Consider the following 144,179-nt stretch of genomic DNA (forward strand, 5'->3'; position numbering starts at 1 on the left):
CCTGGAGATTTGGCTGACAAAGCCCATTTGACGGTACTGCTTAACAACCCAGTTCTCAGCGCTTATGCTGACAAACACTTGGCGGAGATACGCCAAAGATTCTTACCAATGGTGTATCCATTAGATGTGGAGATGAAGGAGCACACTAAGAACTACGCCGGATGGCTGGCGAATCGTTTGGCAAAAGGATCCATGGATGACATTGCTACGTTGTTGGCACAAAAGCCATCACCTACAGTGTTGATGTACCAAGCATATGACATAAATGGCTACACGTTTGATACGTCTCCAACGTATCTGTTCCACGTTGTTATATTATCAATCTTGGATGTTTTATAATCATTTTATATCATTTTTGGCACTAACCTATTGACATAGTGCCAAGTGCCAGTTGCTGTTTTCTGCATGTTTTTTACATCGCAGGAAATCAATACCAAACGGAGTCCAAATGCAACGAAACTTCACGAAGAATTTTTTTGGACCAGAAGACACCAAGGGGCCAAGGCTGCGCCTGGGGGGGGTGCTCCGAGGGGAGCACAACCCACCAAGGCGCGCCCCGGTGGGTTGTGCCCACCTCTGGTGCCCCCGGACCGCCTCTTTGCTCTATTAATACCCCAATATTCCAGAAACCCTAGGGGAGTCGACGAAAATCAATTCCAGCCGCCGCAGAGTCCAGAATCACCAGATCCAATCTAGACACCATCACGGAGGGGTTCACCACTTCCATTGGTGCCTCTCCGATGATGCGTGAGTAGTTCCTTGTAGACCTTCGGGTCCATAGTTAGTAGCTAGATGGCTTCCTCTCTCTCGCTGGATTCTCAATACAATGGTCTCTTGGAGATCCATATGATGTAACTCTTTTTGCGGTGTGTTTCTTGGGATCTGATGAACTTTGAGTTTATGATCAGATCTATCTTTTTATATCCATGAAAGTTATTTGAGTTTGTTTGATCTCTTATACGCATGGTTGCTTATAGCCTCGTATTTCTCCTCCGATATTTGGGTTTTGTTTGGCCAACTTGATCTATTTATCTTGCAATGGGAAGAGGTGCTTTGTAGTGGGTTCGATCTTACAGTGCTTGATCCCAGTGACAGAAGGGGAACCGACACGTATGTATCGTTGCTACTAAGGATAAAATGACGGGGTCTATCTCTACATAGATAGATCTTGTCTACATCATGTCATCTTTCTTATTGCATTACTCCATTTTTTCATGAACTTAATACACTAGATGCATGCTGGATATCGGTCGATGTGTGGAGTAATAGTAGTAGATGCAGGCAGGAGTCGGTCTAGTAATCTTGGACGTGATGCCTATATAATGATCATTGCCTGGATATCGTCATGATTATTCGAAGTTCTATCAATTGCCCAACAGTAATTTGTTCACCCATCGTTTGCTATTTTTCTCGAGAGAAGCCACTAGTGAAACCTACGCCCCCCGGGTCTCTTTCTCATATTATTTGCCTGTGCAATCTACTTTTCTTTTGCCTTTATCTTCAGATTTACTAAACTAAAAATACAAAAATACCTTGCTGCAATTTATTCTTATTTATTTTATTTGGTGTTCGATCTATCAATCTACTACAATTTATTTCACGTCTATTTGCCTATCTTGAGGCGCCGCTACCCGAAAGGGATTGACAACCCCTTCTACCCGTCGGGTTGCGAGGATTTGTTATCTGTGTGCAGGTGCTGTTTACGTTGTGTTGCTTGGTTCCCCTACTGGTTCGATAACCTTGGTTTCATCACTGAGGGAAATACCTACCGTCGCTGTGCTGCATCATCCCTTCTTCTTTGGGGAAATACCGACGTAGTTCTAGCAGACATAAAAAGGGACTTTCTGGCGCCATTGCCAGGGAGACATCAACGTTCTACACTGAGGAACATGATGAGAAGACCTCATACCAGAACAGCTCTGTTCGAATATAATGCATGACTGTAGGTCAAGCTGATAAAAGGGTATACAATGGAACCATCAAAGAGATTTGGGAGCTTAACTATGTGAAAGTTAAGGTGGCATTATTCAGGTGCACATGGATCCCTCTTAATCAGGTAAAAGTTGATGATTACAGGAAGACCTGTGTTAACAGGACAACGATGTCATATCACGCGGACCCGTTCATTCTTGCCAGCGATGCTACCCAGATTTTCTATGTGGAAGACCCCTTGCATAAGAACTGCCATGTAGTGATGCATGGGAAGAGGAGGGTACTGGGCGTCAAGGATACTGCCGATGAGGACGAGTACGATGAATTTGCTGAGTTGCTAGCCAAGAGATAATGCACCTTACAAACAGAGAAGCATAAAATCATCAAAAAACCTAAGTTCATTCGGGGTCAACGTAATGATCCCAGTTCCCCCATGTACATGGGAATTAAGCCATAAGACTAGTTTTTATGCCTACCGTGCAACTTAATTCGTTCAATTTAGAACTGTCGCGTGTACTGAATTTGTGAGTTATGCCCGGTCTTCTGTTGATGTAAGAACCGTTAATATGTTGACCTTGATATGCTGTCAGCTTAGGCAATGAATTTGAACTGTTTATTATTATTATTATATTATTATACCATAGAGGTAGCACACTCAGTTGATCTCACTCCAGTATGTATGAACATAAGATATGCAATCTGGTTTGCGAATAGCACATGGTTCATTCATGAAAGCCGTGTGCCGACCAAACCGCGCATGCGACCTGAGTCGTGCATTCTGATTGGCCAGAACCCAAACCCCACGGATCGTACGTCTACACCGTTGGATGCTCCCAGATCAAACGACAATCCTCATCCCTTTCAACAACACATACAGTTGGGTTGTGATTTTATTTATATGCACAAAATGCACGGTATATACAAAAAATGTCTTAAATATAGTAAACGATACCTGAAACGCGCTAGAAAATGAAACCTGTGGTATAATGGTGATTGCGTACCGTGGAAATTTTTATGAGGCCAAACGATGAAGTCACCGGCCACTGGATTTTGAATTGACATGTCTCCTTTTTGAAACCATGATCCTTCTTGTGAGATGCTCTGGTTTCTAAGGAGCGATCGTCAAATCTTGTGCCAAACTTTACCAAATTTTTTCCACGGGGTCGTGAGAGCACGCCACAGGCACACCCCGATTTTGATGATGTGCGGACTCCATCTGAATTTCCTGTAATTAAAATACCAACTAGGCCTATACTGGTGGCCGTACCTCACGGCCGAAATGTTTGAAACTTCTCCCTGCTTCTCGGACAATGGATGAAAACTCGCAAAGGGACACACAAATGACTTGTACACCTTCTTTGTCGACTAACACCCACATGTAGTTGTAGTAGGGTTTTGATTTTATATTCACTAAATGCAAGGTAAATGCAAAAAAGTGACTTAAATATAGCAGTCGACACCTGAAATGGGCCAGAAAATCAAACATAGGGTATATCCGTGATTGTTTACCATGAAAAAAAATTCGAGGCGGAACGATGAAGTCATCGACGATTGGAGTCCGAAGTGCCTCGTCTCCTTTTGGAAACTATGATCCTTCTTGTGAGATGCTCAAGTTTGGAAGGTGCGAGCATCAAAACTTGTGCCAAACTTTCCCAAATTTTTTCCATGGGATCGTGAGAGCATGCCACAGCGACACACCGATTTTTGTTATTTCCGGACTCTATATGCATTTCCTGTAATTAAAATACCAACAAGGCCTATGCCTCTGGCCGCACCCTGCGGCCGAACTGTTTGATTTTTTCCCTGTTTCTCGGAAAATGAATGAAAACTTGCAAAGTGACACAGAAATGATCTTGCTAACACCCACATGTAGTTGCGACATGGTTACACACACACACACACACACACATATATATATATGCATGATAAATGAAGAAAATGACTCAAATATAGCAAACGAGATCTCAAATGCACCAGAAATTTGAACCTTAGGGTACAATGGTGATTTCTTAGCGTGGAAAAAAATTCTAGGCAAAACGATGAACTCATGTTTTCATTCAAACGAAAATATGCTGTTAGTTCATGTAAATGTTTTTAAATAGCACACGGTTCACTCATGAAAGCCATGTGCCTACCAAACCGTGGCTGATGCCCCCCTGCTACGCGCGTGATCTGAGTCGTGCGTTCTGATTGGCCAGAACCCAGACCCCGCGGATCATACGTCTGCACCGTTGGATGCTCCCAGATCGAACATCAATCCTCATCCCTTTCGACAGCACTTGCAGTTCCAGTTGTGATTTTATTTATATGCACAAAATGCACGTTAAATTCAAAAAATGTCTTAAATATAGCAAACGATACCTGAAATGCGCCAGAAAATCAAACCCGTGGTATAATGGTGATTGCATACCGTGGAAATTTTTATGAGGCCAAACGATGAAGTCACCGGCCACTGGAGTTTGAATTGACACATTTCCTTTAGGAAACCATGACCCCTCTTGTGAGATGCTCTGGTTTCCAAGGAGCGATCATCAAAACTTGTGCCAAACTTTACCAATTTTTTACCACGGGGTCGTGAGAGCACGCCACAGTCACACACCAATTTTGATGATGTACGGACTCTATTTGAATTTCCTGTAATTAAAATACCAACTAGGCCTACGCCGGTGGCCGCACCTCGCAGCCAAAATGTTTGAAACTTCTCCCCGCTTCATGAACAATGGATGAAAACTCACAAAGCGACGCACAAATGATTTGTAGACCTCCTAACTAACACCCACATGTAGTTGTGGTAGAGTTTTGATTTTATATGCACTAAATGCAAGGTAAATGCAAAAAAGGCTTAAATATAGCAGACGAGACCTGAAACGGGCCAGAAAAATCAAACATAGGGTATATCGTGATTGTTTACCGTGAAAAATAATTCAAGGCAGAACGATGAAGTCATCGACGATTGGAGTCTGAAGTGCCGCATCTCCTTTTGGAAACTATGATCCTTCTTGTGAGATGCCCCGGTTTGGAAGGTGCGAGCATCAAAATTTGTGGCAAACTTTACCAAATTTTTTCCATGGGGTCGTGAGAGCACGCCACGGTGACACACCGATTTTCGTTATTTTCGGACTCTATATGCATTTCCTGTAATTAAAATACCCACAAGGCGTACGCCTCTGGCTGCACCCTGCGGCCGAACTGTTTGATTTTTTCCCTATTTCTCGGACAATGAATGAAAACTCGCAAAGCGACACATAAATGATCTTGCTAACATCACGTGTAGTTGCACACGGTTATATATATATATATATATATATGCAAAAAATGACTCAAATATAGCAAACGGGGTCTCAAATGCACGAGAAAATCGAACCTTAGGGTATAATGGTGATTTCTTACCGTGAAAAAAATTCGAGGCAAAACGATGAACTCATGTTTTCATTCAAACGAAAATATGTTGTTAGTTCATGGGAATGTTTTCAAATAGCACACGGTTCACTCACGAAAGCCATGTGCCTACCAAACCGTGGCCGATGCACCCCCTGCTGCGCGCGCGATCTTAGTCGTGCGTTCTGATTGGCCAGAACCCAAACCCCACAGATCGTACGTGTGCACCGTTGGATGCTCCCAGATCGAATGGCAATCCTCATCCCTTTCATCAGCACATGCAGTTCCGGCTAGGATTTGATTTATATGCCAAAATGCACGGTAAATGCCAAACATGGCTTAAATATAGCACACAAGACCTGAAATGCGCTAGCAATTCAAACCTGTGGTATAATGGCGATTGCTTACGGTGAAAAAAATAGAGGCAAAACGATGAACTCACGTCTTCATTGCAGAATTAGCACGTCTTCATTTCAAATGAAATTATGCTGTTTGTTGATACGTATCCATCATATCTACTTTTCCAAACTCTTTTGCCCTTGTTTTGGACTCTAATTTGCATGATTTGACTGGAACTAACACGGACTGACACTGTTTTCAGCAGAATTGCCTTGGTGCTATTTTTGTGCAGAAATCAAAGTTCTCGGATTGACCTGAAAATTTATGGAGAACTTTTGTGGAATATATAAAAAATACTGGCGGAAAAAGATACCGAGGTGGGCCACCTAGAGGCCACAAGCCCTGGGGTGCGCCTCCCAGGCTTGTGGGGCCCCTGGACCGCCTACAACCCTAACTCCAACTCCATATATTCCTCGCGTTTCACGGGCCACCTCCTGTTCTTCGTCGGGAGGGCTGATCTGGAGTACGTTTGGGGCTCCGGAGAGGGGAAATCGACGTCGTCATCATCATCAACCTTACTCCATCACCAATTTCATGATGCTCACCACCGGGAGTGTGTACTTTCTTCGTAGGCTTGCTGGACGGTGATGGGTTGTATGAGATTTATCATGTAATCGAGTTAGTTTTGTTAGGGCTTGATCCCTAGTATCCACTAAATGTTGTGAGATTGATGTTTCTATGGCTTTGTTGTGCTTAATGCTTATCACTAGGGCCCGAGTGCCATGATTTAAGATCTGAACCTATTATGTTTTCTTGAATATATATGTGTTCTTGATTCGATCTTGCAAGTTGTAGACACCTATTATGTGTTATGATCCGCATACCCCAAGGTGACAATAATTGGGATTCTTTCCGGTTATTACCGTAGTGTGAGGAGTTCATGTATTCACTAAGTGCTAATGCTTTGTTCCGATTCTCTATTAAAAGAAGACCTTAATATCCCTTAGTTTCCTTATGGACATCGCTGCCACGGGAGGGTAGGACAAAAGATGTGATGCAAGTTCTTTTCCATAAGCACGTATGACTATATATGGAATACATGCTTACATTATATTGATGAATTGGAGCTAGTTCTGTGTCGCCCTAGGTTATGACTGCTACATGATGAATATTATCCAACACAATTATCCATTGCTGATCCAATGCCTACGAGCTTTTCACATATTGATCTTTGCTAAGTTACTTTCGCCGTGGTGCTGTTACAATCACTACAAAACTGTTTCTGCTACTGTTACCGTTACTTCCATACTACTTTGCTACTAAATACTTTGCTGCAGATGTTAAGTCTTTCAGGTGTGGTTGAATTGACAACTCAACTACTAATACTTGCGAATATTCTTTGACTCCGCTTGTGTCGAATCAATAAATTTGGGTTGAAACTCTACCCTCAAAAACTGTTGAGACCCCCTATACTTGTGGGTTATCATTTGTGCACACGAGCGCTTAGAGGCAACCGTTTGCATAGGACTTTCTGCGCGGTGACTGGGGATCTTTTTTCACCCTGTTCACCTAGGCCGCCAACACCCCCGGCCGCCCGCCCGCGTTTCACTCAAGTCCACCCAATCTCCATCGCCAGCTCCCCCCTCCCCCAGATACACATTAGAACCCTCTCAGGCGCCGGCGTGCTCAACCCGGACGTGTGCCCACTCTTCGGCGTCAACCCTACCTCCACTGCTGTTCCCAACACACGTCTGCCTGCGCCTCGCCATCTTCGTTTGCTCGCCAGCCACCCTCGAGCATATCGATCCTGTAACCCTCGCCTCTGCTGTAGTCCTGCCAGGTTTGCACAAGAAACCTGTTAGTTACTGCTCTCCATCGCGGTGAGCCATATTTCCTCGCAATCCCTCTTCCTATTTCATTCGGTATGTTCCCAAATTGGCTATAAAATAATGGAGAGCATATATATGTTCATTATTTACCTTCCTAACTAGTGCATATAAGTTGTATTTGTTCCAATAAGTTACTGTTGATTTACAGATCGTGGACGCCCGAGTCACACAAACTTAACAAATTAGCCGTACATTTTCTAGATTATTGCACGACATGTTTAGACAGCTTGATACCAAGTTGTTAGCTTTATGCTTATCCTCCTTTCCTGAGTTTCGCATGTGTTATTTGTAGATGCCGAGTAGTAGCGACAAAACACATGCTTCAGGCGATGTATCTTCATCCGAGTCCGACAACCCTAGGTCTCCAGCGGATGGTGAGGGATCAAGTAATCTGGAATGGGATAGAGCTGCAGCAATTACCCTTCTAGTCGGGACACGAAGGAACGCTAAAAGGAAGCCCACAAACCAGCCTAAAGGTGTATATGAAGTAACCGACATCGATTTAAAGTCTTGGGCACCAACTAAACCAGATAAAGCATGCACAAGGTTTAGGAGTGTGTGTGGATTTGTTGGCAGGGCAAAGCTCAACATTAATCTGCCAGTATTTCGGAAGGCTGACACAGAAACACGACAAAGGATAGTCCGGGAGATCATGGATCACTTCAGCGTTCCAGAGCAGTGGAGAATGCAGGTGAACACGCTGCACGGAAGAAGGCTTGGGATGCTTGGAGAAACTGGAAGCACGTGCTGTACAAGAAGTACTTGAGTGAAGGCAAGGACCCAATCCCCGCATACCCCCAAATTACAAAGACGGACTGGGCAGAATTCAAAAGGGTCAGGGCAACTATAGAGTTTGCTGAGAAGAGTGCCAAGCAATCGGAACTTCAGAAGAGGAACACACACCCCCACCATATGGGTGTGGCAGGATACTACGGCGTGAAACCGTATGGGAGCAGGAGGACAAAGAAGCAGTAGCTGCAGATGGGAAACCGACCTTTAGTGAAATCAGGGGCGAACGCGCTGGAGACTACTTAGGGGCACGTGTAAGGAGGTGTGATGATGGAACTTATTACTTTTAAAACTCACACGACGAAAAACTATATCGCGCGATGTTAAAGGCTTCCGAGATACCTGGAAGGTTCTACAGGAACTCAGGGCCATGTGATATTCTGTCCGATGCTCTGGAAACAAGAGAGCCCCCTGTCCGTGCAAGGGGTATAGATGTTAATCTCCCGCACAAGAGGGCTTTCACATTTAGCAAAGAAGAGAGGCTCAGCATGAAAAAAGCGAGGAGTTAAATGAAGTAGAATTAATTGTATGAAAGGTTGAGGAAGGACATGTATCCGACTGTTCGAAAGGAAATTGAGGAGTCAATGATGATGCAAAAGACTCTTAACACTGACAGATAGCTAGCAGATGGGAGGGGAGGCGGGCATGGAGGATGCTGGTTATTGCGCGACAACACCGCATAAGAGTAGTTGTGCATCAGCTGACCCAAGCGACACTGAGAATGCATCTGCTCATGATGATGCTATATCTAATCTATCTGGAATGAAAGACAGACTGAAGGGCGTGCTTACACATTATGAAGGAACATTAAAATGTGCAACAACCTGGGTTTGCCCACGCTTCTTGGAAGAGGGCCTCTTGTTAGACAATGTGCCATTGAAGCCGGGCTGTGTGAAGTGCTACGCGGTTGAAGTAAAGCCTGGATTTAGTGAATTTGCCCTGAAGAATGTCCTAGGGGACTTTGATGAGCATAGGACCTTGGGAGAAACACTGTTACATCACATCCAGTGGCCAAGAAAGGAAATAAACTTCATGGATGAGATCCCTGAAGCCCCGCCAAGAGCAACCAATGTTGCCCCTCAACCGGTGACGCTCTCCTTGCCATAGCAGCTCCCGCGTGCTTCCCCCAAGGAACCTAATACTCGTAATTCGACGGCTGATGCATCAACCTGTGATCAGCTCGCCCGACTTTGTGCCGTACAGGCCATGTCATCGTCCACCCCAGAGAAGCCAGTGTCAAGGCCTACAACTGTCGAAGACACACCACCGGTTCAGATGCCGGCCGCTGAAGCAGCGGGGGTGGGGGGGGGAGACCCAGCTGCACCACATGCTCAGCAAACCAACCTGGTGGAACAGACTGCTAAGCAGTCTGATGCTTCAGAACCGCGTGCTAAGCAGTCTGTAGGTCCAGAACCGACTGCTCATCAGTCCGTCGGTCCACAGCCGCGTGATCAGCATACCAATGCGTCAGCACTGTCTGCTCAGCAAACCAACGCGTTGGCACGGCCTCCTCAGCACACCGACAAGTTAGCACCACGTGCGCAGAAACTCAACATAGCTTCAACGCATGGTCAGCAGTCCGATGCCTCTGCTCCTACAGCCTAGCAGCCTGTCACAGCAGCACCGCCAGATCAGTAGTCCGGCATAGCTAAACCGTCTGCTAAGCAGTCCGTTGAAGCTTTACCGTCTGCCCGGCAGTCTGCCTTTCAGCCATCCAGACCTTGTACTAGAAGTGCTTCAAGTACCAAGAAGGAAGCGGGCAAAAAGGCTGCACCCGTGAGGAAGCGTGCCCAGAGAGCGAACATGAATGAGAACGATTGCCTCTTATTTAAAGCACTCATCGCCCAAAACCAAATTAACAACAAGTTGTTCGAATCAGAGAGTAATATTATTTCTGATGGCATTAATGATGCAGAAATAGACTTGGTGCTTGCTAAAAATAAAGCGGACGTACTTGAAGCACACAATTACGTCCATGGCCAGCCATTTCTTGTTGGCGAATACTTTGATGGGTGCAACTCCAGTTGCCATGAGTTACATAAATATTGCATGGATCAAATGTTAGCAGGTCATCATGTTCTACTAGTCTGCTATAGATCATTTCCGACACGATCCTGGTTCCATCAGTGTGAATTTTGAGGACTTACATCTCTTCTTCAACTTCAATGAGCTCGTTGCCATTCTTGTTAGATGCCTGATTTTGTAAGTACTTAACAAACTCTGATCAACTTCTCCATACAAGGCTGTAAATGATAAATAGGTAACTGCATTTTATTCCTCCTAGGGATTGAACGCGCAGAGAAGAAAAAGGGAGAGTGTGTATTTCGTAGATCCTGCATTAGCAAATGGCACAACATTACATGGTAAGGATGAACGGGAGTGGGCCATTAACACGGTCACCTGTATCTTCCAAAACACGTCCCATGCAAAATCAATTCTCTGGCCATATCATGAACGGTAAGTCAAATAAACAACCACACATACACTGATTGTCTTTCAGATTTTGACATAATTCATAAGTTCATGGCTTTCTTAATATGTAGCAATCACTGGATCTTGGCATTCATTGTTCCAAACAAGAACATAGTTTACTACATGGATTCTCAGAGAGTCAATAAACGCTTAGGATCTGACGCATCTTCAGCAATTCATGGATAGGTATTGAATTCTGTGCCGTTGAAATTAATTTTCATTCATATCTGGTTAAATAATTGATGTTGTGAAAATTCATCCTCATTTACAGTGTGTTCGCATTGTTGAAAACTAAACCAGGGAACTTGTTCAAGAGGGAACTACCTCTGCAGCACGAGATCGTTTCTTCGGTAACACACTGAAATCCGTTATTTTTGGAAAATGTATCCAATAGTCTGCAAATAAGTTTTCTTACGCTAGTCAAATGTTCAAGCTTCTAAATAAACCTCTTTCTATTTTTGTCCAAAGAAAAAAAACATCTAACACCGGTTAGGTTGTTCGTAACAGGACAAATACATGACTAATTCTGTACAAAAAATTTCAGTGTCCTCAGCAACAAGCAGGGACCAACCTTTGTGGATACTATGTTTGCAGACACATGATCTCCATCTGCAAATCTGCTGATAGTTGTGAAGATGCTCGTGAATTTTTACCAGTAAGTCTATCTTAATTAATATCTTCTACTCCACTCATATGGCACATTCTGATCTTAAAAATACTGCAGCTCATCTTAGAACCGAGGACCCTTGAACCGCTCCCCGCTGGTGAATTGTTGATGGTTTGGAGATTTATCAGCGACTTCTTCCTGAATCACTACATCAATCCCACTGGTGATAATGAAGATTTCAGCATGCCTTCTCCTGAAATATTGAGTAAGAGTTTGCCGCTAAACATACACACATGGATCCATTGTTTTCCATCTGATGATGTCTTCGTATTTCGTACACTATGATTAATTATGTGATGCATATATATGTCGACAAATCATTGGAATTTAGCTACCATTTGTTCAATTGCAATTGTTGTGAAATCTGATGAATATTCTTCCCGTGGACACTATTTGTTCAATTGCATATTGTGGCAAATTTTCTTTTTGTATGCCAATTCAAAGGGGATATTTTTGCTTTAACCTAGCAATTGCTTCGCACACGGTTCAACTAAATGAGTGTGTGTGATCCACATCGGAAAGCATGTGTCAATCATAGCGGAACCGTCGGTGATACACAGCAGATCACAAACGATTTGCAGCACTACTACGTGTGCGTAGGGGCTCCAGAACCATTTGTGGTACCACATTATTGCACACGAGAGCTCAGAGTAAACCGTGCCCAATGTAAAATATAACCCTAGTCGTAATTTTTTCAGGAAATATGTGGGATCCCAAACGAAAAGCACATGTCACTCTTACTGCAATCGTCGGTGATACACAACAAATCACAAACGGTCTGCAACACTTGTATGTGTGCGAAAGGGCTCTTGAACTGTTTGTGATAGAACATTATCGCACACGGTAATTGTTCGGAAAGGTGTGCGATGGAGTCATGCATGGCAAACGAGTTCCGTAGAAAACTTGTGTGGGATGGGGCACATATCGCACACAGTTCATATGTTGGCCCGTGTGCCTTAGATACAGTTTCCCAAATGGTTCATTACGACACATCGTTTGGTTTCACTGTATCATTAGAATCATTTAATCACCGATCCCACACGTGTGACATAATTTGGTGTGTGCTGCATCACGTACAATTCCATTTGGCAAGGCGTCTGCATCATGGCTCCCTATCCCCGACAATTTTTGGTTCATGTGGGAAGGACCCCCTATCTCACACACTCATTGGCGACGGTTTAAAATGCCGTCGCGGAAAGGGGTTAAAAACCATTTGTATAGCAGCTCGCTGTACGAATGCAAGCACCTATCGTTAAACATAATTTGCCTGTTGAAACTCTTAGAGGTCATCCTCCACCTAAGGATGACCCAGTGTTTGAGTTAAAGCAATTACCTGATACGTTGAAATATGCTTATCTTGTTGAAAACAAATATATCCCGATATTGTTAGTGCTAACATTTCAGAGCATGAAGAAAAGAGATTACTTAAACTCTGAGGAAGCACCGTGCCGCTATTGGATATACTCTTGATGATCTCAAGGGCATAAGTCCCACTCTATGTAAGCACAAAATTAATATGGAGCCTGACGCTAAGCCAGTTGTTGATCACTAATGAGGGTTAAATCCTAAGATGAAGTATGTGGTAAGAACTGAAGTATTAAAGCTTCTGGAAGCAGGTATAATCTATCCCATAGCTGATAGTAGATGGGTAAGTCCTGTTCATTGTGTTCCTAAGAAAGGAGGTATAGTTGTCGTTCCTAATGATAAAAATGAACTCATTCCACAAAGAATTGTAACTGGTCATAGGATGGTAATTGATTTTAGGGAATTAAACAAAGCTACTAGAAAAGATCATTACCCCTTGACTTTTATGGATCAAATGTTAGAAAGACTATCTAAGCACACACACTTTTCCTTTCTTGATGGATATTCTGGTTTCTCTCAAATACTTGTGTCACAAGAAGATCAATAGAAAACTCCTTTTACTTGCCCCTTTGGAACTTATGCTTATAGAAGTATGCCTCTTCATTTATGCAATGCACCTACCACCTTTCAAAGATGTATGACTGCCATACTCTCTGATTTTTGTGAAAAGATTGTTGAGGTTTTCATGGATGATTTCTCCGTTTATGGGACTTCTTTTGATGACTGCTTAAGCAACCTTGATCGAGTTTTGCAGAGATGCGAACAAACTAATCTTGTCTTGAATTGGGAGAAGTGCCACTTTATGGTAAATGAAGGCATTGTCCTCAGGCATAAAATTTTTGAACGAGATATTGAAGTAGATAAAGCTAAGGTTGATGCAATTGAGAAAATGCCATGTCCTAAAGATATAAAAGGTATAAGAAGTTTCCTTGGTCATGCTGGTTTCTATAGGAGATTCATTAAATACTTCTCTAAAATTTCTCGGCCTCTTACTAATCTCTTGCAAAAAGATGTTCCATTTGTTTTTGATGATGATTGTGTAGAAGCCTTTGAAACACTTAAGAAAGCCTTAACCTCTGCACCTATTGTTCAACCACCTGATTGGAACTTACCATTTGAAATTATGTGTGATGCTAGTGATTATGCTATTGGTGCTGTTCTAGGACAAAGAGTTGATAAGAAATTGAATGTTATCCATTATGCTAGTAAAACTCTAGACAGTGCTCAAAGATATTATGCTACTACTGAGAAAGAATTTTTAGTAGTTGTGTTTGCATGTGATAAATTCAGATCTTACATTGTTGATCCTAAAGTAATTGTTCACACTGATCATGCTACTATTAAATATCTTATGGGAAAGAAAGATGCTAAACCTAGGTTGATTAGGTGGGTTCTATTGCTACAAGAATTTGACTTGCATATTATTGATAAAAAGGGAGCTGAGAATCCCGCAGCTGATAATTTGTCTAGGTTGAAAAATGTTCTTATTGACCCACTACCTATTGATGATAGTTTTCCTGAGGAACAACTAGCTGTTATAAATGCTTCTCGTAATACTCCTTAGTATGTAGACTATGCTAATTATATTGTTGCAAAATATATACCACCTAGTTTCACATACCAACAAAAGAAAATTTTCTTCTTTGATTTAAGCCATTACTTCTGGGATGATCCACATCTTTATAAACAAGGAGTAGATGGTATTATTAGACATTGTGTACCTGAGCATGAACAGGAACAAATTCTACGAAAGGGTCATTCCGAGGCTTATGGAGGACACCATGTTGGAGACAGAACTGCACATAATGTATTACAATCTGGTTTTTATTGGCCTACTCTCTTCAAGGATGCACGTAAGTTTGTCTTGTCTTGTATGAATGTGAAAGAATTGGTAATATTGGTAGACGTCAGGAAATGCCTATGAATTATGCACTTGTTATTGAGCCATTTGATGTTTCGGGATTTGATTACATGGGACCTTTTCCTTCCTCTAATCGGTATACTCATATTCTAGTTGCTGTTGATTACGTTACTAAGTGGGTAGAAGCTATTCCAACTAGTAGTGCTGATCATAACACTTCTATTAAAATGCTTAAAGAAATTATTTTCCTGAGATTTGGAGTCCCTAGATATTTAATGACTGGTCGTGGTTCACATTTTATTTATGGCGCTTTCCGAAAACTTCTTGCTAAATGTGATGTTAACCATAGAATTGCATCACCTCATCATCCTAAGTCTAGTGGACAAGTTGAACTGAGCAATAGAGAAATCAAGTTAATCTTGCAAAAGACCGTTAATAGAGCTTATACTCAAGCATATGAAAATGCCAAATTGTTTAAAGAAAAAGTTAAAATATGGCATGATAAAAGAATCCAAAAACGGGAATTCAAAGTGGGTGAGTATGTTCTATTGTAAAACTCTTGTTTCAGATTCTTTGCAGGAAAGCTTCTCTCTAAATGGGAAGGACCGTATATCATCGAAGAAGTTTTTCGTTCTGGAGCTAAAATCAAGAACTCCGAAGGCACTAATTCGGGAGTGGTCAATGGACAAAGAATTAAGCATTATATCTTAGGTACACCAATTAATGTTGAAACTAACATTGTCCAAACTATGACACCGGAGGAATACATAAGAGAGACCTTCCAGAACACTCCAGAACCCTGAAAAGGTATAGATCTAGATCGCCATGGCTCCACCAAGCTCCTCCAAGGACAATGTAACATCCCAAATTTTCAATTTGGAATGTTATACATTAGATCATCATGCATAACATATTTTATTGCATTTTGTTTTGCGATCCTAGAAATTCTACGCAACTCAAGGACCCACGGAGAGAGTTGGGGATTTCGTTATTTTCATATTTGGGTTTTCTCAAATTTTGAAAATAGGATCATTTATTTTAATTATTTTCTCTCCGAAAATATTTCATATCAAATATATGAGAGGGGATAATATGACTTCTCCAAAAATAATGAAATATTGGAGGAAAAATATTAAAAACAAATATTTGATTTTATTTGAATTAGGAAAAATACGCGTTTTTAAAATTTGCATTTTAGGCCCAAATAAATGTTCATCTTGTCCGGCTTATTTTTAGAGGACAGGGAAAATTTATTTCGTGATTTTTGGAGTCCGTTTAGTATTTCTTTTCTTTCTTTTTCTGCATGTCTGATTTAAAAAAAAAACAAACCGACCTACCGGGCCGTGTCCGGCTAGGACTCTGGCCCGGCCGACCTTTATAAGCCGGGAGGCCGAGCCCCGCAGCCTAGCCCGAGCCGCCGTTGCCCGCCCCGCGAAACCCTAGCCGCCGCCGCCGCCATCGCCGCTGCCCCGCGAAACTTTTCGCTCGTTTATCGGAATCAGGCGATTGAAGCGCCTAGAGTTTCGTCTCGAAACCCTCTTTCTGATTAACCAACTCAAACAAGTTTTGCTACTGTAAAATTTGACTTAGGTCTAGATTAGTAAACGAAGCTTGTTTCTTTCGCCGTTTGAGTTTCGTTGCTTCGTTCGATTTGATTCTTTTTGCAAACCGGAGTTCTTAAGTTGAAATTTCTGGTTAGATCTTTTATTATGAGTTTTACCCGTGCACCCTTGCTCGATTACTTATGTATGTATTGTTTGTTTGTGATAGAGTACCCGGAGTGCGAAGCGTGCTACTACGAGTCTCTAGGTTTCACGGATCATCAGCAAGGCAAGTAACACTTTGATCATACCTCTTTACCACCCAGTTTTATTGCATTAGATCAATCCTCAAACTATTGCATGATTAGGATCTGATTAAAATGTGAGTTTTGGGAAGTAGATGAGGTAGTACCTATTGCCCTGTTTATATCAAACCATTGGGAGTTACTTCTACGTTTGCTTATATTGCTATGCTATGCTCGTAGACGTGGATTGGGTTTGAGAGTTTTCCATGACAGATGTGAGATTGTTAATTAATGGTTCAACTTAAGGTGGTTACTTTAATTTACATCTGGGTGGATTGAGGCACCTGGAGAACCCAGTGTTGCCTGTATTTTTGGATATCCCGAAGTACCCGTGTGATCATCCTATGGACCGCCACCCAGACTCAAAGGGATCATGAGATTTTCCATGCTAGAAACTTCCGTGTGTGGCCACAAGCTATTATGGGCTCTAGCATAGTTGAGCAGGTTACATGACCTCTTGAAGAGGTGGGCTAGCAGATGTAGGGGAAAGTAGGTGTAACTGTCCACCCGGAGTAAAGAGTATTGTTTCTAAAAGACTGTGTCTCGGTCATCCGTTTCTCAAACACCATGTAGTGCGAGAAATCAAGCGGAGGCGATCGAGTCTTGTGGGGAAAAGTGCGCAAACCTCTGCAGAGTGTACAATCTAATCATGGTTAGCCGTGTCCCCGGTTATGGACATCTTGAGTATCTAGTTCTTGGATTATCATGTGAATCTCATCATCATGTTACTTAATTTAATTTGATTGGGTTAATCACGTTCTTAATTGGGATTGAGTTGGAGGTACCTTCTCAATGTTTAACAACCACCATGATAGTTAAATAAAATTTATTCCTTTGTGGTAGGGAAAAATTGGCTTTTCGCAAAACTGTAACCATAGAGCTTTCCAGCAGCCAAACATGCATGTAGTGATAGCATTATTCTGTTCATTACTCTCTGTGTGTTATATTGCCAGCATATTCCATGTGCTGACCCATTTTCGGGCTGCAACGTATCATGTTGCAGACTTTTCAGACGATGAGTAAGGTGCCATAGGTCGTGGTCTTATACTCAGTGATGCCGTTGGAGTTGATGGACTCACTTTATCTTCCAAGCCTTCCGCTGTTATCGTTTTTAGATGGCCTTAAGCCGTATTTATTGTAATAAGTTCTCTTTTTGAGACATTCGATGTAATAAGTGTGTGATTGCTACTCTGTTATAAATCCTTCAAGTACTATGCGTGTCAGCATTACCGATCCAGGGATGACACTGATGCACAGAGACTAGACTGTTTGAGGTCTGGTCACTACAAACAACTTCTACGAGAAGGTCATCAACCCTACCTATCGGAGGTGTTGAAACACCCTCAAGCCATTGAGATGCATGAGAAGGTGCTTCATATCCGGGACGTTCAAGGGCCCAAGAAGACCGGAAGTGTGGAGGCCAGGCTCGAAGTGGTGGAGCAAGAGATCTTCAAGTGCTAAGGGATGGTGGAACATGGACTCGACGTGAAGAACTCCATGATCAGGGAATTCACCCATGATCATAGGGTGAATGGAAAGGAGATTGGAGACACTATTTTCAAGATCAATTATTGAATTGACTATCTTCAGGGCCAAATCTGCGATCTTCAAAATCAAAATGTTGAGTATGAGGCAAGATTTAAAGGTACGAGTTTAGTTGCCAATTTCAGGACACCAGAGACTTGCTCATCCTTTTATGGTGGGGAACCTATGCCATGGAAGCCGGAGGACAAGCCCACTATCTCATCACCACCATCATCACCGAAGAAAGAAACTTGAGTACACGGGTATGGACACTCTACTTGGCTTGTGCCAAGCTTGGGGGAGGTGCCCCGGTATCGTATCACCATAACTTTTATTATCTTTACCTATTTTAGTTTGATCCTCAGCTATTTCGTGATTTAGTAGAATAATAGTTTAGTATGATATTTTTAGTGCTAGTTTCGCGATCTATCTATCTATGTAATCGAGCTGAGAGTCATACAATAAAGAGTACTTTGAGTTTTTCTTCTTTACTTTTATGTTCCAATCATACAAATGAAAATAATGGAAAATATGATATGCTAATCTTATGGAAAGTAATGACATCACATAAAAAAAGTGCAGGTGGTAAAATTTATTGGAAGTTAGCAAACATAGCATTGGTCAATGATGCAATTCTTGAAAGAGTTAATACGGGAAGAGAAGATTCACATATAAATATACTATCTTGGACATCTTTTATGATTGTGAGTTGATACGTCTCCAACGTATCTATAATTTTGGATTGTTCCATGCTATTATAGTATCAATTTTGGATGTTCTACACGTCATTAGATGTAATTATATATCATTTTTGGGACTAACCTATTAACTTAGTGCCCAATGCCAGTTGCTGTTTTCTGCTTGTTTTTGGCTTTTCAGAAAATCAATATCAAACGATGTCCAAATGGAGAAAAAATTTGGATTAATTTTTTCTGGACCAGAAGAGACCCTAGAAGGTTCGGGAGAAGGCCAGAAGAGCCATGAGGGAGCGACAAGCCCTAGGGGTGATACGTCTCCATCGTATCTACTTTTCCAAACTCTTTTGCCCTTGTTTTGGACTCTAATTTGCATGATTTGAATGGAACTAACCCGGACTGACGATGTTTTCAGCAGAATTACCATGGTGTTATTTTTGTGCAGAAATAAAAGTTCTCGGAATGACCTGAAACTTCATGGATATAAGTTTTGGAATAAATAAAAAAATATTGGCGAAAGAATCAACTGAAGGGGGCCCACACCCTGGCCACAAGGGTGGGGGGCGCGTCCACCCCCTAGGACGCACCCTCTATCCTTGTGGGCCCCCTGGACCTCCACCGACCTCAACTCCAACTCCATATATTCACGTCCGGGGAGAAAAAAATAAGAGAGAAGGATTCATCGTGTTTTACGGTATGGAGCCGCCGCCAAGTCCTATTCTTCCTTGGGAGGGCAGATCTGGAGTCCGTTCGGGGCTCCGGAGAGGGGAATCGTCGCCATCGTCATCATCAACCATCCTCCATCACCAATTCCATGATGCTCACCACCGTGCGTGAGTAATTCCATCGTAGGCTTGCTGGACGGTGATGGGTTGGATGAGATTTACCATGTAATCGAGTTAGTTTTGTTAGGGTTTGATCCCTAGTATCCACTATGTTCTAAGATTGATGTTGCTATGACTTTGCTATGCTTAATGCTTGTCACTAGGGCCCGAGTGCCATGATTTCAGATCTGGACCTATTATGTTTTTGTGAATATATTTGTGTTCTTGATCCTATCTTGAAACTTATAGTCACCTACTACGTTTTATGATCCAGCAACCCCGGAGTGACAATAGTCGGGACACTTCCCGGTGATGACCGTAGTTTGAGGAGTTCATGTATTCACTAAGTGCTAATGCTTTGGTCTGGTACTCTATTAAAAGGAGGCCTTAATATCCCTTAGTTTCCAATAGGACCTCGCTGCCACGGGAGGGTAGGACAAAAGATGTCATGCAAGTTCTTTTCCATAAGCACGTATGACTATATTCGGAATACATGCCTACATTATATTGATGAATTGGAGCTAGTTCTGTGTCACCCTATGTTATAACCGTTGCATGATGAATGCCATCCGACATAATTATCCATCATTGATCCATTTCCTACGAGTTCGTTTCATATTGATCTTTGTTCTGTTACTTTTCCGCTGCCACTGTTACAATTGTTGCAAAACTGCTACTGTTACTTTTGCCACTGTTACCGTTACTTCCATACAACTTTGCTACTAAATATTTTGCTGCAGATATTAAGTCTTTAAGGTGTGGTTGAATTGACAACTCAGCTGCTAATACTTGAGAATATTCTTTGGCTCCCCTTGTGTCGAATCAACAAATTTGGGTTGAATACTCTACCCTCAAAAACTGTTGCGATCCCCTATACTCGTGGGTTATCAAGGGGCGCGTCCCGGGGGGGGGGGGGGCTCCCTCCCCAGGCTTGTGGGCCCCTCATGGCTCCAACCCTAATGCCACCTCTATAACTACTCAAATATTCCCCTGACATCAGAGAGACACCCGGAATACTTTTTCTGCCACCGCAAGTTCCAGAACCACGAGATCCCATCTGGAGGGGCTCTACATCGGCCTTGCTGCCCTTCCGATGATGCATGATTAGTTTACCACAGACCTACGGGTCCATAGTTAGTAGCTAGATGGCTTCCTCTCTCTATTTGATCTTCAGTACAATGTTCTCCTTGATGTTCTTGGAGTTCTATCCAATGTAATGAATTTTTGTGGTGTGTTTGTTGGGACCCAATGAATTCTGAGTTGATGATCAGATCTATCCATGAATATTATTTGAGTTTTCTCTGAACTCTTTTATGCATGATTGCTATTGCCGTGTATTTCTTAACCGATCTATTGATTTGGTTTGGCCAACAAGATTGATTTATCTTGCAATGGGAAGAGATGCTTTGTAATGGGTTTGATCTTGCGGTGCTCAATCTCATTGATTGGTGGGGACATGACATGTATGTATCATTGCTATTAAGGGTAAAAAGATGTGGTTTATTCATGAGTGAGTTTATCTTGTCTACATCCTGTCATCTTGCTTAAGGCGTTACTCCATTTTTTATGAACTTAATACACTAGATGCATACTGGATAGCGGTCGATGTGTGGAGTAATAGTAGTAGATGCAGAATCGTTTCGGTCTACTTGTCTCGGACATGATGCCTATATATGATCATTTCCTTGGATATTGTCATAATTATTTGCTTTTCTATCAATTGCCCAAGAGTAATTTGTTTACCCACCGTATGCTATTTTCAAGAGAGAAGCCTCTAGTGAAAACTATGGCCCCCGGGTATATCTTGTATCATATATTAGAATCAAAAATACCTTGCTGCGTTTTTCTTTTATTTATTTTATTCTATATTTTTGTTTGATCTATATATCTATCACCATACAATTTAATCTTGCGTGTAACCGTCGAGGGATTGGCAACCCCTTTCAAAGTGCAACTAATCCCCGGGTGGTTTTTGTAATTCATAACAACATATAGCTCATTGAACAAATATCCATTAAAGATAAATATTACATGATGTTCAATGATTGCCATGGCATGGACAAGAGATGTGGACCGCTCAAAATGATAAGGATAAAGATTGGCAAAAGCTCAAGATTCTCCATTTCTATCTTAGTGATCCAAGATCACATTGAGCCCATAGGAAAGCCAATACTAAAGGGGATGAGGTGTTGCTTAATGGTCTACTTGCTCAAATGCTTAGTGATATTGCTCCAAAATCCTCAGCCACTTTCTCCATCCAAATATGTCCAAACCCTAATTCTAAACTCGGCCCCACCGATATATCCTACCCAAAGCCACCGAGTTCATGTTGACATAGCCACTGCCAAAAACCCTAATAGTTCGGTCACACCGATACAGATCTCGGTCTCAATGAGATGGCCTTGCAAACTCCCTGTGACTTGTTGTAATTATTTCAGTGTCACTGAGATGTTGTAATCGGTCTCACCGAGTTGGCTTGATAGATTCACTGTTGCTTATTGCTTCACTTTGGTCTCACCGAGTTGACGCAATAGGTGCCACCGATATGAAGTTTTCCCTAAGCCCTAGCACATCGGTCCGCCGAGTAGTTCCAGTTGGTCCCGCCGAGATTCCTAACGTTCATATTTTTGTACTGATCGGTGCCACCGAGGTTCACAATCGGTGCCACTGAGATGGACCAAAAGTGTATAACGGTTGGATTGTGTGTGGAGGCTATATATACCCCTCCACCCCTCTTCATAACAGAAGTGAGCCATCAGAACATGCATACACTTCCACCATTCATTTTTTGAGAGAGAACCACCTACTCATGTGTTGAGATCAAGAGATTCCATTCCTACCATTTGAACCTTGATTTCTAGCCTTCCCCAAGTTGCTTTCCACTCAAATCCTTCTTCCACCATAGCGAAATCTGTGTGAGAGAGTTGAGTGTTGAGGAGACTATCGTTTGAAGCACAAGAGCAAGGAGTTCATCATCAACACACCGTCTATTAACTTTTGGAGAGTGGTGTCTCCTAGATTGGTTAGGTGTCTCTTGGGAGCCTCCGACAAGATGTGGAGTTTTTTTTGATGGGAAGGACAGTAGCAGAGGCTCCTACTGTGTTTTCATATATAATGAAGTTGCTTTACACAGTTACATCATATTTACAAGCAGCTCGACCACACACACCCAAGGGTTGTGGTATGGTCAGAGGTGAAAGTAAAGACACAAGCCAAGTATGTATATCAAGAAAACTACTTATGTGTCAAAGATCAGCTAAGAAGGAAGTTATGAGGACAGAGTGAGCCTTCTTGGTTCTGTGCTATAGTAGTCCAAAATCTTCCTTGAACTTCCGAAGCCAGGAGTTGATGGAAGGGTCCACCCTTCTAAAATGCTTGTTGTTTCTTTCCTTCCATAAGCTCCAAGATGCCACGAGGAAAATGTCAAGGAATAGAGGGCCGCTCCAGGAGTCCTTGGTGGTTTGCAATACGTGTAGACGGCAGTCGAATCTCGGCCAGATGATCCCAAGTTGACTCCAACAGGCTTGACTGAAAGGGCACGTAAAAATCATATGGTCCACCGTCTCTTCATCTGGGCCCCCACAAAGGAGGCAACTGTGATCCTCACCGATGTCATAGTGGCGTCGTTTCAGTATGTTACGTGTGTTGAGCCTGTCATGAAATAGGAGCCAGCCGAAGATCTTAATCCTCATGATGCAATGCGAACGCCAAAGACATTTGAAGATGGGGTGGGCATGGGCGTCTCTGAAGAAATACTGATAGTAGTCTGTTGATCTGTACTCTGTCTTGCCCCAAATATAGTGCCAAACATCATTAATGGAAGTGGTCGGGCTCATGTGCAAGGAGAGCATTTGGATATCTCGCACCTCAGACAAAGCCTGTGGCGAGAGTGGGAGGTGAAAAGCCGCAACCAGCGACGTGGTCTCCAAAAACCCCTTGATGGAAGTATCTTCATGCATGGCAAAGGAGAAGGCATGGGGGTGTGTGTTTTGGAGTACATCGTGTCCCCATAGATCTTTCCAAAACAACGCAGACGTGCCAGACACCACTTGTACCTGTGAGATGCCGCGGAAGATTGGAGTGAGCTTCAAGATGTCTTGCCACCAGAAAGAGCCGACCGGTGGCACAGCATGTGGTATCTTGTCGGTGTAGTAGGCGTCCCTGTACCGCCCACGATGCGGCTATATCTCCCACGTGTCGAGGCACGACTTAGAGGCATAACCGCATAGTGGTTTTGTCGCAAGAAGGGTCATCTTCACACAATCCCATATAATGAACAAGAATGGGATAAAGAGTTGGCTTACAATCGCCACTTCACACAATACATAAATATTATTCATACATCATCCAAAATACAATCATATAGACCGACTACGGTCAAAATCCAGATGAAAATAAGACAACCCCAAATGCTAGATCCCCGATCGTCCCAACTGGGCTCCACTACTGATCATCAGGAAAAGACACATAGTAACGACCACGTTCCTCGTCGAACTCCCACTTGAGATCGACGCCATCATCTGCACTGGCATCGTCGGCACCTGCAACTGTTTTGGTAGAATCTGTGAGTCACGAGGACTCAGCAATCTCACACCCGCGAGATCAAGATTATTCAAGCTTATAGGAAAGGATGGTGCAAAAAAGTGGAGCTGCAGCGGCAAAAGCATATATGGTGGCTAACTTGCGCAAATGAGAGCGAGAAGAGAAGCAACGGAACGGACGTCATCTAGCAATGACCAAGAAGTGATCCTGAACACCTACTTACGTCATTCATAACACAGACCGTGTTCACTTCCCGGACTCCGCCGAGAAGAGACCATCACGGCTACACACGCAGTTGATGTATTTTACTTGGGTCAAGTGACAAGTTATCTACAACCGGACATTAATAAATTCCCATCTGCCTCATAACCGCGAGCACAGCTTTCGAAAGATAATACCCTGCAGGGGTGTCCCAACTTAGCCCATCATAAGCTCTCACGGTCAACGAAGGATAAACCTTCTCCCGGAAAGACCCGATCAGTCTCGGAATCCCGGTTTACAAGACATCTCGACAATGGTAAAACAAGACCAGCAAAGCCGCCCGAATGTGCCGACAAATCCCGATAGGAGCTGCACATATCTCGTTCTCAGGGCACACCGGATAAGCGAAGCGTACAGGTACCAACATAACCCAAGTTGCCAAGGGACGGTCCCGCACGGTGCTCTAGTTTGGACCAGCACTCAGAGGAACACTGGCCCGGGGGTTAAAATAAGATGACCCTCGGGCTCGCGAAAACCCGGGGGAAAAGGCTTAGGTAGCAAATGGTAAAACCAAGGTTGGGCCTTGCTGGAGGAGTTTTATTCAAGGCGAACTGTCAAGGGGGTCCCATAAATCACCCGACCGCGTAAGGAACGCAAACTCAAGGAACATAATCCCGGTATAACAGTAACTAGGGCGGCAAGAGTGGAACAAAACACCAGGCATAAGGCCGAGCCTTCCACCCTTTAGCAAAATATATAGATGCATTAATTAAATAAGAGATATTGTGATATCCCAACATAACCATGTTCCGACATGGAACAAACTTCAACTTCACCTGCAACTAGCAACGCTATAAGAGGGGCTGAGCAAAAGCGGTAACATAGCCAAACAACGGTTTGCTAGGAAAGGATGGTTAGGGCTGACATGGCTAAAATGGGAGACATGATATAGCAAGTTATAGGTAGCGAGCATGGCAATAGAGCGAACAACTAGCATAGCAAAGATAGAAGTGATTTCGAGGGGTGGTCATCTTGCCTGCAAGGTTCTCAGAGTTGTCGAAAGCTTGATCCTCGTAAGCGTACTCGACAGGTTCCTCGTTCACGAACTCGTCTCCTGGCTCTACCCAAGGCAAGAACACAAACAAACGGAACCACAATCAACAACGAGAAATGCACAAGCAACATGATGCAAAACATGTATGATATGCAAGATATGATATGCGATGCATATGCGTGCTCCGGAAGGAAAATGATGAACATGGAAGTAACTTGGCAAACCAAGCATGCCACTGGAAATATGAGATGATTTCGGTCGAAATCGATATAAAGATCACCGGAATCGGATGCACGGTTTGCAAATGGCAAGCAAAACAAGAATGACACGAATCTGCGATAAACAGCAAGATAGCACTTAAAATGCAACAAGCAACAATGCTACAGCACCCAACATAGCAACAAAGCACATGGTAGTAAACTACAGGAGATGGTTGACAAACAATGAACACTGAGCTACGGCTAGTTCACAACATATCAAGCTCAAACAAGCATGGCAAAAGTGCAAAAGATTACAGGTTCACAGACTTGGTGAAAAACTGGACATGGCAGAAATCAGCATCAGGTAGCAATGTTCAGAGCATGAAATCGACATGCTACAGGAACTTAACATAGCAAAACAAGGCATGGCAGTGTTCTACTAAATGCACATGACAAAAGTACCTTACTGGCGATAAGCCAAAAAGGACCATAAGATATGATGGCAAGCATGTAAACATAGCAAGTTTCGTTATCAGGTTTCAGACTTAGCAGAAAACAGAGCATGGCAGAAATAATAATATGTAGGCCTCTTTGTGAGCTAGATGCACTCACTACAGAGTAATGGACTACAAACAAAGCATACCTACAGCAAGATGGCATGTTTATGAAGCTATCCATGGCAAGAACAAAAGCATAGCGTGTATGGATCAACTACAATAAGCTTGGCAAAATTGCATATCATGTTATGAATCTGCCAGAAATATTTTGTATCAAAAGTAGATCAAGATTGAGTCATGCTATGTCACTCCATAATTGCAAACAATTGCAGGAATGGATCAATTACAACAATATCTACAAAACATCCTTACTGAACATCACCAAAATATGCATGGATCTCTCTGTAGCATCAAGTTTACATGACAACAAAATTACAGCAGACAAGGACTTAGAGAAATCACCAAGTCCCTGAAATCAGAAATATTACGGGGCCTACTTTGCATGCTTGTGCTAGTCACCACAGAGATCACAAAAATACATGGACTACACCAATGGAAAGATGGCATGGCATACTTCAAAACACATGTAGAGCTCATGCTCAAAAGATGCACAGATTTAATGATACAAAAATGACAAATCTCCAAGTTCTGTCAAGAACCAGAGAATAACAGCAACTAGCCCTCTTCCAGCAGAGATTTGGGCATCAAGATGACCTCTAATGAACATGGTGCAATTGAACAAAATGAAGAGCATCACGAGGCGAACAATTTGACATATTACACGCGCAAATCGGAGCTACATGCACGGAGTTATAGCTATACGAACAGAGGCACTTGCTGATAAAATCTGAGGACTTGGAAGAAATTCGGGGTCGCGAGAAAAGTCAACGGGAACAGTTACCGATCGGATCTGAGGGAGAGCTCGAGCTCGGGGCAGCGGGACTCGCCGGCGTCCTTCGCCGGAGGGAGGAGGGAGAGAAGGAGGCGAGGCCGGAGGAGGGGCGCCGGCCGGAGGCGGTGGAGGGCGGCGCCGGCGGGCCCGCGGTCGGCGGCGGTCAGCGGCGGCGGCCGCGGCGGCGCGCTGCGGCGGCGGAGGCGCGGGTGCACGGGAGGCGAGGCGGCGGGCGGCTCGGGCCCGGGAGGGCCGCGGCGGCGGGAGGCCGGAGGCGGGCCACGTGTCGCCACGGGATTGGACGGGGCGCGGCGGCGGACGTGTCCGGCGGGGGATGATTTCGTCCGGCGGCGCGCGGTGGAGAAGCTAGGGTTTCGTCTGCGATTTTGTATCTCGGGATGCCCACATATAAATAGGTAGAGGGAGCTAGGAGGCTCCAAATGAGGTGCGGTTTTCGCCCACACGATCGTGATCGAACGACCTAGAGCATGGAAGAGAGTTTGGTGGGTTTTGGGCTGGTTTTGGAGGGGGTTTTTGCTGGACACTTAAATGGACTTTGCGGATGCCCGGTTAACCGTTGGAGTACCAAACGACCTCCGAATGGAACGAAACTTGACCGGTAGTCTCCAGGTGGTATATTAAGGCCACTTGACAAGCCTCGGTCCATTCCGAGAAAGTTTGACACACGCACACGAAAGAAAACGAAAGGGGTGCACCGGAGGAGATAGGAGCGCCGGATTGGAAAACGGACAACGGGGAAAATGCTCGGATGCATGAGACGAACACGTATGCGAATGCAATGCACATGATGACATGATATGAAAATACATGACATGACAAAATACAAAACGAAAGACAAAACCCGACAACGGAGGGAAAATCATAACACATAGCCGGAAATGTCAAGAGTCGGAGTTACAAATATGGCAAGTTACATGCGGGGTGTTACAGTCCCACACGAGTTGCACCCACGGTATATCCATCTTGTTGTAGAACTTATGGAGGAATTTCATTAGCAAGGCTTCGTTTTGCAGCTTGATGTTGATGACCCCGAGACCTCCATGTTTCTTTGGCTTACAGACCATCTCCCATGCAGCAAGGGAGTTGCATTTCTCACCCTGCTCAGATTTCTTGGTCCAAAGACATCTCCTCCTGATCTTGTCTAGCATCTCAATCAGTTTTGGCGGGAACTTAAGCGTGCACATGGCGTAGATGAGGAGCGAGGTGACAGTAGCATTAAGCCAAGAGAGCTTCCCGCCATACGGCATCATTGCAATAGTGGAGGTGAGACGGTGTTCAGCACTGCAAACCAGCAGCATGAGATCTAGGATCGTGGGCTTGGAGGTACGAAGGGGTAATCCAAGGTATGTAAATGGCATTGTCCCAACGGAGCAGCCAAATAGATTTGCAAGGTAGTGGCTGCTTCAGCAGAGAGATTGATTGGTATAAGTGTGGACTTATGAAAATTGATTCGCAAGCCAATCGATGAAGCATAGTCAGTCAGCATCCCTTTCATGGTGGCAGCTTGTTGCAGTCAGGCTGGCATTATTAGAATCGTATCATCCGCGTATTGTATCACCGGATATTCCGTTTGACCTGCACATGGGAAGGGCAGTTGGATTCGTCCTTGTCGGAAGGCATCATTAATGGCAGCCTGGAGGAGGTCAGCGGCAATGACAAAGATCAGGGGGGGACAGTGGGTCACCCTGGCGTACTCCCGTACGGCAATGAAACTGTTGGCCAGGAACCCCGTTAAGCAACACAGAAGATCTGCAAGTGGAAAAAATACAATCAATCCAAGACAGCCACTTGTCGTTGAAGCCCATGTGTTCCATGATGTTAAGCATGGGGGCGTGCTCGATCGTGTCGAAAGCTTTGGCGAAATCCAACTTCAGAAGAATAATCTCTTGCTTCGAGGCTTGGCATTGATGAATGTACTGGAAGGCCCAGGCGAGACAGTCTTGGATCGTGCGTCCTTTGATGAAACCGTACTGGTTTTTGTGAACTATTTGCAGGATGACACGCTGTAAACGATTGGCAAGGAGTTTGGTAATGAGCTTTAGACAGCAGTTTAGGAGTGTGATCGGCCTATAGTCATTAACCGTCTCAGGGGAGTTTGTTTTTGGGATCAGAGTAATCAAACCATCATTTATGCTTGTGAGGTCCAGCCTGCCTTCGTAAAATTGGTCACACAGAGAATAGAAGTCATGTTTGATCAAAGGCCAACATGCTTTAAGAAATGCACCACTAAACCCGTCCGGACCAGGTGCTCGGTCAGAAGGCATATCTTTAATCACTTCGTCAATATCCGCATGTGTGAATGGATCAGTTAGTTGGTCCAGGTTTGCATGACGCTGTATGATGTCAGGTAGATTAAACCTCATTTCAGTTGGTCGAGAAGTGCCCAGGCGGTCAGTATAAGTTTGAAAAAGCAGAGCCTCTTTCTTAGCGTGATCATCTACAGTTTCTCCCGCGTCATTTCTGAAGGTAGCAATGTTGTTGCGTCTAAATCGTTCAGTGGCAACAACTTGGAAAAACTTTGTATTTTTGTCTCCAAATTTGATCCAACGGATGGTACAACGTTTCTTCCAGTATATGTTTTGATAATTAAGGAGACGCAAGAGATGTTTCTTAAGTATGTTGCGGAAATTCATCTCCGGGACTGTCAAGACTCTATTGTTTTCAAGCTCATCTAATTGTGCCAAGGTCTCATTACAGTTGGCGATGGCAACTGAGAGGCGAGAGATGTTTTTGCTCCAATTTTTTAGGGCATATCGTAGTTCCTTGAACTTACGGCAAAGAACAGTGGCAGCATTATGGGATCGAACAGGTCTATTCCAAACCTCTTGAACTATGTCAGTGAAGCCAGGGTGCAGAATCCAGTGTGGTTCGAATCTAAAAACTTTGCTGCGAGGGATAGTGGTTTGGATGGAGACTAGACAAGGCACGTGGTCAGAGACAGGCTTACCGAGGGGTTTAACCATGGTGTTAGGGTAAGCGTTAGTCCAATGGAGCGAAGTAAAGAACCAGTCTAACTGCTCGAGGAGGGGGTCCTGCTGCATATTACTCCAAGTAAACGATCGGCCTTTAATGGGCAGTTCAATTAAGCTCAGCTTGCGGATTATATCATTAAACGTGCACATGTCATTCGGGCAGCCCCCAGGTTTGTTACGGTTTTCAGGTGCTCTGATATAATTGAAATCACCGAGTAAAAGCCAGTCTTGCGTAGGGGGGGGGATGACAAGATCATAAAGCCAATTTGTAAACGTCAGACGAGCATCACCAGAGCATGGCCCGTAAATGTTGGCCAGAGACCACGAGTGAGCTGATAAGGTGCTCGTGAAAGTAATAACCAGAGCAAACTCAGATGAAAATATGACATCACCAGAGAAGACATAAATTTTCCAAATAGTAACTAAACCCCCTGATGCCCCTTGAGAGGGAACAAAAGCAAATTTATCGAATTGTCTGGGACAACACGACTTAATAAACACTAAATCAAAAGAAGTCTTTTTGGTCTCTTGCAGACAGATAACCGAACAACCACTAGATCGGATCACATTATTCAGAGCAAGTTGCTTATCATCCGAGTTTAGACCGTGGATATTCCAGCAGAGAACATTCCATCTGATCAACGGAGGCATGAAGAAAGCAAGGAATTAAGCCCTGGGAGCAGCAGACTCACCCTGAGGCTCCGTTGAATCGGTGGCCATCTCCTGAGACGCACCCTGAACTGACAGAGGTGGAGCATTGAGAATATCTTCAGAAAGTTCCGCCGGAGGGATTGCGCACCTGTTGATGCCAATCTCTTGAAGCACTGTAATTGGGGTGGGTGGTAAGATCTCATCCTGGGAAACCACAGCAGAAGACGATCCAATCGATGGTACCAGCCTGGGTTTGACCCAAGAGATCACAGGGCGAGCGTCAGTTACCTACTGCGTTTTGAAGCCGTTGTACTTGTTGGAGCGGTTCCTACGGCGCAACTCAGTAGTGGAGATGGGAGCAGCGGGACGGGTGCGACGACCACGAGTGAGCACAGGGCCGGACGGCAGAGAGATATCATTAACAACAGCCAGTCCAGGTGGATCAGAAGCAATTTTGTCAGCAAGCGGACTAGAAACAGGCCCTGGGCTAGCAGGTGATGTAGCAGGAGCGACAGGCACAACTTCCATCTGGTTCTGCTGGTCGGGCAAAGTGTTTTGTAAGGGCTCGTCATGGATTTCTTCAATAGTCACAGAAGAAGTAACATTAGGTGCAGTATGGGAGTGAGAGAAAGTGAGCCCAGAAGCATCAGATGACACAATGTCCTCAAGATCCATGTTGTTAGGCCTTAAGCCGTAACCAGCACTCCACGGACCGATGGCAACAATCATGGGGCGAAGAGCATGAAATATGTAGGTGTTGAGCTGTTGGCGGGGGATGGGATCATTCAACAGTAGGTTGATCAGATCAGAGCCTTCAGCTGACAGCCAAAACTAAATACCGCTGTGGTGCAGAGCGACAGAGATAGTAACAGATTCCGGAGCAGTATGCTGCTGATAAACAGGTGCAGACAGCGGGACCAGAATCAGTGCAAAGTCTTCGGAGCTAGCATCAGAAGCAGAGAAGGTGTCATGCTAGGCATCCATAGCATTATCAGTCAAGTTGTCGTCAGGCACAATACCATGTTGGACAGTCAATCCTTGTGCAGCTAGCCAGGCCTGATAATTCACCAAGTGAGGAGGAAGCGGCGGCAATGGTGGTGCAGGTGGAGCAGGCCAGGCACCCCAGGCAGCATTGTTCTGACCATGCCCATTGCCCTGGTTAGCATCTCTAGCAGCAGGGGCGCTGTTCTGAACCAACCAGTTGTGTACCTGCTGCTGGTAGAGTTGCTCGGCCGTGAGCTCGGGTCCAAAAAGAGGATGGGGTTGCCGTCAGGTGGTGGTGGTTCTTCACCTGGAGCAAGAACTTCAGGGAGCAGTCCGTTCTAGTCATTGCTGCGGAGAATTGTAACTTGCACAGTCCAACAGTCGCGTGCGCCACCCAATTGCCAGACAACAAAACTCTTGGGAATCAGGCGAAGTCGAAGAACACAAGCTTTGAGCAGGATATACCTTCTGTCTTGGCGGGGATTGTACCAACTGACCAGGGAACCATAACCACCCAAAGCTTTGGTGATGTAGTAATCTGTCTGGTAGTCATAAGGGAATCCAAAGAACATCAGCCAGACCTCGGGGCCAAAAGAAGTTGTGCGATGATTTAGGGCTTCATTGTGCGGCACGAACGTGATGAGGAGATCCTCTTCCTCCAGCTCAATGGGGGTGGCGACTGCAGTATCACGCATAAATGAATCCGCAAACCCAAAGATGCCAATGCCAAATGGATGATCAGAGGACTCAGTTGTGAAGAGCTGGGATTCATGTAACAGACCTTCAACCATGGTGCGGATGGCCGTGCGACGATGCAGACGAACGTAGTGACTCGCTTCGGCGATGGCGAGGAAGTCATGATTGAGCGGCGCAATGGGGCCGACAACCATCCCGCTGCGAACCAGGCGATCCAGGCTCGACGGCGAAGCCAGGAGGAAGGAACGGTACCGGATTCAGTGGGTAGTTCGCCATGGGCAGGGAGGTGGTGGTGGGCGATGGCGACTGTAACTGTGACGAGACTGGTCGCTGCAGCGGTGTGATGGAAACCGAGGCGGAAGATGGACCGTGAGGGGTAGGAAAGGAAGACTGCGGATTCTTGGGCTTCCATTGCCATTTTTTGTTATACCGCAACTTTAGACAAGATCATTCCACGTGTCCATAGTAGCCACAAGCAGAGCATCGAACGGTTGCCCTCTTACTGCGTATGTTAGGCATGTCGATGGAAATAGGTAAGCAGCCAACCTGATTAGTATTTTGACCGGATCGATCGTTATCAAATTGATCGTGCAACACAGGGCTGGTCCGAGATTTAGGCACTAACGGACAATCGTCCGCCTTGTGACCTGGAGATGAACAATTAATGCAAATCAATTGAGCATGGCAAGAATTCTTGTGGTGGCCCCATTGAAGACAGCGCGGGCAAAGAACTGCCCAGTTATTTGATAAGTCCAAAATTTCTGCAGCCGTGTAACGAGCTTGGGCCAAATCCGCCTTGTGCCGGGCCGAAAGAAAAGCGGGCCAAGAGGTATGCGTGGGGGCATATTTGAAAGCCGAGCGCAAGAAGCATTGAGGAAGCTGCGGATACGGGCTGGACAGAGGGCAATTAAAAGCCCCCAATTTAATGAAATTAACCGGCTGGTGCTCCTCTAATTTTGCCAAGCACAGAAAATGCTCAATTAATGCAGCTTGATTAGTGCTGTCAGAGATCGGATGAACAGATTGTCCAAGAGGATGAACCGAAAAACCATGGCTCGAAGATTCTGTGCCCAAATGAGAAGAGTCTTTCATAGATAACCCTTGATGATCCAAAGAACCTTGATCCGAAGATGTAGATGCCTCAGTGGCATTAGCATTAGAAAACCGCATGTGATCAATTGAGGTTAAGCCAAATTTGCCCAGAATCATACTAGAGCCCAAGTCTCTTTGAGAACTAGAGTGTAAAAATTTGAGAGAAGGCTTAATGGCCACTGGACGACGAGCAGAGATATCCAAAAGTTCTTGATCAGCATGCCAACATGAAGACACAACCGGCACGGGAGCAAAACGACCATTGAAGAGATGGAAGTGGCAAACAAAATCCGGCCAAATTCTGTCCCGCAAGCGATGAATGAAATGCCCGACCTTTTTATTGGCCACGGAGAATTTAAAAGAGCAGGCATTGATCTTGGACACATGAAAACCAGAACTAATACCCCAATGCAGCATTGCAACACAATTCCAACCGATTCCTCCGAGAGAACGAAAGAGGCCGAAGAGAAAGAGTCCACCAAAAAGAATTCCTTGGAGTCCCGAGAGGGGGGAAGATGGATTGTGGATCCAAACCTTCTTCTCACCTGATCTGCTAGGGCAAGGCCCGGCGCAAAATCCCAAGGCAGGAGTCCTTCCATGGGCATCTAGCCTAGAAATCGCCATGGAGCTCAGAGGAGGTGGGAGAGAGAGGTGGGAGCGAGGGGGTGGGAGAACATTGTGAGGCCTTCTCTATGTAATATGACAAGATGTGGAGTTGAACCAAGAAGTTTGTAAGGGCAAGGAGATCACCTACTTTATGAAGATCTACCTGAGTGAGGCAAGCCCTTCGTGGGCAATGGACATGGTGCGATAGACAAGGTTGCTTCTTCGTGGACCCTTCGTGGGTGAATCCCTTCATGGACTCGCGCAGCCGTTACCCTTCGTGGGTTGAAGTCTCCATCAACGAGGACGTACAATAGCACCACCTATCGGAACCGCGCCAAAAATCTATGTGTCTCCATTGCGTTTGCCTTCTCCAAACCCTTCCCTTTACCTTCATATGCAATGTTTTACTTTCCGCTGCTATACTCTTAGAATTGCTTGTGTAGGTTGATTGCTTGACTTGTCATAATTGCTAAAATCTGCCCAGAAATAAAATTGGGAAATGATATATTTTTAATTGGTCAAGTAGTCTAATCACCCCCCTCTAGACATAGTTTCGATCCTACAAGTGTTATCAGAGCTTTGATCTCCATTAGCCTTGATTTCCATAGCTTTGGTGATCATAGCCTTGGTTTCACAACATAGGAGAGTATGACGTCTAGCGAGGGAAACTATCACCGTAGAGGTCCTTATTTTGATGGTACAAACTTTGCTAGTTGGAAGCATAAGATGAAAATGCATATTCTTGGTCATAACCCTGCCGTTTGGGTCGTTGTTCATATTGGCTTGCAAGGTGAATACTTTGAAGATGGTCAAGATCCGGATCGAGAAGCGTCTGTGGATGAATTGAACTTGTTGCAATACAATGCTCAAGCTTGTGATATTCTCTTCCATGGATTGTGCCCTAAAGAATTCAACAAAATCAGTCGCCTTGAGAATGCAAAGGAAATTTGGGATATTTTGGTTGATATGCACGAAGGTACCGATGTTGTATCACGGGTTCCAGCAAAACCCTCAAGGTTCAAACACTGGGGTGCGCACGAAGATCTCTCTCTCCCTCGATGGCTAACTCGCTCAAAGATCTCACGGCCTAGCTCGACGAACTCAAAGAATAGAGGGACACGAGATTTATACTGGTTTGGGCCACCGTTGTGGTGTAATACCCTACTCCAGTGTGGTGTGGTGGATTACCTCTTGGGCTGAGGATGAACAGTACAAGGGGAAGAACAACCTCCTAAGGTGAGGTGTTCTTGGGCTTGGTCAGTGGTAGGATGGAATGGATCCGATCCAAGATGAGATGCCTCCTTCGGTGGTGGCTAGTCCTATTTATAGAGGCCCGGGTCCTCTTCCCAAATATTGAGTGGGAAGGGATCCCACAACGACCAATTTTGAAGGGGAACAACTAGTACAAGTTATCCTGACAAAAGTAGTCTTCGCCTGCCAAAGGCTCTTGTGGTGACGCCGTCTTGGGCTCCTCCGTCCTGCCATCCTACTGGCCTTGGTCTCGTTGCACCGATATGGAAACCTTTGCCTGATGCCTCGGGGCTCCGCGCCTGTGCTTGCCCCCTTTAGCACCAAAGAGGAAATGAGGACACTGCGCGCGCGGGCGCCCGCTTGGCGCCCACCTGGTTGCGATCGTCATGGCTTGCGTCACAGGAACCTCGCGAGGTTCATCTTGCCTTGATCTCTCCGGCCCTCGCGAGCCAACCTGGTGAGGCCGCTCCCGAGGAGGTATTGTGTCGTACTCCTCACGAGGCTTGGCCCCTCGCGAGGGTCTTGAGTGTTTGCTGGTAAAGACGGGCCATACTGGGTTGTGAGTGGAGGCACACCGTGGGCCGCAGGCGGGCATGTCTGGGACCCCCATTCCCAGAACGTCGACAGTAGCCCCCGGGCCCAAGGCGCGCTCGGGCTTGGCTTCGAGGCAAAGCCAAAGGGCAAGTACGGAGCGCCGCGGGCCCCAACAGCCTGCGGCCTTGGCCAATGTGTGGCGATTGATTGGACGTGGGCATCTCCACTTCCCCACGCTCCCTCGGCAACTGCCCAACTTGACGAGTCCCTGCTGCATGCAAAAAGGGTCATCATTACCTGAGATCATGGGGGTCGCCGGTTGGCCTTCTCTTGCTATAAATGAGGAGGGGGGCAGAGCCCCCGTCGCTCATCCCTGCCGGCTCCGCTCGCTTCTTCTTCCTCGCTCCATTTCCAGCAGCGACATCCATGGCACCTGTGAAGAGGTTCTCGGCCGCGAAGAAGGGGAAGGCTCACCAAGAGGGGCCCAGCACCCCGCCGCCCAAGCGTGGGCGCGGCCATCCCCGTAAGCATACCGCGACCCCCGCCGTGGCCGCCCGCGGACGCGGCGGCGCCTCTTCGCGCGGCGGGACTCGCCCGCATCGTGGCAGCCCCGTTGATGGAGGGAGGCGCGTAGCGGTTGCGTGGCCTCCCCGACCGCGCTTCCATTCGGCGGAAGCGCTGCCGGAGTTCATCGTGTGGTCGGAGAACCCGGCCGACACCTGGTTTCAGCTTCCGCGCTTCTTTGTTGACGAGCTGCCAGCCGAGGGTCCAGGCGGGCTCTGGCCGCAGGCGGACGGCTGCAGCAGCAGGGCTTCGTGGGTCGCGGTGGAGATCTCCGCCGCGGGGAACGTGGCCCTGGCCCGCTGTTGGCAGACATTCGCTCGCGCTCGCGGCCTGGGCAGGCGGTGCACCCTGCATCTCAAGTACGACGGCGACACGACCCTCTTCGTGAGGGTGTTTGGGGAAGATGGTCGCCGCGTCGGGTGCTGCCCCGAGGACAACAACGGCGATGAGGTGCTTGGCCTTGGCGACGGCCGAGACGAGGATGAGGGCGAGCTCGCCCTTGGTGCCCGTCGCAACTCGTCCAGCTACGGCGGCTCTTCCTCCGGCGACGGCTCTAGCAGCGGCGGCTATGACCATCCTTCATGCTGCCGCACCCGCCTCGAGGGCGGTAGCGGGTCGTCTCGTCGCCGCGCCCCAGTGAAGCGCGAGGAGGAGTCTGGCTGAGTCTGGCAGAGCGCCCTGGGCCCATCCTCGCGAGCTGCCGTGGGCGCACGCGCCGCTTTTGTTTCGTCCTTCCTTTCATTCCTGCATCGAGAGAGAGACAAGTATGGGGCCCCACGGGGGCGGGCAACAACTATGATTTCCCAGTTGTTATGCTGTGCTTATTGTTCCCGAGTCGCGTCGCAATATCATTGTTTTATGTAAGTACGTAGGAATAACTTAGCTTAACGTGCTCGAAGTAGTAGCTGTGTGCCTCACAAGGCTTCCGCGGCTTGAGAGGCATTTGGGGACTGCAAAAATTCGTTAGAAAATTCTTATTCTCCGAGCTCTGGTCATAGGCACAGCCGGCCACAACCCAGCGCTTCGCATCGCGGTACCCGAGGGGTACAGATTGAGAGAGGTGCGCCAGACTGCGAGCTGGAGAGAGGGTGCCTCACGAAGAATAGGAAAAAATGCTCACGAGGGCACCCGTCCAGCCCCCTCGCGAGGCATGCGAGGGAGAGTACGGGCCAAAACGAGGAACCAAGGGCGGAAAAGGAAGGCGCAAGGCAACGGAACAAGTGATACGTCTCCAACGTATCTATAATTTTTGATTGCTCCATGCTATATTATCTACTGTTTTGGACAATATTGGGCTTTATTATCCACTTTTATATTATTTTTGGGACTAACCTATTAACCGGAGGCCCAACCCATAATTGCTGTTTTTTGCCTATTTCAGAGTTTCGCAGAAAAAGAATATCAAACGGAGTCCAAACGGAATGAAACCTTCGGGAACGTGATTTTTGGAACGAACATGATCCAGGAGACTTGGACCCTACGTCAAGAAGCTACAGGAGGCCACGAGGTAGGGGGCGCGCCCACCCCCCAGGGCGCGCCCTCCACCCTCGTGGGCCCCACTGTTGCTCCACCGACGTACTTCTTCCTCCTATATATATACCTACGTACCCCCAAACGATCAGATACGGAGCCAAAAACCTAATTCCACCGTCGTAACCTTCTGTACCCACGAGATCCCATCTTGGGGCCTGTTCCGGAGCTCCACCGAGGGGGCATCCATCACGGAGGGCTTCTACATCAACACCATAGCCTCTCCGATGAAGTGTGAGTAGTTTACCTCAGACCTTCGGGTCCATAGTTATTAGCTAGATGGCTTCTTCTCTCTTTTGGATCTCAATACAATGTTCTCCCCTCTCTCGTGGAGATCTATTCGATGTAATCTTCTTTTGCGGTGTGTTTGTTGAGACCGATGAATTGTGGGTTTATGATCAAGTTTATCTATGAACAATATTTGAATCTTCTCTGAATTCTTTTATGTATGATTGGTTATCTTTGCAAGTCTCTTCGAATTATCAGTTTGGTTTGGCCTACTAGATTGATCTTTCTTGCAATGGGAGAAGTGCTTAGCTTTGGGTTCAATCTTGCGGTGTCCTTTCCCAGTGACAGTAGGGGCAGCAAGGCACGTATTGTATTGTTGCCATCGAGGATAACAAGATGGGTTTTTATCATATTGCATGAATTTATCCCTCTACATCATGTCATCTTGCTTAAGGCGTTACTCTGTTTTCATGAACTTAATACTCTAGATGCATGCTGGATAGCGGTCGATGAGTGGAGTAATAGTAGTAGATGCAGGCAGGAGTCGGTCTACTTGTCTCGGACGTGATGCCTATATACATGATCATACCTAGATATTCTCATAACTATGCTCAATTCTGTCAATTGCTCAACAGTAATTCGTTCACCCACCGTAAAATACTTATGCTCTTGAGAGAAGCCACTAGTGAAACCTATGGCCCCCGGGTCTATCTTCATCATATTAATCTTCCAACACTTAGTTATTTGCTTATTGCTTTTATTTTACTTTGCATCTTTATCATAAAAATACCAAAAATATTATCCTATCATATCTATCAGATCTCACTCTCGTAAGTGACCGTGAAGGGATTGACAACCCCTTATCGCGTTGGTTGCGAGGATTTATTTGTTTGTGTAGGTGCGAGGGACTCGCGCGTAGCCTCCTACTGGATTGATACCTTGGTTCTCAAAAACTGAGGGAAATACTTACGCTACTTTGCTGCATCACCCTTTCCTCTTCAAGGGAAAACCAACGCAGTGCTCAAGAGGTAGCAAGAAGGATTTCTGGCGCCGTTGCCGGGGAGGTCTACGCAAAAGTCAACATACCAAGTACCCATCACAATCCCTTATCTCCCGCATTACATTATTTGCCATTTGCCTCTCGTTTTCCTCTCCCCCACTTCACCCTTGCCGTTTTATTCGCCCTCTCTTTTCCGTTCGCCTCTTTTTCGCTTGCTTTTTGTTTGCTCGTGTGTTGGATTGCTTGCTTGTCATGATGGCTCAAGATAATACCAAATTGTGTGACTTTACCAATACCAACAATAATGATTTCCTTAGCACTCCGATTGCTCCTCTTACCAATACTGAATCTTGTGAAATCAATGCTGCTTTGTTGAATCTTGTCATGAAAGATCAATTCGCCGGCCTTCCTAGTGAAGATGCCGCTACTCATCTAAATAGCTTCGTTGATTTGTGTGATATGCAAAAGAAGAAAGATGTTGATAATGATATTGTTAAATTGAAGCTATTTCCTTTTTGCTTAGAGATCGTGCTAAAGCTTGGTTTTCGTCTTTGCCTAAAAATAGTATTGATTCTTGGAACAAGTGCAAAGATGCTTTTATCTCTAAGTATTTTCCTCCCGCTAAGATCATCTCTCTTAGAAACAATATTATGAATTTTAAGCAACTTGATCATGAACATGTTGCACAAGCTTGGGAGAGGATGAAATTAATGATACGTAATTGCCCTACTCATGGTTTGAATTTGTGGATGATTATACAAAATTTTATGCCGGATTGAATTTTGCTTCTAGAAATCTTTTAGATTCGGCCGCGGGAGGCACTTTTATGGAAATCACTTTAGGAGAAGCTACTAAACTCCTAGATAATATTATGGTTAATTATTCTCAATGGCACACTAAAAGATCTACTAATAAAAAAGTGCATGCGATAGAAGAAATTAATGTTTTGAGTGGAAAGATGGATGAACTTATGAAATTATTTGCTAGTAAGAGTGTTTCTTCTGATCCTAATGATATGCCCTTGTCTACTTTGATTGAGAATAATAATGAATCTATGGATGTGAATTTTGTTGGTAGGAATAATTTTGGTAACAACGCGTATAGAGGAAACTTTAATCCTAGGCCTTATCCTAGTAATTCCTCTAATAATTATGGTAATTCCTACAACAACTCTTATGGAAATTTTAATAAGATGCCCTCTGAATTTGAGACTAGTGTTAAAGAGTTTATGAATTCGCAAAAGAATTTCAATGCTTTGCTTGAAGAGAAATTGCTTAAAGTTGATGAATTGGCTAGGAACGTTGATAGAATTTCTCTTGATGTTGATTCTTTAAACTTAGATCTATTCCTCCTAAGCATGATATCAATGAGTCTCTCAAAGCCATGAGAATTTCCATTGATGAGTGCAAAGAAAGAACCGCTAGGATGCGTGCTAAGAAAGATTGCTTTATGAAAGCGTGTTCTTCAAATTTCTATGAAAATAAAGATGAAGATCTAAAAGTTATTGATGTGTCCCCTATTAAATCTTTGTTTTGCAATATGAATCTTGATAATGATGGGACTGAATATGATCCACCTTTACCTAGAAGGCGTTCCAAAAATTCGGAGTTTTTAGATCTTGATGCTAAAATTGATAAAAGTGGGATTGAAGAAATCAAAACCCTAGATGTTGCTAAACCCACTATTTTGGATTTCAAGGAATTTAATTATGATAATTGCTCTTTGATAGATTGTATTTCCTTGTTGCAATCCGTGCTAAATTCTCCTCATGCTTATAGTCAAAATAAAGCTTTTACCAAACATATCGTTGATGCTTGATGCAATCTTATGAAGAAAAGCTTGAGTTGGAAGTTTCTATCCCTAGAAAACTTTATGATGAGTGGGAACCTACTATTAAAATTAAGATTAAGGATCATGAATGCTATGCTTTATGTGATTTGGGTGCTAGTGTTTCCACTATTCCCAAAACTTTGTGCGATTTGCTAGATTTCCGTGATTTTGATGATTGCTCTCTAAACTTGCACCTTGCGGATTCCACTATTAAGAAACCTATGGGAAGAATTAATGATGTTCTTATTGTTGCAAATAGGAATTATGTGCCCGTAGATTTTATCGTTCTTGATATAGATTGCAATCCTTCATGTCCTATTATTCTTGGTAGACCTTTCCTTAGAACGATTGGTGCAATTATTGATATGAAGGAAGGGAATATTAGATTCCAATTTCCATTAAAGAAAGGCATGGAACACTTCCCTAGGAAGAAAATAAAATTACCATATGAATCTATCATGAGAGCCACTTATGGATTGCCTACCAAAGATGGCAATACCTAGATCTATCCTTGCTTTTATGCCTAGCTAGGGGCGTTAAACGATAGCGCTTGTTGGGAGGCAACCCAATTTTATTTTTTATTTTTTTGCTTTTTGCTTCTGTTTAGGAATAAATATTTGATCTAGCCTCTGGTTAGATGTGTTTTTATGTTTTAATTAGTGTTTGTGCCAAGTTAAACCTATAGGATCTTCTTGGATGATAGTTATTTGATCTTGCAAAAATTTCCAGAAACTTTATGTTCACGAAAACAATTGTTAAAAATCACTAGAACGTGATAAAATACTGATTCCAATTGCTGATGATCAATAAACAAATTGTCTAGGTTCTCCTATTTTGGCTGATGTTTTGGAGTTCCAGAAGTTTGCGTTAGTTACAGATTACTACAGACTGTTCTGTTTTTGACAGATTCTGTTTTTCGTGTGTTGTTTGCTTATTTTGATGAATCTATGGCTAGTAAAATAGTTTATAAACCATAGAGAAGTTGGAATACAGTAGGTTTAACACCAATATAAATAAAGAATAAGTTCATTACAGTACCTCGAAGTGGTCTTTTGTTTTCTTTCACTAACGGAGCTCAGGAGATTTCTGTTGAGTTTTGTGTTGTGAAGTTTTCAAGTTTTGGGTGAAAGATTTGATGGATTATGGAACAAGGAGTGGCAAGAGCCTAAGCTTGGGGATGCCCATGGCACCCCAAGATAATCTAAGGACACCAAAAAGCCAAAGCTTGGGGATGCCCCGGAAGGCATCCCCTCTTTCGTCTACTTCCATCGGTAACTTTACTTGGAGCTATATTTTTACTCACCACATGATATGTGTTTTGCTTGGAGCGTCTTGTATGATTTGAGTCTTTGTTTTTAGTTTACCACAATCATCCTTTGCTGTACACACCTTTTGAGAGAGACACACATGATTCGGAAATTATTAGAATACTCTATGTGCTTCACTTATATCTTTTGAGTTATATAGTTTTGCTCTAGTACTTCACTTATATCTTTTAGAGCACGGTGGTGGATTTGTTTTATAGAAACTATTGATCTCTCATGCTTCACTTAGATTATTTTGAGAGTCTTAAATAGCATGGTAATTTGCTTAAATAATCCTAATATGCTAGGTATTCAAGATAGTAAAAACTTTCTTATGAGTGTGTTGAATACTAAGAGAAGTTTGATGCTTGATGATTGTTTTGAGATATGGAGGTAGTGATATTAAAGTTGTGCTAGTTGAGTAGTTGTGAATTTGAGAAATACTTGTTTTGAAGTTTGCAAGTCCCGTAGCATGCACGTATGGTAAACGTTATGTAACAAATTTGAAACATGAGGTGTTCTTTGATTGTCCTCCTTATGAGTGGCGGTCGGGGACGAGCGATGGTCTTTTCCTACCAATCTATCCCCCTAGGAGCATGCACGTAGTGCTTGGTTTTTGATGACTTGTAGATTTTTGCAATAAGTATGTGAGTTCTTTATGACTAATGTTGAGTCCATGGATTATACGCACTCTCACCTTCCATCATTGCTAGCCTCTTCGGTACCGTGCATTGCCCTTTCTCACATTGAGAGTTGGTGCAAACTTCGCCGGTGCATCCAAACCCCGTGATATGATACGCTCTTTCACACATAAACCTCCTTATATCTTCCTCAAAACAGCCACCATACCTACCTATTATGGCATTTCCATAGCCATTCCGAGATATATTGCCATGCAACTTTCCACCATTCCGTTTATCATGACACGTTCATCATTGTCATATTGCTTAGCATGATCATGTAGTTGACATAGTATTTGTGGCAAAGCCACCGTTCATAATTCTTTCATACATGTCACTCTTGATTCATTGCATATCCCGGTACACCGCCGGAGGCATTCATATAGAGTCATACTTTGTTCTAGTATCGAGTTGTAATCATGAGTTAAAAATAGAAGTGTGATGATCATCATTTAATAGAGCATTGTCCCAAAAAAAAAGAGAAAGGCCAAAAAAGGAAGGCCCAAAAAAAGAGAAAAAGAAGAAGGGACAATGCTACTATCCTTTTTCCACACTTGTGCTTCAAAGTAGCACCATAATCTTCATGATAGAGAGTCTCTTGTTTTGTCACTTTCATATACTAGTGGGAATTTTTCATTATAGAACTTGGCTTGTATATTCCAACAATGGGCCTCCTCAAGTGCCCTAGGTCTTCGTGAGCAAGCAAGTTGGATGCACACCCACTTAGTTTCTTTTGTTGAGCTTTCATACATTTATAGCTCTAGTGCATCCGTTGCATGGCAATCCCTACTCCTTGCATTAACATCAATCGATGGGCATCTCCATAGCTCATTGATTAGCCTCGTTGATGTGAGACTTTCTCCTTTTTTGTCTTCTCCACATAACCCCCATCATCATATTCTATTCCACCCATAGTGCTATATCCATGGCTCACGCTCATGTATTGCGTGAAGGTTGAAAAGTTTGAGATTACTAAAGTATGAAACAATTGCTTGGCTTGTCATCGGGGTTGTGCATGATGAGAGCATTCTTGTGTGACGAAAATGGAGCATGACTAAACTATATGATTTTGTAGGGATGAACTTTCTTTGGCCATGTTATTTTGAGAAGACATAATTGCTTAGTTAGTATGCTTGAAGTATTATTATTTTTATGTCAATATTGAACTTTTATCTTGAATCTTTCGGATCTGAATATTCATACCACAATTAAGAAGAATTACATTGAAATTATGCCAAGTAGCATTCCACATCAAAAATTCTGTTTTATCATTTACCTACTCGAGGACGAGCAGGAATTAAGCTTGGGGATGCTTGATACGTCTCCAACGTATCTATAATTTTTGATTGCTCCATGCTATATTATCTACTGTTTTGGACATTATTGGGCTTTATTATTCACTTTTATATTATTTTTGGGACTATCCTATTAACCGGAGGCCCAGCCCAGAATTGCTTTTTTTTGCCTATTTCAGAGTTTCGCAGAAAAAGAATATCAAACGGAGTCCAAACGGAATGAAACCTTCGGGAACGTGATTTTCGGAACGAACATGATCCAGGAGACTTGGACCCTACGTCAAGAAAGCTACCAGGAAGGCCACGAGGTAGGGGGCGCGCCTACCCCCCAGGGCGCGCCCTCCACCCTCGTGGGCCCCACGTTGCTCCACCGACGTACTTCTTCCTCCTATATATACCTACGTACCCCCAAACGATCAGATACGGAGCCAAAAACCTAATTCCACCGCCGCAACCTTCTGTACCCACGAGATCCCATCTTGGGGCCTGTTCCGGAGCTCCGCCGGAGGGGGCATCGATCACGGAGGGCTTCTACATCAACACCATAGCCTCTCCGATGAAGTGTGAGTAGTTTACCTCAGACCTTCGGGTCCATAGTTATTAGCTAGATGGCTTCTTCTCTCTTTTTGGATCTCAATACAATGTTCTCCCCCTCTCTTGTGGAGATCTATTCGATGTAATCTTCTTTTGCGGTGTGTTTGTTGAGACCGATGAATTGTGGGTTTATGATCAAGTTTATCTATGAACAATATTTGAATCTTCTCTGAATTCTTTTATGTATGATTGGTTATCTTTGCAAGTCTCTTCGAATTATGAGTTTGGTTTGGCCTACTAGATTGATCTTTCTTGCAATGGGAGAAGTGCTTAGCTTTGGGTTCAATCTTGCGGTGTCCTTTCCCAGTGACAGTAGGAGCAGCAAGGCACATATTGTATTATTGCCATCGAAGATAACAAGATGGGTTTTTTTATCATATTACATGAATTTATCCCTCTACATCATGTCATCCTTCTTAAGGCGTTATTCTGTTTTCATGAACTTAATACTCTAGATGCATGCTGGATAGCGGTCGATGCAGGCAGGAGTCGGTCTACTTGTCTCGGACGTGATGCCTATATACATGATCATACCTAGATATTCTCATAACTATGCTCAATTCTGTCAATTGCTCAACAGTAATTCGTTCACCCACCGTAAAATACTTATGCTTTTGAGAGAAGCCACTAGTGAAACCTATGGCCCCCGGGTCTATCTTCATCATATTAATCTTCCAACACTTTGTTATTGCCTTTGCTTTTTTACTTTGCTTTTATTTTACTTTGCATGTTTATCATAAAAATACCAAAAAATATTATCCTATCATATATATCAGATCTCACTCTCGTAAGTGACCGTGAAGGGATGGACAACCCCTTATCGCGTTGGTTGCGAGGATTTATTTGTATTGTGCAGGTGCGAGGGACTCGCGCGTAGCCTCCTACTGGATTGATACCTTGGTTCTCAAAAACTGAGGGAAATACTTACGCTACTTTGCTGCATCACCCTTTCCTCTTCAAGGGAAAACCAACGCAGTGCTCAAGAGGTAGGAGCAAGCAACACCAGAAGGCAAATTTCGATTAAAGAAGGGCAAGCCAACTACGGAAAGCAAATGAAAAGCCGCGTCCGGCACCTAGTCTGGTCTTCTTGTCTTCTCACCAGCGCGGAGCTAAGTGCTGCCACTAGGACGTGGGAGGGAGCCCCAGAGGCCCGAGGGCGGCACTCCTGAGACTCTGGGGCGTGTACAACCCCACTCATTATTACGTGAGAGTGTCACGAGCGCAGACCTTCACAGGCACTGGGCCTTCTTCACAGGCGCTGGGCCTTTCTTCATGGGTAGAACTTCCGGAGGTGCTGGATGTTCCAGGCGTTCTGGATGGGGATCCCGTCCTGCATCTCCAGGCATGCGTCGCCAGGCCTGGAGACATGGGCGACCCGAAACGGGCCCTCCCACATGGGCGAGAGCTTGTGCAGCCCTTCCCTGGAGAGCACCCGCCTCAGGACAAGATCACCCACCTCGAGCGTCCTGGAGCGAACGCTGCGGCAGTGGTACCGCCACAGCGCCTGCTGGTACCTCGTAGCTCGGAGCGAGGCTTCACGGCGGCGTTCCTCCCCCAGCACGAGATCCATCCCCCGCATGGCGTCCTGCTGTGTTTCATCGAACACCAGGACCCGCGCGGAGCGATGCCTGACCTCGTGTGGGAGAACCGCTTCTGCTCCATAGACAAGGAAGAACGGTGTCTCGCCTGTAGGCTTGGTGGCGGTGGTGCGGATGGACCACAACATGGACTGGAGCTCGTCGTGCCAGCCCCTGCCGCAGGCCTCGAGCTTCTTCTTGAAGGTCCTGGTCTCGAGGCCCCTCAAGACTTCCGCGTTGGCGCGTTCGGCTTGGCCATTGCTTCTGGGGTGTGCCACGGAAGCGTAGCAGATCTGTGTTCCAAGGTTAGCACAATATGTTTTGAAGAGGTTGCTAGTGAACTGTGAGCCGTTGTCGGTGATGACGCAGTTGGGAACTCCAAAGCGGCTTACGAGGCCCTTGATGAACTTAACTGCCGACCCGGCTGGGATGGTGCGGACGGCTTCCACTTCCGCCCATTTGGTGAACTTGTCGATGGCGACGTAGAGGTAGCGGTAGCCCCTGGTGCTCGAGGGAACGGGCCTAAGATATCAAGCCCCTAGACCGCAAATGACCACGAGAGCGGGATGGTCTGGAGGCTCCACTACAAAAAAATACACTTTCGTGATGATACATGTTTGTCACAGTAGGTCGCGTTTTTTGTCATGCATGTACATCCATGACAAATTTATGACAGAATCAAGATAGTCATACCTGTGCTGTCGTAGAAGTGTTCCATGACATTACCAAAATTATCATCACGGAAGTGTCCACTTCCATGACGATAAATCGCGCGTCACAGAAGTGCTTTCGTCAAGGGTGACCGACACGTGGCATCCACCGTAACGGAACGCCGTTAAGCTATCGGGTCGGGTTTTGGATCCGATAACCCGTTAACAGCCCCGACCAATGGGGATTTTCCACGTGTAAAATCATCATTGGCTAGAGGAAACACGTGTCGGCTCATCGTTGGGATAGATGTCATCCACTCATTGGACGGAAGGCGCCTATGATACGTCGACACGTGGCACGGCCCAACAGAGGCCCATTCCTGTGAAAAGGCCGGCCCGTTTGACTTGGTCAAAAGGTGGCGGGCCGGCCCATGGAAAGCCTGTTAACGGCCTGTTCGCATATAGCCCATTTACAGCCCGCTAACCCAAGGCCCGTTACGCCCTATCCGAATTAGGCCCAGTAGCGTCATCTGGGCCATCCAATATGATTCCAGCCCGTTTTCACTTCTGGCCCATGTATGGCCCATGACGTCTTTCGGCCCATATGAGGCCCTATGTAACTCTTGGCCTATTAACGGCCCGTGGTGAAACTGGCCCGTAATGAACAGTGTATCACTTTACACCCATTAACGACCCGTGGTGAAACTGGCCCGTAATGAACAGTGTATCACTTTATACCCATTAATGGCCCATTATTCCGTTGGGCCGTTTCTAGCCCATGTTATCTTTCGGCCTTCTCAGAGCCCATTTATTCTTGGGCTCATTTTCAGCATTCGTTTACTTACGGCCCGTTACTGTCATTTTCTGCTTGTGGGCCAAATTCAGCCCGTGGTTACAGTCGGCCCGTTTGTGGTTCGTTAATACGTTGGGCCGTTTTCATAGCGTCATCAAATATAGCCTATTAACGATGGCCGTTATGGTCGGCCCATGAACGGACGATTCCAACTCTAGCCCGTTTACGACCATAATGCGGTCTGTTTGGCCAATCGATCATACGGCCCGTATAAGGCCCATTGATGATACGGCCCGCAGAAGGCCCATTGTTTCTACGGCCCGTAGAGGGCCCACTGTTTCTACGGCCAGTAGGAGGCCCAGTGTCACTACAGTAAATATTAGCCCATGGTTATTGTGGCCTAGTTAAAAAATAGGTTATTGCAGCCACTAGCTAACCGCGGAAAAAGAGCTGCAATGACTACAAGAAAACAAATAAACAAGACAACAAGGAAATAAATAAGCAAGCAACTAATGCTAGGCTATCACGGCTATTACACATATTACATCCACTGGGCATCAAAGTTCGCCACCAGTGCAAATATAGGGAACAAAGCAGCATATCATATACACTGGTTGTCAAAGTTGGCGACCAGCGCAAATAAACGCCGCAGCAAAACAAATCCAGAACTGAAACCACTTCAGAAGATCTCAAGAAACAATATCCTGGGTACCCATAATGCTGGCAAGATGCTTAGCAAGCTTATTAACTTTCTCTTGTTTGGCGCTTAAATCCTCCAGCGCTTGCTGTTGCACCAGAAAATATGCATCTGAATTCTGCAGGGACTTCCTCAGTCCTTCAGCTTCCTGTCGCAGCACATCTGATCGATGTCTTTCAACTTGAAGTTGAGACTCAAGAAGACGAACTGATTCAGGCAGCGAGTTCGAAGAGCTTGTGCCAGCAGTAGTGGCCAGTAACTCGAACACTACATCAAGACAGGACTTTTGGGTTCCCTCACTGTCGTCAAGATAGTTTTTATCAGCTTTCTTGGAGACCAACAGGGATGTCTCACTATCTTGAACCTTATCTGCATTACTTCCTTTACCATTGGATAACGCGGTACTGTTCTCCAATATTTTGTCCGCATTCTAAAAGAGAAACAAGCAGACACATCACATGTTTACCATGTTGTATATGAAACTCATTTTGGTAAATGAGTTCAGTAGTAAAGTGGACAGGATAACAGCATGAAACAAACATATATCTATGTACCATGGTCACTTTATGGTCTATATCATTCTAGTTTTTGTTGCCAAATCAAGATAGAGACACAGTTCAAATAATATTTGTTCAAGACAAAGCAGAATAGACAGAATATAAGTGTGGGTAACTATAGAGCAATAACAACACTTGTAATGTGCATGACATGAGAACATAACTGTTTATTCAATTGAAACTGAAATCAACATAGAGCAGGTTACAACAGCAAACCAGTTAAAGAAACAGGTTTAAAACATACCTGTTGCGCCATTGGAGTTTCAATTCCATCCTTCAAATTTGAAAATAGTTGGTATGAGTAAATACAGTAATGCAAGAGCAAAGGAGTATGAACCATAGCTACAGAACCTGACCTGAGAACAAATCTTCTTCTCCTTTAAGCGTTGAGTTGGGATTCGGAGTGGTGGTCCTCGTGCTTTGGGCACTGCAGTTCCCTTACTAACTGCTCGTGTTTGGGTGCTCTGTGGTGGAGACGGTGCTGTGTCAACTGGAACTGGGTTACTATCTGCCGGGGTTGGGGTTAGAAGGGGTGTAGCTGGTTCTCTGTCCAACTGGGTAGGGGTACAATCTGCGAGAGTCTGGGTTATGTGTGGTGGATCTGGTCCTTGGGCAAGTACAACCGTGGTTCTATCTGCATCAACTGGTAGCACTATCTTTTCTGAAGACCGTGTTGTTACTCCCTTAGATACTGCCATCACGCTCTCCAATTCAAATGGCTGATAAACAAGAAAAGTAATTGAAAGTATAGACATTGTATGATAGACAGGTGCAATGGATAGTGGGGAATAAAAGAGGGCATGAAATAATTCATATTTATGTTGTCTAACCAAACAGGATAGCATGACACAATTTCACATATATGATGGCTAACTAAACAGGATAGCATGACACAATTTCACATTATGATGGCTAACTAAAAAAGATGGAAAGACATAGTTCAAAATATGAGACTATGTAAACAGGATGACATGACATAACTATATAATGTGTTTATTAAATAGGTTGGCATGCCATAATTCACATACATTCACGGATAGAATGCCATAATTCAAAATATGATGACTGTAAACACTAAACAGGATGAGATGATATAACTATATGATGTCTTTATTAAATGGGTTGCCATGCCATAATTCAGATAGATGATGTGTATGTACTATGTAAACATGATGGCATGATATAATTCAAATATATGATTTATATAGTAAGCAAGTAAGCAGATGGCAATCCATATATGATGTAAAAACTAAGCAATGCAAGACAACATGCATGACATGGGTAATATAACCCTGCCAAGTTTGAGCATAGACCTCAGGGGGGAAATAGGACTGGTCATCAGTCTCTGAATCCTCCTCTGAGGAGCTCTCTGTAACCAGCAAGATGTCTGCTTCAGCAGGTAGCATTGTCTGCTCTGAATACCTTGTTTTCACTCCAGATACTTCCATCACCGCTTCAAATGGCTGATGCACAGGAAGAGTAGTTGAATATACAAACGTTGTCGACAAATGGAACACGTAATACAAAAAAATGATAGCATGATATAATTCACATACATGATGATTGGCTAAACAGCATGGCATTGCATAATTCACATATATAATGCCTTTGCAACAAGATAGCATTGTATAATTCACATATATAATGTCTTGCAACAAGATGGCAATGCATAATTCACATATATGGTAATTAGACACTGAACAGGTGGCATTCACACAAAGCATGTCTAAACTAATCAAATGACATAGCAATGCGAGACACCATACGCACGATATGAGCAACATAACCCTGCCAAGTTAGAGCATACACCTCGGGGGGGGGGGAATAGGACTGGTCATCTGTCTCTGAATCCTCCTCTGAGGAGCTATCCGTAACCAGCGAGATATGCGCTTCGTCAGATAGCATAGTCTGCTCTGAAGACCTTGTTTTCACTCCAGAATTTGCCATCACCGTGTCAAATGGCTGATGCACACGAAGAGCAGTTGAATGTACTAACATTGTTGACAAATGTAATATGTAACGAAAAAAAGGATGGCCTGATATAATTTACATATAAGATGACTGGCTAAGCAGGATGGCATTGCAAAATTCACATATATGATGCCTGGCTAAACAAGATGGCGTTGCATAATTCACATAAACGATGAATAAACTAAACAGATGGCATTCGCACAAAGGATGTCTAAACTAAGCAGATGACATATTTGATGTATAAAGTAAGCAATGCAAGACACCATATGCATGATATAACCAACATCAGCATGCCAAGTTAGAGCGAAGACCTCAGGGGGTAAATAGGAGTTGTCTTCTCCTTCTGAATCCCCCTCAGAACAGATATCTTCCTCTCGATTACAATCCGAAATGCGTGGAGGGGGGCTGCCTTTGCGCCTACCATGGAGCGACGTCTGCATGAAATTTTATTGCCACGCAAGGCTCGTCTCTTTTGCTCTACATGTTCAGTTCCATTGTTTACAATAACTGTCATGCATAGGAATAAAACATAGTGAGATTATGTAAGGAGTGCATGCAGAAATCCAGAGTGATGGTAGCAACCTGTGGATAGACCCAAAACCAATAATAGCAGGCAGATAATGGCTTCAGTTAAAAAATACAGATAATGGCTTCTTTACTGTTTGTTTCCCACCCAACATGAAACTCATAGTAGACACCGGAGATTAACCAGATAGTAGATAGATACTATTGATAGCGGCCCCGATATGTACCCCACAACCATTTAAAAACTCAAGTTTGACCATTAGTTTGGAGCTGACTCAGAGTCTAATCGGTGAACAGGACGATAAAGTAGCATGTAATATTAAGCGATGCATAACGTAAGCAGACACGAAAGAGTGCGACCTCTCTTGCGGACCCGTGTAGTCCTCGAGGTCATCTGCTCGGTTGATGATGGTAATGCAGTTTTCATGGCTGCCAGCGGCGGGGAAGAAGATCTGAGGCGGCGAAAGACAGTCTGGAGGCCGGATCCCTGCTGTGCTGGACCCTTCTGTCGTTGGAGCAGCTGAGCTGGGGTGGACGACGGCGCAGCAGGAGCGGGACAAACCACGCAAGGTTTTCTTTGACAACTATCTGTAAGAGAAGTAATTCTGTAAGGGCTCGTTTGAATTGGAGGATTCCAACAATGCAGGGATAGGAAATAGACAGGAATAGGATAGGAATGCACGTGCAAAACAGAGAATTTAAAAACACAGGATTTCTGCCAATCTGGGTGTTTGATTCACAACAATTGGAAGATCACAGGATGCAAAGAAGCATGGTGAGATTAAGTCAAACCACAAGAAAATGTACGGTTATAATGCTATTATGCTACTATCTCTTAGTCTTGTGCTTCATGAATAGGAATTTGAAAAGGAGGACAAGTGAAAATTAAAATTCCTATGTTTTTTCTTTCAAGGAGACACTAAAGGAACAAATCCGTGTGCTCAGTGGACAATATATATAACATGTAGAGTAAAAAAGAGATGCAACAAGTGTACAACCTCTTTGGCGAAGCCATGTCGATCTCAGCGTGATTGGGTTGGCCGGTGAGGATGCTCCGGCTGACTTTGCTGTCGGAGGAGGGGAAGAAGATCTTAGGCGTCTGGAGATGGAGCCCGAGGTACTGCTCCGCTGTGATGGAGGGTTTCGTCGTTGGAGCAGCTTCGGTGAGTTGTACGACACCGAGGCTGAAGCAGGACAAGAGAGACAACGAACAACGTTAACCCGAGTGGAATTCTAATAGCATCTCCAATACATGACGTAAAATACATAACCACAAAGTGCTAGATGCAAAATACATCAGCCGCTCATCTTTGAACTTAACTGTCGAAACTGAACTTAACTGTCGAAACTGAACTTAACTGTCGAAACTGAATTTTGCTGTCGAAACTGAATGCACTAGCAAGGTGAGGCTACACGTCGGTCGACTGACTTTTTCATCTCTGGTCAGTCGATTTTGTAGCCGTTGGATACGAAATCAAGGGCCTGCGGTTCATCTTCAACCTCCACCCCCTGAGCCGCCAGCCACCACCGGCCAAACAGCAGCCCCCCGCTGCCCGCGGCCGGCGGTGCGCCGCCCCGCCCGCCCCGAAAACACTCCCCACCGCCGGTCGGCCGCGGCCCCGGCCATCCCTCTAGGCCCCCCGTGCCGAGATTTTTCTCCGGCGATCCCCACGCCAACGCCCCGCCACCGCCGGCGACCACCGCCCCCATCCTGAACCCTAAGATAGATAGTGGGGTACGTACCTCTCCGGCAAGCCCCCCTCCCCGCTGCGGATGGTTCTTCCTTCACCCCGGTGAGCCCCCCCACCCCCTGAAAATCGACTGACCCAAAAGTCGATTCAGTCGACTGAAGTGTAGCTAAATCGGAGCAGCATCGCAAGCAAGAGCAAGAGCGAGAGCAACAGCGCGAGCAAGAGCAATAGCAAGAGCAGACCAGGCAGGGGACCGAGAGCAAGAGCAGAGCAGCAGCGCGAGCGAGAGCTAAAGCAGCAGCAGCTCCTACTGATGTGGACGTCGCCGCCGAGCGAGCGACGCCGTGGAGGAAGTGGCCGGCGACGCCGCTGTGGATGGAGCCGCGCCGTGTCGGCTCGGGACCGAGCGCCGGCAGCACCGTGAGATCGAATCAAGAAGAAAATGCGGCGATTAGTGTACAACCTCTTTGGTGGCGCCGATTAGGCCGCAGCTTCATCCGAGGAAACGGTGATGATGATGCTCTTTCGGTGGTGTAGGTGAAGATGGCGGTGTGGGAATGGAGGTGGCGCGAAAGACGAGGGGAATGTCGGGGCAGCTCCTTGGAGGTGGAGGACAGGGTGGCTGAACCGGCGGGACGATGAGATCGACGACGGATCCTCATCCGGTACGGTGGATGAGGGACGTCGAGGTGTTGCTGTGGACGACGTCGTCGGGGAAGAGGCTCCGGCTGGGTGGCGGACGGAGCAGGGTGTGGGGTTTCGTCGCGGGTTTTCGCGACCTTGGTGTACGAATGGGTGGGCGGATGGGACGACAGTGGGTAACCATGGCTTAGAGACGCGCTTGTCCGAAATGTGGGGTAAGTTACAAAGTACCCCCACCGATTTGAGGCGGTTCTTTCGGTTCAGGGGTACCACGGGCATTTCGCGTGTCGGGATTTCACAGGAGGTGGGAGTTTTCGCGCGCGTTGTAATTTCGGAATAGCAAGGCGCGGGTTGAGATGGAGGGAGTTGTCGGAGCACAACGAGACAAAGATATATCTTAAATATTTCGGGGCTAACAAGGCGCGGGTTGAAATTTCCGGACAAGCCTAACATGTACTGTACCAAATCAATGCGCACTACAAATGTCATTCAAAACTTTGAATTCATGTTATGTTCAATTAAAATATTTCGCTACGTGTATAATGCATGCAACCTACTACTCAAATGAACGTTTTAGTGCATTCCAAACGTATATACTACCGCTTCAATATGAACTAAATTTGAATTCGTTTCTCTATTTGAATAAGATCTACAGTAATGATTGTTGTGAAGTCAAAGCATTTGAATTCGTTTCTCTGTTTTAATAAGATCTACAATCATCATTATTGTCAAGTTAAACCATCGTTTGTGTATTATCTTCACAGCACACCACATGATTAGTCTCGAGTTACATATGAACTATGTGTACTATATGAACTCGAACTAGATTTTTTGAATCCACTTTATTTTGATTTCAAATCACATTACATTTCTAGCTCTAGCTAGATCTTCATAATCTAAACCATGTCTCATATGTATAATGTGTTTATCACATTATGTATGGTGCCCCGCCCCCTACGCCTACAAGTATTTAGATGTGAGTTGCAAACACCACACATTACCACAAATTCAAATAAAATGTGAGAATGTTCGATATATAGTATTGTTTATATTGTTCGATATTTAGTTGTAAGCTGCAAATGCCACACATTATCACAAATTCAAATAAAATGTGAGATTGTTTGATGTATAGTATGGTTTAGATTGTTCGGCATTTAGCTGTGAGTTGCAAACGCCATGCATTATCACATTATGGTATAACATGTGCACAGCACATGTATCACCGCTATATTCATGCATGCAATGTTTAAAACACTATGATCTCCTATTAAAAGATATGAATCCGCTTTCATATCAAATTATGATCTTTGTTAGTCTCTTACACCCACACAATCCTCTAACCTTTGTAGCTACCACTAACTTTCTCTCGTGCATGCACACGCCCTCCTCACCCTCCCCCTCCCTCGACATTCTATCCACCAGGCACATTCATTTTTTTTCTTTAGGTCGTTCTCCCAGAGTCTCCACAACTCCTTTCCGACACACACCGATCGATAAACCTCTCCAGCGATGCCTGCCTACAACATACACACACACCTTCAATCTCCTCCTTTATGTGTCCTTGCCTCGTGTCTCTCATACGGTCAGACACACATGTAAACTCTCGCCCCTCTTTTCATCGATCTCACAACCACACACTCCTCCCCCTATCTAGCTAGTAGTTGGGCCTCTCGCACCACCTCCTAGCTCCATTCTCTCTGTCTATCCGTCTCGCTGGGCCTTATTTGCCTCTAACAAATGGATGTACACCGACCAATCTCTCGCTATACATATAGCTAGCTAGGTCCTTATAACTCGTTTTTACCCACACATCAATCGATCTACCTCATTAGTTGTGTCTCTCCCTTCCTCCGACAAACAACAATTGATCTACCGATCTAGTTAGGTTTGCTTACCAAACACATGGTTCCCCTTCATCATCCATGGATGCGTCCCGACAGATCTATCACGCACAGGCACACACAGAAACACATCCCCACTCTTATTAATAACATTGCAGTTCCACCCTCAGTTTGTCTAGTAGGCCTCTCCCACCATCTTCGAGAAGCAACTCCATCACCCATCCAGCACTCTACCCCTCTCCCTCCCTCTCTCTCTCCTCTCTCTCTGTCCCATCATATTTCCTGTCCTTCAGTTATGTATGGATGTCGACCGATCTCCCTCAAGACATAGCTGGGTCTCTCCTTCTCAACACATATACGAGTCGTTCTACCTCTATAGTTAGGCCTCTGCCTACCCCTCCCCCACCCCCTCCCCTCCACACACACCGATACATCGAGTGCTCTAGTCATGTCTCCCTGCCACACACAAACTTGACATGTGCCCTCTAACGTTCCGGTAGGCCAGTCGCCCTATATCTTTGACTTGCACACACACACAATTTCGATGGCTCTCTTCATCGATCTCGCACCCACCCACTTGATCCTCTCTTTGACTCTATCGATAGCTATGACCGCTCCCTCTCTTCTCGTGGATTGCCCGACCCTCTATGTATGATATGGATAGGCCTCCATTTCACACACATTGCATGCAAAATTTTGTTTGAGATGTCATCGACACATATTCCCACAAATAATTCACGAAATCAACCCCCCCACCCCACCTCCACCCCAAAACAAAAAACACTCACGAACGCGGTTTGTATCTCTCACACACACCCACGTAGGTGGGGGACATGCACGAAGAGAAGAGGTGCATGCACGGCGCACGTACTCCCATCTCTTTCCCAACCACACTCGCGCGGGTACGCGGTGGAGCTCATTTTTGTACGAAAAAGGCAGCCCACGTGGTAATTTGGCACGTGTACTGGTTGTCCACTTGGTGGAGGGAGGATTGTCTACCACGGGTGAACAAACAAATTGCGACTTGACGTGTTATGTTAAAAAAAGAGGCAAACCATGTGGGGCCTACCTTAGAGGCAAGGCTCTATACACTGGAGTACTTTTGATGTGTCCTGTCAACTCGCAGAACGAGGAGAAGGTTGCTTAGTACGCCGTCTCCCCCGCCCACGGGCGCGGTGGCTCGCAGGATGAGGTGAAGCTTGCTCCGCCTTACGCCTGCTCCCTCGCCCATGCGCGCGCTGGCTCGCAGGACGAGGAGAAAAATTTACTACTCCCTCCGTTTACTCTTCGTCCCTACTACCTTGGTTATAGAGATTATATCATATTGTTTGGAATATATATGTCCTTTAGTAGATTTCAATATGAACTACTAGTACATACTCCAAACACTGATGTATATAGATGTATTTTAGAGTGTAGATTCACTCATTTTGCTCCGTATGTAGCACTCTCCCTCGCCCCTCGACCCTCGCCCACATGGTGGACGTCCAGCAATTCATTCGGTATCATATAGCCAGAACGATATATACTTCACTACCATTATTGCTCGACTTCCCGAAGAGGCGAAGAGCCAATCGCAAGGTTAATATTTTGGAGATGCCAAGCGCAAGGTTATAGGAGAACGAGTAGTAGGTGCCGCGTCATTTATAAATAAAGTTTTTTTTCTTCAGTGGCACGTACGCAATATGATAGGTTCATATGGAGAGAAAAGGAAACCGCTCCACTATATACATAGTCAGGATGGGCCAGCCTACACGGTTGCTTGCTGGGGTTGCTCTCTTCACACTCTCCCGCACAAAACGACTGTGGCCACATCTCTAACATCCCGGCGGATCACGTCCGCTTGGGGAAGGGGTGGATGCTTAGTGTAGATGCGGTGGCCGTCGCCGACGGCGAAAACCCACTGTCGGAACGTCCCGATAAGGGGTCCCCGCCATTCTCTCTCACAAAGCCGGTGAGGTTGCCTTCGTCCCTTGCTCACTGCCGCGACGTGGGCAGTTGCCGCCTCCCGCCGCCCTCCTCAAGGTTGAGCTACGTCCCTCAGGTACAACTGCCTTTACAGCCGGCTTGCACCACTGCTCCAGCTGCCCACATCACTCCCTGTGGATATTTCTCTACTTCTTTGCCCCGCACATACCTCTACTGGCTTCTACGTACTGTATTTGTGATGAGTTTATGTCTCATCAACTAGTCCCAGTAATCTTATTCTAATCACGCTTCTTCAATTTCTTTGCCACACGGATGCTCATCTCGATTTTGGTGAAACTGCACAAAATGATCCGATGGTCAAAATGTTGCAAACTTCATTTATTAGGAAGCTCGAACGTTGCCAGCAAATTGAAGCCTGGTCAGGGTTCACGGTTCAAGGGCTAGGGACTGCATGGATCATTTTTTTCTTTAGCTGCCTCTGTTCCAAAATAAGTGTCAACTTTAGTAGTAGTACAACTTTGTACTAAAGTTTGCACAAAGTTGAGACACTTATTTTGGAACGGAGGGAGTACATATTTGCTATGATCTGTCAATCATTGAGATGCAATAGCATGCATGTTAGTCTCCTTTGTATTTGATGAAATGTTGCAACGGGCAACCTTGGACGCAAGATACATGTAACAGAAGCTGGAAGCTTCATAGCATTGTACAAATTTATCTCGCTGGTAAATTACAGTACGTACTATACTAGTACTTCCTCCGTTCCTAAATATAAGTCTTTGTAGAGATTTCACCATGAACCACATGCGGATGTATATAGATGCATTTTAAGTGTAGATTCATTCATTTTGTTCCGTATGTAGTGGAATCTCTACAAAGACTTATCTACTAGTAATAGCTAGCCCCCACTACTAGGAATTCTCTATCCTCTCCTTGAGCCACATCATCAAAATTGATGTAGCTGTTAGATGAAGTAAATCAGTCCATAATAGCCGTCCGATCTAGACGTTGAGAGGCTCCGCACTAAGCCACATGCAAGCATGCAGAAATACCGTGGCACATGCATGTGAGTGGGTTTTAAATCACATCAACATGTCTGCATGCAAGCATGCACCGGTAGCATGCATGTAAGTGAGCTTTTAAGTCCCATTAACATGTCAAAAAGAAAAATATAATCCCATTATGCAGTAGGAGTTGGCTGATCTTTTTTCCTTACGTGGGATGATCTAAATGATGATGGGAGTTTATTTAGTTTGGCTACCACATTTGTCATGCGGTTATAGAGTTTTTTTAGTTCTATGAAATCGATAATTTTGCGCAGAGAGAACCGCTGTTCCGCGGCAACGCGCGGGGACTCATCTAGTAATATTTAGGAACGGAGGGAGTACTATGTAAAGAGTTAGGTGTCGCACGGTGATAGTGTGAGGTGGGCCATGTAATCACTGAGCCTGCGTGTCTTCACTGCTCTTGCACGCCTCTGCTGTAAGAATGGAGAAAATTGTAATCTAGTAGTAGTACCTCCTTTCGCCGAAAGCGTGGGACATCCAGCAGTCCTACCACCTCAGTAATAAAGACCAATGAGCCGTCAAATCACATAGACCCAGCAGTAAGTTGGACGGACGAAGCAACCATCACTCTTGCGCCAGTGAGAGGTCGCGTCCGCTCTGCCCGGGCATGAATGCGGCACCGATTCTTTGGAGCGGCGCTGACCGTTTCGGGCGGGAAGCGCGCGCGGGCAATGGAGGGGCTTTGGGTGGGCTAGGCTGGTCAGGAGCGGGCGTGGCAGCTGTCCGCATGTCCCTACCGGACACGCCCGGAAACGAGAGGATGCACCGACTCTCGCGGCTAAAATCGTACACTACACAACATCTCTCTGTAGGAGTAGGTCGATCTGTCGCTCTCTCTAACACACACATGCTGTTAAACACACACACACACACACACACACACACACACACACACACGCACGCACGCACCTTGGTCCTGTTGCACCTTCTAACGTGACTTATTACACCTAGACGGAGGGAGTAGTAAGGGTGTGTTTGGTTCCAGTCACGGGCCGGAATGTCATGGGTCGGACCCGTTCCTTGGCCTCATTCCTACGTTTGGTAGGCCAACGGAAGCAGAACCAAGTCATCCCCGCTTAGCGAATATTAGCCTCAGATCCGGAATGCGCCGAGACCTCCAAATCAAGGAAACCACGCGGAACGGCTCGTCTCTCCCCCAACCCTATCGCTGCTCTCCTCCTTCCTCCCACGCACAGATGCGCCGCCGCCCCTCTTCCTCCTCCCTCTCCTCTGGGCCGCTGTCCCTCTCCCTCTCTGCGCCGCCGGCCATCTCCCTCTCTGCTCCACCGCCCCTCTACAGCTCTCACGCGCCGCCATCCCTCTCCCTCTCTGCGCCGCCGGCCATCTCCCTCTTTGCTCTGCCGCCCCTCTACAGCTCTCGCACGCCGCCGTCCCTCTCCCTCTCTGCGCCGCCGCCCCTCTCCAGCTGTTCCGCGGTGCCGACTCATCTCCCTCGCATTCGCGCGCCGCTGGCCCATCTCCCTCGCTCTTGCGTTCTACCTAGCTCTCCCTCGATCCATTTTCTCACCCCCTCACTCGATCTGTAGGTTAGAAGGGAAAGAAAGCAGGGTCTATGTGCTGCCAAAATTCAGAAATTTATGTCATTCCATTTTCCACTCCGTGCTTCCAACCAAACACCGGAACCGAACCAATCCGTTACTCTCTTTTGCTCCTACCAAACACAGGAATGGAATGGACCCGTTCCTCTGGAACGGAACCATTCCATTCCATGACAGTTGGTTCCCCAACCGAACACACCCTAAGTATACGAGATACGGTGGCACACTGACTTAAGTCGAATACAAGTGCCCAAAATTTGTGTGCATGTTATAATAAGGATTCACTTAAAATAGTACGTGAGCGAACAGAGGGATCAATTAGACAGTGTTCCCGAACAGTAGCGAGATGTGTGAGGTAAGATACACCGCTGGCGCTTTTAATTTTTCTTATTAATTTGTTTGTTTCACCCTCTGACTGGTGGGACCAAACGTACTACGTGGAGAGAGGTAAGGTGACTAAGGCTGCATTATTTCTGCACCACTGTGGATAGTCTTACCACCAAAGCCACATGACACGATTATGATTGAAATCCCAATGACTCCCACACACACAAAAAACACGGCATGCTTGTCACACGAATGCAGGAATGTATAAAAGGTTATTTCCCTCTCGTTGAACATAACGGGAGGGTTGTGTAGCTGGTTAGCCTGTTCGCTCATCAAACTTGAGGTCTCGGGTTCGATAACTGCACTTGAGCATAATTTGTGCCAGGAGGATTCTTTGACTGGTCAAAATGTTTTCTAGGGTTTGCACGCTTCACACTCTCTCTCCAGTATATATATACACGCTGGAGCCTCAGCACTTGTAGTTGCTCTCTTCACACTCTCTCGCCCTCTCCCGCTGGAGCCTCAGCGCTTGTAGTTGCTCTCTTCACACTCTCTCGCCCTCTCCAGATCTAAACAAGACTTCGTTGGCCTCTCTCTCCCCTCACTGCTGCTCAAAGAGCCGGCATGATTCGTCCGCCGGGAAGGGAAGGAGGCTTAACGCTGTCGCCGTCGGCGAGGGACTACCAGCGCAGCTGTTCACTTTCCACCCAGCGGCGGCGCGGGAGGGCCTCCGACCCCTTCTTCTTCGCCGCTGTCCCGTCGCCCACCGAACCACGCCCCAAGAACCTTAAGGTATAATTTACTTACTCCACATGCATTGCTCTAGCTGCATGTATACCATGAATCTAGGACGTGGTTCAAAGAGGAAAGGAGTGGGGGAAACTTGTGGGAAAAGTTGTATATAGCATGAATCTAGGATGTGGTTCAAAGAGGAAATGAAGGGGGAAAGTTGTATAGCATGAATCTAGGACATGGTTCAAGGAGGAAAGGAATGGGGGAAAGTAGTGGGGAAAGTTGTATCGCATAAATCTAGGACGTGGTTCAAAGAGGAAAGGAAGGGGCGAAAGTACTAGTTCAAAAAGGAAAGGAAGGAACAAGGCTGTAGAGTTTGAGCAGGACTAGATTTGCTGCGCTCACATAGGGAAAGGTGTCTAAAGATAACAAAACTAGGACCAACACAAATATGCTCCTTGGTTGTTTGTTCTTTGTTGCAACAGACTGTGCATGACCACAGTACATCGGTAGATGCACATGGTGCTGGTGCGTCCACTGTCTCGTGCAACTCATTAGCTGTTGTTAATCTAAGGCCCTCTTTGGTTAAAAACTCCCTAGTCCCTACCTGCTTGGTTCCAGGGACTAAACATGGACTAGAGGTTATTAAATGACATGCTAAAAGACCATGTTACCCCTAGTAATGAACTAATAGAGACAACGTGCGATGCGTGGCAGGGGCAACTGTTGGAAAAAGTCCCAAAAAGACTCCCTCGGGGTCTTCTTTCTTTAGTCCCAAATGCCCACTTTTAGTCCCTAAAAGTCCCTCCTGTTTGGTTTAGATGGGACTGACACGAAGTTTTTTTAGTCCCTACACCAAAATGTCCCTGTAAACAAACACCCTCTAATAATGCCGCTGGAAAATTGATGCAATGCCAGAGTTAAAAGCAAATTACATGTTTAACGAATTTTATTGTTAATATAATCTCTATGTTAATATTAATCAATGCCACCGTTTGAGAAATGCTACTGTCTTGCTTTCTTTCCCATTTAGATAAGGTAGATGCTTCTTTTTGTTGGCTTCTGTGTCATCCACCGTTATTGACCACTAATTGTTTCCTTTGCACCTCTGTGTAAACAGGGTTATCTACCTCCACCTCGTTGCCATTGTGACCTTTTGTTGCACTGCACAAAACACTTTTGTTTTTAGAGTGTTTTGTGCAGTTCAACCAAAATGTCACACCGACAACGTTGCTTGATTGCTTGACCTTAGTGGAACTGCACAAGAGGAGATCTTACTTCCTATCCGTTAAGGCGAATTTGGTTCAGATCTTCTTCTTGTGAGTTGTTTGAATTCTGCATCATGAGAGGTCAGTACTAGCCTTCTTTCACATGATTCTGCAGTGTGCTTTCATATGTTGTGCTACTTGTACGATAATGTTGCTTGATTTTAGTGAACTGCACAAATGGAGACAAGACTTCCAATCTGTATGTGCACCGTAATATCCCATTGAGGTAAGATAAGGATATTTCACAACTGCTGGCCTGTATTTTGCCACTTTCATCAGAAAATTAAGTTTAGTACTATACTTGTGCTCCCTAATTGACATGCGAAATCTTACATTGAAGGCGAAGCTTGTCTGTTATTGAACCAAGTGATGAAGGGGAAGAACAAGCGGACGAAAAACAAAAATCAACTCCCGGTGCTGTAATGAAGCACTGGAACTGTGATGACACAAGTAATGATATAGTTTTGCATCTTAATTTATTGCTATGGCTGGAACGAGCAATTGTTTTGCCACTGATTTGATGCCACTCTTAATGTAATATGTAATTATCTCTACTTGTGCAAACAGGGATCTTCTTTGAAGATACCATATATTTTAGTGGAACTGCACAAGAAGATGTTGGAAACATTAAACTAATCGAGGAGTATATAGTAAGAATGGCCATCACCGTAGATATCAACAGATGGTTCCGGAGAAGTGCTTCATCTGTATGCTCTACACAATAAGCCTCCTGACAAAGGTTGGTACTCGCCCACTGATTTCATCCATATGATTGAGCTTTGTCATCTCTATTGGTGTTGTGCTACTGTTTAGATACTGTCATGAAAAAGTGGTATTGTCCTTGAGAAGTGCTTCATCTGTGCTATTTTAAATATTTCCTTTCCTTTTTTTGAGCAAACAGGGATGCTAGCATTTAGTTGTCCTCTTGTCTTTGCACAACAGGATCATCTTCCTCTGAAGAAGAATATGGAGTACGTGAAGTGACTAGTTCCGATTATGCCAGGATGAAGAAGCCCTGTCTATCTTCTCATCAGAAGGACCAGTTGAAGGATGGTTACATTACTCCCCACAAGACCAAACTAACTTCAGCTCAGAAGGATTGACAAATCTCCATTTTTTGCTGTGATGCGCGAGTACAATGTTGTTCTAGGATTCTTTCTGGTGAGTTCCATTTTTCTAAAAGTGTGCTCTACATGGACCATGTATGTGCCTGTTGAAACTGTCAATTCATAGTACAGTTTGCTTTATACTAATCACTTTTTTGTATTTGTGCAAACAGGGGTGCTCAGCTTGATTTCAATGGGAACTGCACAAAATGTTCATGAATACATCGAATCATTCATTTCCACCATAAGAAAGGAGGTGCCGATAAGTTCATGGCGTTGCAACATATAAGGGCGAAATCATACAAGCTACGCGCGAATTTGGTTGATTTTGGTGGAACTGCACAAAAAGAACAGCTGGTTTATTTAGCACGAGGTGCCATGTCAATGTTCGAACTGATGGCAAACCCTGCCCATTCCACAATCGTAGGCATTTGATATTTTGGAATGGGACAACCTTGTCAAATTTTGCTCATTGATTTTAGCAAGACATGCGTTTGATATTTTCAAATGGGATGCCCTTTGCTGTTAGCAGCGTCGATCAATTTTTTCTTTATTCTTTAGTTGTGAAGTAAATATTGCCTCTGACATGTGAGTCGCTGAGATGCATAATCATCGATTGTTTTGAATGTTCTCTATGAATTGCCAGGCCTGTGTGTGTTGATTGCAATGTACAGAAACGCTAAAAAGCTGCTCAAACTCTTTGTACTCCTTCTGTTCCTTTTTACTTCGCACATTGTGAAAGTGCATACTTTTTTGTATAAGATTGGTCAAAGTAGAGATACTTTGACCGCAGACAAAACTTGTATGCACGACTAGAAAGGACCGGAGGGAGTACATGTGAAACTACTGCAAACGAGGTGATCACCCTGGGAATAATGCTAGTACGTATTGTTTTGCATGTTCATCCAATGCCAGTGATACAGGAATTCGAACTAATCGAAATAAATTCATTCATACACGGTCGGATTTCATATAAACATGCCGGATTTCATTACATTTCATACATTCTTCAACTAAAAATGGGTGCGCTGGAAGTATAATTAATTAACCGAAGCTACCCACCTGTGTCCCGCTGAGCCGAACAGAAGCTTCACTGATTTAACTGCAGGTGCAGTTGCGTAACTGACATGTGGCTGTTGGGCCCACGTGTCAGTCAGCCAACTGCACCAGCAGTTAAGTAGAAGCAGCGTTCTTCTCCAGCGCAGCTCTCCGACTCCACGTCGCCGCCAAGAAGCTAACCGCCCGTCAATGGTCAACCCGCCTAGCTTGGCTTCAACCGGAGGGTAGCAGCGGTGGCCTTACTTGGACCCGAGCGGCGGCAACCTACCGTGTTCTACTCTTCCTCGTTTTCTGTGTGGCGCGGCCTCGTTGGCAGCGGGGCGGGGCCTCGGCGGAGCCGTCGATGTCCTCTGTCTCGTTGCCGGCAGGCGGCGCCTCAGCGGAGCGGTGGAAATCCTCCCCCACGTTGCCGGCAGGGTGGGGCCTCGGCTGAGCCGGCGATGTCCTCTGCCTCGTTGTTGGCGGGGCGGGGCCTCGGCGGAGCCGGCGGTGTTCTCTGCCTCGTTGTTGGCGCCGCGGGGCCTCGGCGGAGCAGGGCCTCGTCGACGCCAGCGGAGCGGGGACTCATCGGAGCCGGCATTGTCCTCTGCCTCGTCCTCGGTCTCGCCAAATAGCGCCTCGCCTGCTTCATCGCCCTCTTTGCTAGCCTCTTTGTAGGCGGCCGCAGCCTCCGCCACCCGCATGCGGTACCGCCAGCACTCGAGGCGGCCCTTGCGGGCAGAGCGGTACGAGTCGAGCAGCGCCTCCTGCTCCGCCCGCTCCGCGGCGATCTGCTCCTCCGCCTGCAGGTGCTCCTGGAGGAGATGGTGGTTGTAGGCGGCGTCGGCCTGCGCCTCCCGGAACTGCTCCTCACGCATCAGCCTCACCCTGTTCATATATTGGGCACATGCCTCGCCGATGGTCATGGTGCAATGCACCGGCGAGGATGGCGCGGAGGAGGGGGTTGGCGCCGGATCGTCGACTACCATGTTCTCCATTGGGACGTTGTCGTCCTCTGGCTGCCTGCCGGCCAGCCGGTCGACAGCAATGGCTGCCATCTCCTTGTGGTCCGTCGTCCGCCCGTCCCGAAGAGCGCTGGAGCACGAGGAAGCCATGGTGGGCAGTAGTGGTGTGGACAGGAGAAAGGGAACGGATGCGGATGACTGCGGCTATGGCCGGCGCAGCAGTTTATATAGCAATGGTGGGCGGGCGGAGGGACAGACGTGTGGCGCCGGAGTAGCCGCCTCGGCAACCGCGTATCATTAATGTGGGCGGCAGATGGACGGACGGACGGCATTTGGGTCGCTTGAACGCGGAGCAATCGCCTGCACCGGGAAGCGGGGCGGGCGGCGCTGACTGTTTCAGGTGGAAAGCGCGCGCGGGCGAGGAGATGACTTTACTTGGAGAGGATGACAATGGGGACCCACCAGGTCCATAGCCTCATGTACGCAAGTGCCTCCTTATTATATATATATATAACTATAATTTATTTTGCTTCCTCCTGGTTTCCTGACATCACGGTCCCACACCATTGTCAACCTATGTAGTAGTCAATAAACGAGAGAATTGCACAAGAAGCGGCCGACAGCTGGGACCAAGCAGCTCGAGCAGTATTTATGTTTTTGAGGTGTGAGCACTGCAGAGTTTTTCGATGTTTAGCCCAGATATTAATTTTTCTCCTCTGAACAACAACGAAAACATCGCTGCAGGTATTAACTGGGCGGGCTGTGGCCCGTCTAGCCCAGGCCAGATATCCAGCCCAGATATTAATTTTTTTCAAGCTGAAAATGGCTGGCCCAGCTATACTTTTTTTAGGAATACCCAGGCAAGGTCAAGTTGTTATTCTCCGCCCCGCTGGGCTGCAAATCTTTCCTAGGAGGGATGCATTAGGCTTAACAAGAAAATGGGCTTTAAGAAATAATAAATGGGATGTAATTATAAAAACTGTGCAGTAACTATAAAAAAATGCACCAAACACGTGATTACTTTATGAAATATTATTTTTGGATATTGAAAATTTTAATTTCATTAATTGTTGCGAGCGCAATGTTTCGTTGGATTTTTACGTAATATAAATTTATATTAAAATTGTATTTAATCTGACTACAAATTTTGGGATAAAAATATTTCGGATCCCATCAAAATGTGGGAAATTTTATTGAATTCTGTTTTGAACGGTTGGTTGAAATGGGCTGTACTTTTAACAAACTGTAAATGGGCTGTAGTAAATTCCATTAGAATTCAAAAATGGGCTACACATTCTTACAAATCTCAAATGGGCTATAAGTTCTCTGCCACACACTTCTGGCCTTACTAAGTTGACGCGTCCCCTAAAAAAACAGAGTTGACGCGTATGCAAGGCTTTGTCAACTTATAGTCAACACACGGTTCTAGCAGCAGTGGCCGTTGGATGTCCATCCAACGGATGCCATGCTTCTTCTTCAATCTCGGATATTCTAGCTTCACCCGCCCAAAAAATGATTCCTCCCCCTGACGTCTGGGGCGCACCGTTTCGGAAGCTGACCTGTGGGCCTACTAAGTTGACGTACCAAGGGCTTTGTCAACTTAGTCAATATAAACGATTCTAGCTGTAGTGACCGTACAATGTCCATCCAACGACCATCGTGCTTCTTCAACCTCCGGTCTTCTTGCTCCAGCCGCCCAAAGCAGCGCCGGTCGTGCCGCCTGCTCCTGCCTCCCATGGCCGGCTGTGCTGCCGCGGAGGCCTCACCGCCCCCTACTACTCCCACCGCTGGCCAGGCCATCCCTCCACTCACCCACACCCCTGTTATTCTGCGGCGACGGCAGCGTAGCCGAACCAGTGAACCATCGTACTCCTCTCCGCGTGTGCATCCACTGCCGCGTCTTCCCCGGCTCCGCGTCGTCCTCTTCCTAGGCCTCGCCGTCGTCCACCGCCCTGGTGCTCTCGGCACGGCGTGGTCAACGTGGTCAAGGAATGACTTCCATCGGACGTGGACTATACATGGAGAGGCTGACAGCTGGGTCCACGGCAGCCGCAAGGAAGTGCCTCCTTATTACGCGCAAAATAATTATTCCTCCACCTGACAGCGGGGACCGGCCGGACGGGCCACCGTATTTCGCGAAAAAAATGATTCGCCCCTGACTGCTGGGACCTACGAGCTACATCTTCGCACGCAAGGAAGTGCGTCTGAAAAAAAACGATTCGCCCCCTGACTGCTGGGACCCACCAGCTACATCTTCGCACGCAAGGAAGTGTGTCCGAAAAAACGATTCGCCCCCCGACTGCTGGGACCCACCAGCTACACCTTCGCACGCAAGGAAGTGCGTCCGGGCAAAACAAAAACGGTTCGCCCCCCTGACTGCTGGGACCCAGCAGCTACACCTTCGCACGCAAGGAAGTGCGTCCAGGCAAAAAAAAATGATTCGCCCCCTGACTGCTAGGACCCACCAGCTACATCTTCGCAGGCAAGGAAGTGCCTGACAGTCGGGACCCACCTGGTCGAAGCGTACGTAGCGTTGTCATTCTGGTCGCGAACGTGTACGTACATACTGGTCGATGTAGAGGCATGCACGTGTCGTAGTAGAGGCGCGCACGTGTCGTAGTAGAGGCGCGCACGTAGCATGTACACGTACGTACAGCGGCCAGGCTGCAAGAAAGAAAATACGGCCACATATGTGTACATACGGGCAGGGTCTCGAACGCCTACTCGCGCATACGTACGGCCAGGGCTCGTGTACATGGCTGGGTCAGAACGGAGAAACAGTGTCGTTGTCGTGTTCATGGGGAGGCAACGGAATGCATCATGTTCATGGGGAGGCAACGGAATGCGTCGTCTTCATGGGGAGGCAACGGAATCCGTCGTGTTCATCGGGAGGCAACGAAATGCGTCGTGTTCATCGGGAGGCAACGGAACGTGTGGGAGCCAACCGGCTGGGTCAGAACAGAATGCGTGGTCGTGTTCATCGGGAGGGCTTGGACGGAACAGGCGATGGAAACGAGGCCTGGCGTACTGCAGAACGGAGGAAACAGACCTCCTACGTTCGGAACGGGGTCCTGTTGATCGGGAGGGGCGTGGCGTACCGCAAAACGGAGTAAACGGACCTCCTACGGTCGAAACGGGGGTCCTGTTGATCAGGAGGGGTGTGGCGTACCGCAAAACGGACGAAACGGACCTCCTACGGTCGAAACGGGGGTCCTGTTGATCGGGAGGGGTGTGGCGTACCGCAAAACGGATGAAACGGACCTCCTACGGTCGAAACGGGGGTCCTGTTGAACGGGAGGGGTGTGGCGTACCGCAAAACGGACGAAACAGGGGTCCTGTTCATCGTGAGGGGTGTGGCGTACCGCAAAACAGGACTCCACGGGATACTGTTCATCTCCACCGTCGACCTCCTCCAGCCTCCACGGGCTCCTGTTCATCCAGCCTCCACCGCGCGCTACTCCACTGGCTACTGTTCAACCACCCCTCCACGGGCACCCCTGCACCATCTACTGTTCATCCAGCCCTCCACACCACGGGGTCCTGTTCAACCACCCCTCCACGGGCACCCCTCCACCGTCTACTGTTCATCCAGCCCTCCACCACACCACGGGGTCCTGTTCATCCAGAGGCAATGCCACCGCTCACTGTTCATCCAACCCCCCGCCCCCCGCAACGCTCACTGTTCATCCAATCGATCGGCTTCAGTTAGCAGCAGTAGCGAAGGAATCGCTCGATCGGGTTCAGTTAACAGCCATCGATCGATCGCTCGGGTTCAGTAACGCGTAGCCTGCAGCGCAATCGCTCGGGTTCAGTTAGAGCCCAATGCCTCGCTCGGGTTCAGTTAGAGCCAACGCCTCGCACACACGCGCGTATGTGTACGAGAGAAACGCGCATCGCTCGGCCCCCGAGCTCCCACCGTAACCGGGAACTCCCCGAAATTTTCCTCCCCCTCGCTTCTACCATGGTTTTTTCCGTCATGGACGGCCCAAAGAATGTCATGCAGCTGCGTCTCCGGCCCGCCCAGGACGAAAAGCCCATTTTCTGCCATGATTTTTTGTCATAGAAGTAGGAGCCCACCACATCTATGATGATACCGGGTTTTGTCACAATTATCGTCATAGAAGTGTCATATGTATGACAGATTTTTTTTCGTTCGGCCCAAAATGTCACGGATGTGTCTTTTTTTGTAGTGACCTGAGCTGGCTGATGGATCTGCTTGGCGTGGAATTGGCAGGCCTCACAGGATTTCACCAGCTCGGCCGCGTCGTTGAGTGCCATGGGCCAGTAGAATCCGCTGTGGAAAACCTTGCCGACTAGGGTGCGCAACGACGAGTGATGCCCGCAGTCTCCGCCATGTATGTCGGCTAGCAGCTCCTTCCCCTGCTCCCTGGAGATGCAACGCAGTGAAACGTCATTTGGCCGTTTCCTGTATAACTCACCGTCCTGGATGTAGTATGCCGTGGCCTGTCTGGCCACACGCTCCGCGTCCTCCTCCTTCTCTGGCAGCGTCCCTTGCGTGAGGTATTCCTTGAATTCCCTGATCCAGCACCCCTCCTGAGGCTCGAGCGCCAGGAGTAAGCGCGCTTCTGAGGTTGGACCGCAGGCCGGGGCTCCTGAAGTTGGTGGTGAGGGGAGCTCCTCCTGAGGTGGTGCAGGTTCAGCGGTTCGTGGGGCTGCTGAGGGCTTGAAGAGATGCTCCTCGAAGACTCCTGGTTCCTGGGGCTGACGCTTTGACGCCCTCTTGGCGATCTCATCGGCTTCCTTGTTTGTGCCACGGGGCACATGCTGTAACTCCAGACCCAGGAACTGCTTTTCCATCTTGAGTACCTCCGTGAGGTATGCCTCCATGTGCTCGCCCCTTGGCTCGTACACTTTGTTGGAGAAGTTGACTAGGAGCTGGGAGTCCCCCTTGATGGTGAGGCGCTTCACTCCTAAGGCCACCGCTACCTTGATGCCAGCGATCAACCCCTCGTACTCAGCAATGTTGTTGGAGACCTTCTCGCCCTGCTGAAAGCAGAGCTGCACGGCGTAGTAGAGCTTGTCCTGGGTGGGCCAGATAAGCACTGCTCCAGCCCCCGCGCCCTGGCGCAAGAACGTGCCGTCGAAGTACATGACCCAGCCGTCCGGTGCTTCACTCCCTGGTGAGAGGGACTGGTTCTCACCTGCTTCAATCTCCGGGGCGTCGGTCCATTCTGCCACAAAATCTGCGAGCGCAGCCCCCTTGATGACCCTGGTCGTGCTGAACTCCAAGTCAAACGTTTGCAGCTCGATGTTCCATTCAACAACTCGTCCCGCAGCATTGGGGCTTCTAAGCACTCTTTCCAGCGGGTAAGCCGAGACGACCTTGATAGGGTGACCCTGGAAGTAGTGGCGCAGCTTGCGCGAAGCCACCAGGAGCGCGACCAGGAGCTTCTGAGGCATGGGGTATCATGCCCTCGCATCTCGTAGCACCGTGCTGAAAAAGTACACTGGGTGCTCGATGAGGGCGGGAGAGCTGTCGGAGTTTTCGGCTCCCGGGGGTTGAGGTGTCTCTTTGGGATCTTCGGCTTCAGGGGCCTGGTGGCCTGCCGAAGCGGCCGCTGCTTCGGGAGCTTCGCCCTGGCGCTGTGCTGCCTCATCTGACTGGGTGATTCCAGCTTGCAGGCCCTTGACCTGGCGCTCCTCCCTAAGGGCCACCAACGCTGCGTGGGCGGAGTGGGGTGTGGCGGATAGCTAGGTAGAGCACCAAGGGCTCGAGAGGTCGAGGTGCCACCATCACCGGTGGACTGGTCAGGTATCTCTTGAGGTCTTGAAATGTCAGGCCGGCCTGGGGGGTCCACTTGAATGGACCCTTCTTCTTCATCAGCTTGAAGAACGGCAAGGCGCACTCGCCTAGCTTGGAGATGAAACGCCCCAGCGAGGTCACGCAGCCGGCAAGCTTCTGCATCTCCTTGAGGGTCTGCGGCTCATGTCTTCGATTGCCTTGACCTTCTCCGGGTTGGCCTTGATCCCCCTGTGGGACACGAGGAAACCCAGCAGCTTGCCGGAAGGGACACCAAACACGCACTTCTCCGGGTTAAGCCGCAAGTCCACCTTGCGTAGGCTCGCGAAGGTCTTCTCCAGGTCCTGAATTAAAGTTCTCGCCTCCCGAGACTTCACCACAATGTCGTCGACGTAGGCCTCCGTATTTCTCCTGAGCTGTCGTCCCAAGGCGATGTGCATCAGCCACTGGAAGGTCACCCCCGTGTTGCGCAGTCCGAAGGGCATGCAAGTGTAGCAATACACCCCGCACGGGGTTAGGAAGGCCGTCTTCTCCACGTGTTTCACCGCCATCTTGATCTGGTGATACCCTGAGAATGCATCCAGGAAGCATAGCAGGTCGCACTCGGCGGTGGAGTCGACGATCTGGTCGATGCGCGGCAGCGGGAATGGGTCTTGAGGGCAGGCCTTGTTGAGGTTGGTGAAGTCGACGCACATACGCTCCTTCCCTCCTTTCTTCGGCACGACACCTAGGTTCGCCAACCACTCCGTGTACCGGACTTCACGAATGACACCTGCCGCCTCCAGCTTGCGGGTTTCTTGGACGATGAAAGACTATTTCTCCGCGGACTGTCGCCGCGCCTTCTGCTTCACAGGGCGCACGTTGGGGCACACTTTTAGATGATGTTCAATCACTCCTCTCGGGACCCAACTAGCTGCTTGGGCTCCCAGGCGAACACTTCCTTGTTTGCCCTCAGGAAGTCCACCAGCGCCTTTTCTTGATCCGGGGCGTGGTCGGCGCCTATGGTGAAGGTGGAACCGGAGGCCCCATCCTCGTCGACCGGTATTTGCTTCGTCTTGGCTTGGCCTTGAGTGAATAGCTGCTTCTTCTTGGTTGGCGCAGCCCCCTCGACTCTGGGTTCGGCCTTGCCGGCTCGGCAAGCTGACGCCATGGCCTTGAAAGCGAGTTTGAGGGCCGCCAAGGCTTCCTTGGTGTCCCCAGCCACAGTGAGGACACCTTTGCTCCCCGGCATCTTCATGAGGTTGTAGGCAGGATGAGTAGCTGCCATGAACCGGGCCAGCGCCGGGTATCCGAGGATGGCGTTGTAGGAAGGTCGATGCGGGCGATGTCGAAGTTGATTAGGTCGGTGCGGTAGTTGTCGCGTGTGCCAAAGGTTACGGGAAGATGGATCTGCCCCAGAGGGTTGGAGGAGCCGCCGCCGACCCCGGAGAAGGGCTTGCTGGGGTGGAGCCGCTCAAGCGGTACGTGGAGGAGGCTAAAAGCCTCCACAGAGAGCATGTTAAGGCCGGCGCCGCCGTCGATGAGGGTCTTGGTGACGGCTACGCTGTAGATGGTGGGGGTGCCAAGCATCGGGAGCATGCCCGAACCAATGGTGGTGGCAGGGTGATCCCCCGAGTCGAAGATTAGGTCGGCCTTGGGCGTCGCCCAACCCGGGGGGCCCCCTGCCGCGTGGAGGTGGCGCCGACTTGGCGAAAGAACGGCTTGGCGTGACGATCCAAGGGCGGAGCTTGTGAGCCGCCGAGGAGGGCCACGATGACCGGGGCTACTGGTCCCCCGAAGCACGCGATGAAGAGGTCGCGCAGTTCCCCCCAGGAGGCCACAGAAGATCCCGGCAGATGGAGGAGCCAAGCGCGCGGCACGCCAGTGAGGGCCATGGGGAGCCAGTTGGCCATGACCTTGTCGTCGCCGTTGGCCCCCAGAACGGCCTCCTCGTATGCTAGCAGGAAGGCCACCGGATCTGCCACACCATCGTAGCGGGGTGGCATCTCCGGCCTGAACTTGGTCGGCTACTATACCCGCCTCAAGGCGGGGGTGAGGGCCCGGAGCCCCATGGTGCTGCCTGAGGCGCCCGTCCATCCAGTCGGAGAAGCGGCACCGTCCATGAGAGCTGGTCGGAGATGCGAAGCCATTGAGGGAGCGAAGCTCCGGCGCACCCCTACCTGGCGCGCAAAATGTCGGATCACGGGTTCCGGCAAAACCCTTAAGGTTCGAACACTGGGGTGCGCACGAAGATCTCTCTCTCCCTCGATGTCTAACTCGCTCAAAGATCTCACGGCCTAGCTCGACGAACTCAAAGAACAGAGGGACACGAGATTTATACTGGTTCGGGCCACCGTTGTGGTGTAATACCCTATTGCAGTGTGGTGTGGTGGATTGCCTCATGGGCTGAGGATGAACAGTACAAGGGGAAGAACAAATTCCTGAGGTGAGGTGTTCTTGGGCTTGGTCAGTGGTAGGATGGAATGGATCCGATCCAAGATGAGATGCCTCCTTCGGTGGTGGCTAGTCCTATTTATAGAGGCCCGGGTCCTCTTCCCAAATATTGAGCGGGAAGGGATCCCACAATGGCCAATTTTGAAGGGGAACAACTAGTACAAGTTATCCTCACAAAAGTAGCCTTCGCCCGCCAAAGGCTCTTGTGGTGACGCCGTCTTGGGCTCCACGGTGACCTCCGTCCTGCCGTCCTGCTGGCCTTGGTCTCATTGCACCGATATGGAAATCTTTGCCTGATGCCTCGGGACTCCGCGCGTGCGCTTGCCCCCTTTAGCACCAAAGAGGAAACGAGGACACTGCGCGCGCAGGCGCCCGCCTGGCGCCTGCCTGGTTGCGGTCGTCATGGCTTGCGTCATAGGAACCTCGCGAGGTTTATCTTGCCTTGATATCTCCGCCCCTCGCGAGCCAGCCTGGTGAGGCCGCTCCTGAGGAGGTCTTGCGTCGTCCTCCTCGTGAGGCTTGGCCCCTCGCGAGGGTCTTGAGTGTTTGCTGGTGAAGACGGGTTGTACTGGGCCGCGAGTGGAGCCACGCCGTGGGCTGCAGACAGGCAAGTCTGGGGACCCCCGTTCCTAGAATGCCGACAACCGAGTCCGTCAAGGAATCCAAGTTGGATGTGCTCCAAAGTCAACTTGACAAGTTCAAGATGAAGGATGGTGAAGGAGTCGCCGAAGTGTATTCTAGGCTTTCTCTCATCACAAATGAGATTGCCGGCTTAGGAAGTGAAGAGATGACCGGCGAATTCATCATCAAGAAGATCCTTAGAGACTTGGATGGAAAATATGATGCCATGTGCACATTGATCCAAACGATGCCAACTAAAAGTATCTCAAGCCAACGTAAGTCATTAGTAGAATTGTTGCTCATGAGATGTCACTCAAGGATAATGAAGAGCTCCACAACAAGTCAAGTGGTGCATACAAAGCTTCAAGTGATGCTCCTACAACATCAAGTAACAAGCTAGTCTCCAATGAAGAATTGAGCTTAATGGTGAAGAACTTCAACAAATTCTACAAGAGTAGAAGCTAAGAGAGAAGCTCCAAGTCAAGGTCCTACAATGACAAAAGATCTTCTAGTCGTGATCGTAATTGCTAAACATGTGGAAGACCTAGACACTACTCCAATGAGTGTACGACTCCCTACAAGAAAAGAGAAGACTCACCGAAAAGGAGAAGTAGAACGGATGAATCACCTCCAAGAGAGAGAAGGAGTAGAGATGATCGTTATGAACGAAGACCCTCTCGAAGAAGCAATGATTCGGAAAGGAAGGGCAAGTCATCAAAGAGCTACACAAGACGAAGACATCAAGCTCATGTTGGTGAATGAGTTTCTGGTTCCGACGCCGACAACTACTCCGAGAGAAGCTATCACTCTTGACTCCGATTATACTCAAGATGAAGGTGTTGCCAGACTTGCTCTAGTGTCATCCAACTCCTATGACATATTTGATTCACCAAATGAAGGAATTGGAAGATGCTTCATGGCTAAAGGCCCCAAGGTATCACACCCTGAGTACTTTGATTTCAATAGTGATGAAGATGATCTGCTAGGTGATGATGATTTACTTGTTGACAAAACTAGTGAAAACAATGATGAGCTTGCTAGTAATCATGCTAATCAAGATGAAACGAATGACAATGATAGGAAGGAGATTGAGCATCTAACTAAAGAACTAAACACTCTTAAGTCAACCCTTGAAACAACTCTAGAGGATCATAGAGTGATCCTAAGAACTCATGAGAAGCTACGCTTCGAGAAGCTAAATTTAGAGCAAGAGCATGTGTTTCTAAAAGCTATCAATGATGATCTTCGAAAGAAGAGTTCTTCTTACATTGCCAAACGTCTAATCTTGTCAACTTATATGCCACAAGTAAAATCTAGCAACAAGAGCAAGAAAGATTCTTCTTCTAGTAGTAACAATAATCATGCTAAATCCAATGTTGTTGCTTCTAGTAGTTCTATTCATTCCACTAATGATTCTCTTAGCCAAGTTATACTTGAGCAAGAGAATAGCTTATTGAAGGGAATTATAGAGAAAGGTGTTTACAAGAGCCTTGCCGGAAGTAAGCAATTTGAGGAAATTGTTCACAAGCAAGGAAGGCAATGGGAGAATCAAGGTGTTGGTTTTGAACGAAAGTTCAATGCGAATGGAGTTGAATGGGAAGAATATCAATACCCCAAGATGAAGTTTGTTCCTCAACAAGTTAAGTATGACCCAACTTATTTTGAGGGAACACAAGCTCAAGATGATCTTCCACCACAAGACCACAAGCTAAAAGTCAAGGACAAGCTTCAAGAGGAGATTGACTCATTTGAAGAAGCTCCCAAGGCCATGGTCAAGTGGGTTCCCAAGACTACGTCAAGCTCTACTTCATCAAGTTCAACTACAACTCCAAGGATTCCCATCAAGTTGATGTGGTTCCCAAATAAGAAGAACTAGAATATTCTTGAGGGTGACTCCGCCAACATACTTCACTCATATTCATTTTGGCAAGGACTTGTGCAATCAACTTTCACATATTGCACTAGTTCATGGAGTCACAAACCCTCTTGTTGGTAAGACAAGGGACAAGGTAACCTAATGCTTTCATGGACATCACAATATGTGCAATTCACTCTATGTATATGGATATCCTTGTATGTTCCTTGTGGGACTAACCCATCTAGGTATTGAAAGTGCAACACTCCAAAGGATTGCTCCAAATGATCTACATCAACAATGAGCATCCACATCTTCACTATCTACATGAAGTCATCATCGACAAAACTCAAGGTTAGTGCATCCCTCTTTGGGGGCATATCACATCTAGGGGGAGCTTTTCTCTAAAAAATTGAGCTAAAGCAACTCTAATGGTGTGAACACAACAATGCTTTATGTAAAAGTGGTAACCCCACTTGTGCTTAAACGATGAGTATGACCTATGATCAAATGTTCTCATTTGACTCCTAAGCCAATATACCAATATATAGATGACCTAGTCTTCGCCAATTGCTTGATAGATGCTAGAATTGTTTGTGCATGTTTGACACATATTTCATTTGCTATCTTATTGTGTGAGCATCTTGGTTTGCATATTTTCTCCATTGGAGGACATCCATTTGTTGTTTTGATTGTCTTGATTTTTATTGGCCAAATGGATGTACAAGAATGGCTAAGAACCCCTCTAGCTATCTAGGCTCTTCTTGTCTCAAATTCTTTTCATGCTATATCACAAAAATTGAACAAGTCTTTTTCGGACCCTCTGGGTGAGGAGCACTCGGAGCCACCGATTCGTCAAGGGCTGACTTCCAAAACCTTCTATTGCATTTCGGTCAGACCAATACACTGAGACTTAATCACACCGAAAGCATTTAGATTGATCTAGGATTTCATCTCGGTGCTACCGATTAGACCGACTCGGTCCTACCGAGTTGCTGTAACTGCACACAGTTGCACATCTCGGTGCCACCGATTCGTTCCATCGGTGGCACCGACAACACAGCGGTATTTTTGTCTTGCGACCTGTACGATTGAAAACTTCTTCAAATGTTTTGAGCCCACGCCCATTGCTGCCGCCCCCTTGGTCTCCGGATCATCGCTGTCGTCTCCTGTGCGCCTTCGCCGCATGAATCCGCCGCCGTTAACATAATCTACTCCACCGTTGCCGCCGTAAAGGATCTCCACCAAGTTAGGGTGAGATTCGATCCCCTCGTGCTTTCTTTCTCTGATTCAATGCACAAGGAATTTGCCTAGTATCTTGCACGTTTGAGATTCATCTATCCACCAGACAAATTCGTTAGAATAGATTTGAAGAAAAAGTTTAGGTTTAGGTTTCCGCCGAACTCATCTCGGACCGACCGAATTGAGATTTTTGGTCCCACCAATTGGCCCTAGCCATTGCACATGTACAACTCGGTTCCACCGAAACGTACAAATCTGTGAGACCGAAAGTAAAGTTTCTGAGAAACCCTAGCAACTCGGAGCCACCAAACCCCAGCTCGGTCCAACAGAAATGGTGTGTTTAGGCTCTGTGAGTGCTTCGGTTTCACCGAAATGATCAACTCGGTAGCTCTGAAATGCCTTCTGTGAAAATCTAAAACTAAAGTTTGGACTCACATTTTTTGCAAACCTATCTGCCTTTTGTGATAACTCATCTACATTACCCATACCCATCTATTCACAGGGTCTGTTTGCAAAGATGTCAAGTGCCAGCGATAGTCAGAATGTGTCAAAACAAAATTAAATGTGGATCTCAGTGAGGGTTCAAGTCCCAATGTCAACTATGATGAAGGTAGCAGAAGCACCCCCAACAACCTGCCAAAGGCTGCCACAAGAACAAAGAAGAAGAAAACCTCTCACATTGAGGGTGAAGACTTTGTGGCAGATGAGGCCACTTCCAAGTGGAAAGCAGTTCTGAGGAAAGAATATGGCTCCGCAACTAGTACTAAGCCAAGTGAAAAGGACAGGACAGTTGTGAGGAAAGTTCCTTTGTCCAAGAAGGACAAGATTGCTGAGGTGGAACAACCAAAGAAGAAGGAAAGGAAAGGAGGTAGATGGTGCAAACTTGTTGACCCCATGGCTGAATTTGAGAAGCACACTACATCAGAGGAGGAGGAGGAACCAACTACACCTCCAGCAAAGACTCAGAAGCTAATGTCAGATGCTATGAAGTCAACTGCTGCCCCTCCACAATGTTGAGGATATCGCTTATCCTTAGCGTCTAGGTCAGCTGGGGATTAGAGATTAATCGGAAATCGGCCAATTAATCGATTTTATCCGTCGACTATTAATCGGCCACTTTTTTGCAAATCTCATGTTCCCAACACTCAAATATGCTATATTAAACACCAAAACAATATTGGACATAAGTGTTACCATGATTCCTAACCTTTGAATCCTCGTATAATGACAAATAAAGTAGGACAATTGTACATTTGCATAACAAGGTCCACAAAACACAAATAAACATAGTTTTTGCAAACATAATGTTAGGAATATGCCCGATTTATCGGTATATTCCTGATAAATCACTTGTCAGAGTGATAAATCGGCTCAAACGATAAACGGTGAAGATAAGGCATAATCTTATCGGTCACCCCATGAGTAGCGATAAATCGGACGATAAATTGTAATATTTTTTGAACAGTGGCCCTCCAAGCCCAAGTCAAAGCCCTGGGTGTCTGCACCAAAGAGGTCTACAAGAAACATTTTTGCAGCTAAGAAGAACATGGCCCAAGTGCTTGAAGTTCAGGATGATGATGAGACACTAGTGCTCAGGAAGCTCAAGCCCAAGACCCCAGATCATGACAAGGCACATCATGTTGCAGAAAACATGTTGCTCGGGAAGGATAAGGGACTTAGAGAGTGGAGGAAAGTTGATCCCTACTCTGTCAGGAGGAGGACTGCCTGTGACTACTGCTTCCATACCAAAGAACAACAAGACTTTTATGAGACAGTTTTGCTTGATAAGAAGCCCACTATCAGTGACATGAAGTGGGTGGACTAGAAATATATTGATGCTAATGACGATTATTTCCCCCACGTTCATGAGTGCTTTAAACTTGCAGGAGTGGATGCCTTTGTTGGTCAGAAGCTCACCAAGTGGAACGATGAGATGATCATGCAATTTTACTCCACATCACACTTCTATCAAGATGGGAGGATTGCATGGATGACTGAGGATTCCAAGTACCAATCAACCATCTTAGAGTGGACTGCACTTATTAATGCCCCTAAGGAAGATGAAGATGATGTTGATGTTTATGGGAAGCCCAGAATGGATCACAACTCAATGGCAAATATGTACAAGGAAATTATCAAGAAAGATCTTGGTACTCACAAGCTTGGGTCAGTCAAGCATCTGCTAGCTGGGTTGGCCACAACCAACACGATATTGAGGCATACTCTTTTGCCCAAGTCCGGAGATGACAAGATGATAGGTGGCCACTCCATCAATTTGCTCCATTTGTTTGAATCACCTCCCAGAAGTTCAAGGTTATGAGTTTGATTGTAGAGACGGTCAAGAGGACAACTGCTGACCAGAGAGGCCTTATGGATATGCCCCACACATTCAGATGCTTATCAACTCCAAAGTTGGTACATGCACATATCTACTAGATCGTGAGCACCTCCCTCTCCAACAAGAGTTCGAGGATAATGTGGTGGTGATGGATCCTTCACACCCTGTTAGAAGTATAACTATGTTTAAGATAGCGATAGGATAGGTTTGAACCACATGTAACTTGTCCTCTACTCCAAGTCTCTATCCCTTTGTTGTAGCTCTATATACCCCCCACATGGGTCAGATCAATAAAACAACATAATATTCAGCCATCCTACAATTTCTACATGGTATCAGAGCGGTTAGTCTCACGACGCCGATCTTAGGACCTTCCACCACTTCCGCAGCGCGCCGCCCTCGGGGAGATTAACCGTCTCTCCCCGGGGGCGCGGCACTAGATCAGTTCCATAGACTAGATCGGTTAGATCAGTTTTGAAATTTTCAGCTTCATAGATTAGATCCAATTTAGCCACAAATAAATCCCACGACCAGATCAAATTCCCGTGAATCAAGTTAATGTACACGGTTGCGCGTGCCTGCGGCAACGCATGGGGCACGAGTGGTGGACATCCGCATCATAAAGGCCAGTTTGTCTGCACCGACCAGGGACGACGACGCACTTCGGCTCGCAACGACGACCAGCGCCATGTGCGCATGGGCTCTACATCGATAATCTGCCCAGCCGTGCGCTGGCGCACTGCATGACTGCAGTCCATCGGCAAGAGCCTGCAGGCTCATCGACTCCATGGCCCATGCATGCATCGAGCAGCAAGAACACGACCATGTGCACATGCATACGTGCGTGGCAACACTGGCCACATGCCTAACTCGGCATGATGAACATGCGTATGTTCATGGCATGAGCCGTGGACTCCAACCACATCCCTTCTGCAGGGTCCACCGGCAACGCGGGCGCCTCGCTCCTGTGTGGACACGCGCGTCCGATCACGGGAGGGCGTCGCTCTCATGCAGAGATTTTGATCCGATCTACTCCGCTCCACAAGATCTGTAGCTACCCCGGTACGTACATGGCGGCTACACGTCCGGCTACATCGAGCCGAGCATCGCAGGACTGAGGCGAAGAACAATTCTTCACCGAGCCGAGTCACTACATCGACCGACTTACACTGCATCAGGCCGATCTACACCGACCCCGTGCCGCATCATCAAGCTGTAAGACTATGCCAGGCTACAAGCCAACATACTTCGTCGAACACATCTACGAGAAGTGACCATGACATGCACCGTCCACACGCCAGGTCGGTGTGGAAAGAGTGCAATTCTTCATCGAATTCTTCAGCACGACACGACATCGACACCCATTGCTACGAGGGATGCCTCCAAGCGACGCATCAACACGCCGCTGCATCACTGACACTTCATCGCCAAGGTCTTCATCAACTTTGTCTTCATCACCATCATCGTCAACACACTGCGGCCGCGTTGTCCACAAGATGGAAACATAGCATCCTCTGACAGACTTTTCTGCAAGACGCGACCTCGATGACGGCATCGACCACGTCATCCACGATGGCACGACTGCCTCGACACGGCGTCACTACAGTGACGACCCCACACGGCCACATGGTTCTGGCAAAACCGATGTGCGCTCGATGGGTTTCCTCCGGTCTTGGCAAAACCGTGGACTCATCGCCGACGGCACCCTCTGACATTCGCAAGGTGCATTGTCCACGTGTGCAGCTTCGTCATAGCGTTTTTTGCGCCTCCAGCTTTGTGCAGCTTCATCATCCATGATGACTACACCATCGACCACGACTACATCGACCATGGCTACATCACCATGACGGCTACCTCGACATCGACATTAATGGCTTGGTCTACAACAACACATCGGCAACAACTCTAGTCAACAGCGTCCGTGTCATCACCAGCATCCACGCCGCTCCCGCTGTGACTATGGGAGGGAATAGAGAAGAGTCAAGGGAGGCACCAGAACGGGATGCAGTCACCGCCCTAGGTGCCAACCCATCAGAGACGCAGTTGATGATGGCACATCGGAGAAGGCGACGGAAGCACAAGAGTTCAAATTCAGTCGTAATCGTCCGCTTCACTCCCGCTATGACTGAGGGGGAATGTTAGAAGTATAACTATGTTTAAGATAGAGACAAGAGATAGAGATAGGATAGGTCTGAACCACGTGTAACTTGTCCTCTACCCCAAGTCTCTATCCCTTTGTTGTATCTCTATATATACCGCCACAAGGGTCAGATCAATAAAACAACATAATATTCAGCCATCCTACACTTTCTACACACCCCACATCTATTGAGGCTCAAGAGGAGGCCCAGGCAGCAGCAGCAGCAGCTAAAGCAACTCAGGAAGCCGTAGCTCCCAATGCACCCATCGCAAACCTCAAGTCAAAGAATGATTAGATGACATATCTGCTAGAGGCCACCCTGAGGATTGAGAGGAATCTGGCCAACATCTCCAAGAACCAGGAGAGTCTAGAGCGCATTATTGAGACGAAGATTCATAATCTTGATGTGAAGATCACCGAGGTTCAATCAGTTGTGGAGAAGCTGCAGGAAGATGTTGATATTGCTAGAACCGCAACGGACGATAGTGGAGATGAGAGACCCACTACTGAGAGATTTCAGACGGTACCAGGGCAGCTAGATCTTCAGCAGTGCCAGTTGCAGATACGAGGCCTACTCACTCTGCACCAGCCGCTACAGCCACAGTACCACCTCCAGTTTCCACTCCCCCAATCCAGCGAACATCATCAGAGGCATTTGCAGATGCACTTCTCTCCACGCCATCTACGCACACCGGAGCCACAAGCCAGAAGACCCCTTTAGGAGCTCCGGAGGATCGTGCCTAGAGAGACGCATATCTCTATACCTTTTCGAACTTTTTGGTACTTGTTGCCAAAGGGGAGAAATTGTATAGATCATTAGGCTTCGAGAGAGAGAGTGTCTCGCTTTTGCTCTTGGGTTTTATTGAGTTTTTTCTACTATGTTTGTTTGATCCGTGCTACTTGGTTGTTTTATGCTTGTGAGATACTGTGTTGGGTTGTGTGGTTGATCATACTTTGCTTAATGTGTGCTTAATGCTTATCCCTACAATTATTTGTGTATGATCATTCACTTGTGTCCTTGGTGATGCGTGCATGTTATTTCACTCATATCATTTTGTGCGCTCCACCAAGATGTATGTGACATGGAAGAGTGACCCATGGTCCTAATCGATTGTGCATTTGGATTCAAACACAATTTTTTTATAATGCACAAATTTAGGGGGAGCTCTTGCTTATCACATACTTGTCAAAGCGATGATGTATTTCATTCATTTACTCATTTGTCGAAGCTTTGATATATATGTTGTCATCAATTACCAAAAGGGGGATATTGAAAGTGCAACTAATCCCAGGGTGATTTTGGTAATTCCTAAAAACATATAGCTCATTGAACTAATATCATTCGACATAAATATTTTAGGATGGTTAATGATTGGCATGGCATGGCAAGAGATGTAGACCCCTCAAAATGATAAGGATAAAGATTGGCAAAAGCTCAAGACTCTCCATTTCTGTTTTAGTGATCCGAGATCACAATGAGTGAAGGAAATATGCCCTAGAGGCAATAATAAAGTTATTATTTATTTCCTTATATCATGATAAATGTTTATTATTCATGCTAGAATTGTATTAACCGGAAACATAATACTTGTGTGAATACATAGACAAACAGAGTGTCACTAGTATGCCTCTACTTGACTAGCTCGTTGATCAAAGATGGTTATGTTTCCTAGCCATTGACATGGGTTGTCATTTGATTAACAGGATCACATCATTAGGAGAATGATGTGATTGACTTGACCCAATCCGTTAGCTTAGTACTCATCGTTTAGTATGTTGCTATTGCTTTCTTCATGACTTATACATGTTCCTATGACTATGAGATTATGCAACTCCCGTTTACCGAAGGAACACTATGTGTGCTACCAAATGTCACAACTTAACTAGGTGATTATAAAGGTGCTCTACAGGTGTCTCCGAAGGTACTTGTTGGGTTGGCGTATTTCGAGATTAGGATTTGTCACTCCGATTGTCGGAGAGGTATCTCTGGGCCCACTCGGTAATGCACATCACTTAAGCCTTGCAAGCATTGCAACTAATGAGTTAGTTGCGGAATGATGTATTACGGAACGAGTAAAGAGACTTCCCGGTAACGAGATTGAAATAGGTATTGAGATACCGACGATCGAATCTCGGGCAAGTAACATACCGATGACAAAGGGAACAGCGTATGTTTTTATGCGGTCTGACCGATAAAGATCTTCGTAGAATATGTGGGAGCCAATATGAGCATCCAGGTTCCGCTATTGGTTATTGACCGGAGATGTGTCTCGGTCATGTCTACATAGTTCTCGAGCCCGTAGGGTCCGCACACTTAAAGTTTCGATGACAGTTATATTATGAGTTTATATGTTTTGATGTACCGAAGGTTGTTCGGAGTCCCGGATGTGATCACGGACATGACGAGGAGTCTCAAAATGGTCGAGACATAAAGATTGATACATTGGAAGCCTATATTTGGATATCGGAAGTGTTCCGGGTGAAATCGGGATTTTACCAGAGTACCGGAGGGGTTACCGGAACCCCCCCGGGGTTAATGGGCCATAGTGGGCCTTAGTGGAGAAGAGGAGAGGCGACCAGGGCAGGGCCGCGTGCCCCTCCCCCCTAGTCCGAATAGGACAAGGAGAGGGGGGCGGCGCCCCCTTTCCTTCTTCTCCTCTACCTCTTTCCCCCCTTCTCCTAATCCAACAAGGAAAAGGGAGGGAGTCCTACTCCCGGTGGGAGTAGGACTCCTCCTGGCGCGCCCCCTCCTGGCTGGCCGCACCTCCCCCCTTGCTCCTTTATATACGGGGGTAGGGGGGCACCCTGGAGACACAACAATTGATCGTTTGATCTTTTAGCCGTGTGCGGTGCCCCCCTCCACCATAGTCCACCTCGATAATACTGTAGCGGTGTTTAGGCAAAGCCCTGCGTCGGTAGAACATCATCATCGTCATCACGCCGTCGTGCTGACGAAACTCTCCCTCAACACTCGGCTGGATCGGAGTTCGAGGGACGTCATCGGGCTGAACGTGTGCTGAACTCGGAGGTGCCGTGCGTTCAGTACTTGATCGGTCGGATCGTGAAGAGGTATGACTACATCAACCGCGTTGTGCTAATGCTTCCGCTTTCAGTCTATGAGGGTACGTGGACAAGACTCTCCCCTCTCGTTGCTATACATCACCATGATCTTCCGTGTGCGTAGGATTTTTTTTGAAATTACTACGTTCCCCAACAGTGGCATCCCAGCCTGGTTTTATGCGTAGATGTCATATGCACGAGTAGAACACAAGTGAGTTGTGGGCGATATAAGTCATACTGCTTACCAGCATGTCATACTTTGGTTCGGCGGTATTGTTGGATGAAGCGGCCCGGACCGACATTACGCGTACGCTTACGCGAGACTGTTCTACCGACGTTCTTTGCACATAGGTGGCTGGCGGGTGTCAGTTTCTCCAACTTTAGTTGAACCGAGTGTGGCTACACCCGGTCCTTGCGAAGGTTAAAACAACACCAACTTGACAAACTATCGTTGTGGTTTTGATGCGTAGGTAAGAACGGTTCTTGCTAAGCCCAGTAGCAGCCACGTAAAATTTGCAACAACAAAGTAGAGGACGTCTAACTTGTTTTTGCAGGGCATGTTGTGATGTGATATGGTCAAGACATGATACTAAATTTTATTGTATGAGATGATCATGTTTTGTAACCGAGTTATCGGCAACTGGCAGGAGCCATATGGTTGTCGCTTTATTGTATGCAATGCAATCGCCCTGTAATGCTTTACCTTATCACTAAGCGGTAGCGTTAGTCGTAGAAGCATAAGATTGGCGAGACGACAACGATGCTACGATGGAGATCAAGGTGTCGCGCCGGTGACGATGGTGATCATGACGGTGCTTCGGAGATGGAGATCACAAGCACAAGATGATGATGGCCATATCATATCACTTATATTGATTGCATGTGATGTTTATCTTTTATGCATCTTATCTTGCTTTGATTGACGGTAGCATTATAAGATGATCTCTCACTAAATTTCAAGATAAAAGTGTTCTCCCTGAGTATGCACCATTTCCAAAGTTCGTCGTGCCCAGACACCACGTGATGATCGGGTGTAATAAGCTCTACGTCCATCTACAACGGGTGCAAGCCAGTTTTGCACACGCGGAATACTCAGGTTAAACTTGACGAGCCTAGCATATGCAGATATGGCCTCGGAACACTGAGACCGAAAGGTCGAGCGTGAATCATATAGTAGATATGATCAACATAGTGATGTTCACCATTGAAAGCTACTCCATTTCACATGATGATCGGTTATGGTTTAGTTGATTTGGATCACGTAATCACTTAGAGGATTAGAGAGATGTCTATCTAAGTGGGAGTTCTTAAGTAATATGATTAATTGAACTTAAATTTATCATGAACTTAGTACCGGATAGTATTTTGCTTGTCTATGTTGATTGTAGATAGATGGCCCATGTTGTTGTTCCGTTGAATTTTAATGCGTTCCTTGAGAAAGCAAAGTTGAAAGATGATGGTAGCAATTACACGGACTGGGTCCGTAACTTGAGGATTATCCTCATTGCTGCATAGAAGAATTACGTCCTGGAAGCACTTCTAGGTGCCAAACCTGCTGTAGGAGCAACACCAGATGTTATGAACGTCTGGCAGAGCAAAGCTGATGACTACTCGATAGTTCAGTGTGCCATGCTTTACGGCCTAGAACCGGGACTTCAACGACGTTTTGAACGTCATGGAGCATATGAGATGTTCCAGGAGTTGAAGTTAATATTTCAAGCAAATGCCCGGATTGAGAAATATGAAGTCTCCAATAAGTTCTACAGCTGTAAGATGGAGGAGAATAGTTCTGTCAGTGAGCATATACTCAAAATGTCTGGGTATAACAATCACTTGATTCAACTGGGAGTTAATCTTCCGGATGATAGCGTCATTGACAGAATTCTTCAATCACTGCCACCAAGCTACAAGAGCTTCGTGATGAACTATAACATGCAAAGGATGGATAAGACGATTCCCGAGCTCTTCGCAATGCTAAAGGCTGCGGAGGTAGAAATCAAGAAGGAGCATCAAGTGTTGATGGTCAATAAGACCACCAGTTTCAAGAAAAAGGGCAAAGGGCAGAAGAAGGGGAACTTCAAGAAGAACAGCAAGCAAGTCGCTGCTCAAGAGAAGAAACCCAAGTCTGGACCTAAGCCTGAGACAGAGTGCTTCTACTGCAAGCAGACTAGTCACTGGAAGTGGAACTGCCCCAAGTATTTGTCGGATAAGAAGGATGGCAAGGTGAACAAAGGTACATGTGATATACATGTTATTGATCTGTACCTTACCAGAGCTCGCAGTAGCACCGGGGTATTTGATACTGGCTCTGTTGCTAATATTTGCAACTCAAAACAGGGACTACGGATTAAGAGAACACTGGCCAAGGGCGAGGTGATGATGCACGTGGGAAACGGTTCCAAACTCGATGTGATCACCGTCGGCACGCTACCTCTACATCTACCTTCGGGATTAGTATTAGACCTAAATAATTGTTATTTGGTGCCAGCGTTGAGCATGAACATTATACCTGGATCTTGTTTGATGCGAGACGGTTATTCATTTAAATCAGAGAATAATGGTTGTTCTATTTATATGAGTAATATCTTTTATGGTCATGCACCCTTGAAGAGTGGTCTATTTTTGATGAATCTCGATAGTAGTGATACACATATTCATAATGTTGAAGCCAAAAGATGCAGAGTTGATAATGATAGTGCAACTTATTTGTGGCACTGCCGTTTAGGTCATATCGGTGTAAAGTGCATGAAGAAACTCCATACTGATGGACTTTTGGAACCACTTGATTATGAATCACTTGGTACTTGCGAGCCGTGCCTCATGGGCAAGATGACTAAAACGCCGTTCTCCGGAACTATGCAGAGACCAACAGATTTGTTGGAAATCATACGTACAGATGTATGTGGTCCGATGAATGTTGAGGCTCGTGGCAGATATCGTTATTTTCTCACCATCACAGATGATTTAAGCAGATATGGGTATATCTACTTAATAAAACATAAGACTGAAACATTTGAAAAGTTCAAAGAATTTCAGAGTGATGTTGAAAATCATCGTAACAAGAAAATAAAGTTTCTACGATCTGATCGTGGAGGGGAATATTTGAGTTAAGAGTTTGGTCTACATTTGAAACAATGCGAAATAGTTTCGCAACTCACGCCACCCGGAACACCACAGCGTAATGGTGTGTCCGAACGTCGTAATTGTACTTTACTAGATATGGTGCGATCTATGATGTCTCTTACTGATTTACCGCTATCGTTTTGAGGTTATGCTTTAGAGACGACTACATTCACGTTAAATAGGGCACCATCGAAATCCGTTGAGACGACGCCTTATGAACTATGGTTTGGCAAGAAACCAAAGTTGTCGTTTCTTAAAGTTTGGGGCTGCGGTGCTTATGTGAAAAAGCTTCAACCTGATAAGCTCAAACCCAAATCGGAGAAATGTGTCTTCATAGGATACCGAAAGGAGACTGTTGGGTACACCTTCTATCACAGATCCGAAGGCAAGACATTCGTTGCTAAGAATGGATCCTTTCTACAGAAGGAGTTTCTCTCGAAAGAAGTGAGTGGGAGGAAAGTAGAAATTGATGAGGTAACTGTACCCGCTCCCTTATTGGAAAGTAGTTCATCACAGAAACCGGTTCCTGTGATGCCTACACCAATTACTAAGGAAGTTAATGATGATGATCATGGAACTTCAGATCAAGTTGTTACTGAACCTCGTAGGTCAACCAGAGTAAGATCCGCACCAGAGTGGTACAGTAATCCTGTTCTGGAGGTTATGTTACTAGACCATGATGAACCTACGAACTATGAAGAAGCGATGGTGAGCCCAGATTCCGCAAAATGGCTTGAGGCCATGAAATTTGAGATGGGATCCATGTATGAGAACAAAGTGTGGACTTTGGTTGACTTGCCTGATGATCGGCAAGCCATCGAAAATAAATGGATCTTCAAGAATAAGACTGACGCCGACGGTAATGTTACTGTCTATAAAGCTCGACTTGTTGCGAAAGGTTTTCGACAAGTTCAAAGGATTGACTACGATGAGACCTTCTCACCCGTAGCGATGCTTAAGTCTGTCCGAATCATGTTAGCAATTGCCGCATTTTATGATTATGAAATTTGGCAAATGGATGTCAAAACTGCATTCCTGAATGGATTTCTGGAAGAAGAGTTGTATATGATGCAACCGGAAGGTTTTCTCGATCCAAAGGGAGCTAACAAAGTGTGCAAGCTCCAGCGATCCATTTATGGACTGGTGCAAGCCTATCGGAGTTGGAATAAACGCTTTGATAGTGTGATCAAAGCATTTGGTTTTGGACAGACTTTTGGAGAAGCCTATATTTACAAGAAAGTGAGTGGGAGCTCTGTAGCATTTTTGATATTATATGTGGATGACATATTGCTGATTGGAAATGATATAGAATTTCTGGATAGCATAAAGGGACACTTGCATAAGAGTTTTTCAATGAAAGACCTCGGTGAAGTTGCTTATATATTGGGCATCAAGATCTATAGAGATAGATCAAGACGCTTAATTGGACTTTCACAAAGCACATACCTTGACAAAGTTTTGAAGAAGTTCAAAATGGATCAAGCAAAGAAAGGGTTCTTGCCTGTGTTACAAGGTGTGAAGTTGAGTAAGACTCAATGCCCGACCACTGCAGAAGATAGAGAGAAAATGAAAGATGTTCCCTATGCTTCAGCCATAGGCTCTATCATGTATGCAATGTTGTGTACCAGACCTGATGTGTGCCTTGCTATAAGTCTAGCAGGGAGGTACCAAAGTAATCCAGGAGTGGATCACTAGACAGCGGTCAAGAACATCCTGAAATACCTGAAAAGGACCAAGGATATGTTTCTCGTTTATGGAGGTGACAAAGAGCTCATCGTAAATGGTTACATTGATGCAAGCTTTGACACTGATCCGGACGATTCTAAATCGCAAACCGGATACGTGCTTACATTGATTGGTGGAGCTGTCAGTTGGTGCAGTTCTAAACAAAGCGTCGTGGCGGGATCTACGTGTGAAGCGGAGTACATAGCTGCTTCGGAAGCGGCAAATGAAGGAGTCTGGATGGAGGAGTTCATATCCGATCTAGGTGTCGTACCTAGTACATCGGGTCCAATGAAAATCAGTTGTGACAATACTGGTGCAATTGCCTTGGCGAAGGAATCCAGATTTCACAAGAGAACCAAGCACATCAAGAGACGCTTCAATTCCATCCGGGATTTAGTCCAGGTGGGAGACATAGAAATTTGCAAGATACATACGGATCTGAATGTTGCAGACCCTTTGACTAAGCCTCTTCCACGAGCAAAACATGATCCGCACCAAGGCTCCATGGGTGTTAGAATTATTACTGTGTAATCTAGATTATTGACTCTACTCTAAGTGGGAGACTGAAGGAAATATGCCCTAGAGGCAATAATAAAGTTATTATTTATTTCCTTATATCATGATAAATGTTTATTATTCATGCTAGAATTGTATTAACCGAAAACATAATACTTGTGTGAATACATAGACAAACAGAGTGTCACTAGTATGCCTCTACTTGACTAGCTCGTTGATCCAAGATGGTTATGCTTCCTAGCCATTGACATGGGTTGTCATTTGATTAACGGGATCACATCATTAGGAGAATTATGTGATTGACTTGACCCAATCCGTTAGCTTAGCACTCGATCGTTTAGTATGTTGCTATTGCTTTCTTCATGACTTATACATGTTCCTATGACTATGAGATTATGCAACTCCCGTTTACCGAAGGAACACTTTGTGTGCTACCAAACGTCACAACGTAACTGGGTGATTATAAAGGTGCTCTACAGGTGTCTCTGAAGGTACTTGTTGGGTTGGCGTATTTCGAGATTAGGATTTGTCACTCCGATTGTCGGAGAGGTATCTCTGGGCCCACTCGGTAATGCACATCACTTAAGCCTTGCAAGCATTGCAACTAATGAGTTAGTTGCGGAATGATGTATTATGGAACGAGTAAAGAGACTTGCTGGTAACGAGATTGAACTAGGTATTGAGATACCGACGATCGAATCTCGGGCAAGTAACATACCGATGACAAAGGGAACAACGTATGTTTTTATGCGGTCTGACCGATAAAGATATTCGTAGATTATGTGGGAGCCAATATGAGCATCCAGGTTCCGCTATTGGTTATTGACCGGAGACGTGTCTCGGTCATGTCTACATAGTACTCGAACCCGTAGGGTCCGCTCGTGTAACACCCCGGATGTAACTTTCCATATTTGTAACTCCGACTCTTGCCATTTCCGGCTTTGTGTTATGATATTCCCTCCATGTTCGGGTTTTGTCTTTCATTTTGCATTTTTTTCTTCTCATGCTTTTCATATCATGTCATCATGTGCATTGCATTTGCATACGTGTTCGTCTCATGCATCCGAACATTTTCCGCGTTGTCCGTTTTGCAATCCGGCGCTCCTATCTCCTCCGGTGCACCCCTCTTGTTTTCTTACGTGTGCGCTTGTCAAACGTTCTCGGAATGGACCGAGGCTTGTCAAGTGGCCCGAGTATACCACCCGGAGTCCACCGGTCAAGTTTCGTTCCATTTGGAGGTCGTTTGGTACTCCAACGGTTAACCGGGCATCCGCAAAGTCCATTTGTGTGTCCAGCAAAAACCCCCCTAAAATCAGCCGAAAACCCACCAAACGCTCTTCCATGTCCTAGGTCGTTCGATCACAATCGTGTGGGCGAAAACCGCACCTCATTTGGAGCCTCCTAGCTCCCTCTACCTATTTATATGTGAGGCCTCCCGGATACAAACGCAGACGAACCCTAGCAGCTTCCCTCGCGCCGCGCCGGACGCGTCCGCCGCCGGCCGGACACAGCCGCGCCGCCGCCCCGTCCACTCACGCGCCGCCACCTGTCCCTCTCTCTCCTCCTCGCGCCGCCGGCCCGCCGGGCCCAGGCGGGGCCCGCCCAAGCCCGCATCGCCGCCGCCCGAGCCCGCGCTCTCCTCCGCGCCGGCGCTCGAGCCCGCCGCCGCCGGCCGGTCCCGCACCCTCCGCCTTGTTGGAAATATGCCCTAGAGGCAATAATAAATTGGTTATTATTATATTTCCTTATTCATGATAATCGTTCATTATCCATGCTAGAATTGTATTGATAGGAAACTCAGATACATGTGTGGATACATAGACAACACCATGTCCCTAGTAAGCCTCTAGTTGACTAGCTCGTTAATCAATAGATGGTTACGGTTTCCTGACCATGGACATTGGACGTCATTGATAACGGGATCACATCATTAGGAGAATGATGTGATGGACAAGACCCAACTTAAGCATAGCATAAAAGATCGTGTAGTTTCGTTTGCTAGAGCTTTTCCAATGTCAAGTATCTTTTCCTTAGACCATGAGATCGTGTAACTCCCGGATACCGTAGGAGTGCTTTGGGTGTGCCAAACGTCACAACGTAACTGGGTGACTATAAAGGTGCATTACGGGTATCTCCGAAAGTGTCTGTTGGGTTGGCACGGATCGAGACTGGGATTTGTCACTCCGTGTGACGGAGAGGTATCTCTGGGCCCACTCGGTAATGCATCATCATAATGAGCTCAATGTGACTAAGGCGTTAGTCACGGGATCATGCATTGCGGTACGAGTAAAGAGACTTGCCGGTAACGAGATTGAACAAGGTATTGGGATACCGACGATCGAATCTCGGGCAAGTAACATACCGTTTGACAAAGGGAATTGCATACGGATTGATTGAATCCTCGACACCGTGGTTCATCCGATGATATCATCGTGGAACATGTGGGAGCCAACATGGGTATCCAGATCCCGCTGTTGGTTATTGACCGGAGAGGCGTCTCGGTCATGTCTGCATGTCTCCTGAACCCGTAGGGTCTACACACTTAAGGTCCGGTGACGCTAGGGTTGTAGAGATATATGTATGCGGAAACCCGAAAGTTGTTCGGAGTCCCGGATGAGATCCCGGACGTCACGAGAGGTTCCGGAATGGTCCGGAGGTAAAGATTTATATATGGGAAGTCTTATTTTGGTCGCCGGAAAAGTTTCGCGCTTTATCGGTATTGTACCGGGAGTGCCGAAAGGGGTCCGGGGGTCCACCAAGGGGGTCCACCAGCCCCGGGGGGCCACATGGGCTGTAAGGGGTGCGCCTTGGCCTATGTGGGCCAAGGGCACCAGCCCCAAGAGGCCCATGCGCAAGAGATAAGAAAAAAGGGAGAGTCCTAAAGGGGGAAGGCACCTCCGAGGTGCCTTGGGGGGGAAGGACTCCCCCCTGGCCGCACCCTTCCTTGGAGGAAGGGGCAAGGCTGCGCCCCCCCTCTCCCTTGGCCCTATATATAGTGGGGGGAAGGGAGGGCAGCAAGATCTAAGCCTTGGGCGCCTCCCTCCTCCCCTGCAACACCTCTCTCTCTCGCAGAAGCTTGCGAAGCCCTGCCGGAGAGCCGCTACATCCACCACCACGCCGTCGTGCTGTTGGATCTCCATCAACCTCTCCTTCCCCCTTGCTGGATCAAGAAGGAGGAGACGTCGCTGCACCTTACGTGTGTTGAACGCGGAGGTGCCGTCCGTTCGGCACTCGGTCATCGGTGATTTGGATCACGGCGAGTACGACTCCGTCATCCACGTTCATTGGAACGTTTCCGCTCGCGATCTACAAGGGTATGTAGATCCACTCCTTTCCCTTCGTTGCTAGTAGACTCCATAGATGCATCTTGGTGAGCGTAGGAAAATTTTAAATTATGCTACGATTCCCAACAGTGGCATCATGAGCCAGGTCTATGCGTAGTTACTATGCACGAGTAGAACACAAAGCAGTTGTGGGCGTTGAGTTTGCCAATTCTTCTTGCTGCTACTAGTCGTTTCTTGTTTCGGCGGCATTGTAGGATGAAGCGGCCCGGACCGACCTTACACGTACGCTTACGTGAGACAGGTTCCACCGACTGACATGCACTAGATGCATAAGGTGGCTAGCGGGTGTCTGTCTCTCCTACTTTAGTCGGAACAGATTCGATGAAAAGGGTCCTTATGAAGGGTAAATAGAAATTGGCAAATCACGTTGTGGTCATATGTAGGTAAGAAACGTTCTTGCTAGAAACCTACAAACCACGTAAAAACTTGCAACAACAATTAGAGGACGTCTAACTTGTTTTTGCAGCAAGTGCTATGTGATGTGATATGGCCAGAAGATGTGATGAATGATATATGTGATGTATGAGATTGATCATATTCTTGTAATAGGAATCACGACTTGCATGTCGATGAGTACGACAACCGGCAGGAGCCATAGGAGTTGTCTTTATTATTTTGTATGACCTGCGTGTCATTGAATAACGCCATGTAAATTACTTTACTTTGTTGCTAAACGAGTTAGCCATAGAAGTAGAAGTAATCGTTGGCGTGACGACTTCATGAAGACACAATGATGGAGATCATGATGATGGAGATCATGGTGTCATGCCGGTGACGAAGATGATCATGGTGCCCCGAAGATGGAGATCAAAGGAGCATGATGATATTGGCCATATCATGTCACTATTTGATTGCATGTGATGTTTATCATGTTTTTGCATCTTATTTGCTTAGAACGACGGTAGTAAGTAAGATGATCCCTTATAATAATTTCAAGAAAGTGTTCACCCTAACTGTGCACCGTTGCGAAGGTTCGTTGTTTCGAAGCACCACGTGATGATCGGGTGTGATAGATTCTAACGTTCGAATACAACGGGTGTTGACGAGCCTAGCATGTACAGACATGGCCTCGGAACACACGCAATACACTTAGGTTGACTTGACGAGCCTAGCATGTACAGACATGGCCTCGGAACACGGAGGACCGAAAGGTCGAGCATGAGTCGTATAGAAGATACGATCAACATGGAGATGTTCACCGATCTTGACTAGTCCGTCTCACGTGATGATCGGACACGGCCTAGTTAAACTCGGATCATGTTTCACTTAGATGACTAGAGGGATGTCTATCTGAGTGGGATTTCATAATCAGATGAACTTCATTATCATGAACATAGTCAAAAAGTATTTGCAAATTATGTCATGGCTTGCGCTTTAGTTCTACTGGTTAAGATATGTTACTAGAGAAAATTTAGTTGAAAGTTGGTAGTAGCAATTATGCGGACTGGGTCCGTAAACTGAGGATTGTCCTCATTGCTGCACAGAAGGCTTATGTCCTTAATGCACCGCTCGGTGTGCTGAACCTCAGCGTCGTCTGTAGATGTTACAAAACATCTGACATACATGTTTTGATAACTACGTGATAGTTCGGTGCGGTTTAAAATTGTGGCACCAAAGACGTTTCTGAAACGTCGCAGAACATGTGAGATGTTCCGAAGACTGAAATTGGGATTTCAGACTAGTGCCCACGTCAAGAGGTATGAGACCTCTGACAAGTTTCTTAAGCCTGCAAACTAAGGGAGAAAAGCTCAATCGTTGAGCGTGTGCTCAGATTGTCTGAGTGCCGCAATCGCTTGAATCGAGTGGGAGTTAATCTCCCAGATGAGATAGTGATAGTTCTCCATAGTCATTGCCACCAAGCTAGTAGAGCTTCGTGATGAACTATAACATATCAAGGATAATCATGATGATCCTCGAGCTATTCGCGATGTTTGACACCGCGAGAGTAGAAATCAAGAAGGAGCATCAATTGTTGATGGTTAGTAAAACCACTAGTTTAAGAAGGGCAAGGGCAAAAGGGATACTTCATGAAACAGCAAGTCGTTTGCTGCTCTAGTGAAGAATCCCAAGGTTGAACCCAAACCCGAGACTAAGTGCTTCTGTAATAAGAGGAACAGTCACTGAAGCAGTACTACCCTAGATACTTGGTAGATGAGAAGGCAGGCAAGGTCGACAGAAGTATATTGGATATACGTTATATGAATGTGTACTTTACTAGTACTCCTAGCAGCACCAGGGTATTAGATACTGGTTCGGTTGCTAAGTGTTAGTAACTCGAAATAAAAGCTGCGGAATAAATGGAGACTAGCTAAAGGTGAGATGACGATATGTGTTGGAAGTGTTTCCAAGGTTGATGTGATCAAGCATCGCATGCTTCCTCTACCATCGAGATTTGGTGTTTGCGTTGAACATGATTGGATTATGTTTACCGCAAAACGGTTATTCATTTAAGGAGAATAATGGTTACTCTGTTTATTTGAATAATACCTTCAATGGTCTTGCACCTAAAATGAATCTCGATCGTAGTGATACACATGTTCATGCCAAAAGATATAAGATAGTAATGATAGTACCACATACTTGTGGCACTGCCACTTGAGTCATATTGGTGTAGAACGCATGAAGAAGCTCCATGTAGGTGGATCTTTGGACTCACTCATTTTTGAAAAGATTGAGACATGCGAACCATGTCTATTAGTATATATGCATGAAGAAACTCCATGCAGATGGATCGTTTGGACTCACTTGATTTTGAATCACTTGAGACATGCAAATCATACCACATGGGCAAGATGACTGAAAGGCCTCGTTTTCAGTAAGATGGAACAAGAGAGCAACTTATTGGAAGTAATACATTTTGATGTATGTAGTCCAATGAGTGCTGAGGCATGCAGTGGATATCGTTGTGTTCTTACTTCACAGATGATTTGAGTAGATGCTGAGTGTATTTACTTGATGAAACACAAGTCTGAATTATTGAAATGTTCAAGTAATTTCAGAGTGAAGTTGAAGATCATCGTGACAAGAGGATAAAATGTCTGTGATATGATCATAGAGATGAGTATCTGAGTTACGAGTTTGGCACACAATTGAGACATTGTGGAAAGTGTTTCACAATTAATACTGCCTAGAACACCATAGTGTGATGGTGTGTCCGAACATCATAACTGCACCCTATTGGATATGGTGCATACCATGATGTTTCTTATCAGATTACCAGTATCGTTTATGGGTTAGGCATTAGAGACAACCGCATTCACTTTAAAAGGGGCACCACGCAATTCCGTTGAGACGACACCGTTTATAGAAACCTAAGTTGTCGTTTCTTAAAAGTTTGGGGCTGCGATGCTTATGTGAAAAAGTTTCAGGTGATAAGCTCGAACCCAAAGCGGATAAATGCATCTTCATAGAATACCCAAAAACAGTTGGGTATACCTCCTATTTCAGATCTGGAAGCAAAAGTAATTGCTTCTAGAAACGAGTCCTTTCTTGAGGAAAAGTTTCTCTCGAAAGAATTGAGTGGGAGGATGGTGGAGACTTGATAAGGTTATTGAACCGTCGCTTCAACTAGTGTGTAGCAGGGCACAGGAAGTTGTTCCTGTGGCACCTACACCAATTGAAGTGGAAGCTTATGATAGTGATCATGAAACTTCGGATCAAGTCACTACCAAACCTCGTAGGACGACGAGGATGCGCACTACTTCAGAGTAATGCATGATCCTGTCTTGGAAGTCATGTTGCTAGACAACAATGAACCTACGAGCTATGGAGAAGCAATGGTGGGCCCATATTCCGACGAATGGCTCGAGGCCATGAAATCCGAGATAGAATCCATGTATCAGAACAAAGCATGGACTTTGGTGAGCTTGCCCCGATGATCGGCAAGCCATTGAGATAAATGGATCTTTAAGAAGAAGACGGACATGGACGGTAATGTTACCTTCTATGAAGCTCGACTTGTGGCAAAGAGTATTTTCACAAGTTCAAGGAGTTGACTACGATGAGTTTTTCTCATCCGTAGCGATGCTTAGGTCCGTCGGAATCATGTTAGCATTAGCTGCATTTATGAAATCTGGCAGATGGATGTCAAAACAAGTTTCCTTACCAGTTTTCGTAAGGAAAGGTTGTATGTGATACAATCAGAAAGGTTTTGTCGATCCTAAGGATGCTAAAAGGTATGCTAGCTCCAGCGATCCTTCCATGGATTAGAGCAAGCATCTCGGAGTCAGAATATACGCTTTGATGGAGTGATCAAAGTTTTTGGGTTTTTACAAAATTTGTTAGAAACTTGTATTTACAATAAAGTGAGTGGGAGCGCTACAACATTTCTGATAAGTATATGTGAATGACATATTGTTGATCCGAAATGATGTAAAATTTCTGGAAAGCATAAAGGGTTGTTTGAAAGGAGTTTTTCAAGGAAGACCTGGATAAAGCTGCTTACATATTGGGCATCAAGATCCATAGAGATAGATCAAGACGCCTGATGATACTTTCAAAAGACAGCACACCTTGACATGATTTTCAAAGAGTTCAAAATAGATCAGCAAAGAAGGAGTTCTTGGCTGTGTTACAAGGTGTGAGTATTGAGTGAGACTCAAGACCTGACCACAGCAGAAGATAGAGAAAGGACGAAGGTCGTCCCCTATGCTTTAGACGTAGGCTCTATAGTATGCTATGCTGTGTACCGCACATGTAGTGTGCCTTGCCATGAGTTGGTCAAGAGGGTACAATGGTGATCCGGGAAAGGATCTCGTGACAGCGGTCGACCTTATCCTTAGTACCTAGTGGATTAAGGAATTTTCTCGATTATGGAGGTGGAAAGGAGTTCGTCGTAAAGGGTTACGTCGATGCGAACTTTGACACTAATCCGGATGACTCTGAGTAGTAAACTGGATTCGTATAGTAGAGCAATTATTTGAAATGGCTCCAAATAGCGCGTGGTAGCATCCACAAGATGACATAGATATTCGTAAAGCACACGGTTCTGAAAGGTTCAGACCCGTTGACTAATAACCTCTCTCACAAGCATAACATGATCAAACCAGAACACAGTGAGTGTTAATCACATGGTGATGTGAACTAGATTATTGACTCTAGTGCAAGTGGGAGACTGTTGGAAATATGCCCTAGAGGCAATAATAAATTGGTTATTATTATATTTCCTTATTCATGATAATCGTTCATTATCCATGCTAGAATTGTATTGATAGGAAACTCAGATACATGTGTGGATACATAGACAACACCATGTCCCTAGTAAGCCTCTAGTTGACTAGCTCGTTAATCAATAGATGGTTACGGTTTCCTGACCATGGACATTGGACGTCATTGATAACGGGATCACATCATTAGGAGAATGATGTGATGGACAAGACCCAACTTAAGCATAGCATAAAAGATCGTGTAGTTTCGTTTGCTAGAGCTTTTCCAATGTCAAGTATATTTTCCTTAGACCATGAGATCGTGTAACTCCCGGATACCGTAGGAGTGCTTTGGGTGTGCCAAACGTCACAACGTAACTGGGTGACTATAAAGGTGCATTACGGGTATCTCCGAAAGTGTCTGTTGGGTTGGCACGGATCGAGACTGGGATTTGTCACTCCGTGTGACGGAGAGGTATCTCTGGGCCCACTCGGTAATGCATCATCATAATGAGCTCAATGTGACTAAGGCGTTAGTCACGGGATCATGCATTGCGGTACGAGTAAAGAGACTTGCCGGTAACGAGATTGAACAAGGTATTGGGATACCGACGATCGAATCTCGGGCAAGTAACATACCGTTTGACAAAGGGAATTGCATACGGATTGATTGAATCCTCGACACCGTGGTTCATCCGATGATATCATCGTGGAACATGTGGGAGCCAACATGGGTATCCAGATCCCGCTGTTGGTTATTGACCGGAGAGGCGTCTCGGTCATGTCTGCATGTCTCCCGAACCCGTAGGGTCTACACACTTAAGGTCCGGTGACGCTAGGGTTGTAGAGATATATGTATGCGGAAACCCGAAAGTTGTTCGGAGTCCCGGATGAGATCCCGGACGTCACGAGAGGTTCCGGAATGGTCCGGAGGTAAAGATTTATATATGGGAAGTCTTATTTTGGTCGCCGGAAAAGTTTCGCGCTTTATCGGTATTGTACCGGGAGTGCCGAAAGGGGTCCGGGGGTCCACCAAGGGGGTCCACCAGCCCCTGGGGGCCACATGGGCTGTAAGGGGTGCGCCTTGGCCTATGTGGGCCAAGGGCACCAGCCCCAAGAGGCCCATGCGCAAGAGATAAGAAAAAAGGGAGAGTCCTAAAGGGGGAAGGCACCTCCGAGGTGCCTTGGGGGGAAGGACTCCCCCCTGGCCGCACCCTTCCTTGGAGGAAGGGGCAAGGCTGCGCCCCCCCTCTCCCTTGGCCCTATATATAGTGGGGGGAAGGGAGGGCAGCAAGATCTAAGCCTTGGGCGCCTCCCTCCTCCCCTGCAACACCTCTCTCTCTCGCAGAAGCTTGCGAAGCCCTGCCGGAGAGCCGCTACATCCACCACCACGCCGTCGTGCTGTTGGATCTCCATCAACCTCTCCTTCCCCCTTGCTGGATCAAGAAGGAGGAGACGTCGCTGCACCGTACGTGTGTTGAACGCGGAGGTGCCGTCCGTTCGGCACTCGGTCATCGGTGATTTGGATCACGGCGAGTACGACTCCGTCATCCACGTTCATTGGAACGCTTCCGCTCGCGATCTACAAGGGTATGTAGATCCACTCCTTTCCCTTCGTTGCTAGTAGACTCCATAGATGCATCTTGGTGAGCGTAGGAAAATTTTAAATTATGCTACGATTCCCAACACGCCTCGCCGCCTCGCCGCCGCCGGCCGCCGGCGCCACGCCGCCACCGCCGCGGCCACCGCCTCCTTCCTCCGGCCTCCCTCCGCCGGCGCCTCCCCGCGCCGTCTCCTTCCACTCCCATCGCCGGCCTCCCCTTCCTCCTCCACGCCGGCGAGGCCGAGCCCGTGCCCGAGCACTGTGCCTCGATCCAGATCCAACCGACCGGGTCAACGCAAGGTTGACTTTTCCCGTGCCCGATTTCTTCTGTCATTTTCTGATTTATGATGTACCTATGTTCAACATTGCATAACTCACTGTGCATAGCTCCGATTCGCGCGTGTAATATGTCCAATTGTTCATCTCGTGATGCTCTACATTTTGTTCAATTGCACCATGTCCATTAGAGGTCATCTTGATGCCTAAATCTCTGTTGCAAGAGGGCTAGTTGCTGTTATCTGCTGGTTCTTAACAGAACTTGGAGATTTGTCATTTTTGTATCATTTTATCTGTGCTTCTTATGGACATGAGCTCTACATGTGTTTTGTTGTATGCCATGCCATCTTTCCAGTGGTGTATTCCATGTATTTTTGTGATCTCTGTGGTGACTAGCACAAGCATGCAAAGTAGGCCCCGTAATGTTTCTGATTTCAGGGACAGTGATTTCTCTAAGTCCTTGTCTGTTGTTATTTTGTTGCCATGTAAACTTGATGCTACAGAGAGATCCATGCATATTTTGGAGATGTTCATTAAGGATGTTTGGTATCTATAGTTGTAATTGATCGATTCATGCCCTTGTTTGCAATTATAGAGTACCATAGCATGACTCAATCTTGCTCTACTTTTTCTATAAAATATTTCTGGCAGATTCTTAACATGATATTCATTTTTGCCAAGCTTGTTGTAGTTGATCCATACATTCCATGCTTTTGTTCTTGCCATGGATAGCTTTATAAACATGCTATCTTGCTGCAGGTATGCTTGTTTTGTCATGCATTGCTCTGTAGTGCGTGCATCAAGCTCACCAACATGTCTTCATATTATTATTTCTGCCATGCTCTGTTTTCTGCTAAGTCTGAAACCTGATAACGAAACTTGCTATGTTTACAAGCTTTCCATCATATCTTCCGGTCCTTTTTGGCTTATGGTCAGTAAGGAACTTTTGTCATATGCATTTAGTAGAATACTGCCATGCCTTGCTTTGCTATGTTAAGTTCCTGTAGCATGTTCAATTCGTGCTCTGAACATTGCTACCTGATGCTGTTTCAGGCATGTCCAGTAATTTCACCAAGTCTGTGAACTTGTTATCTTTTGCACTTTTGCCATGCTTGTTTGAGCTTGTTATGTGGTGAACTAGCCGTAGCTCACTGTTCATCTTTTGTCAAGCATCTCCTGTAGATTACTGTCATATGCTTTTTTGCTATGTTGGAGTGCTGTAGCATTGTTGCTTGTTGCTTTTTAAGTGCTATCATGCTGTTAATCGCAGATTCGTGTCATTTTTGTTTTGCTTGCCATTTGCAAACCGTGCATCCGTTTCCGGTGATCTTTATATCGATTTTGACCGAAATCATCTCATCTTTCCACTGGCATGCTTGGTTTTCCAAGTTACTGCAAAAGTTCATCATTTTCCTTCCGGAGCACGCATATGCATCGCATATCATATCTTGCATATCATACATGTCTTGCATCATGTTGCTTGTGCATTTCTTGTGATTGATTGTGGTTCCGTTTGTTTGTGTTCATGTCTTGGGTAGAGCCGGGAGACGAGTTCGTGAACGAGGAACCTGTTGAGTACGCTTACGAGGATCAAGCTTTCGACAACTCTGAGAACCTTGCAGGCAAGATGACCACCCCTCGAAATCACTTCTATCTTTGCTTTGCTAGTTGTTCGCTGTATTGCCATGCCGCGTTACCTATCACTTGCTATATCATGCCTCCCATATTGCCATGTCAGCCTCTAACCATCCTTTCCTAGCAAACCGTTGTTTGGCTAAGTTACCGCTTTTGCTCAGCCCTTCTTATAGCGTTGCCAGTTGCAGGTGAAGTTGAAGTTGTTCCATGTTGGAACATGGATTTGTTGGGATATCACAATACCTCTTATTTAATTAATGCATCTATATATATTTGGTAAAGGGTGGAAGGCTCGGCCTTATGCCTGGTGTTTTGTTCCACTCTTGCCGCCCTAGTTACTGATATACCGGGATTATGTTCCTTGAGTTTGCGTCCCTTACGCGGTTGGGTGATTTATGGGACCCCCTTGACAGTTCGCTTTGAATAAAACTCCTCCAGCAAGGCCCAACCTTGGTTTTACCATTTGCCACCTAAGCCTTTTCCCCCCGGGTTTTCTAGAGCCCGAGGGTCATCTTTATTTAAACCCCCGGGCCAGTGCTCCTCTGAGTATTGGTCCAACCTGTCAGTCGCCGGTGGCCACCAGGGGCAACTCTGGTCTGGCCTATCGGAAGCTTGGACAATCCGGTGTGCCCTGAGAACGAGATATGTGCAGCTCCTATCGGGATTTGTCGGCACATTCGGGCGGCTTTGCTGGTCTTGTTTTACCATTGTCGAAATGTCTTGTAAACCGGGATTCCGAGACTGATCGGGTCTTTCCGGGAGAAGGTTTATCCTTCGTTGACCGTGAGAGCTTATGATGGGCTAAGTTGGGACACCCCTGCAGGGTATTATCTTTCGAAAGCCGTGCCCGCGGTTATGAGGCAGATGGGAATTTGTTAATGTCCGGTTGTAGAGAACTTGTCACTTGACCCAGTTAAAATACATCAACTGTGTGTGTAGCCGTGATGGTCTCTTCTCGGCGGAGTCCGGGAAGTGAACACGGTCTGAGTTATGTATGACGTAAGTAGGAGTTCAGGATCACTTCTTGGTCATTGCTAGATGATGACCGTTCCGTTGCTTCTCTTCTCGCTCTCATTTGCGCAAGTTAGCCACCATATATGCCTATTGCTGCTGCAGTTCCACCTCATTACACCATCCTTTCCTATAAGCTTAAATAGTCTTGATCTCGCGGGTGTGAGATTGCTGAGTCCCCGTGACTCACAGATTCTACCAAAACAGTTGTAGGTGCCGACGATGCAGATGGGGTCGATCTCAAGTGGGAGTTCGACGAGGAACGTGGTCGTTACTTTGTGTCTTTTCCTGATGATCAGTAGTGGAGCCCAGTTGGGGCGATCGGGGATCTAGCATTTGGGGTTATCTTATTTTTCATTTGGATCTTGACCGTAGTCAGTCTATATGTTTGTATTTTTGGATGATGTATGAATTATATTTATGTATTGTGTGAAGTGGCGATTGTAAGCCAACTCTTTATCCCATTCTTGTTCATTACATGGGATTGTGTGAAGATGACCCTTCTTGCGACAAAACCACTATGCGGTTATGCCTCTAAGTCATGCCTCGACACGTGGGAGATATAGCCGCATCGTGGGCGTTACAGCACGCTTAAAGTTTCGATGACAGTTATATTATGATTTTATATGTTTTGATGTACCGAAGGTTGTTCAGAGTCCCGGATGTGATCACGGACATGACGAGGAGTCTCGAAATGGTCGAGACATAAAGATTGATATATTGGAAGCCTATATTTGGATATCAGAAGTGTTCCGGGTGAAATCGGGATTTTACCGGAGTACCGGAGGGGTTACCGGAACCCCCCGGGGGTTAATGGGCCATAGTGGGCCTTAGTGGAGGAGAGGAGAGGCGACCAGGGCAGGGCCGCGCGCCCCTCCCCCCTAGTCCGAATAGGACAAGGAGAGGGGGGCGGCGCCCCCCCTTTCCTTCTTCTCCTCCACCTCTTTCCCCCTCTTCTCCTAATCCAACAAGGAAAAGGGAGGGAGTCCTACTCCCGGTGGGAGTAGGACTCCTCCTGGCGCACCCCCTCCTGGCCGGCCGCACCTCCCCCCTTGCTCCTTTATATATGGGGGCAGGGGGCACCCTAGAGACACAACAATTGATCGTTTGATCTTTTAGCCGTGTGCGGTGCCCCCCTCCACCATAGTCCACCTCGATAATACTGTAGCGGTGCTTAGGCGAAGCCCTGCGTCGGTAGAACATCATCATCGTCATCACGCTATCGTGCTGACGAAACTCTCCCTCAACACTCGGCTAGATCGGAGTTCGAGGGACGTCATCGGGTTGAACGTGTGCTGAACTCGGAGGTGCTGTGCATTCGGTACTTGATCGGTCGGATCGTGAAGACGTACGACTACATCAACCGCGTTGTGCTAACGCTTCTGCTTTCGGTCTACGAGGGTACGTGGACAACACTCTCCCCTCTCGTTGCTATGCATCACCATGATCTTGCGTGTGCGTAGGAATTTTTTTGAAAGTACTACGTTCCCCAACATTGAGTCCACAGGAAAGCCAATACTATTAAAAGGGGATGAGGTGTTGCTTAGTGGTCTACTTGCTCAAATGCTTAGCAATATTGCTCCAAAATACTCAGCCACTTTCTCCATCCAAATATGTCCAAACCCTAAATCCAAACTCGGCCCCACCGATATATCCTTCCCGGAGCCAACGAGTTCATGTTGACATAGCCACTACCAGAAACCCTAATAGTTCGGTCACACCAATACGGATCTTGGTCTCGCCAAGATGGCCTTGCAAACTCCCTGTGACTTGTTGTAATTATTTCGGTCTCACCGAGATGTTGCAATCGGTCTCACCGAGTTGGCTTGACAGATTCTTTGTTGCTTATTGCTTCACTTCGGTCTCACCGAGTTGATGCCATCAGCACCACCGAGATGAAGTTTTCCCTAAGCCCTAGAACATCGGTCCCACCGAGTTGTTCCAGTTGGTCCCACCGATATTCCTAATGTTCATATATTTGTAATGATCGGTGCCACCGAGATGGACCAAAAGTGTGTAACGGTTGGATTTTGTGTGGAGGCCATATATACCCCTCCATCCCCTCTGCATAATAGGAGAGAGCCATCAGAACGTGACTACACTTACACCGTTCATTTTCTGAGAGAGAACCACCTACTCATGTGTTGAGATCAAGCGATTCCATTCCTACCATTTGAACCTTGATTCCTAGCCTTCCCCAAGTTGCTTTCCTCTCAAATCCTTCTTCCACCATAGCCAAATCTGTGAGAGAGAGTTGAGTGTTGGGGAGACTGTATTTGAAGCACAAGAGCAAGGAGTTCATCATCAACACACCATCTTTACCTTTTGGAGAGTGGTGTCTCCTAGATTGGTTAGGTGTCGCTTGGGAGCCTCTGACAAGATGCGGAGTTGAACCAAGAAGTTTGTAAGGGCAAGGAGATCGCCTACTTCGTGAAGATCTACCCGAGTGAGGCAAGTCCTTCATGGGCAATGGCCATGGTGGGATAGACAAGGTTGCTTCTTCATGGACCTTTCATGTGTGGAGGCTTTCATGGACTCGCGCAGCCGTTATCCTTCATGGGTTGAAGTCTCCATCAATGTGGATGTACGATAGTGTTGGGAAATGTTGCAAGGAAAACAAAAAAAAATTTCTACACACACGCAAGATCTATCCATGGAGATGCATAGCTACGAGAGGGGAGAGCATCTTCATACCCTTGAAGATCGCAAAGCAGAAGCGTTTATCAATGCGGTTGATGTAGTCGTACACCTTCACGATCCGTCCCGATCAAGTACCGAACATACGGCACCTCCGCCTTCAGCACACGTTCAACTAAATGACATCCTCGCCTTCTTGATCCAGCAAGACGAGTGAAGTAGTAGATGAGTTCCGGCAGCACGATGATGCCTGCTAGAACTACGTAGGTATTTCCCAAAAGAGGAAGGGATGATGCAGCACAGTGATGGTAGGTATTTCCCTCAGTGATGAGACCAAGGTTATCGAACCAGTAGGAGAACCAAGCAACTCTAGTAAACAGCACCTGCACACAAATAACAAATACTCGCAACCCGACGTGTAAAAGGGGTTGTCAATCCCTTTCGGGTAGCGGCGCCTGAAGATAGGCAAACGGACATGAGAGAGTTGTAAATATTGATAGATCGAACGCCAAATAAAATAAAATGCAGCAAGGTATTTTTGTATTTTTGGTTTAATAGATCTAAAAATAAAAGGCAAAGGAAAATAGATCGCAAAGGCAAATAATATGAGAAAGAGACCCGGGGCCGTAGGTTTCACTAGTGGCTTCTCTCGAGAAAAATAGCAAACGGTAGGTGAACAAATTACTGTTGGGCAATTGATAGAACTTCAGATAATCATGACGATATCCAAGCAATGATCATTATATAGGCATCACGTCCAAGATTAGTAGACCAACTCTTGCCTGCATCTACAACTATTACTCCACACATCGACCGCTATCCAGCATGCATCTAGTGTATTAAGTTGACGAAGAAACAGAGTTATGCAATAAGAATGATGACTTGATGTAGACAAGCTATTTATGTCGAAATAGACCCCATCGTTTTATCCTTAGTAGAGACCATTGTATTGAGAATCAAACGAGAGAGAGGAAGCCATCTAGGTACTAACTACGGACCCGGACGTAGGTCTACAAAGAACTACTCACGCATCATTGGAGAGGCACCAATGGACATGATGCACCCCTCCGTGATGGTGTCTAGATTGGATCTGGTGGTTCTGGACTCTGCGGCGGCTGGAATTAATTTTCGTTGACTCCCCAAGGGTTTCTGGAATATTGGGTTTTTATAGAGAAAAGAGTCGGTTCAGGGGGCACTCGAGGTGGGCACAACCCACCAGTGCGCGCCTGGGCCCCCTCGCGCCCTGGTGGGTTGTGCTCCACTCGAAGCACCAAGGGCTTCTCTGGCCCACTGGATGTCTTCTGGCCCAAAAAAACTCCACAAAAAGTTTCCCTGCGTTTGGACTCCGTTTGGTATTGATTTCCTGTGATGTAAAAAACATGCAAAAAACAGCAACTGGCACTTGGCACTATGTCAATAGGTTAGTACCAAAAAATGATATAAAATGACTATAAAATGATTGTAAAACATTCCGAGAATGATAATATAATAGCATGGAACAATCAAAAATTATAGATACATTTGAGACATATCACATGATGGCGTGGTGACAGTGTTGGTGAAGAACAATCTCCGCAGGGCTTCGCCTAAGCGCTACTGAAACTATGACAGAGGATAAACACGAGGGGACGGGGTTGCCGGCACATGGTTTGGTGAATCTTCATGTTTCCCGGGTGCTAGCCCTGCCCCACTATTTATATGTTGAGCCCTGGGGTCGAAACTTGGAGTAAAAGCCTCCTCAAAGTCTGTTTTGCCCGAAAGGCAAGAGTCCTTCTCGGACTCCAGCGCTAGACGCCAGGGTTCCCGGCGTCTACCCCTAGATGCCAGGGTTCCTCGCGTCTTGCATCTGGTCTCCGCAAAACTCCCTTTTGTACTTTCCAAAAGCCTCGTGGGCTTTCCCCTTTGGCCCAAATAAAGTGGTCTCATACCCCAAACATTTCGGGAAACATCCGGAACCCCTTCCAGTGAATTCTGGAACCCTTTCGGAGACCAAACACTATTATCCCATATATCAATCTTTACCTCTGGACGATTCTAAAGATCTTCGTCATGTCCGTGATCACATCCGGGACTCCGAACAACATTCGGTCCCCAACATATATGACTCATATAATACTATATCGTCAACGAACGTTAAGCGTGCCGACCCTATGGGTTCGAGAACTATGTAGACATGACCGAGACACCTCTCTGGTCAATAACCAATAGCGGAACCTGGATGCCCATATTGGCTCCTACATATTCTACGAAGATCTTAATCGGTCGAACCTTTATGAAAACATACGTAGTTCCCTTTGTCTATCAGTATGTTACTTGCCCAAGATTCGATCGTCGGTATCTCCATACCTAGTTCAATCTCGTTACCGGCAAGTCTCTTTACTCATTCCATAATATACCATCCCATAACTAACTCTCCTTAGTCACTTTGCTTGCAAGCTTCTTGTGATGCTGTATTACCGAGAGGGCCCAGAGATACCTCTCCGTCATACGGAGTGACAAATCCCATTTTTGATCCATGCCAACCAACAGACACCTTCGGAGATACCTGTAGAGCACCTTTGTGATCACCCCGTTATGTTGTGACGTTTGATAGCACACAAGGCATTCCTCCGGAGTCCGGGAGTTGCATGATCTCATGGTCGAAGAAACATGTATTTGACATTGAGAAAGGAGTAGCAATAAACCGAACGATCAATATGCTAAGCTAACGGATGGGTCTTGTCCATCACATCATTCTCCTAATGATGTGATCCCGTTATCAAATGAGAACACATGTCTATGGTTAGGAAACCTTAACCATCTTTGATCAACGAGCTAGTCTAGTACAGTCTTACTAGGGAAACGGTATTTGTTTATGTATTCACACATGTATTTAAGTTTCCGATCAATACAATTCTAGCATGAATAATAAACTTTTATCATGAATAAGGAAATATAAAATAACAACTTTATTATTGCCTCTAGGGCATATTTCCTTCAGTCTCCCACTTGCACTAGAGTCAATAATCTAGTTCACATCGCAATGTGATTAACACCCATAGTTCACATCGCCATGTGATTAACACCCATAGTTCACATCGCCGTGTGTGCAACACCCAAAGGGTTTACTAGAGTCAATAATCTAGTTCACATCGCCATGTGATAACACCCAAAGAGTACTAAGGTGTGATCATGTTTTTCTTATGAGAGAGGTTTAGTCAATGGGTCTGTCACATTCGGATCCGTATGAATTTTGCAAATTTCTATGTCTACAATGCTCTGCATGGAGCTACTCTAGCTAATTGCTCCCACTTTTAATACGTATCCAGATTGAGACTCAGAGTCATCTGAATCGGTGTCAAAGCTTGCATCGATGTAACCCTTTACGACGAACTCTTTATCACCTCCATAACCAAGAAATATTTACTTAGTCCTCTTAGGTAACTAAGGATAATTTTGACCGCTGTTCAGTGATCCACTCCTGGATCACTATTGTACCCCCTTGCGAGACTCATGGCAAGGCACACAACAGGTCAGGTACATAGCATGGCATACTTTATAGAACCTATGGCCGAGGCATAGGGAATGACTTTCATTCTCTCTCTATCATCTGCCATGGTCGGGCTTTGAGTCTTACCCAACTTCACACCTTACAATACAGGAAAGAACACCTTCTTTGACTGATCCATTTTGAACTCCTTCAAAATCTTGTCAAGGTATGTACTCATTGGAAATCTTATCAAGCGCCTTGATCTATCTCTATAGATCTTGATGCCCAATATGTAAGCAGCTTCACCGAGGTCTTTCATTGGAAAGTTCTTATTCAAGTATCCTTTTATGCTATCCAGAAATTCTATATCATTTCCAATCAACAATATGTCATCCACATATAATATCAGAAATGCTACAGAGCTCCCACTCACTTTCTCGTAAATACAGGCTTCACCGAAAGTCTGTAAAAACCATATGCTTTGATCACCTCATCAAAGCGTATATTCCAACTCTGAGTTGCTTGGACCAGTCCATAGATGGATCGCTAGAGCTTGCGCACTTTGTTAGCACCTTTAGGATCGACAAAACCTTCTGGTTTCATCATATACAACTCTTCTTTAAGAAATCCATTAAGGAATGCAGTTTTGACGCCCATTTGCCAGATTTCATAATCATAAAATGCGGCAATTGCTGACATGATTCGGACGGACTTAAGCATCGCTACGGGTGAGAAAGCCTCATTGTAGTTAACCCCTTGAACTTGTCGAAAACCTTTTGAGACAAGTCGAGCTTTGTAGATAGTAACATTACCATCAACGTCAGTCTTCTTCTTGAAGATCCATTTATTTTCGATGGCTTGCCGATCATTGGGCAAGTCCACCAAAGTCGACACTTTGTTCTCATACATGGATCCTATCTCAGATTTCATGGCTTCAAGCCATCTATCGAAATCTGGGCTCATCATAACTTCTTCATAGCTCATAGGTTCGCCTTGGTCTAGTAACATGACTGCTAGGACAGGATTACCGTACCACTCTGGTGCGGGTCGTGCTCTGGTCGACCTACGAAGTTCAGTAGTAACTTGATCTGAAGTTTCATGATCATCATCATTAGCTTCCTCTCTAGTTGGTGTAGGCATCACGGGAACAATTTTCTCTGATGTACTACTTTCCAATTCGAGAGAAGGTACAATTACCTCATCAAGTTCTACTTTCCTCCCACTCACTTCTTTCGAGAGAAACTCCTTCTCTAGAAAGGATCCATTCTTCGCAACAAAGATCTTGCCTTCAGATCTCTGGTAGAAGGTGTACCCAATTGTTTCCTTAGGGTATCCTATGAAGACGCACTTCTCCGATTTGGGTTCGAGCTTTATCAGGCTGAAGCCTTTTGACATAAGTGTCGCAACCCCAAACTTTAAGAAATGACAGCTTAGGTTCTTGCCAAACCATAGTTTATATGGTGTCGTCTCAATGGATGACAGTGCCCTATTTAACGTGAATGCAGCTGTCTCTAATGCATAACCCCAAAACGATAGTGGTAAATCGGTAAGAGACATCATAGATCGCACCATATCTAATAAAGTACGGTTACAACGTCGAACACATCATTACGCTGTGGTGTTCCAGGTGGCATGAGTTGTGAAGCAATTCCACATTGTTTTAAATGAAGGCCAAATTCGTAACTCAAATATTCGCCTCCGCGATCATATCGTAGAAACTTTATTTTCTTGTTACGATGATTCTCCACTTCACTCTGAAATTCTTTGAACTTTTCAAATGTTTAAGACTTGTGTTTCATTAAGTAGATATACCCATACCTACTCAAATCATCTGTGAAGGTCAGAAAATAACGATACCCGCCGCGTGCTTCAAAGCTTATCGGACCGCATACATTGGTATATATTATTTCCAATAAGTCATTAGCTCACTCCATTGTTCCGGTGAACAGAGTTTTAGTCATCTTGCCCATGAGGCATGGTTCGCAAGTATCGAAATGATTCATAATCAAGTGATCCCAAAAGTCCATCTGCATGGAGTTTCTTCATGCGCTTTACACCAATATGACCTAAACGATAGTGCCACAAGTATGTTGCACTATCATTATCAACTTTGCATCTTTTGGCATCAACATTATGAATATGTGTATCACTAAGATCGAGATCAATAAACCAATTACATTGGGTGTATGACCATAGAAGGTTTTATTCATGTAAATAGAACAACAATTATTCTTTGACTTAAATGAATAACCGTATTGCAATAAACACGATCAAATCATATTCATGATCAACGCAAACACCAAATAACATTTATTTAGGTTCAACACTAGTCCCTAAGGTAGAGGGAGTGTGCGATGGTGATCGTATCAACCTTGGAATCATTTCCAACACACATCGTCACCTCGCCCTTAACTAGTCTCTGTTTGTTCCGCAACTCCTATTTCGAGTTACTAATCTTAGCAACTGAACTAGTATGAAATACCCAGGGGCTACTATGAATACTAGTAAGGTACACATCAATAACATGTATATCAAATATACCTTTGTTCACTTTGCCATCCTTCTTATCCGCCAAGTATTTGGAACATTTTCGCTTCTAGTGACCATTCTCTTTGCAGTAGAAGCACTCAGTTTTAGGCTTAGGTCCAGCTTTGGGCTTCTTCACGGGAGTGGCAACTTGTTTGCCATTCTTCTTGAAGTTCCCTTTCTATCCCTTTTCCCTTTTTATTGAAACTAGTGGTCTTGTCAACCATCAACACTTGATGCTCTTTCTTGATTTCTACCATCGCTGATTTCAGCATCGCGAAGAGCTCGGGAATCATTTTTGTCATCCCTTGCATATTATAGTTTATCACGAAGTTCTAGTAGCTTGGTGATAGTTACTAGAGAACTTTGTCAATCACTATCTTATCTGTAAGATTAACTCCCACTTGATTCAAGCGATTGTAGTACCCAGACATTCTGAGCACATGCTCACTGGTTGAGCTATTCTCCTCCATCTTGTAGGTAAAGTACTTGTCAGAGGTCTCATACCTCTCGACACGGGTATGAGTCTGAAATACCAATTTAAGCTCTTGGAACATCTCATATGCTCCGTGGCATTCAAAATGTTTTTATAGTCCCGGTTCTAAGCCATAAAGCATGGCGCACTAAACTATTAAGTAGTCATTATATCGAGCTTGCCAAACGTTCATAACGTCTGCATATGCTCCTGCAATAGGTCTGTCACCTAGCGGTGCATCAAGGACATAATTCTTCTGTGCAGCAATGAGGATAATCCTCATATCACGGACCCATTCCGCATCATTGCTACTACCATCTTTCAACTTATTTTTCTCTAGGAACATATCAAAAATACGGGAGCTATATAGCAGGCTATTGATCTACAACATAGAGTTGCAAATACTATCAGGACTAAGTTCATGATAAATTAAGTTCAATTAATCAAATTACTAATGAACTCCCACTTATATAAACATCCCCCAAGTCATCTAAGTGGTATGTGATCCAAATCAACTAACCCAAGTCCGATCATCACGTGAGATGGGGTTGTCATCAATGGTGAACATCTCTATGTTAATCATATCTACTATATGACTCACGTTCGACCTTTCGGTCTCTAGTGTTCCGAGACCATGTCTGTACATGCTAGGATTGTCAAGTTTAACCCAAGTATTCTGCATGTCAAAACTTTCTTACACCCGTTGTATGTGAACATAGAGTCTATCACACCCGATCATCATGTGGTGTCTCGAAACGACAAACTTTCGCAACGGTGCATACTCGGGGAGAACACTTATGTCTTGAAATTTAGAGAAGGGATCATCTTATAATGCTACCGTCGTTCTAAGCAAAATAAAATGCATAAATGATAAACATCACATGGAATGAGAATATGTGATATGATATGGCCATCATCATCATCTCATGCTTTTGATCTCCATCTCCAAAGTATTGTCATGATCTCCATCGTCACCGGCTCGACACCTTGATCTCCATCGTTGCGTCGTGGTCGTCACGCCAACTATTGCTTCTACAACTATGGTTAACTCATAGCGATAAAGTAAAGCAATTACATGGCGTTTACATTTCATACAATAAAGAGACAACCATAAGGCTCTTGCCGGTTGCCGATAACTTACAAAACATGATCATCTTATACAACAACGTATATCACATCATGTCTTGACCATATCACATCACAAAATGCCCTGCAAAAACAAGTTAGACGTCCTCTACTTTGTTGTTGCAAGTTTGACGTGGCTGCTACGGGCTTCTAGCAAGAACCGTTCTTACCTACGGCAAAAACCACAATGGTGATTTATCAAGTTTACTATTTTAACCTTCTTCAAGGACAGGCCGCAGTCAAATTCGATTCAACTAAAGTAGGAGAAACAGACACCCGCTAGCCACCTTTATGCAAAACTAGTTGCATGTCTGTCGGTGGAACCGGTCTCATGTACATGGACATTTAAGGTTGATCCAGGCCGCTTCATCTTATAATACCGCCGAATCAAAATAACACGTTGGTGGTAAGCAATATGACTATCACCGCCCACAACTCTTTGTGTTCTACTCGTGCATATCATCTACGAATAGACCTGCTCGGATGCCACTGTTGGGAAACGTTGCATGGAAAAGAAAAAAAATTCTACGCACACGCAAGATCTATCCATGGAGATGCATAGCTACGAGAGGGGAGAGACACTACTGGAATTAGCTAATTTGCCGTCAGCCAAGTCTTTGCCGTCCGCTGGCTGACGGCAAAGAAGGTCTTTCCCGTCCGCTGGCTGACGGCAAAGAAGGTCTTTGCCGTCCGCTTACAGAAAACGGACGGTAATGAACTGGCTGATGGCAAAGAACGGTCTTTGCCATCAGCCTACTCTTTGCCGTCAGCTAGCGGACGGCAAAGAATCTATGCCGTCAGCTAGCAGACGACAAAGAGAGTGGTGGTCCCCACTAGCGAGCTGATTAAAAAAAACTTAACGGCCCCCCTCTTTGCCGTCAGCTAGCGGACGACAAAGAGAAAAAAAAGCTGACGGCGAAGGTTTGGCGGACGGCAATGAACTAACCTAACTAACGGCGAGACCCACCCCGCCCTGGATCCATCTCTCTGTTTCTCTCCTCTCTCCTCCCCGAGCCACCACGCCGCCGCCGCCGCCCGCCGCCGCCCCCACCACCTGCCGCCGCCCCCACCCCGTGCCGCCGCCCCCGCCACCCGCCGCCACCCCCACCAGCCGCCCCCACCACCTGCCGCCGCCCTGCCACCAACCAACCGCCCCCGCCACCCGCCGCCACACCCACCACCCACTGCCCCCGCCACCCGCCGCCACCCCCACCCCGTGCCGTCGCCCCACCACCCCGCCGCCCCGGCGTCGCCGCCGCCCCCGCCACCCGCCACCGCGGCCCCATCGGCCCCGCCTCCCTGCCGGCTCGGGGCCGCCGCTCACCGCCCCTCCCCCCTGATGAGCTCCACCGCCCCTCCCCCATGATGAGCTCCACCGCCCCGGCCGGAGCCCTGCGGCCCCCGTCGCCACCGCCACCCTTCCATTGCGAAGCCCCGGCCCCCGTCGGGTCCGGTGAGTTATTTTTCTTTTTTTCTTTTTTTGCTGTTTAATTGTTAGTGTTAGGTTTAGTGCTAGATATATATGTGTTAGTGTTAGATTTAGTGCATGGGTTTTAGATAATTAGTCATATAATTAAAAGAAGTATTAAAAAGATGAAAAAAGAAGAAGAAGAAAAGAAGAATATGTAGAAGGGGAAGAAGAAGAAGAAGAGGAGGGGAGAAGAAGAAGAAGAAAGTGTAGGAGAAGAAGAGGAGGGGAGAAGAAGAAGAAGAAAGTGTAGGAGAAGACGAGGAGGGGAGAAGAAGAAGAAGAAGAAGAAGAAGAAGAAGAAGAAGAAGAAGAAAGTGTAGGAGAAGAAGAGGAGGGGAGAAGAAGAAGAAGAAGAAAGTGTAGTAGAAGGAGAGGAGGGGAGAAGAAGAAGAAGAAGAAGAAGAAGAAGAAAAGAAGAAAAGAAGAATATGTAGAAGGTGCTCTTTGGCCTTCCAGAGGCCGGCGGGGTCATATATTTGTGAATTATGAGTTAGGTCGTATATTTTTTGATTTTGTTATGCAAAACATCATACATATTTGTGTTTATCAGGTGGATTCAAATGTGCAGTTGTTTCGTCGCTGCGAGGGTGTGGTGTTTGACGACCTCCCCGTGCGTTCGATGAGCTCCGCCCCTGCGTTCGTTGGTGAGCACAAATGACATCTATTCCTCCCCCCTTCATTTGCTCTGTTCCGGTCTTCGTGCCGATGAAACTTGCTAGCTATAGGTGTCAATCATCAGTATGTGTAACCACTATGCGTCTCTCGTTCGAAAGGGTTACATCTATAAATATGCATGCATTTGCATATTTATAATCATGATTCTTTCGAATTGTCCAACGCTATCCATGGACAGCCCGAGTATGTGTAGATTGGGTTCGTTTTCCCATATGCTTTGCTCCGGATCCGACGCATAAATTTCGTCAGTGTCTCCCCTGTTGTTCTCCGGGTACACATCCTCTCTGTTTATTGCAGAGACGTGTATCAGGAGAACAGCGGGGAGGTGCTGCCGAAATTTTGCGTCGGATCCGGAGCATAGCATGGGAAAAGGAACCCAATCTACACATACTCTGGTGGGATTAGGACCTATCATTACCTATTAGAGTGTAGGTTGCATGGACGTAATAAAATTGACAAACTAGATCAACTGATGAATATATACATGGTGAATTATATATATATATTGTGTGTCCAGTAGCTCTGAAAGTCAAGATGAGTGATCGTGCATGGATGTACACCAGTCACACTGGTCAGAACAAATGGAGCACTGAATGGTTCACAAAAACCAAGGCGTTTGTGCAAGCCGCATTTGCAAATGGCCAGAGGAAAACCTGGTGCCCCTATTCCCGGTGCGACAATTGGGAAAACAGGACAGAGGCTGAAATGGGCAAACACCTGTAGAAGAGTGGTTTTACGCCCAATTATACGGTGTGGACATTTCATGGTGAGTCTGCCCAACGTGACCAAGCTGAGGTGGTTCGTCGTCACACCGACGAGCATGGTACCGGGATGGAAAACATGGTGCAAGACTTGGATGATGCCCGGGATTCGGACGAGGAGATGGAGGAATCTGCAAAGGCCTTCAATGAAATGTTGGAGTCTTCAAAACGTCTGCTCCACGAGCACACTGAGCTTTGTCAGTTGGATGCCATCTCACAAGTAATGGCTCTGAAGGCTCAGTTCAACTTGGGCAGAGAATGCTACGACGCAATTATGACAGTATTTGGACGCTTTCTACCCAAAGGCCATGTAATGCCTGCAAACCTGTACCAGTCGGACAAAATCCTCCGTGCACTGAAGATGCCCTATGAGAAGATACATGCATGTGAGAAAGGATGTGCCTTATTTAGGCTTGAATATGCGGACTTGAACTATTGTCCCATTTGCAAGTCTTCCAGGTATGTTGTGGTAGACAACGGTATGGGTGAGAAGATGCAGACCAAAATCCCCATTAGTGTTCTTCGGTATATGCCAATCGTACCAAGACTTCAACGTATTTTCTTGGTTGAAGAGACGGCCAGACAGATGACATGGCACAAAACGGGCAAAAGAACCGAACTAGATGCAGATGGGAATCTAATGATGGTACACACATCGGATGGTGTTGCGTGGAAGAAGTTTGATGAATTACATGATGACAAAGCGGCAGATCCGAGGCATCCTCGAGTCAGCGTCAGCACGGATGGGTTCAGTGTGTTTGGTCTGACGGCAACCCAATACAGTTGTTGGCTCGTGTTTGTCTTTGCATTCAATCTCCCCCCGGACAGATTATGCAAAGAAAGAACATTTTCCTGATGTTGATAATTCCAGGGCCCAACTATCCGGGGACAAATATGAATGTGTACATGCAGCCGCTTAAGGACGAATTGCAAGAAGCCTGGGATAATAGGTTCAAGGCATATGACGCCTATAGCAAACGGAACTTCATAATGCGTTTCTGGTACATGTACTCGACGCATGACTTGCTGGCGTATGCGCTATTCGTTGGCTGGTGTGTGCATGGAAGGTTCCCGTGCCCCACATGTAAGGGAGCTCTTGAATTTCCTTGGCTTCAGGCCGGTCGCAAGTTTTCTTGCTTCGACATGCATAGACAGTTCCTGGATCCTCGCCATAAGTTCAGGAAAGACAAGAAGAACTTCATCAGAGGTAGAGTTGTCAAAAACTCTGCACCACCTGCGTTGACAGGCCAACAGACCCTGGATCAGTTAAACGCTCTCGAGCCAGATCCAGAGCGTCTAGGGTACTTCAAGGGGTATAATTCTAAACACGCCTGGACTCACAAGACATACTTATGGGATCCGCCTTACTTCAAAGACCTCCTTTGCCCACACAACATCGACGTGATGCACACTGAGAAGAATATCGCCGAGGCACTTTTTGGTACATTGTTCGGCATAGATGGGAAGTCAAAGGATAATACTAAGGCTAGAGTCGATCTGGAGGCGCTATGTGATAGGCCGTTACAAAACATGAAAGAACCGAAAGGAAAGCAGAACTGGACGAAGCCAAAGGCATGGTTCAATCTTGGAAGGCCAGCTATGAGGGAAATTATCTTGTGGGTGCAACAGCAGTTGATGTTCCCCGATGGGTATGCAGCGAATCTAAAGAGGGGAGCGAATCTTGATAAATTGAAGATATTTGGTCTCAAGAGTCATGATTGGCACATATGGATTGAGCGGGTAATGCCGGTGATGTTGCGTGGCTTCATCCCTGAGGATGAATGGCTAGTACTGGCAGAACTCAGCTATTTCTTCCGTGTTCTTTGTGCGAAAGAACTATCGCCTGGCGTGCTAGAAGAAATGGAAGAGTTGGCGCCGGAGTTGATCTGCAAGTTAGAGAAGATCTTTCCACCGGGCTTCTTTAATCCAATGCGGCATTTGATTTTGCATCTCCCGACCGAGGCAAGATTGGGGGGGGCCGTGCAAAATCGTTGGTGCTACCCAACTGAGAGGATGCAGAAGACGCTTCGACAAAAATGTAAAAATAAACGTAGAATTGAAGCATCGATGGCTGAGGCATTCATCACTGAGGAGGCGGCAAACTTCGTGACAGCACACTACGAAGCCAAAAATCGTCATTTGCATAATCCGAAGCCTCGGTACAATGCTGACGAACCTCAAAAGGGTGGATCCAACCTCAGCCTATTCAAAGGGAATCTCGCACCAGCCAGTGGTTCGAAACCAGTATCTTTGGATAACGAAGAATGGCGGACCATTACGTTGTATATCTTCAACAACCTGACAGAAGTGCGGCCGTACATCGAGTAAGTTCTCGGTACATTGTTTCGCAACTTCTATTTCCTTTGAACTGCTCTTATTCCTGGATATTTCATACAGTCGATACGTCGCCATATTCTCGTATGGAGCGGTAATCCAAAAGGATTCCGTCGAAGAGTATGAGCTTCTCGCAAAGCAAGGAGGCGGCTATCCCGGTTTCATCTCTTGGTTCAAACAAACGGTAATTTCTATTAGACCATTTCATTTCATTCGCTAATTTGTGCCTAATGCAACAATCCTTTCGTATTAAACTTGTAGGCTAATTCAGAGTCTATGGACGCCGAATTGAGACAAGTCGCTAATGGTTTTGACTATAAGGTCCGTTCATTTGACAAATACGACATCAACGGGTATCGCTTTCGTACCTATGGCAAAGAGCTATCTATGGCCGACCGAAAGTCTACAAATTGTTGTGTATCTGCTATCGGCGAAGGAGGTACCGAGTATTATGGGAGAGTTGAAGCAATTTATGAACTTCTATTCTATGGTGAAAACCCACCGAATGTCGTACTCTTCAAATGTTATTGGTTTCAGCCGAAGGAGACTAGAAGGACTCATGAACATATAGGGCTAGTTGAAATCAAACAAAGCACCCATTTAGATGTTCCTGATGTCTATATTACGGCTCAACAGGCGACCCAAGTATTCTATCTACCGTGGGCCTGCCAAACTAATCCAAATCTGAAAGGTTGGGATGTCGTTTATGAAGTGCCGCCACGTGCTAGACTATCTCCCCCAAAGGAAGAGGATTACGAACCTCACATTAACCCTGACACATATGAAGGAGAATTCTTCCAAGAGACACGTCTTTCCAAAAAACGTTTCAAGAACCGCTATACTTCACCCCAAAACATTGAAGTAGACAGCGACAGTGAATCCGGCATCACCCCAGAGGAGGAACAAGAAGAGCCGGAACAAGAAGAGGTTACTGCTGCGGATGACCTGTCAATGCTTGACTGATTACGTCAAGGTGGTCTTCCACATGTTGATGCCGCTGAACCCTATGAGCACGTCATTGATGATAGTGATGATGATGATTATGCATTTATTGATGATAGTGATCGAGATTATTAGTAGCCCGCTCCTACACCTCCATGATCACGGTAAGTTTCTCTAGTGTTTTGCTTAACAAATGCATAAAGACCTAGACTTAGCTTTATTTCCTCCAAAATGACTTAATAAGCTTACTGACCTCCAAAACCATCCATTTACCTAAGTTAGCTCTAAAACGATCTATACTTAGCTTTGTTTCCTCCAAAATAACATGTACTTAGCTTACTTATGTCAAAAATGGCATAATTAGCTTAGTTAGCTCATAAACGATCCATTTTACCCAAGTTAGCTCTAAAATGACCCATTTTACCGAGGTTAGCTCCAAAATGACCCATCTTACCTAGGTTAGCTCTAAAATGATGCATTTTACCTAAGTTAGCTCATAAACGATCCATTTCACCTAGGTTAGCTCATAAACGATCCATTTCACCTAGGTTAGCTCATAAACGACCCATTTCAACTAAGTTAGCTCATAAATGATCCATTTCACCTTAGTTAGCTCATAAACGATCCATTTCACCTTAGTTAGCTCATAAACGATCCATTTCACCTTAGTTAGCTCATAAACGATCCATTTTTCCTAAGTTAGCTCATAAATGATCCATTTCACCTAAGTTAGCTCATAAATGATCCATTTCACCTAAGTTAGCTCATAAACGATCCATTTCACCTAGGTTAGCTCTAAAATGATCCATTTCACCTTAGTTAGCTTATAAACGATCCATTTCACCTTAGTTAGCTCATAAACGATCCATGTCACCTAAGTTAGCTCATAAATGATCCATTTCACCTAAGTTAGCTCATAAATGACATATACTTCTTCTTCTAGTCACCTTTTTCTAACTTTCTTATTTGCCATTTTGCAGATATCATTCACTTCACGGAAGCTAGCTTGCTATGATGGAGTGCTTGTTTTTTCTTCCATTCTCTTCTAGTATTCTTAGCTTGCTATGATGGAACAATGTGTATGTGCAACTTGCTATGTATGAATGGATGGAACTATATATGTATGTACGATGAAACTTACGTGCTGGATATGTCATATGTTTGCTGTGAAATAACCCTGTGAAATATATCTATAGATATCATATATATTTGCTGTGAAAATTGTTGGATTTAAAAAAAACAAAAAAAGAGCCAATGCAGGCTCTTTGCCATCAGCCACCGACGGCAATGGGCTCTTTGTCGTCCGCGACAGACGGCTAAGCAGCCACGTGGCAGCCAACTGTACTTCCTGGGAGCTGACCCATTTGGTCAGTTTGCCTACAGTGGCGGATGGCAAAGCCTTTGGCTACAGCGGCGGACGGCAAAGACTTGCTGGGCGGTGACGTCCAACTGACGTCATTAGGCAGACGGCAAAGGCCTGATGCTTTTTGCTGTCAGCCGCGGACGGCAAATACTGCCGTTAGCCACCTAACGGACTAACGGCGAATTTATTGCCGCCGACTTTCTTTGCCGTCAGCCGCTGATGGCAAAGGCCCCTTTGCCGTCCGCTTCAGAAAGCAGACGGCAAAGAAGCTCTTTACCGATCCTTTCTTTGCCGGTGCATTTTGCCGTCCGCGGTGGACGGCAAAGGTCTTTGCCGTCCGCCGTCCATGCCTTTGCCGCCCGCCTTGGCTGACGGCAAATTAGCTGATTCCTGCAGTGAGAATCTTCATACCCTTCAAGATCGCAAAGCAGAAGCGTTTATCAACGCTGTTGATGTAGTCATACACCTTCACGATCCGTCCCGACCAGGTACCGAACGTACGGCACCTCCGCGTTCAGCACATGTTCAACTCGATGACGTCCTCGCCTTCTTGATCCAGCAAGACTGACGAAGTAGTAGATGAGTTCTGGCAGAACGACGGTGTGGTGACGGTGTTGGTGAAGAATAATCTAAGCAGGGCTTCGCCTAAGCGCTACAAAAATTAGGCGGAGGATAAACTAGAGGGGACGGGGTTGCCGGCACATGGCTTGGTGAATCTTGATGTTTCCCGGGTACTAGCCGTGCCCCTCTGTTTATATGTTGAGCCCTGGTGTCAAAACTTGGAGTAAAAGCCTCCTCAAAGTCGGTTTTGCCCGAAAGGCAAGAGTCCTTCTCGGACTCCCGGGCTAGACGCCAGGGTTCCCGGCGTCTACCCCCTAGACGCCAGGGTTCCTGGCGTCTTGCCTATGGTCTCCGCAATACTCCCTTTCGCGCTTTCCAAAAGCCTCGTGGGCTTTCGCCTTTGGCCCAAATAAAGTGTTCTCGTACCCAAACATTACGGGAAACATCCGGAACCCTTCTGGAGTACAAACACTATTATCCCATATATCAATCTTTACCTCCGGACCATTCCGAAGCTCCTCGTCATGTCCGTGATCACATCCGGGACTCTGAACAACATTCGGTCACCAACATGCATAACTCATATAATACTATATCATCAACGAACGTTAAGCGTGCGGACCCTACGGGTTCAAGAACTATGTAGACATGACCGAGACACCTCTCTGGTCAATAACCAATAGCGGAACCTAGATGCCCATATTGGCTCCTACATATTCTACGAAGATCTTTATTGGTCAAACCTTTATGACAACATACGTAGTTCCCTTTGTCTATCGGTATGTTACTTGCCCGAGATTTGATCGTCGGTATCTCCATACCTAGTTCAATCTCGTTACCGGCAAGTCTCTTTACTCGTTATGTAATACATCATCCCGTAACTAACTCCTTAGTCACTTTAATTTGCTTGCAAGCTTCTTTGATGTTGTATTACCGAGAGGGCCCAGAGATACCTCTCCATCATACGGAGTGAAAAATCCTAGTCTCGATCCATGCCAACCCAATAGACACCTTTGGAGATACTTATAGAGCACCTTTAAGATCACCCAGTTACGTTGTGACGTTTGATAGCACACAAGGTATTCCTCCGGAGTCCTGGAGTTGCATGCTCTCATGGTCGAAGAAACATGTATTTGACATTAAGAAAGCAGTAGCAATAAACTGAATGATCAATATGCTAAGCTAACGGATGGGTCTTGTCCATCACATCATTCTCCTAATGATGTGATCCCGTTATCAAATGACAACACATGTCTATGGTCAGCAAACCTTAACCATCTTTGATCAACGAGCTAGTCTAGTAGAGGCTTACTAAGGACACGGTATTTGTTTATGTATTCACACATGTATTTAAGTTTCCGATCAATACAATTCTAGCATGAATCATAAACTTTTGTCATGAATAAGGAAATACAAAATAACAACTTTATTATTGTCTTTAGAGCATATTTCCTTCAGGTAGCACCACCTATCAGAACCACGCCAAAAATCTCCGTGTCTCCATTACATTTGCCTTCTCCAAACCCTTCCCTTTACCTTCATATGCAATGTTTTACTTTCCGCTGCTATACTCTTAGAATTTCATGTGTAGGTTGATTGCTTGACTTGTCATAATTGTTAAAATCTTCCCACAACTAAAATTGGGAAACGATAGATTTTTAATTGGTCAAGTAGTCTAATCACCCCCCTCTAGATATACTTTCGATCCTACACCCTTGTTCGCGTTGGGTTGCAAGGATTTGTTGTTTGTGTGTAGGTAGTGCTTACATAGTTTTGCTTGGTTCTCCTACTGGATTGATAACCTTGGTTCTTAACTGAGCCAAATACTTATCTCTACTGTACTGCATCATCCTCTCCTCTTCAGGGAAATCCCAACACAGTTCACAAGTAGCAGGAAGAATTTCTGGCATCGTTGCGTGGGAAACATCTTCAACATCTATCAAGTACTACACATGAACTTTCATCTCCTTGCATGTACATTATTTGCCATTTGCCTCTCGTTTTCATCTCCCCACTTCTAAAACGTTTTTCACAAAAAAACACAAAAGTATTTTCGTTTGCCTTTTCTTTTGCTTGTTTGTTTGCTTGCTTGCTTTGCCTGCTTGTTTTGCCTTCATGACTCAAAAACAGAAAAGAAACAAGAAAAACAAAGATAACTACAGATCCACTTAAAGTTTTCTACTTGGATCATCTTCGATCCATTTGTGCTCATGCTGAAACCCCAACTAGTTTAGTTGAGGGAAAACCATTAGATGAGCATGCTCATTTTGTGCGTCACCGTTTGTCTCAAAAGGATAAACTCTTATGGAATCAAATAAATTGTTTGTTATGCTATGCTTGGAATATATGTGAAATTTATGATTTTACTTTTTTGCTCTAAGAACCCTGAAAAACACCTTCCCTATCTATGTGAGTTTAATGACAATGAAATCGTATCTTCTTATGCCAAGGAAGTTTATAGTTACTATGATATCGAACAAATTGAAGAATTTGTTGCTTCTAAGGGTGCTTATGAAGTTGCTTCTTTGATTGAAAAGTATGATATTACCCTTTACAAATCTGAAAATTTTGATATTAAATACTGCTATGAAAACTATGCTTGCAATGCCTATGTCGGTGAATTTATTGGGATAATGTCCGCTGCTTTGGAAGAGAATAATGATATGCAGGAATCCATAAACAATTATGATCCTGTTGATTCGCTTGAAATATCCCCTTGTGATGAATTTGACGCTTGTTATGCTTGTGGCCATGATGCCAATATTAATTGTGCTTATAAAGATGAACTTGCTATAGTTCCTTATGTTAAAAATGAAATTATTGCTATTACTCCCATACTTGATGGCTCCTTAAATAAAAAAGCATGATTGCAATGATGCTATTATAAATTCTACTAATGTCAATTATGTTAATGATATGCAAAGCTACAAGCTTGGGGATGATAATTTTGTTATATCTACTACTTATTGCAATGATCATGATTTGGGTGATAATGATAATGTTTCTTATGATCTTGAAAATTTATTTAAGCCTCATGATGAATATGATATTGATAATAATGTTTGCAATAATACTGAATGTGGGTTTGGAAGAGCGTCAACTTTAGGTAAAAATAATCCCACACATTTGGAGAGCGTTCAATCTTATGAAATTTTTGATAAAAGTGGGTTTGGAGAGGTCATGACTTTAGTTGATGTCAATCCCACTATTTTGGAAGATTATAAAACTTTTACACATGTGGATCATGAAGATAAATTTTATATTATAGGTATATTGTTGAATTTGATTATGATCCTACATGTAATTATTATGAGAGAGGAAAATATGGTTGTAGAAATTTTCATGTTACTAAATTAACTCTTGTTATGTTGAGATTGCTATTGTTTCTTTCTTCTTCCTTGTATATTCTAGTTTTTGCTTGCCTTGATAATTTGTTTGCTTATAAAATGCCTATGCATATGAAGTATGTTAGACTTAAATGTGTTTTTCACATGCTACATGATGCTCTCTTTGTGCTTCAATTCTTGTCTTTTATGTGAGCATCATTAATATCCCAAGCCTATATTAATGGCTATAAAGAAAGACCTTGTTGGGAGACAACCCAATAGTTTATTTTTTTGTTTTTCAATAAGCACATGATTATGATAATGTTATGATTGTGCTTTTTATGTTTTAATTCGTGTTTGTGACAAGTAAAGCCTTTAGGATGGTTGGATGATAGTTGACTTGATTCTGTGAAACAACAGAAACTTTTGTGCCTAGTTCTGGAATTTTATAAATTCACATAAATGGGTTTTTGCTCTGAATTTCTTACACATAATTGATATACAAATTTTCCATGTTGTCCTAATTTTTCATAATTTTTGGAGTTACAGAAGTATGGTCAATGTTTAGATTGCTACAAACTGTTCTATTTTTGGCATATTCTATTTTTGGTGCATTGTTTTGCTTTTTTTGATGAAACTATGGATTGTATCAGGGGGTATAAGCCATGGAGAAGCTAGAATACAGTAGCTATTATACAAAAATTAAACATGAATGGGTTCGCAACAGTACTTACACGAGTGATTTGCTTTATTATAATAATTGATCTCACAAGGTTTTGTTAAGTTTTGTGTGATTGAAGTTTTCAAGTTTTGGCTGAGATCATGACGGATGAACGAATAACGAGTGGCAAGAGCCTAATCTTGGGGATGCTAGAGGCACCCCAAGGTAATATTCAAGGATTCCCAAGCAACTAAGCTTGGGGATGCCCCGGAAGGCATCCCCTCTTTCTTCTAACGACAATCGGTAATTTTACTTGGAGCTATATTTTTATTCGTCACATATCATGAGTTTTGCTTGGAGCGTCGTGCATTATATGAGTCTTTGCTTTGTTTGCTTTTTAGTTTGTCAAAATCATCCGTGCTGGACAGACCTATTTGAGTGAGCCACACGCTTATCATGACTTTTTAGAATACTCTCTGTGCTTCACTTAAATCTTTTGAGCTAGGCAGTTGCTCTAGTACTTCACTTATATCTTTTCGAGCATGGCGGTGGTTATATTTTAAACAAATACACTCTCATGCTTCACTTATATTATTTTGAGAGTTGATGTGATTAAATTTTGAAAAAATATTTGCACTATCATGCTTCACTTATATCTTTTTGAGAGTTCATAAATTTTGAAGAAATATTTGCACTCTCATGCTTCACTTATATTTTTTGAGAGTTGATAATAGTGATGGTAATTTGCACAAGATATGAATTTAGTCCCAATATGATGAATATCCAAGAGGGATATAATAAAAAACTTTCATATAGATCATTGGATGTGATAAGCTTGATTCCTTGCAATAATTTTGCGATATGGATATGATAATATGTGAGTTATGCTAGTGAGTAATTGTGCTTTTGTAAGAATATTGGTGTTAAGGCCCTATGCATGCATGTAAAGTCAATAGTTATGCAACGAAGTTACATCCTACTTATGGTGCATTATTCAATGTTAGTTATGTTCAATGCATGTTTGTGACCGTTTTCATTTTTTGGTTGGTCGCTTCTCCTTTTTTGGTTGGTCGCTTCTCCATCTATTTGCTAGCCTCCACTTGTACTAAGCAAAAATACTGCTTGTGCATCCAATTCCTTAAACCTAAAGTTGTGCCAAATGAGTCCACCATACCTACCTATATGCGGTATTTACGTGTCGTTCCAAGTAAATTTGCATGTGCCAACTCTAATCATTAAAAAAATCCATTTTGTGTGCTAGTATCGCTCATGAAGCGGCAGGGGTGCCCAATATTTTCCATGCTAGGTGTTTTATTCTCACGGTGAGTGTTTATTCACTTGTCATTGCACGAGAGTGTGGCAGGTAATAGGGATGCCCAGTCACGAAATGAAGAAAAAAATCCTTGGAAAGTGTTGGTATGCAAGGCACCCGTGGATTGTGAAAGAATGGTGGAAAGGAAATAAACTTTATTTTCAGTTTGGAAACCACCTATAATTTGTCTAGCATGGAAGATATTGGGAATTCTCGGTCGTTTTCGTTGACAGGAAAAGCATGCCTATCTCAAAAACAATTTTATCTCCATTTTAAGCTTTAAGCTCTCGCACCTCTGCAAATCTCTGCTTCCCTCTGCGAAGGGCCTATCTATTTACTTTTATGCATTTTTTATGTTTATTTGAGTCTCAATCTTCTTTATAAAGCACCAACTAGAGAGCACTATTTTCATACTTGTGCATTGGATGTAGCTAATGTTGAGTGTACTTCATGAATGGATCAATGACTGAGCATAATGGGCTAGGGATAACTTTCGTTAGTGTTGATATTTTAAAAGACATGGTTGCTTGTTGGTATACTTGAGTATTGATGTCTTCATGTCAAATTATGGACTATTTCTTTGAATCACTCAAGTCTAAATATCCATGCTGCAAAATAAAAGATTAGATGATGTATGTGATAGGTAGCATTGCACATCAAAAATTCTGTTTTTATCATTTACCTTCACGAGGACTAGCAGGAATTAAGCTTGGGGATGCTTGATACATCTCCGACGTATCTACAATTTTTGATTGTTCCATGCTATTCCGGTATCAATTTTGGATGTTTTATATGTCATTAGATGCAATTATATATCATTTTTGGGGACTAACCTACTAACTTAGTGCCCAGTGCCAGTTGCTGTTTTCTGCATGTTTTTGGATTTTCATAGAATCAATATCAAACGAAGTCCAAATGGAGAAAAAACTTTGGATTGATTTTTTCTGGACCAGAAGAGACCCTAGAAGGTCTGGGAGAAGGCCAGAAGATCCATGAGGGAGCAAAAAGCCCTTGGGGCGCGCCCCAAGGGGGCGCCCCCTAGGCTTGTGAGCCCCTCGTGGCACCTCCAACCCTAATTCCACCTCTATAAATACTCAAATATTCCGCTAACATCAAAGAGACACCCGAAATACTTTTTTCGCTGCCGCAAGTTCCAAAACCACGAGATCCCATCTGGAGGCCTTGTCCAATACTCCGCCGGAGGGGGAATCGATCACGGTGAGGCTGTACAATAACCTTGCTGCCCTTCCGATGATGCGTGAGTAGTTTACCACAGACCTATGGGTCCATAGTTAGTAGCTAGATGGCTTCTTCTCTCTATATGATCTTCAATACAATGTTCTCCTTGATGTTCTTGGAGTTCTATCTGATATAATGACTTTTTGCAGTGTGTTTGTTGGGATCTGATGAATTGTGAGTTTATGATCAGATCTATCCATGAATATTATTTGAGTTTTCTCTGAACTCTTTTATGCATGATTGCTATAGCTTCGTATTTCTTCTTGGATCTATTGATTTGGTTTGGCCAACTAGATTGATTTATCTTGCAATGGGAAGAGGTGCTTTGTAATGGGTTCGATCTTGCGATGCTCAATCCCAGTGACATAAGGGGACGTGACACGTATGTATCCTTGCTATTAAGGGTAAACAGATGGGTTTATTCATGCGTGAGTTTATCTTGTCTACATCGTGTCATCTTGCTTAAGGCGTGATACGTCGCTATACTTTTTGATTGTTCCATGCTATTATATTATCAATCTTAGATGTTTTATATACATTTAGAAGCAACTTTATATAATTTTTGGGACTAACCTATTAACTTAGTGCCTAGTGCCAGTTGCTGTTTTTTGCTTGTTTTTGACTTTGCAGAATATCAGTACCAAACGAAGTCCAAATACAACGAAACTTTTAGGAGATTTTTTCTGGCAATAAGAGTCCCTAGAAGCTTGGGGATGGAATAAGAAGATGAAAGAGGGACCCACTAAGCACCAGGGCACGCCAGGGGCCTCTGGCGCGCCCTGGTGGGTAGTGGGGTGCACGAGCATCGTTTTGACCTACCTCCGCCTCTATAAATACTCTAAAATCCCAAAACCCTTGGGGAGTCCACAAAATACTTTTTCGCCAACGCAAGTTCCAGAACCACGAGATCCAGTCTAGAGGCCTTTTCCGGCACTCTGCCAGAAGAGGAAATGATCACGGAGGGGTTCTTCATCATCCTTGCTGCCACCTGATGATGCGTGAGTAGTTTACCACGGGCCTATGGGTCCATAGTTAGTATCTAGATGGCTTCTTCTCTCTTTTTTACAATGTTCTCCTCGGTGTTCTTGGAGATCTATTTGATGTAATGACTTTTTGCGGTGTGTTTGTTGGGATCCGATGAATTGTGAGTTTATGACCAGATCTATCCATGAATATTATTTGAGTTTTCTCTAAACTCTTTTATGCATGATTGTTATAGCCTCATATTTCTTCTCCGGTTTATTGGTTTGGTTTGGCCAACTAGATTGATTTATCTTGCCATGGGAAGAGGTGCTTTGTGATGGGTTCGATCTTGCGATGCTCAATCTCGGTGACAGAAAGAGACATGACACACATGTATCATTGCTATTAAGGGTAACAAGATGGGATTTATTTCATTCGTGAGTTTATCTTCTCTACATCATGTCATCTTGCTTAAGGCGTTACTCCGTTCTTTAATGAACTTAATACACTAGATGCATGCTGGATAGCGGTTGATGTGTGGAGTAATAGTAGTAGATGCAGGTAGAAGTCGGTCTACTAATCTTGGAGGTGATGCCTATATACATGATCATTGCCTTGGATATCATCATAATTATTTGCTTTTCTGTCAATTGCGCAATAGTAATTTGTTTACCCACTGTATGCTATTTTCTCGAGAGAAGCCTCTATGAAAACTATGGCCCCCGGTCTGTTTTCTATCATATATTAAAACGAAAAATACCTTGCTGCAATTTTCTTTTATTTATTTTATTTTGTATTATTGTCAAATCTATCTATCACAAACTCTATCTTTTAATCTTGCTCGTAACCGCTGAGGGATTGACAACCCCTCTATGCATTGGGTTGCAAGTATTTGTTGTTTGTGTGTAGGTGCCGTTTACATAGTGTTGCGTGGTTCTCTTACTGGATTGATAACCTAGGTTTCATAATTGAGGGAGACACTTATCTCTACTATACTGCATCATCCTCTCCTCTTTGGGGAAATCCCAACGCAGGTCACAAGTAGTAGGAAGAATTTCTAGCGTCATTGTCGGGGAGACATGATCAACATCTATCAAGTACCTACGCATAAAATTTCATCTCCTTGCACTTAGATTAATTGCCATTTGCCTCTTGTTTTCATCTCCCCCACTTCTAAAAAGTTTTTTTTTTTGAAAAATTGCAAAAATATTTTTCGTTTGCCTTTTTGCGTGTTTGCTCGCTTTTATTGTCTTCATGCCATGACTCAAAAACAGAAAAATAAACAAGAACATAAAGATAACTATGGATCCACTTAAAGTTTTCTACTTGGATCATGTTGATCCATTTGTGCTCGTGCTAAAACTTCAACTAGCTTAGTTGATGGAAAATCTTTTGATGAGCATGCTCATTGTGTGCGTCACTGTTTGTCTCAAAAAGGGAGACTCTTATGGAATCTAATAAATTGTTTGCTATGCTATGCTTGGAATCTTTGTGAAATTTATGATTTTACTTGTTGCTCTAAGAACCCTGAAAAACATCTCCCCTACCTATGTGAGATTAACGATAATGAAATCTTATCTTCTTATGAAAGGGGTGTTTATAGTGACTATGATATCAAACAAATTGAAGAATTTGTTGCTTTTAAGGATGCTTATGAAGTTGCTTCTTTGATTGAAAAGTATGATATTACTCTCTGCAAATCTGAAAAATTTGACATACTTAAATATTGCTATGAAAGTTATGCTCATAATGCCTATGTTAAATAATTTATTGAGAGGATGTCTGCTGCTTTGGAAGAGAATAATGATATGCATGAATCTATAGATAATTATGATGTTGTTGATTTGATTGAATTATCCCCTCTTGATGAACATGATGCTTGCGCTATTCGTATGGCCATGATGCCAATATTAATGATGCATATGATGATGAACATACAATAGTTCCTTATGTTAAAAATGAAATTATTACTATTGCACCCACAATTGATAGCACCTTGAATGAAAAGCATGGTTGTAATGATGTTATTATAAACTCCATTAATGTCAATTGTGTTAATGATAAGCGAAATCCCAATCTTGGGGATGATAATTTTGTTATGTCTACTACTTGTTGCAATTATCATGATTGCGGTGATACTTCTTATGATCTTCAAAATATATTTAAGCCTCGTGATGAATATGTAATTGATAATAATTTTTGCAATAATATTGTAAAAATAATCCCACATATTTGGAGAATGTTCAATCTTATGAAATTTTGAAATTTTTGATAAAAGTGGGTTTGGAGAGGTCGTGACTTTAGTTGATGTTAATCCCACTATCTTAGAAGATTATAAGACTTTTATGCATGTGGGTCATGAAAAGAAAATTTTACATAATAGTTATATTGTTGAATTTGATTATGATCCTACATGTAATTATTATGAGAGAGGAAAATATGGTTGTAGCATTTTTCATGTTACTAAATTACCTCTCGTTGTGTTGAAATTAACAATGTTTTATTCTTCTTCCTTGCATATGCTAGATTATTTTTCTTGTGATAATTTGTTTGATTATAAAATTCCAATTCATAGGAAGTATGTTATACTTAAAAGTATTTTTCACATTCTACTTGATGCTCTCTTTGTGTTTCAATTATTATCTTTCATGTGAGCATCATTGAAATCTCAAGCCTATCTTGATGGCTATAAAGAAAGAGCTTGTTGGGAGAGAACCCAATAGTTTTGTTTTTGTTTTTTAACAAACACATAATTATGCGACTGTTATGATTGTCCCTTTTATTTTTTAATTAGTGTTTGTGCCAAGTAAAGCTTTAGGATGGTTTGGGTGATAGTTGACTTGATTCTGCTAAAAAATAGAAACTTCTGCGCCTAGTTCTGGAATTTTGTAAAGTCAAAAAACGTGCTTTTGCTCTGATTTTTTTACACATGATTTATATACAAATTTCCCACGTTTTTCTAATTTTCAGATTTTTTGGAGTTACATAAGTAGGGTCGAAGTTCATATTAGTATAGACTATTCTGTTTTTGACAGATTTTGTTTTCGTTGCATTGTGTGCTTATTTTGATGAATCTATGGATTGTAACGGGGGTTATAAGCCATGGTAAAGTTTGAATACAGTAGGTATAATGCAATAACAAAATATGAATAGGTTTGCAACAATACTTAAAGTGATGATTTGCTTTATTATACCAACGGATCTCACGAAGGTTTTTGGTAAGTTTTGTGTGATTGAAGTTTTCAAGTTTTAGGTGAGATCACGATGGATGAAGAAATAAGGAGTGGCAAGAGCCTAAGCTTGGGGATGCCCGAGGCACCCCAAGGTAATATTCAAGGAGTCCCATGCAACTAAGCGTGGGGATGCGCCCGAAGGCATCCCCTCTTTCTTCTAACGACCATCAGTAATTTTACTTGGAGCTATATTTTTATTCGTCACATATCATGAGTTTTGCTTGGAGCGTCTTGTATTATATAAGTCTTTGCTTTGTTTGCTTTTTAGTTTGTCACAATCATCCTTGTTGTACACACTTGTTTGAGAGAGCCACATGCATATCATGATTTGCTAGAATACTCTATGTGCTTCACTTAAATCTTTTGAGCTAGGCAGTTGCTCTAGTACTCCACTTATATCTTTTTGAGCACGGCGGTGGCTATATTTTTAAGAAATAAACTCTCTTGCTTCACTTATATTATTTTGAGAGTTAGTAAATTTTAAAGAAACATGCTCTCATGCTTCACTTATATTATTTTGAGAGTTGGAAAATTTTGAAGAAATATTTATGCTCTCGTGCTTCACTTCGATCTTTTTGAGAGTTTAGAATAGTAATGGTAATTTGCACGTGATATGAATTTGGTCCCAAAGTGATAGATATCCAAGGGGGATATAATAAAAACTTTCATGAAGATTATTGGATATTATAAACTTTATTCCTCACAATAGTTTTGCGATATGGAGATAGTGATATGTGAGTCATGTTGGTGAGTAATTATGCTTTAGTAAGAATATTGGTGTTAAGGTTTGTGATTCCCTATGCATGCACATAAAGTCAATAGTTATGCAATGAAATTATATCCTACTTGTGGTGCATTATTCAGTGTTAATTATGTTCAATGCTCGTTTATGACCGTTTAAGTTTTTTGGTTGGTTGCTTCTCAATCTATTTGCTAGCCTGCACTTGTACTATGTGGGAATACTGCTTGTGCATCCAATTACTTAAACCCAAAGTTGTGCCAAATGAGTCCACCATACCTACCTATATGCGGTATTTCCGTGTCGTTCCAAGTAAATTTGTATGTGCCAACTCTAATTTTCAAAATGAATTTCCGTTTTGTGTGCCCGTACCGCCAATGAAGCGGCAGGAGGTCGCCAATATTTTCCATGCTAGGTATTTATTCTCACAATGAATGTTTATTCACCTGTCACTGCACGAGAATGTGGAGGGTAATAGGGATGCCCTGTCCAGAAATGAAAAAAAAACTATGATAATAAATTCCTTGGAAAGTGTTGGTATGGAAGGCACCCGTGGATACGGCAAGAAATGGATTGTGAGAGAATGGTGGAAAGGAAATAAACTTTACTTTTTGTTTGGGAACCGCCTATAATTTGTGTAGCATGGAAGATATTGGGAATTCTCGGTCGTTTTCATTGACAGGAAAAGCATGCCTCTCAAAACAATTTTATCTCTCAATTTAAGCTATGAGCTCTCACACCTCTAAAAATCTCTGCTTCCCTCTAGGAAGGGCCTATCTATTTACTTTTATGCAATTTTCATTTTTATGTTGAGTCTCCATCTTCTCTTATAAAGCACCAACTAGGGAACACTATTTTCATACTTGTGTATTGGATGTAGTTAATATTTGAGTATGTTTCATGAATGGATCAATGATTGAGCATAATGGGCTAGGAATAACTTTCTTTAGCATTCATATTATGAAAGACATGGTTGCTTGTTGATATGCTTGAGTATTGATGTCTTCATGTCGAATTATAGACTATTGCACTACAAAAAAATACACTTCCGTGATGATACGTGTTTGTCACAGTAGGTCACGTTTTCTGTCATGCATGTACATCCATGACGATTTTATGACAGAATCAAGATAGTCGTACCTGTGTTGTCGTAGAAGTGTTTCATGACATTACCACAATATCATCATGGAAGTGTCCACTTCCATGACGATAAATGCCGCGTCATGGAAGTGCTTTCGTCAAGGGTGACCGACACGTGGCATCCACCGTAACGGCTCGCCGTAAAGCTATCGGGTCCGGTTTTGGATCCGATAACCCGCTTACAGCCATGACCAATGCCGATTTTCCACGTGTAAAATTCTCATTGGCCGACGGAACCACGTGTCAGCTCCTCGTTGGCACACATGTCACTCATCCAATGGTCGAGATGCGCCTATGATATGTTGACACGTGGACGGGCCCAAAAGTGGCCCATAGAGTTTAAATGGGCCGGCCCAACTAAAGGCCCACAAGATTTAGCGGACCATAATGGGTCGGCCCTGCTAAAGGCCCACAAGATTTTGCAGACCATAATGGGTTGGCCCAGCTAAAGGCCCAACTTTCTCAGTTTAGGCCCGTACGACTAGTGTCAAATCGGCCCATCAACGGCCCATCCTAAACTTGTCATCATCGTGGCCCATGGTCACTTCTGGCCCGTTAACAGTCCGCTAAGTATTTGGGTCGAATTGCGGCCCGGTGTATTTCCGGCCTGTTAAAGGTCCTGCTTCATTTGGGCCCATTTATAGGCCATTGAAACTTTCGGCCCATAAACGACCGTGAAGGATTTCGGTCATATTCGGCCATGTTTGACATTCGGCCTGATAGAGGCCCACTATAGATTTGGGCCACTTTCAGCCTATTGTGATTTTCGGCCTATTAACGTCGGACGAAATCCATGGGCCATATGTGGCCCAATGTCACATCGGGCCTATTAACGACCCATATAAAAATGACACTAATCAAGCCCGACCGAACTTCCGGCCTGTTAAAGGCCTGTGTAGTAGGTCGGCGCATTTACAGCCCATCCGATTTCGGCCTGTGAACGATCCGCATTGTAAATGGGCCACCATTTCGGCCTGCTAAGACCAGTGGGTTATTTGGCACAATCAGGGCCCAATCTCACTTTCGGCCTATTAAAGGCCCATGTTTTATGGGCTCGAGATATTTACACCTATAACGACCTATTGTTACTGAGGGCCCAAATTATGTTTAGGCCCGTTAAAGGCCCACTATGGGCACATGCCTACCAGAAAAATATGAAAGCTTATGCTGATTTAGGCCCAGATATTTTTAGTGGGCTACTTGCAAATTTCGGCCCATAATCATTTTTAGCCCAATTGGAATGGGCCCGACGAATGTTGGCATGTTGGGCTCCTACGAAGCGTTCGGCTGAATACATATACTAAGATAAACCTACACTATAAAAAAAGAGCGTCGTAATTACTTCAGCCTTTGGCAGCATCATAAATGTTGTATCACAAGAAAATAAATTCCAACCATACAACAAAAGGACTGTTGGCATAAAGTTTACAGTCCTTGCAGATAAAAGCACCATCAGATGTATAGAAGCACAGATCATTTGACGTGAGTGCTAATGTTTGAGGCTATAGAATCTGATGGAGCAGCACGATCTTCCCCTTTTTCCGCCATTGCTCTTGAACAACGAAGCAAATGTGTGATAGTCTGGTTTCAAAACCATTCATATCTTGATGACATTTTTCAACCACTATTCTTTTTTCCGAAATGACGTCCATTAGAGCTTGGACTTGTGTCTGGAGCACAGATATATCACTATGTCTAGCCGAAAGATTTTGTTCAGTAGGCGATTTGGACGACGTTACCTTGACAACCAACCCAGAATTATGCAAGACGAGGTCAAACGCTTGTAGCTCGATGTTCCATTCGGCGACTCTTCCCGCAGCGTTAGGGCTCCTGAGCACTCTCTCCAGTGGGTAAGCCGAGACGACCTTGATGGGGTGACCCTGGAAGTAGTGGCGCAGCTTACGTTGAGGCCACCAGGAGCGCGAGCAAGAGCTTCTGAGGCATGGGGTATCGTGCCCTCGCATCTCGTAGCACCGTGCTGACGAAGTACACCGGGTGCTCGACGAGGGCGGGAGTGCTGGTGGAGTCCTTGGCTCCCTGGGGCTGAGGTGCTTCCTGTGGATCTCCGGCTTCAGGAGCTTGACGACTTTCCGCGGCAGCCGCTGCCTCGGGAGCATCGCCTTGGTGTTGTGCTGCCTTGTCCGGTTTGGTGGTTCCACTTGGCAGGCCCTTGACCTGGCGCTCCTCTCTGAGGGCCACCAGCGCCGCGCTGGCGGAGTGGGGTGTGGCAGATAGGTAGAGCACCAAAGGCTCGAGAGGACGAGGCGCTACCATCACTGGCGGGCTGGTCAAGTATCTCTTGAGGTCTTGAAATGCAAGGTCGGCCTCGGGGGTCCACCCGAACGAGCCCTTCTTCTTCATCAGCTTGAAGACCAGCAACGCGCGCTCCCCCAGCTTGGAGATGAAGCGCCCCAACGAGGTCACGCAGCCCGCGAGCTTCTGCATTTCCTTCAGGGTTTGCGGCTCGACCCCCCTGTGGGACACAAGGAAGCCCAGTAGCTTGCCGGAAGGGACACCAAACACGCACTTCTCCGGGTTGAGCCGCAAGTCCACCTGGCGTAGGCTCGCGAAGGTCTCCTCCAAGTCTTGAATCAAAGTTCTAGCGTCCCGAGACTTTACCACAATGTCGTCAACGTAGGCCTCAGCGTTCCTCCCGAGCTGCTGACCCAGGGTGATGTGCATCAGCTGTTGGAAGGTCGCGCTTGCGTTGCGCAGCCCGAACGTCATGCAAGTGTAGCAGTACACCCCGCACGGGGTTAGGAAGGCCGTCTTCTCCACATCTTCTATCGCCATCTTGATCTGGTGATAGCCTGAGAACGCATCCAGGAAGCATAGAAGATCGCACTCGGTGATGGAGTCAATGATCTGGTCGATGCGTCGAAGCGGGAACGGATCTTGGGGACAAGCCTTGTTGAGGTTGGTGAAGTCGACACAAATGCGCTCTTTTCCTCCTTTCTTCGGCATGACGTCGGGGTTTTCCAGCCATTCCGGGTATCGGACTTCGCGGATCACACCCGCTGCTTCTAGCTTGCGAGTTTCTTGCACAATGAAGGACTGCTTCTATGTGGATTGCCGCCGCACCTTCTGCTTCATGGGGCGCACATTGGGGCACACCCTTAAGTGATGCTCGATCACGCCTCTTGGGACCCCTACCAGCTGCTTGGGTTCCCAGGTGAACTCCTCCTTGTTTGCGCGTAGGAACTTCACCAATGCTTCCTCCTAGTCCCGGTCGAGGTTGGCGCCAGTGGTGAAGGTGGCTCCCGATGATCCATCCTCCTCGACCGGCACTTTCTTCGTTTCGGCTTGATCCTGGGTCAACAAGTGCTTCTTTTCCGCTGGCGCAGCCCCCTTAGCCCCCGGGGCGGCTCCGTCGGCCGGGTGTGCCGCTGTCGCGGCCCTGAAGGCAAGTTGGAGGGCCGTCAGGGCCTCCTTGGTGTCACCAACCACGGTAAGGACGCCGTTGCTCCCTGGCATCTTCATGAGGTTGTAGGCTGGATGGGTGGCCACCATGAACTGAGCCAGGGTCGGGTACCCGTGGATGACGTTGTACGAGAGGCTGATGCGAGCAACATCAAAGTTGATAAGCTCGGTGCGGTAGTTGTCACGGGTGCCGAAGGTCACGGGGAGGCGGATCTGCCCTAGGGGGCTTGTGGAGCCACTGCCAACCCCGGATAAAGGCTTGGTAGGGCGGAGCCGTTCGCACGGCACATGGAGCAAGCTGAAGGCTTCCACCGAGAGCACGTTGAGTCCGGTCCCGCCGTCGATGAGGGTCTTGGTAACCGCCACATGGTAGATGGTGGGCGTGCAAAGCATTGGGAGAGCGCCTGAGCACGCGGTGATCGCTGGATGATCCTCCATGTTGAAGGTGAGGTCGGCCTTGGGCGCCGCCCATCCTGGAGGAGCTCCCAGCTGCGCACGGGCGACGCCCACTTGGCGGAAGAATTGCTTGACGTGGCGACCTGAAGGCGGCGCCCGGGAGCCGCCGAGGAGGGGTGCGATGGCAGGGGGTGCCGGTCCCCCGAGGCACGCAATGAAGAGGTCGCGTAGCTCCTCCCAGGAAGCCATAGAAGATCCCGGCATATGGAGAAGCCAAGCGCACGGCGCGCCAGTAGGGCCATGGGGAACCAGTTGGCCATGACCTTGTCGTCGCCCCGGGCTTCTAGAACAGCCTCCTCGTACGCCAGTAGGAAGGCCGCCGGATCCGCCGTGCTGTCGTAGCGGGGCAGCATCTTCGGCTTGAACTTGCACGGCCACCGCACCTGCCGCAGGGCGGGGGCGAGGGCCCGAAGCCCCATGGTGCAGCTGCGTGCGCCCATCTATCCAGTCAGAGAAACGGCGCCGTCCATGAGAGCTGGTCGGAGATGCGAAGCTGTCGGGGGAGCGAAGCTTCGGCGCACCCCTACCTGGCGCGCCAAATGTCGGATTTCAGGTTCCGGCAAAACCCTTGTGGTTCGACACTGGGGTGCGCACGAAGATCTCTCTCTCCCTCACGAGCTTGCTCGCTCAAGGATCCACGGCCTAACTCGACGAACTTGAAGAACACGGGGACACAAGATTTATACTGGTTCGGGCCACCGATGTGGTGTAATACCCTACTCCAGTGTGGTGTGGTGGATTGCCTCTTGGGCTGAGGGTGAACAATTACAAGGGAAGAACAGCCTCCTGAGGAGAGGTGTTCTTATGCTCGGTGAGCTTGGGGGTGTGTGGATGGAATGGATCCGATCCAAGATGAGTTGCCTCCTATGGTGGTGGCTAGTCCTATCTATAGAGGCCTTGGTCCTCTTCTCAAATATTGAGCGGGAAGGGATCCCATAACCGCCAAGTTTGAAGGGGGACAACTAGTACAAGTTATCTTGACAAAAGGTGGTCTTCGCCTGCCAAAGGCTCTGGCGGTGATGCCGTCTTGGGCTCCACGGTGACCTCCGTCCTGCCGTCCTGCTGGTCTTGGTCTCATTGCACCGATATGGAAACCTTTGCCTGATGCCTCGGGACTCCTCGCCTGCCTTGCCTCTTTAGCATCAAAGAGGAAGCGAGTACTCTGCGCCCGCTGGCGCCCGCCTGGTGCCCGCCTGGCCTTGGTGGTCATGGCTTGCGTCACAGGAACCTCGCGAGGTGTCCCTTGCCTTGATCTCTCCGCCCCTCGCGAGCCAGCCTGGTGAGGCCGCCCCCGAGGAGGTCTTGCGTCGTCCGCCTCGCGAGGCTTGGCCCCTCGCGAGTGTCTTGAGTGTTTGCTGGTGAAGATGGGCCGTACAGGGCCGCTGGTGGAGCCATGCCGTGGGCCACAGGCAGGCAAGTCTGGGGACCCCCGTTCCCAGAATGCTGACAGTAGCCCCCGGGCTCAAGGCGCGCTCGGACTTGGCTTCGCGGTGAAACCAAGGGGCAAGTGCAGAGTGCCGCGGGCCCCAATAGCCTGCGGCCTTGATTGACATGTGGCGATTGACTGGACGTGGGTGCCTTCGCTTCCCCATGCTGCCTCGGCAACTACCTGACTTGACGAGTCCCTGCTGCATGCAGAGAAAAATCATCATTACCTGTGATCGTGGGGATCGCCGGTTGGCCTTCTCCCGCTATAAATGAGGAATGGGCGGAGCCCCCATCGCTCATCTCTTCCTGCTCCGCTCGCTTCTTCTCCCTCCTCGCTCCTCTGCTCGGCAGCGACTCCCATGGCGCCGGCGAAGAGGTTCTCCGCCGCAGAGAAAGGGAAGGCCTGCCGGGTGGGGCCCGGCTCCCCGCCACCCAAGAGGGGGCGCGGCCGCCCCCGCAAGCACACCGCGACCCCTGCCGTGGCCCCTCACGACCGCGGCGGCGCCTCTTCGCGTGGTGGGAGTCGCCCATGTCGTGGCATCCCCGTCGATGAAGGGAGGCGCGCCATGGTCGCGCGGCCTCCCGGGCCGCGCTTCCGCTCGGCGGAAGTGCTGCCGGAGTTCATCGTGTGGTCGGAGAACCCGACCGGCACTTGGCTTCAACTCCCGCGCTTCTTTGCCGGCGAGCTACCGGCCACGAGTCTAGGCGGGCTCTGGCTGCCGGCTGACGACTGGTGCAACAAGGCTTCTTGGGTCGCGGTGGAGGTCTCCGTCGCTGGCAACACAACCCTGGCCCGCAGCTAGCAGACGTTTGCCCGTGCGCGCGGCCTGGGAAGGCGGTGCACCCTCCACTTCAAGTACGACGGCAATGCGACCCTCTATGTGAGGGTATTCGGAGAAGACGGCCGCCGCGCCGGGTGCTGCCCTGAGGACAACGACGGCGGCGAGGTGCTCGGCCTTGGCGACGGTCGTGACGAGGGTGAGGATGGTCTTGCCCTCGGCGCTGGCCGCTGCTCGTCCAGCTACGGCGATTCTTCCTTTGGTGACAGCTCCAGCAGCGGCGGCTACGACCAGTCGCCACGCCGCCGCACCCGCTTCGAGGGCGGCAGTGAGTCGTCTCGTCGACGCGCCCCAGTGAAGCACGAGGAGGGGTCCGGCTGAGCCCAGGAGAGCGCCATGGATCCCAGGAGAGCGCCCTGGGCCCATCCTCGTGATCCGCCGCGAGAGCGCGTGCCACTTTTGTTTCGTTCTTCCTTTTCTTCCTGCATTAAGAGAGAGACAATATGGGGCCCTGCAGGGCGTGCAACGAACCATGATTTACAAGCTGTTATGCTATGTTTATTGTTCCTGTGTCGTGTTGCTGCATCGACGTTTTATGTAGGCGCGTAGGAATAACTTAGCTTGACGCGCTCGAAGTAGTTTCCGCCTCGTGAGGTGCGCATTCCCCAGTACCTAGCGAGGCCTCCTTGGCTTGGGAGGCATCTAGGAGCTGCAAAAATTCGTTAGGAAACTCTTATTCTTCTGAGCCCTGGTCGCAGGCTCCGCCGGTCATGACCCAGCGCTTCGCATTGCGGTACCCGAGGGGCACGGATTGAGAGAGGTGCACTAGCTTGCGAGCTCGAGCAAGGGTGCCTCGCGAAGAACAGGAAAACGCTCACGAGGTGTTGGGGAACGTAGCAGAAATTCAAAATTTTCTACGCATCACCAAGATCAATCTATGGAGTTTACTAGCAACGAGAGGGAAGGAGTGCATCTACATACCCTTGTAGATCGCGAGCGGAAGCGTTCAAGAGTACGGGGTTGATGGAGTCGTACTCGTCGTGATCCAAATCACCGGTGATCCTAGCGCCGAACGGACGGCACCTCCGCGTTCAACACACGTACGGAGCAGCGACGTCTCCTCCTTCTTGATCCAGCAAAGGGGGGAGGAGAGGTTGATGGAGATCCAGCAGCACGACGGCGTGGTGGTGGAAGTAGCGGGATTCCAACAGGGCTTCGCCAAGCGCTGCGGGAGGAGGGAGATGTGTCACGGGAGGGAGAGGGAGGCGCCAGGGCTTAGATATTGCTGCCCTCCCTTCCCCCCACTATATATAGGTCCAAGGGAGAGGGGGGGCGCAGCCTTGGCCCTTCCTCCAAGGAAGGGTGCAGCCAGGGAGGAGTCCTTCCCCCCCAAGGCACCTCGGAGGTGCCTTCCCCCTTTAGGACTCTCCATTTTCCTTATCTCTTGGCGCATGGGCCTCTTGGGGCTGGTGCCCTTGGCCCATATAGGCCAAGGCGCACCCCCTACAGCCCATGTGGCCCCCCGGGGCTGGTTGACCCCCTTGGTGGACCCCCGGACCCCTTTCGGCACTCCCGGTACAATACCGATAAAGTGCGAAACTTTTCCGGCGACCAAAATAAGACTTCCCATATATAAATCTTTACCTCCGGACCATTCCGGAACTCCTCGTGACGTCCGGGATCTCATCCGGGACTCCGAACAACTTTTGGGTTACCGCATACTAATATCTCTATAACCCTAGCATCACCGAACCTTAAGTGTGTAGACCCTACGGGTTCGGGAGACATGCAGACATGACCGAGACGACTCTCCGGTCAATAACCAACAGCGGGATCTGGATACCCATGTTGGCTCCCACATGCTCCTCGATGATCTCATCGGATGAACCACGATGTCGAGGATTCAATCAATCCCGTACCCAATTCCCTTTGTCAATCGGTATGTTACTTGCCCGAGATTTGATCGTCGGTATCCCGATACCTTGTTCAATCTCGTTACCGGCAAGTCTCTTTACTCGTTCCGTAACTCACATCATCCCGTGATCAACTCCTTGGTCACATTGTGCACATTATGATGATGTCCTACCGAGTGGGCCCAGAGATACCTCTCCGTTTACACGGAGTGACAAATCCCAGTCTCGATTCGTGCCAACCCAACAGACACTTTCGGAGATACCTGTAGTGCACCTTTATAGCCACCCAGTTACGTTGTGACGTTTGGTACACCCAAAGCATTCCTACGGTATCCGGGAGTTGCACAATCTCATGGTCTAAGGAACTGATACTTGACATTAGAAAAGCTTTGAGCAAACGAACTACACGATCTTGTGCTAGGCTTAGGATTGGGTCTCGTCCATCACATCATTCTCCTAATGATGTGATCCCGTTATCAACGACATCCAATGTCCATGGTCAGGAAACCGTAACCATCTATTGATCAACGAGCTAGTCAACTAGAGGCTTACTAGGGACATGGTGTTATCTATGTATCCACACATGTATCTGAGTTTCCTATCAATACAATTCTAGCATGGATAATAAACGATTATCATGAACAAGGAAATATAATAATAACCTATTTATTATTGCTTCTAGGGCATATTTCCAACAGTCTCCCACTTGCACTAGAGTCAATAATATAGTTCACATCGCCATGTGATTAACACTCACAGGTCACATCACCATGTGACCAACATCCAAGAGTTTACTAGAGTCAACAATCTAGTTCACATCTCTATGTGATTAACACTCAGTGAGTTCTGGTTTGATCATGTTATGCTTGTGAGAGAGGTTATTAGTCAACGGGTCTGAACCTTTCAGATCCATGTGTGCTTTACGAATATCTATGTCATGTTGTGGATGCTACCACACGCTATTTGGAGCCATTTCAAATAATTGCTCTACTATACGAATCCGGTTTACTACTCAGAGTCATCCGGATTAGTGTCAAAGTTCGCATCGACGTAACCCTTTACGACGAACTCCCTTTCACCTCCATAATCGAGAAAATTCCTTAGTCCACTAGGTACTAAGGATAAGTTCGACCGCTGTCATGTGATCCATTCCCGGATCACTATTGTACCCCTTGACCAACTCGTGGCAAGGCACACTTCACGTGCGGTACACAGCATAGCATACTGTAGAGCCTATGACTAAAGTATAGGGGACGACCTTCGTCCTTTCTCTCTCTTCTGCTGTGGTCAGGTCTTGAGTCTTACTCAATATTCACACCTTGTAACACAGCCAAGAACTCCTTCTTTGCTAATCTATTTTGAACTCTTTCAAAATCATGTCAAGGTGTGCGTTCTTTGGAAGTATCATCAGACGTCTTGATCTATCTCCATAGATCTTGATGCCCAATATGTAAGCAGCTTTTATCCAGGTCTTCCTTTGAAAAACTCCTTTCAAACAACCCTTTATGCTTTCCAGAAATTTTACATCATTTCGGATCAACAATATGTCATTCACATATACTTATCAGAAATGTTGTAGCGCTCCCACTCACTTTATTGTAAATACAAGTTTCTAACAAACTTTGTATAAACCCAAAAACTTTGATCACTTCATCAAAGCGTATATTCTG

The sequence above is a fragment of the Triticum aestivum genome, chromosome 5D (genome assembly GCF_018294505.1).
Source record: "Triticum aestivum cultivar Chinese Spring chromosome 5D, IWGSC CS RefSeq v2.1, whole genome shotgun sequence".
Lineage (NCBI taxonomy): Eukaryota > Viridiplantae > Streptophyta > Magnoliopsida > Poales > Poaceae > Triticum > Triticum aestivum.